Source organism: Pogona vitticeps, chromosome 9 (assembly GCF_051106095.1).
Source record: "Pogona vitticeps strain Pit_001003342236 chromosome 9, PviZW2.1, whole genome shotgun sequence".
In the NCBI taxonomy this organism is placed as follows: Eukaryota; Metazoa; Chordata; class Lepidosauria; order Squamata; family Agamidae; genus Pogona; species Pogona vitticeps.
The window spans coordinates 24009094-24130989 of record NC_135791.1 but is presented as its reverse complement, the minus strand read 5'-3'; the positions used below and the strand labels follow the sequence as shown (position 1 = coordinate 24130989).

Genomic DNA, 121896 nt, shown 5'->3' with positions numbered 1-121896 from the left:
GCCCAGAGACCTGGCCCAAATTCCCTGGTTGAACCCCCTTTTCTTGGGGGAGAGCCTCTCCCCACCTATACCTTGGTCCCTGGCTCATCCGTTTTCTTGCTCCCTGTTGCGGGTCATGCGGCTATTCCCACCAAAGCTTGGGCAGCATGAATATTTGATAGCAGATGAAATATTCAGACACACGCTATGAAATGCCCCACCCTTTTGCCTCTGTTGCACTGGGCTGGTGTGTCAGGAGGAGCTTCCTGCCTCTCGGTTCTGCCTGCCCACACCGGCTTCTCCTCCTTTCTCCTCCCAAGGCCACTTGGGTTCACGGTCTGAGTTTGCAACAGGCAGGACGTTCCACCTCTCCCCGGGATGCTGCTGTTTCAGGATGTGCATCTCCCAAGTATGATTTGTTGCGCATGAGAAAGACACCCACATCGCCTGGAGCGATAGACGAGAGAAACCAAGCAGGAGAGAGAGAGAGAGAGAGAGAGAACAATCCACTCCAGACAGAAGAGAGGAAAGGCACAGTTAATTCAACCCTAGTTTAAGGTGGGTCTGTCCTCCCTGGTATCTCTTTTCTCCCATCCACCTTGGACGATTTTCTAGGTTAAGCTTTGCTCAGGCAAACAGAACTCCTTTAGACATGTCTAAATCTGGGTTGCACCATTGTGCTCTTCTGCCTTTTCTTTTTTCACAAGCAGGCAGAGCAAGATCCACTTTCTGAGTAAACATGCTTGGGAGCATGGCGCAAGTCTGGGCGCATGACCCAGAGCAGGGAAAGGAAAATAACAGGAGTGGCAAAGCCTTTTCTGGGAGAAAACACAGCCTGACAAGCAAAGAAAAAGCACGTCTGCGGGGAGTGTGTGTCATTGTCGCATGTCTTGGGGGTGTGCGCTGTTGTTTCTAGCACACATTGTTCTTGAGGGTACGAGGGGCTCATGTTTCTCTGCTGGTTGCTTTGACTTCAAAGTTATTTGTGTGTGAGAAAACGGATCATTTGTGGGATGATTTACAGCTGCTTGGACCAAAAAAAGGATTTAGGTGAAAGTTGTGTTAAATCACACCGGAGAAACTGTGGGTGATCCGTGATGTGAATTATTGTTTTTAAAAATAACACGCTCAAGATCATGAAGTGGTGAGGAATCTCTGCCTTTAATCTGCGCCCAGGGCTAATAGGCTTAAAATATAGGCATTAAGTACCATCAGGTTGCTTCCAAGCTACAGGAAAGGTTATGAATTAATAACTTTCAAAGACTCTTATCCGTTAGCAGCCTGGTTCAGATCGTGCAGACAAAAGGGCCAAAGATATGCATCGAGCTGAGGGAAAGCATGAATGCATCCAAGAAATGAATTTTTTTAAACCAAGTACAGTTCAGTTCTTGTGGATTTTTTCCTACAGGGAAGTTTTAGGCGGTCTGTTCTTAGGGGCTTCCGTGGCAGTAAGTGTGTGTCGGAAGGCTGTTGTTAAGGAGAGGATTATAAATCCAGGAAATGTAGAAGCAATAAGTTGTGAAGGTTTTCTCTCCCACTGAAATTCATTGCTGAGGAACACGACAACCTTGAGATGGTCAGGGACTTCTCTCTGACTCCCCCCAAAAAATGTCTTTCTGATACATCCCAGGTAGAAACGTAGAATGACGGCGTCGGAAGGGGCCTGTAAGGTCATTGTGTCCAACCATACTCAAGGTGAGCATCCAGATCAGAGGACATCCAACAGATGTCCAATTTTCTCTCGAAGGTCTCCAGCGTTGGAGCGCTGCTCATCACCTCCCGATGGGTTCCGTCGTTGTACTGCTCTAACGGTTAAGAGGTTTATATTTAGCTGAAATCTGGCTTCCTGTAGCTTGAGCCCATGATGACATTTCATGCATGTAGCAACAGCGTCCTGTCTTAGCATCCATTCAAAAGTGTGGACGGCTCCCTTTCCTCTCATGCTCGCTGCGTGACTGAAGAGGGAGAGCTAAGGAAGAGAGTCAGTGGGGTGTAGTCATTAGGAATGCTAGATTGGGATATGGGGAAGACCTGAGATCGAATCCTCATGGTTTCATAAAACGGGCAGAGGGAGCAACCTTAAGCCCATCACTCTCCCTCATCCACCTCAAAACCTTGCAGGGTGGTTTTGAGGAGAAAAGCTATGTCAACCTCATGGAAGAACAGAGCAAAACTGGGAGAGAAGCATCCATAATAAATGCGCAATGTGGATCCGATGGGCTCAGCTGGAGCTGGAGATTAAGATATGGGCTCATTCAGAAAGTCATGGGAAACGAGGCTTGTATTTGGGTTGACGAGGAGGATAAATTCGGAGGTGTTGGTTGAAGTCGGCTGTCAGCGCACGGCCGTTTGGCATTGTCACACCTTCCTGGATAGGCGTCTTATCGGGCTCAGCGTTGGGCGCATTTGCCTCAAAGCCACGAGGAGCACGATTGGGTTTTATATTTAGAGCTCTCCTGGCCGAAGAACATGGAAGCTGTTGTTGATGGAAAGAAGCCAACAATAGGAGGGGCAACGGGGAAAAAAGCGTTTGGTTTTTCTGAGAAGAGACAGCTTGTGTCCTTCCACAGAAGGTGGATACACACCCGATTTTACGAGAGTAGAGCCCTTTTTCTAAAAGAGTCCTTGCTTTTTGAAGGGCAACCCGGCCCAGATCGGATTTAAAAGAGAAAGAACCTTAAAAAGGGAGATCTTTTAAAATCCTCATCAGTGTATTTAAATTAGTATAAGTGTAATTTTATGCAGATGAGTTTCTTTCCAATTCCCCCCCCCCTTTTTTTTTGGTAATGCATTGCTTCGTGTTTTTTGGCCATGTGAGCTTGGAGTTAATGCTCTGGATGACCGCTGTCTGAGCTGTCGTCCGGAAAAGCTAACTTCTCCATGGTTTGCCTCCCTCTGAGGAAGGGATGGCATTTCTATTCTGAGAAATTGTCCTCAACCAAAAGCCGAGAAAATGGTCTCTTTTCTGGGGCCACAGGAACCAGGATTTCTCAAGCATCATGAATTCTGTGAACGGTGGCTGTTCTTATGGGTCATCAACTCACCTGCGACTCACGGTGACCCTATGGATGAGCAATCTCTCTAAGGTCCTGTCCTCAGCGGTTCTGCTTTGCTCCTGCAGACTCAAACCTGTGACTTCTTTTAGGGAGTCAATCGATATTCGCTTTTCCACATGTCCTGCTGCTTTTTGCCTTTCCCTGCATGATGCTCTTTTCCAGAGAATCCTGCCTTCTCAGGATGAGCCCTAAGTAAGACAACGTTTCAATGTTTTGGCCACCCAGAGATACAGTGGTGCCTGGCGAGACGATTTTAATTCATTCCACGAAAATCATCATCTTGTGAAAAAAAATCGTCTTGCGAGGTTTCGGTCTAAAAAAAAAAGTCTTGCAAAGCATCGGTCTAAAAAAAAATTCTTGCGAAGCATTGGTCTCAAAAAAAAAAGTCTTGCGAAGCACGGTCATAGAAAAAAAGTCTTGCGAGGCACCATAGTGATCACAAAAACCAATCGTCTTGCGGGTTTTTCGTCCCACGAGGCAATCGTCTAGTGAGGCACCACTGTAGTTTGATCTAGTTTGATCTAGGACCCATTTGCTTGTCTTTCTGGCCATCCAAGGTATCCGCAAATATCTCCCCCAGCACCACATTGCAGACAAATTGAATGTTTTTCCTGTCATCTTTCTTTGCTGTCCAACGTTCATACCCAGACATGTGACTGATTTTGGTCTCCAGCGACACATCCTTACACTTGATCTTTTCCGGTTCTTTCATGACTTCCCATTCTTAGTCTCAGCCTTCTCCTGATGTCTTGGCGATCGTCTCCCTTTACATTGATGGACCAACCGAGGTATATTAACATTTCTCACGTCTTCAGTTTCTAGTGGTAGTCCAAAACCTCAGATCTGCACCATCTAGGAGCCACAATCAAGGCTGAGCCCAGTAAGGATGACATCTCGTCCTTAAGGCAGGACTGGAGACTTCCTCAAATTGCCTGGGGTCTCTGTCAATATCTTCCCTGGAGGGGTGCCAGCGCTTGGGCAGACATGGTGTCTACACATAAAAGTATTTGCAAAACCACCCTTGCATTTTTATTTTTATTTTTTGGAATGGCTTGGCTGGCCCCGAGCACTGGTGACATTCAAGGAAATAAGCTATAAATAAGACTTTGTACAAAGAGAATGGATGGCAGGTATCTTATTTTTTTCTGTGGGGCTTGGGGCCGGCCAAACCCTTCAAAGGGTCAAAAGACAGCCTTTCACTTTTCAGCTACTCCGCGCCCTTTTTGTTGATGCCAGAGTGCCCGTCAGCTAGGCCCACGGGGGAACGTGGGTTAATTGAGAAGGAGCATCATGTCGGATTACGTTTCCTGTTGTTTTCAGCTGGAAATGGCTTCTCTGGAAGCTATGCCGGGGGGGGGGGGGAATTACTAATAAAAGCGCTGACTGCCAATCACATTAGCTCACTAAATGGCCATTCTGCAGGCACTTAGCTACCCGCAATGATGCTGGCGCTTCAGCCACATCAAAAGGGATATGCGCACTGCGCTTGGTTCAGTGTTTCCTAAACATTTGATAGTGAAGCATTTTTTCCCCCTCACCTCATTTCTGCACTTGAAAAGACGTGCCTTTAAGGGTCTTTTTTTTTCCTTATTAAGTTTTCCCCTCTCAGGGAACAGACGCCTAGAAGTGGGAAGAGACTGTGAGGATCATTAAGCGCAATTATGTTTGCTGAGGGGAGTAAATGGAGAAAATTCGTAATTTCTGTTTTTGCCTAAGTGGGAAATTCAAGGCTCCTCAGACGTGCCTGAGAAGTGGCCATCTCTAACTTCTCTTCAAAAACCACCAGTGAAGGGGTGTTTCGTGACCCTGCTGAGGGCGTCTTCTTGTCAAGAAGTTTAGGCGAAATCCCGTTTCTCGGAATTCGAATCCATTTCTCTGGGTCCTGCTTTATTTATAGAAAACCAGCTTACTCTGTTTGACCTATACCTGTCCCTTAGGGCTGTTTTTGTCATGCCCTGGGACCTTGGGTAAGAAGTTATAATATCTCTATTTCTGTGTGAGCCAGATCATTTGTTTAAGAAATAGTGGATTTCTCCCCACGATCTCCTAACGAAATACCATACATGCAAGGGATATAGAATTACCTCTGAGCCTTGGGGCCAGCTGAGAGGAGGGGAGTGAGGGGTGCCCAAGCGCAAAAGCCATCAAACACAAACCAAAAATCAAATTTTCTCCTCTTCCAGTTCTCCTTGCCGTGAGATTGATGATTCCCACCAGGAGCCCTAGAGGAGAACCAGAATTTCAGGAAACGTCAGCCGGCCACCTGCGATCAAGTCATCATAATGGCTCCTAACGTTATCAGGTAGGATGGCCAAGGTGAGGTTCCCCCAAGGTAACGGAAAGAATCTCTGTTCCTTGTACAGGTCTAGCGACACAGCTCTCCGAAAGTGGACGAGGCCACAGCGTCAGGTCCAACAGCATTGATTTCATGAGCCCTGGGGAGGTGTTGTGGGGTGGATGTGTGATTTCTCTGCACCCCATATGCAGAGAAACGGATGCCACTCGGGCGGTGACGGATCCTGCCTGCAGTCACTTATAATAATAAGAAGAGAGTTCAGAGCAGAGCTTTAAAACTGGTTTGGAGGCAAAAGGCAAAAAGCACTGAGAAGCATAAAAACAACTCTTCCTTCAAGTGAGAGCATCTCTCAGACTGAAGGCAGAGCCTAGCATTCATGCATTCATTATTGTTTCCCCTGACCTCCAAGCCGCGGTTGTCTCTTAGTGGAAATCGTAGGCGCCTCGTCAAGCAGAGAGGAGGGCTGCTTTTCCTCTTCCTTCCTCACGCCTTTTCCTCTCATGCCGTGTCTTCTAAAATGCTACCCTTCCAGACTCTGCTGGATTATAGTCACCAGCCCTGCTTACTCTTGGCTGGGCTGCAGGTGAACAAATGGCTAGATCGCTGTGCGGTTTTGATCTCCAGAGTTTGGGAGTTCGATTCCCCCCATGGGGCCTCCTTGACAAGGACTGGACTTGATGATCCAGAGGGTCCCTTCCAGCTCTGCCATTCTAAGATGATGATGATGATGATGATGATGATGATGATGATGATGATGATGATGATGATGATGATGATGATGGGAAGGTCCCTTTTTGCCAATCTGTTTTTCGAAAGTATGTAGAACAGACGCTGTCCTTCTGAGTGATCTTCGAACGTTACTCCGGCGAGGCTTAGGGTATGGAAAAGAGAGCAGGATGCATGGGATAAGGAGTCAGAGTAAGGAGTGGGGAACCTGGGTTCGAGTTTCCATTTGACAGGGAAGTGAGTTTACACAGGTCCTATATAGGTGTATTAAAATACAGGGACGAAGTGGTCTGAATATCCCATAGCGCTCTATCAATAAGACGCATTAGGAATACACAAGGACCCTTGAGATCTTTATTTCGAGGCTTTATATTGACCCAGTGGAACATGTAGCCATAATGGCTAGTAACCACAGAAAAGGGGCGAGCTTCCATCTGTTTATCTAACCCACTTTCAACACTAGTACAAGTCAGCAGCTTCGTTGTGCGATAGCAAATTCCACAGTTGAATCCTGTCTCGTTCTGCATTTGTCCTGAATTTCCTACGACTTGGCTTGACTGAAGGATCTGGGTTCGAGTCTTTGATTTCTCCATTTTGGCTCTCCTCTTTATTTGTGTGTTTTTTCCCCCTTTCCCCCCAGTAGGACGTTAAGAATGTCTCGGTGCCTCACCGTGGCCACGGCTTTGCTGACGCTAGTAGCCCTCAAGGCCTACATCGAGTGGACCACCGAAGAGGACGAGCGGTTTCCGAGCCCTCGTTGGGCGGCTTGGCCGAGCAGCTCCGTCACACCGGTCCAGCCGTCGACCAACGCGTTGCCTCTGTTTGTCCTGCAAAACTTCAACGCCTCCGTCCAGCAGCTGCGCCAGAGCATCCCGAGAGCAAAAGCGTACTGGAACGACAAACAGCACAGGCTCTTCCAAGCTCTGGAGCAAGGAGTGGAGCATAACACCTCGTGGAATCAATGCTCAGGGCCCGGGTCGGAGGAGAGGGTGTCCAGAATCCAAGACTTTGATTCGTACTCTGAACTTTACAAGAATTTCGTCCTCTACGACAGCTGCCGGAACTTCCCGCTCTTGATCAACCAGCCCGGCAAATGTTCCGGTGGTACGAACCGCACTTTCCTTCTGCTGGCCATCAAATCTTTGCCTGGCAACTTTGCTGCCCGCCAGAGCGTGCGCGACACGTGGGGACGTGAAGGCGCGCCCGGCGGGCTGGCCGTACACACTGTCTTCTTGCTTGGCACAGGCCTGGGCCGCTACGGGCCTCGCCTCCAGCGCCTGGTGGAGTACGAGAGTCGGATGTCGAGGGACATCTTGATGTGGGATTTTGAAGACACCTTCTTCAATCTGACGCTGAAAGACTACCTCTTCCTCAGCTGGACGCTGGAACACTGTCCAGATGTCCAATATATCCTCAAAGGGGATGATGATGTCTTTATTAACACCCCCAAGGTCTTGGATTACCTGCGCTCCTTGGAGGCCCAGAAGCCCCTCTACACGGGCCAAGTGATGGCCAATGCCTCGCCGTTCCGTGTCCGGAAGAGCAAGTACTATGTGCCGGAATCGTATTACGTGGGGCCTTATCCAGCCTACGCTGGTGGCGGTGGGTATATCTTCTCAGGACCGCTCACCCGATGGCTCCACCACATCTCCCAGCACGTAGCCTTCTACCCGATCGATGACGTCTACACGGGTCTGTGCTTCCAAGCCCTCGGCATCCAACCGGAGGCTCACCCCGGCTTCCAGACCTTCGATATTGCCGAGAAGGATCGCGAAGATCCGTGCGTCCACAGTAAACTTCTCCTGGTCCACCGACGCAGCCCCGAGCAGACCCTCCGGCTGTGGAAACAAATCACAAACCCGGACCTCAAGTGCTGAGGTGGACGCTCGGGACGACCGGACTTCTGAGGCTTTCCGAAGCAACCCCCATTGGAGGGTGGGGGGGGGGAAACGGGGCAGATGGAGCTGTAGTCCACATTTTGGATTCGTCCTAACACGGAAAACTCCAGCCTCTATCTTGTGGGGGGCTGTTTTGACTGCTTGAAAATTCTGGACAGAGACCGTATGCCCCAAATTTGAGGGTGGGGACGGGCCATTGCTTATATATTCCCTAGCGAAAGGTGGCTGGCCACTGTCAGAATCAGATTGCTGGAATAGCGAGCTTCATGGCCCAATTCAGCTGGACTCTTTTTTGGTTTACAGTACTTTCATTGTTGACCTGTTCTGGAGAGTGAAGGAATTATGTGGTACAACAGAGGGGCGACCCTCCTGAAAGCACCATGCAGGGGGATAAAGGTTCCACTCTTTTCCCCGTTAGTGGTCTTACAAAAAGGAAAAATAAATATCGCTCCATGCAGGACCGCAGTAATTTTGGGAGAGCTTAGTATCTCCAGATCAAGCGGACCTCATTTTGCAAGGCTTGGTCTTCCCGAAAGCACGAGGAGACACTGCTAGCTAAGAGTAGATCTTACTGGGTGGGATCACCTTAATTGCCTTTTGACATTCACGTACGGTAAAATAAATCTAAGGCCACACAGGGGTGGAACATCAGAGCAGGAAAGAAAAGTGGCAAGGCCGCTGGCATCTCAGAGTTAGAGAATGTTTGTTTTCTAGAGTGCCTCCAACCCTCTCTCAGACCGAAGGGGTTAAGATAAAGAGATGGTCAACTGCTAATCTCTAAGGAATGCCGTTCTTAAATCTCTGTCTCAATTTGAAATCCTGTCGTCTTATTTTCGATCAGGTCACTGCATTTCAGGAACCTTTGAAACAAAACAAAAACCGCTTTCGATAAAAAGCTTTGCTTGGATGGCTCACACGTCTGACCAATTTAATCCAGCATGCTAAAAAGACAAAACGTCACAGTCCATATAGCTTGGTCGTTCCTCATTTTCACTCCCATCTTTGAACTGGCATTCGGCAAATAGAAATGAATGAAGCCATTTTTTTCCTCCCCTGCGACATACAAAGACAGCTCAGCCTGTTTTAATTTTTCTAAGTCACTCTACTTTTAAAGGCACTGAAAAATAGCACTGATGCTCCCATCGATAATGTTTTCCCCTAGATAACGTTTCTCCTTTTCCCAATGAAAATTTGTTACTTGACGTCCTCTCCTTAAAGGTTTGCCCAGAGTCCTGGTCTTATTTTGAACTGAGACGCACAGGCAGCTGGTAAACTCAGGAGACAACCCACCGAGGCTGCCATGAATGACTCCTTAGTGTTTACATACGATCCGGGGGTCCTCCGACTCTAGTTACTGCTTTCCTATTTCCTCTTCCACAGATGGCGAAGAAGGATCCGACATTTTTGTGTTTACATAGAAGGTGAATTCATTATTCCAGGCCTGTTAGTACTGCACAGACATAATAAAATGAGCAACAGGTCCTGTATATTCTGCCTGCTGTGAGTTGCGTCCACGTTGATCGGAGCAAGCTGTGTGTAGAAAATACGAATAAAGGGGTAGCTGATAACTTTGTAGCCCACTTTTAAAAAAATCACAGGATTGCTCCCAAAATGTAGCACCGGTCTATTTTGTATGAAGGCCAGTCGGTTCTTCAAAACAGTCAGGTTTGTAGAAGCAAGCCATGTTCAGTGTCTAAGCTTGAATATTTAAAATAGTGTTTCTCTTTTGGCCGCCGTACCGAAGCATGGTGAAAAAGGGAAGAAAAAGTGGCATATCATATAAAGTGAGCAGAATTAGGTTTTAAATCGGGAGGCACGTGTGCAATGATGGAACTGCCATGCTCACCCCCATCTGACAGCCAAGAGGAAATAGACAGTTTAGACAAATTAGGAAGGTTGTCATTGCCAGAAAGATTTAAGGAATTCTACCTCCTCAAGAGTGTTAGGGCACTACAACTATAAAAGATACATGAAATGAAAGAGGCAGTTTTCCTCCATTATCAACCTTAAATTGTTTGAACATGTACGGTAGGACTCCCATATCTGCAGGATCAATATCCGCTGAGTCACTTCTCCGTGATCTGAAAATATTAAAAGAAAAATCCTAGAAATATAGATTTCTCAAGATGAGGTTATGAAAACTGGCCACTACAGGGGGGGCCAGGGACCATGTCATGTACTGCGTTATTCTCCAAATAGCGGTCACCATAATACGTGGTTTTCAGCATCCGCGGAGGGGTGGAGTTGGAACAGATGCGGGCTTCCTACTATAAGTAAAATGTTGCCCCAGAATATGTTTCAATACATGGCACGACCTCCAAATCCTGTGATGCCACTCCTGATTATGGGCAAAGCATTTCTCTCCCCCACCCCCCGGCACTTATCCAACTTCCACCCATTCTGGGAACATGAGTTCCAGAGTCAAGGATGTGGTGCTCGTCACCCAAGAAATTTACTTAGCAATCAAGTGAAATGGAAACGAGGTAGTGTCCGTACATTTTTTTTAATTAATCTTCCAACCAGCCTCTTGATCATACACACTTATACCAGCCCCACATTCACTATTTCCATGAAAGTCCCCAAATCACCACTGCTTTCAGTCTGTAACAGTTTTAAATATATGTAACCCACAAGGAGAGAGTTGTGTTCTCTTCCAAAGTTGCTGGAAATGCTAACTGCTTACTAGAGTAAAGGACCATTCTTCCTACTGCTGGTCTCACCCGACGCCAAAAGCTAACTCCTGTGCAATATCCCTCAGCTGCTAAAAGCCCCCAAAGCCTTTGAAAATTCATTTCCTTGTAGTGTTTTGACAAAATAGCTAAAGACACATTTCAGGTGGTTGTAGAGAATCCCTAGAAAAGAATAATTTCTCAAAGACAGCACCTCAACGTAGGGTGGATAAGCAAGAAAGGAGATGATGGCAAGTCTGCCTTCACCAAAAGTTGGAAAAAAATGGACCTATCCATACTTCAGCCCGCTGGTTCCTTCCCAAAAGTGGCGATCGGTTGCCAGAGTGGTTCAGATAAGTCTTACTCGTTGAGATACAAGCTCCTCCGCGGAAGGGGGAAAAAGCCTGCTGGTTTGATGTCCAATATTTGTAAAATAAAAGAGAAGGAAGACAGAGGTACTGGAGACGGTGCTCCAGGTAGGAAAACGGCAGAGATCAGGCACGTTCTCTCTGCAGCTGGGAAGCTGAAGTTCGTCCCTGTGCTTTCAAGAGGTTATATGTGTGACTGAAAGATGATTATTTTTAACCGGGACAAAGTGGCAGTCAGCAGCGGCTGAAACAAGCTGGGTTTGGAGACTCTGTAGAAGGTCAAAGCTTTGAGGTGGTCATCCTTCACCCGACTCACCCGCAACTCATTGGCAATAAGGTTCTGCCGTGGGGGAGCCTGGGAGCAGCTGATTTTCCTGCTTTTCCATGTGGCTGCCATCGGGACGAGGAAGGGGTGGCACAAGACGGGGACTCTCCTTTCTCCCTACCAAACCCTTTCAACCAGGAGTTCTTCCTACAGATCTTAGCTGTCGGAGGAGAGGAAGAGAGAGACCGAGACGGCCTCGATCACTTCTCGTAGAGGCCTAGGGGGTAATGTTCGCCGTATTGCTTGAGGTGACGCTCCATGGATTCCTGCTGCTTCTGGATGTGCCGGGGCGTCTCCGAGTAGACATCCGAGAACATAAGCAGAGGGTTGGGCTTCAGTTTGCGTTCCGCTTCTTCGAAGGCCTCCATCACCTGGAGGGAGGGCCGAAAAGGAGGACAGAGATGGGAAGATCAATTTCAGTTTTGGCAAAACCTGCGGCACTTTAGACCTACAGGCAGGTATGCAAACAAACTCCCACTTTTAAAAAGCAAAGTGTGCTGCTTCTCTAAAAATCATCTTTGCGGCTTCATTTTTATTTCTGCAATAGATGCTTGCATGCATTATAAAAGCTTTGCTGAGGGACTGTATTCTAAGATTAATAGTGACAACATCAACAACAACAACTTATGTTTTTGGTTAAAACTGTATACTGTTTGCTATGCAAACAGTGTTTGCTATAATCCACGGGGCAGGGCTTGGAACCAACCGCCACCCCACCCCTCTGCACCCCGGATATGAAGGTCCTCCCGTCCATTCCCAGGCACTCAACTCTTTTGCGGGACTTCTTGCGCCAGATCTTCTCCTGCTCTTCGTCCCACCAACCTCGCCCTGCCATATAGTGACGGAGCCGAGAGATGGGGTGGTCTTGCTTGTCCCAGTAGTTGACTTCGTCCACCGAGCGGTAGGCGGAGCTATCGTCACTCGTGCTGTGATGCCCAATCCTGGAAAGAGCAACGGGCAGCTGGTCATTCAGCCCGAATTTCTAGCCCCCCCTGGCCTGGCGGACGGCCCTTTCCCCCCCCAAGCGATGAGATCCATTTCTGCCTCTCCGCGCGTGCTCACCTGTAGGTCATGGCTTCGATGAGAAATGGCTGGTTCTCCGCGACGGCGCGGCGACGGGCCTCCTTGGTGGCGTTGTACACCGCAAAGACATCGTTGCCATCCACCCGGATAGAGTGGATGCCATAGCCAGGACCCCGGGCGGCTGAGGACAGAAAGGAAAGATGGGCACCCCCGGGATCTGCTATAAAGGATCTGTGCATCTTTGTACCAACACTGCTTTTTTAATTTATTTCAAGCATTTCCCACCCTGCTCTTCAGCAAAGTTTCTCTAAAGCATGTAAAACGTGCATTACAAAAAGAAATATGGCATAATCAAAGTGAAAGCACATATACCTGCACAGAGGCATAAAGAGAAACACCGGGCATTTCTGATTTTCTAAGAGGTACGTGAGTTAAACCCAAGAATCCTTTACAGACATCGCGACAGAATCTTTCCAGCTTTGTTTTTGTACACTAACAGTTGAACTGAACTTTGCTTTTAAAAAACATCACAACTTCCTCTAGGGAATAAAATTGTTTCCCGTTGTGGCGCACGATGGGAGGCCTCCCGGGTCTCTCGGAGGAGAAAGGACAGAGTCTCTGCCCCACATAGAGAGAGCTGGTTGAAACAGGAAGAAACCCATTCTCTGTGACACGCATCCTATCACCACGTAACTGGGGGAAAAGTCCCATCAGATGCAGTAGCACTAGCAACAGTGCATGGAAATTGCAGATAATTAGAGGTAACGCTGCTGAGTCATTTGGGTGGAAGGAGACAAGGACATAACCAAGTCACATTTCTGGAATTTTATTCCATGCTGTGATGGGTGTGACGTTTTTCTAGTTATATTTTAAAGAGGCTACAGCCTTACGGTTATAGCTTATTACAGAGGCCGGGTGCTTCCTCCGACCCTCTTACCGATGCCATCGCCCCGGTACTGCTCCGATGTTGGGGTAGAGATGGCGTAACCGTTGTTCCGGCAGAAGAAAATGATGGGGCATTCGAGGGTGGCAGCAAAGTTGAAGCCCGCGTGGGCATCGCCCTCGCTGGCCGCGCCCTCCCCGAAGTAGCAGATCACGATCCGGTTGCCGTTCTCCCTCTTGATGGCGTAGGCAGAGCCGACAGCTGCCGAGAGGAGGAGGAAAGGGTGAGATGCACTCACAGGCCATGCGGTGTGGCTCAGGGGTGGCCGAGTGACTTAGTTTTAGCCTGTCCTTACCATTTAAAAAGCAGAGGCTGTATATTGTGGGGTGACCCAGACCCTGGCCTGGGGAAGTCCTCCTCTGGACCCACCCCAACCCCCCAAATTTGCCAAGGCTGAAGAAGAACAGCCCTGAAAAGGAACAGTTGGAAGAGTTATTTTGAGGGGGAATGTCAGCTCTGAGAATGCCAAGAACTAGGAGATTCTGACAGCTGAACTAAAAAATGTATACAGGAGGACCCTCATATCCATGGGGGATTAGTTCCATGCGGATGCTGAAAAATGTGGATAATAGCAAACGCTAGACACAGCAAGGTCTCTGTCTCCCTCTAGTGGCCAGTTCTAGTAATCTCCTCTTTAAAAATATCTATTTCTAGGATTTTTCTTCAAATATTTTTAATATTTTCAGATAAGTGAATCAGCGGATACCAATCCTGTGGATACAGGGGTCCTGCTGTATTTTGGAAGCCTGCTGGGTGGACATAAAGCTGCCTTCTACCAAGTCAAACCACCGAGCCTTCTTTCCCAGCCCAGTAGGATCTTCCTGGCCTGATTTCAGGTTTCCCTGACTTGCTTTCGGCCAGGGAGCCAAAAGGCCACCCAGCGTTAAGTCTGCACTCTGTAAGTGTTGGAACCGGGTGTCCTCTCACCTTGTGGGATCTGAGTGGCCAGCGGGGATGAGATGGTGACAAAGTGCAGATCTTTGCACCCGTAATGCACGGGCATTTGGCGGCCTTTCCCGGGGTCACTGGCATTGCCATAGCACTGCGCCATGAAGAGGTCCAGAGGGTACCCTCTGTGCATCAGGACACCTGGAGAGGCAGAGAGATCCTAAGCTTTGCTCGCCAAGTTTTAATTTTTCGGCCACATTTATATCTCACTTTTCCTCCAACTGAGCGGAATGCAGGACACGTGAGTCTCTTCCTTTCCTACAACAATCCTGCGAGGTAGACCAGGCTGACACGTGGCGACTCACACAAGGGCACTCCGTGAGTTTCCTCACCAAACAGGGGTTAGAGTTCAGGTCTCCCAGCTGCGCTCCCACCAGGCTGGGAGTGGCTTCTCGCACGGATTCTGCATGAAAGCATGCGAGGTCATGTACAGAAACTCAGCATCCATTTTATTTCCATTGAGGTCTCATTTCACACAAAAAACACCCATCCATTCCAGGTGAATATTGAAAGTATCTTCCACCAATTAATCACAGGACGTATGATAATTTAGTGAGGTTCAAAGGATAATGTTTCCCCTTCAAACTTTTTCATTTTTCACAAAAGAAGCACAGAAGGAAAGCCGAACAGATTAAAAAGAAAGAAAGCCTGTTCATAATGCAGATCAATAATCAAATCAATAATTAAATCAATCATGTGGATCAGATCAATCAAAGCCAGCAGTTGGTATGTCCAGAAAGGTATCCACGTGGAAAGCCAGATGGAAACAAAGACAGTGTATTTTGGAACATCTGCTATGTTGGCTGTTATTGCAGAATATAAGGTACTGTATTTTTCCATTTATAAGACGCCCCCTCCCACTTTTCTAACCAAAAAGTAAGAAATCTAAGTGGGACTTAGCAAGTGTAGGGGGAAAGGGATCAAAGCGCTGCAGGATCACTTTGATCCCTGCTTTCCCTTCCACTTGTTTTTGTTCTCTCCTCAGCTTCCATGTATAAGATGACCCTCAATTTTTATTCTAAAGATTTTAGACAAAAGTATAGTCTTATACACGGAAAAATACGGTAGCAAAAAAAGAGCAAAACGCTATTTAAGGGAGTGAAGGGAGGAAAGGTAGAAGTACATCAGGTAGGGCACTCCCTGGGACAGGCGAATGCTGAGCAGCGCTTGGGCTATCGTGTGCTGCCACCCGGTGGCTGAGCAGCAAACTGCACACCTCATGGCGGCTGGTTACCTGCTTCCCGATACTGTCCGAACACCAGGTCAGTGTCGTCGAGGGCGGCTGCGCTGCCAATGTGGGTTCCTTCCTCCCCGTAGTTGGTCATATAAAAGGAGATCCGACCCTAAGGACAAAAAAACTCCCCACATTTACTGTCGGGGAAGGAAGGGCAGGGCTCCCCAAATCAGGAAGTGCTGCCCTCCCCTCTTCACCCAAATGATTCAAGTCTATTCCCCGATGCAAGAAAAAAACTTCCTGTCTTTACTCCACGTTCGCTTTTCTGGACTAAAATGCTCAACGGCTGGGGTATTCTGGGAGTTGCTGCCTGTCCCCCCCCCCTCCAAAACTGAACATTTCAATGGGTAAAATAAGGGAGGAGGCTAAGATCTGAGGATGGGCTACCTGTTCCAAGCAAGAGGGGGGCGTGCCGGAGCCCTTACCTGCCTCTGGGATTCGTAGAGGATGCGATCCATGGTGTTGAGAAGGGTCATGCTCTTGTAGAACTTCAACACTTCCTCTTTGGGAAGCTGCAAGGAGAGAAGGTTGGGGGGAAAAGAGCACTGGATCCACAGAAATGACCATTTAAACAGGACCGAAAAAATAATTACGCATTCCTTAGCTCTGAGATATGGGATTTTGCCACCTGTGAGGCAGGCTCTACAGGGCCTCTGTATCCACAGGGGATAGGATCCAAACCTTCCCGCGGATGCTGAAAAACGCGGATCATAGCAAACACCATTTTAATAGGAAATGCCATACATATAGCATGGTCCCTGGCTCCCTCTAGTGGCCAGTCCTGATAACTTCCTCTTTAAGAATATACCCTATTTTCCCGTGTATAAGACACCCTCCACTTTTCTAATCCAAAGTAAGAAATCTAAGTGGGGCTTAGCAAGTGCAGGGGGAAAAGGATCAAAGCGCTGCAGGATCGTTTTGATCTCTGCTTTCTCCTCCACTTGTTTTTGTTCTCTCCTCAGCTTACTTCCGTGTATAAGATGACCCTTTTAGACAAAAGTATAGTCTTACACACAGAAAAATACGGTACATTTCTGGGCTTTTTGAAAAACAATTTTTTAAATATTTGCAGGCTGCAGAGCAGTGGATACTGATCCTGTGGATATGGGGGAATATCCTACCGTATCTTGCCACTGGGCAACCTGGCAGGGCTGAAGTCGGTCTCACCTGAGGATCCTCGCTGGGATTGATAATCTGCCCCTGCCGGTCCATGACCCGGTAGATAGGAATCCCCGAGATGACATTGGGCTGAATGAATTCAAGCCTGTCTATGAACTCAGCCGAGGCTCCCGGGAACTGTGGCTTCTCCTCGAGAGACGTAAACTCTTCCTGTTGCCGAAGGCATCCCTGGGAAGGTTGAAGGGGGGTGGGTGGGACAAAAAGGCATACGAACTGAGCCCAGCAATGCCCCATTTGGCATAGGGTGAGAAATGAGTCTTGGATTTCAACTTCATGGAATTGTACGTGTTTTCATATGCTTCCAAACGATGGCCGGACCCCTAAGCATCAGCCCCATTTATTTGGTGGTGTTTTTTTTAAAGTTGGGTGTATACAACTTTCTAAGCTTTTCCGGCTAGCTCATCAAACCCAAACACCCTTCCTTTCTCCCATCAACGCGTGTGCATTATGACAAGTGACAACTCTAGTGGGTTTTCAGGGTGCAAGTTTTACCCTTTGACACCTCCCGGCGAGTTTCTATGACTGAGCGGAGATTTGAACTCGGGTCTCCTGGGTCCTTATGATCAGTCTATCCACTAGGTTCTCTCTTACACACCAAGAATGATGGCCAAAGGAGCCCCACAGCCCTGGATGACCCATAGGGGAACATATGCTGCCTCCGGATAAGTCCCTGGGCAGCACCACCTTTGTTTACCTTTGTTACATAAACGTGGAACAGAATAGTGGGAGATGGTTTTAAAATCTGTAGATAATCTATTTTTTAACATATGGTCCACCTTATAAATACTGATGCCCATGGCTTCACAGGCATTATTGCAATGAATTTTAAGAGATAGGTTTTGCTGCTGAGCAGAATCTGAATCTGTAAAAGTGATTCCAAATGACAACGCGTTGCGATTTCAGATACAGGACGGAGATGTTTCATGAAGAAGCCGGACGTCCTGGCTGATGTCAGTCTTGAAAAAGCATATATACCCCCCCCCCCGGTTGATCTTGAGCCAGATCGACGAGGCCGCTAAGTAACCTCAGGACGTGAACGACCCACAAGGAGGAAGGTGGAATAAATCTGGAGGCGATCCAGGATTGCACGGCGCGCACACCCCCTGAAAGGGCCCAATCGGGCAGGAGGAAAACACGGTGAAAACAGAGCGCCTCCTCTCTCTGCCCTGGGTTGGTAAAAGAAAGGAAGAGGTTTGTTTGTTTTTTCCCAACCTCCAGCTCAGAAGGGGACTGGCTACCCTTGAAAAAAAGGACTTTTAAAAAACTCAGTGTCCGAAGAACACGGGCTTTTCCCAATGGATCTCGAGAGCTTTGCTGGCAGAAATGTCGTTTGGCGACAGGCAGGCAGCTTCTTATAGGGGCTCCTCCTTTGCTCATCCAATGGGGCTTTCTGTTGAGTGTTTTGTCTTAAAATAGGCATTCATAAAAGTTATTGCTAGGATCCTATGCGATCAGGGGGGAAAAAATCCTATTATTCCTGAGAAACTCTTTGTAAAACACCCCCTCCCATATTTTATAGGATGGCCCCCATTGCAGGCAATCCCTTTATCCAACCCCCCCCCATCTCTCTCTATTTTACACAAACACGTGTCAACGTCTAACAAACATAAGGAGGGGCTGGGGAGAGGGGGAAACACCCCCTTACTTCTCCCCTTGGGGAAGGACAACATTGATTTCTTCCCCCTCCTCTTTCTTTTCCCCGTCAGCCAAGTTTATTTGTGATTATTTTCTTTGAAGGGGGGGTATCCCCAACTTAAAAAAAAAACCCGAGCCCCCTTTCCTGACGATCCCCACGGCGGGTTCTTTGGGGAGGAAAACCCGGGGAAAAGGTCGTGGGAACAGAACCTAAAAGATCCTCACCCAAGAAAAGGGGCGAGAGAGAGAAAGAAGGGAAAAAAAGAAGTTTTTTTTTTCAAAGAAGGAAACAAAAGTAAAGCTGGGGGTTTAAATAATCTTTTTTTTTTTGAGGTGGGGGACTACAACTCCCAGAATCCCCCGCCAACCTGTGGGTTGGCTGGGGGATTATGGGAATAGTAGTCTCCCCAAATTATTATTTTTGTACACGCACACACACAAATGAGGGCTGCAAATCACACCCTCTCTAACCACTCAGCCACCCCACCCACCCCACGTATCCCCATTCCGCCCCCCAACCCCTTTTCCTGAGGGAAGGCGAGGAGGCCTCCGGGCCTGAGGTACTCACATCTCCGCGGAGCCCCCTGGCCGGTGGGGCCCGCCCGGGCAGCCGAGGGCGGCCGACCAGCAGGAGCCGCCTGAGGGACCCGATGGCCGCCGCCATTTTGAGCGGCCTCGGCCTTCACGCGCCGGCGAGGCGAAGCCAAGACTAGGCCGAAGAAAGGGGGTTGTATTTTTCCCCCTTGGGGACTACATTTCCCAGGATTCCCTCTGGGCGGGCGCTCGACGCCTCAGCCGGAGGGGGGACGGTCGCTTCTCAGAAGAGGCGGGGCTTCGTCAGCCGGACGTCGCGGATAGGCTGAGGGGTGTCCCAGCTGTTTTCTGTGTTTGTGTTTCCCGGATGCGGAAGTCCCCTGGGGGGAGCCCACGTGGAGAGTCGGCGCTCGAGGATGGAGGGCGAGCAGAAAAGGTTCGATTCTGGGGATCTGCCTTCGTTGCGACGCATCCTGTGCGAGCAGGGTTTGCTCTCCCGGCCTGATGGATCCGCCTCGTGGGTGCAGGGTCAGCAGTGGCTTTTACCTCTCCGCCCCCTCCTCGACCTCCCCCCTGCCTAAATATTTATCCCCACCAAGCACTGGCAGGATTGCTAAGGTCCCCTTCGGCTCTGGCTTCCCTTTTAGTCTGGGGTTGCCCGTCCTGCAGCTAAATTTTCCGATCAGTGGGTATGTTAGTAGCTGAGGTCTCTTGACTGCGGAGCCAGAGGTTCGGGGTTCGATTCCCCCACTGGGCCTCCCTTAACAGGGGCTGGACTTGAGGGGCCCTTCCAGCTCTGCAGTTCTGATATATTATTACTATTATTCACAAATACCAAGCGCAGTCAATCAAAATTTAAAAAAAAAACATTGACTGGTATTATATAATAGATGCAAGTTTTAACAAAAAAAAACCTAAGTATAGGTGTAGTATCTATGCTGTGCCTTATTATTTCTTTTTTTAACTGGTCTGAAGTTGCTATTAAAATACACCTTCCCTGCTGTTACACTCGTCTTCCAAAATATTACTTTATCTGAGCTGTGGTTTAGGTCTTCTGTTATTCATAAGCATCCCTTGAATATTTTCATTCCGGTCTCGTTATGTCAGGAGTTAGGGGTAAAGGTGCGATAAAATGCAGTCCTAGATACAAAGAGCTGTTGTGACAGGGATAGGGAGGACACCGGCTTGCCTCGTTGAAGGGCAACGTTCCAGGGCTGGTCTACGATATACTCTTCTTACCAAGATGGGAATAAATGTCAATAGGATCAGTCTTTTCATTTTCCTGAAGAAAGCACTAGTAGGGGAAGTCAGGCCTTCCAGCATAGTGCGAGGCCATTACGAATTTCATTTCACGGTGTTTTCTTTCATACATCTTTCCCATCTCTCTGGGACCCAGCGGGAGGGATGTGTATCCTGTTTACGAGTTTTTGGAGCTCCCAGTTTAAATCTGAACTTTTGTGGGAAACCATAGCTTTGACTATGCGGACTTTTGTTGGCAAGGTGATGTCTCTGATTTTTAAGATGCTGTCTAGGTTTGTCATCGCTTTCCTCTTCCTTGCTAAGTAAAGGTAAAGGCTCCCCTTGACATTTAGTCTAGTCGTGTCCGACTCTAGGGGGTGGCGCTCATCCCCATTTCCAAGCCATAGAGCCAGCATTTTGTCCGAAGACAATCTTCCGTGGTCACATGGCCAGTGCGACATAGACACGGAACGCTGTTACCTTCCCACCGAGGTGGTCCCTATTTATCTACTTGCATTTGCATGCTTTCGAACCACTAGGTTGGCGGGAGTTAAGATTAAGCCTAAATAAATCAATGATGCCTGTTGTGTTTCTGTTTACCTCTTCTTTTCAGGTGACACCTCAGTGACAGCTGGCGTGTATGGGCCTTCGGAGGTCAAAGTGAGCAAAGAGATCTATGATAAAGCGACCTTGGAAGTTCTGCTGAGGCCCAAAGTGGGCCTACCAGGTATGGCCTTCATGTGTTTAGAAAAAGATTTATCCTAGTATCCAATTTATCCAATTGGTTTGGGAAGCTTTCCCTTTTTTGGACCACCACGAGTCCTGCCTGGGGCATTCTGGGAATTTTTCATGTTGGGTTTAAAGTGATGTTGCGGCACATCTGTTTGCTTTTTAATGTTTGTCTCTGTGAGTCATCGCCATCATCTTAGAACTGCAGAGCTGTTTATTTTAAAGAATTACTGGGTTGCTCAGTGGTTGAGGTCTCTGCTTGCAGACCCAGAAGTTGGGAGTTCGGTTGGGTCGTTTCCAGCTCTGTGATTCTAAGATGATGAAGAGGTTGATTGGGGGATTGCAGTAAATCGGGACTCTTCGGAATCCTGATTTGCTGTCATACGAACTGCATGCCGATATGCACTCAGCTGTCAGAAGTCCTGGGCTTGTCTTTCCCACCCAAAGGCCATGCACTGGGATCTTACCCCCTACAGTGGTGCCTCGCTAGACGATGAGAATCAGTTCCACTGAAATTGCTGAAATCATTGTCTAGTGAAAAGCATTTCCCCATTGGAATGCACTGAAACCTGTTTAATGCGTTCCAATGGGGAAGAATCATCGTTGTCTAGCGAAGATCGGCCATAGGAAAGCCGCTTTGCGAACCACCAATCAGCTGTTTAAATTGCTGTCTTGCGAAGCTTAGGTCCCAAAAACACCCGTGTTGTGAGTGCGGAGGGAGCTGTCAAAATCGTTGTCTAGCGAAAATTGGTTTGCGAAGCAGGGACCAAACATTGTCCAGCAAAGTTCCCCCATAGAAATCACTGTTTTGCGAATCGCTTTAGCGATCGTAAAAAGTCAATGTCTAGTGAAAACACTGTGATGCGGGGTAAATGTCTAGCGAGGCACCACTGTATTTGAAAACAACGGATCAAGCAGAGACGTCCAGCACTCCGTCTTGCCCGATGAGACTTAACCACTTTCAGCCTGTGACGTCAGACATGGTGGACAGAGTGCTTGACCGTTGTCGCTCCACCACGTCCTCCCTTGACCCTTGCCTGGCCTGGCTCATCAAAGCAGCCAGGCCTAGAACATCCGAATGGGCTACGGCAATAATTAATGGATCTGTCCAGGAGGGCAAGATCCATTCCAGTTGGGCTTCAGGCCGCGCCGTGGCACAGAAACGGCATTGGTCACCCTGTTTGATGACCTACTGAGGGAGGCCAAGGGGCAAAATGTCTCTGCTCGTCCTCCTCCATATCTCATCAGCCTTTGGTACCGTCGACCACGGTATTCTCCTGGGCTTTATATGTAAAGCTCTAAATGGTTTAGGACCTCAATATCTGGCAGAGCGCCTTCTCCCATGCAGTTCTGCCAGAGTCACTCGTTCAGGCCAGGCGGCTGAGGGGCCTAACGCCGAGGGAGGTCCAGAAGCAAAAAATGAGGAATAGGGCCTTTTCGGCAGTGGCCCCTCGCCTTTGGAACAACCTGCCAGTAGAGGTCTGCCTGGCTCCCTCTCTGAGTGTTTTCAAGGAAAAGCCTGGCTATTGGGGCAAGCTTTCCCTCCTGCCACATCTTAATTTCTTATACTTTCACCACCTTGGATCTATAATACGTTTTTTGTTTTTTTTAAATTTGTAAACCACCCAGAGTAGACCTTTGGTCTAGATGGGTGGGATAGAAATCCAATAAATAAATAAATATAGCCCTTAAATCTCCATCCTATTCAAATGTAAATTAACCCATTTTCTCCTCCGCAGAAAACAAAAACTTATAGAGTATATAATCAAAAGGTGAGCTGATCTACTATTTCTGTAACCAGGAGGTGGGCGTGTGGAAGCCTGCAGAGATGCCATCTGGATATCTTGTTCCTGCTGGCAGGGAGCTTGCAAATAAATAAATAAATGCTGCCATCAGGGGGAAACAAAAGAGATATTTCTTTTTTCCCCCTCCTGCTGAGATTTTCCGTGCCCCTAAACCGGAGCCGGAATGAGATGGCTTTGCCGTGAATAATGAAATTAACCAACAAAAGTACTTCTTTTTATTTCTGTGCAAACAAGAGTCTTTCCACCCACCGCCAATCTTTCTAAGAAGAAAACGCTGCTGATCCTAATTACTGGCTTTGTGGCTATTAACAGCAGAACGAAGAATGTTTTGGAGTGCGTGCATTCCTTCAAGCCCTGCGTGCTTAGTCCAAGTGCTTTCTGAAATGATGATGATGATCATAGAACAGCAGAGCTGGAAGAGACTCTATGGATCATTGAATCCAGCCCCTGTCATGCTGCTGTCTTCTTACAGGGTCAGTTTTGTGGCATTGCAGAAGTCTTCGGCGGGTGTTAAAGCGCTCCGTGAAACCTGGAAGCTTGCTTAGTTCTACCTTTGCTCGATAATGTCCAGAAGAGATCTGAGCGTTGGTTGCTCATTTCGCTTCTGGAATCAATGGGGTAACCGCATTTGAGTTGGAGCCACTGGGCTAGGATTCACTGTTGCCTGGACCATGGGTGGGCGCTCGTCAAGAGTTCCAGTAGAACAGTGCCTGCCCCGGATGGCATACCCTTTGGGCCCTTAATATCGGCATAAAGGAGGCTGCAGTGAACCGTGTGGGCGAAGGGCCAGGCTGAACCCTTTGGCCGTCCAGGGAAAGCTTGACCACTGAGTTCTTCCAGACGTCTAAACTGCCCTTCTGGCCGTCTGCTGCTGTTAACTCAAGGGAGACAGGCCATCGCAATCTCTACACACAGTACTTTTCTAGGCAAAAAGCATAGCAGCATGAAACCTCTGGAGACTCCAAACCGAAAAGAGCCAGCGGGGAAGAGGGACACATCATTTTAGGGACCACTTTGGAAACTGAGCAGTAGATCACATGAATCTCGGTTCAATCCAGTAAGAGAGTCCCTGTTTACAAAGTTGATTGCTTTGTGCCTCAGTTTCTCTCATGTTCTGCCTGTTTCTCCCTCCCCCCCACCCAGGTGTCTACGAAAGAAGCCGAGAGCAGATGATCAAGAAGACGTGCGAGGCCGTGATCCTAGGCAATTTGCACCCGCGTTCGTCAATTACGGTTGTGCTGCAGGTCGTGACAGATGCAGGCTCTGTATCCTTTTAGTGGGAGGGAGATATCTGTCATCATCATCGCGATTTTAGAACTGTAGCGCTGGATGGATCCTCCAGCCCCTGTCAAGAGAGGCACTAGTGGGGAATCGAACTCCCAACCTCTGGCTTCAAAGTCAGAGAGACCTTAGCCCCTGAGCTCTCCCTTTCTGTCCAGCGGTGTCTTTGCAACCAGGCCCTCATTTATGTTGCCAGCCAAGGAGCGGCGTGTGTGTGAGCCTGAAAGAGCCTCCTTCCTTTGCTGCCTCTTAGAAAGAGCGGCTTCTGTTCTCCTGCCCGTTTTCCCCCAGATATTCCAAGTCGGAATAAAGGAGCTGGAACCGAGCACTCGATGGGAGCCGGCAGGTGGCAGCAGAGCGCCAGAAGTGGTTTTCCGCTCTGCGGCTCGGTCCTCAGGAAGCCGGTTTTATCTCTGCAGTACACGGTGGCAGAAAGGCCATCGGACGGACAGAAATCACTCGGGTCGGACAAGCAATTTCCTGTTGAGCGGCGTCCGTTTTCATGTTAGATTCCCAAAGATGTACCTTAATCAGTTGCTAGTTTTGCAAAGCTGTGCCTTGGAGTCACCGAGGGTGGATTGAACCCCCGTTTTGGCTCCCAATCAGCTCGGGGGGAAACAAGGGCTGACACCAGGAAAAAAGTCCCTTCCTTATCTCTCTTTCTTGAAACGCCTTTTGCAACCTGGCTGGGATGGGGGGGGGGAGCCATTGCTCATTCGCCTTCTGGCGTAATCCCCATCAGTCCCCCCCCAACCCTCCCATCCATCATGCCATTTTAAGGAAGAGGGAGAATTAATTCCAGGGGGGAATTCCATCATCTCTCTCTGGGGGTTAGGATTAGTCAGAGGGGCTAACGGCTGCTGAGGCTGCTGATGGAATTTTGCAAGGAAGAAAGAGAAATATTGTACACGCGGCAGTGTAACGGCAAGGAAATCTTCCTACCAGCTCATTCCAAAGCGAAAGTCTGCTGTTAACTAAAACAGAGCCGTGGAGAGAAAGCAAAGCGGAGTGTGCCGCTCATATGCCATCTCATAGTGCTTAAATCTCTCTCTTTGGGTGGTGCACAATGTAATCATGCAGGCTACACATTGCCCCTCGCCCCCAGCAAGTTGGGTACTCAGTTTACCAACTTTGGAAGGATGGGAGGTTGAGGCAACCTCCACTGGCAACTTGAGGCCAGGAGCAGATGGCGGTTATGAGCAGAGTCTTCACTGCAGTACTGCGATTGAACCACCCTGCTACAAGGCTCAAGTTGGCAATATTGCAGCTGCTGCTGGCATGGTGAGGATGCTGAATGTAGATAGAAACCACGCCGGAAGCTAGAAACCGTGGACACTGTGCAGAAAGGAGATACAGGAAGAAGGAGGGAAAGGTTTACCTGTGGCCGTGCTGAGCTGTGTGGCTTTTATTTGAGGCGCTCTGTGTTTGCTTAGGGGCGGCTGCTCTTGCTAGCAGTGATCCTCATAGCATTCATACAAACCCAGAACCGTTAATAAATAGCAGAGAGCGAAAAAGAAAAATTATTTTCTGTCTGGTTTCTGCAGAAAGATGTTTCCTGTCTAACTGCAGCAATTCCTTCTGGAGGTGGAAGTGTGGGGTGATGGAATGATGGATGCTTCCAATGGGGAAATGGGCATGCATTTCCTTCATAAACCATCATCCTCCAGCAGCTAGCTCTCTCTCTCTGCCTCCCCATCTCTGTGTAATGCAGCTTAAAGTGGGTTAGATTTTAGAGTAACTGAGCTAATTTTTGCAGAACCTCGTCTAAATGGTGTATGAAGCCCTTTCCCGCATAGTTACGTAAAGAACAGGAGATTTGTGGAAAATGCTATCAGGATTAGGGAAATGTGTGTGTAGAAGTGAGTAGGGGAAGAGGAAGACGCGATGACTTGAGCTGTTTGGAATCCCTCCTGGTGTCCCATTCTTCTCAATCTGTACTTGATCATGGGAACTGGCGAGATCTCGGCTCTGCAGATCAGCAGCGTAACATACTTCTTTATTCATTTGAAATATCTTTTGCCCGGTACTTGGGAGATCTCTTGGAACAGAACTGGGGGGGGGGAAATACTTGGATGGATGCCCCTCCTCCACAAGTAGGCCATGGGGTCATAAATAGCATGGGAGAAGATTTCCTCCTGGTTCTGGAGCTGCGAATGTTTTATTTATGTTGCTCTGCCAACCCATGGCGTGGATGTTTCTGGCTGAGATTCGGTGTAGCATTTCTGGGTGGTTTTATGAAATCTGAATGTGGAGTTGGTTCAGAGCAAGGATTCCACTCTTGTTTTGAGAGCATCATCCTCTTTTTCTCTTGAAGCGAGGTTGAGTTTGTGGCCGGTTCAGCTCTGATAGGGAGAGGCAGAACCCCCGTGTTGGAAAATCAGTCATGCTCTGTTAATGTAAGTTCCTGGCGGTTCATCTCCCAAGTGCCAGCTGCAGGCTGGGTAGAAAAGTCAGTCCAGCACCTACACACCCTGCTGTTGAGTTGCTCTCTTGCAGGACACCGTCAGGGGGCAGATTGTTACGATTGTCTAGGTTTGGGACCTCAGTCCATGGCAGAATGTCTACTCTCCGTCTGTACGTCCCTGGCTGGGCAGCTGAGAGTGTTAGCCTTGAGGTGAGGCCCAGGGGGAGAAAATAAGGAACCGGGCCCTTCTCGCTGGTTGCTGCTCAGCTCTGGAATGAGCTGCCCCCTGAAATTTGCCTAGCCCCCTCTCTGGCGACTTCACGATTCCATGAGCCCTCGAAACTATTCTTCCAGCAAGTTTTCCAAATTATTCCATCTGAATAGCCGGCTGAGATTGCGGGCCTATCATCTTTAAACTACCACCGTTTTTTTTAAATGCAATGTTAGTTTTAATTTTAATTTGGACTTTTAACCACTTTGCAGCCTTGTATGTTTTTTTTTGTCATTGCTGCATCTCAGAGTGACCTTAGCTCTGGTCAGTGCTATAAGTGGATGGATGGATAGATGGAAAGACAGATTCATTCATCTTGTGTTGCAGAGTGGAAGTCTGATGTGGGGAGGCCACATCAGTTGGTTTGTCCCATTAAAAGGGGGGGGTCTCCCTTCTCGGGGTGTTTTGGCGCCCATGCTGAAGCTCTCCTCCTTCGTGCGCGTTGCTTCCCTTCCACGCGGAATAGCTATTTCAAGCACCCTGCCTCGCGGCCCACGGCTTAAACAGCGCCTGCCTGCCAGTGTGTCTCCTCTCCCTCGGCCTGCCATCGCTGCTTATCAGCCGAGGATAACGAGAGAGTTGACGTCCCCCTTTCCATCTGCTGAGCGTCCTGCTGATGGTGGCTGATTAACCTGGAAATGCCGAGCGCCAGGAGCAAGGCACTTCGGATTTTCTGCCTGACTTAAATCATCATCCTCATTGTCATCTGTCTTCTTTTTTTTCTTATTATTCTCTCTTTTTAAAAACTTTTCTTTCTGACCTCAAGCAAGAGGCAGCCTGGCAGAGCCTCCTCCCGTTGATCCACTGGGTTGAAGGCTTCCTCTCAGATCGGAAATAAAAAACGAGGATTTGGGCGGATTTGGTGGAACTTTTTCTCTCTCCCATCTGCCTTCCACCCTCTCTTGGGTGTCCCTTGGCTACTCTTTGCTCGGTTTGGGCGGTCGGCAGTGGGTGTTTCGAGTGACTTTGTGTCACCAAACGGAACTGCCTTCCTTAAAAATCCTTCGCTTACAAATCCCTTCTCCGGTCTTTTTCTTGAAGTCCTTCAAAGGCGGAAGTTCCCAACACTTTAGACGGCAGATTTCCTCCTGGTCTGCTTTGTCTACGTAAAACATCATTTACACTAAGCTGGCTAGACTCTAAATTCTCTCCAGGTAGTGGCTTGTTCCCACGCCAGAGCAAAAAATATATTTTTTTTCACTTTTGATTTGAAACTGCTTTGTGGTTTCCCCCACTGGTTGCTCGTTCCGTTGGTGAGCCCTTCTTCTCTCCACACACACCCCCTTTGCAGCTTCCTGCCCCCCCATCATCACACCCTTCATCTCCCCCTTCCCCCCCCCCACCGGTGTGGGCACATTGCTCTGGTCTGCCCTTCCTAATTCAACTGATAACTTCCCTCGGTATAGAAGCGGGGTGTTACAGTCAGGTCCTGCCTTTGGATAAATGGCTGGCTTTTATGGTCTTGCAGGTGGGAGTTCTTATACTTTTCTCGCACTACATGTATGTTGAGGCCTGAGGTGCAGATTCTGCTGAAGTGAGGGAAAGAGGCAGTCAGACGGCTCTAGGCATGGCACTTTTGGGGGGGGGGGGTTGGACTTGATCTCTCAAAATTCACTGAGAATTTCCTGAGATAGAATTCTAGGAGATGGTTCTCAGTTCCAGACAGAGAAGACTGTCCTGTTGTTCCTCAGATCGAACATGCACAGATTTGTGGGAGCGGTAGTTTTGCTCTTCCTCAGGTGCTCTAGAGGGCTCCTCCCAAAGAACTGCCACTCCCGTGGAGCCCTTGTGACTCCCCAGGCTGCATTAGGGCAGTTTGCTTCTTTTTGAGTTGAGGAGCATGACAGCCAAAGGCTTCAGGTGGGACTCTTCCTGAAGATCCCCAGGGTTCCCCATCTTGGTTCACTCCAGATGTTTTCTTGGACTGCACATCCCAGAACCCCAGGCCAGCACAGCTGGTGGCGAAGGCTTCTGGGAATTGCAGCGCAAGAACACCTGGGCTGCCCTAGGTTGGGAATCCCTGCCCCCCCCCATGGCTTCCCATCCACATTCCAACCAGGTCTGAACCTGCTTAGCTTCCAAAAGCAGAGGAAAGCCCCTTTGCTCTGCGTAGGAGATGAGCGTATCTGTTTTAGTCTCCCCTTCCCCTCTTTGTTGGGGGGGGGGTCCAGTGAGGATGATCAGAATAGAACCACCCTGGGCTTATTTTCTAGACTCCTAATCTGTGCTTCTTTCCCCTCCTTTCCGAGCAGTGGGGTCTGATTGACTGAACATCCTGGCGGTGCTTCGGAGAATCTCGCCATTGATTCTCTGATCATGTGAGATTGCTAATGGCCTTTCTCGAAGCCCTCGCCGAGCTGCGTTGTGCTGAGCGCCACTGCTAATGCAACCTCCCGCTTGCCCGGCCAGCACCTCTCTACAGCTGGCGGCCGAGCAGCCAGCGCGGCCCCTTCCAAATGTCTCCTTTCTTCTTTCCTTAATAAAAGCCTCTTACCCTCCCAGCTGTTAGCCAGCTGCTTGAACGCCACCTGCGTGGCTCTAATGGATGCCGGGCTGCCCATGAGCTGCTTGTTCTGTGGGGTCACGTGCGCCTTGGATGTGGACGGAAAAATCATCCTGGATCCCACCACAAAGCAGGAAAAGGTAAATACCTTGGTTATTCACGGCGGGGTGCAACTCTGAATTTGGAGACTTCTTTCCACCCCCACCCCTGAACTTGCCCCATGATGCACAGGCAACCCAAAATTAAACCAGACCAGGCATAGCGACTGCTTGTTCCATAATCCACCCACCTCTTTTGGGGGGTGAAACAATATGGAGTTGGGGGGGGGAGAACAAAGCTTTTTGTAATAAATAGAACCCATGCTCTTGGAAGAATCAAGGACCAGCCATTATTTTGTTATTGTTGAAGTGTGTAGTTTGGGCTTTTTCCCCCCCAGCGGGGATGGTCCAGGGGCTGCTGAAGATGGTCCAGGGGCTGCTGAAATACCCCGTTTCCCCGAAAATAAGACCCAACCTGAAAATAAGCCCTAGTAGGATTTTTCAGGATGCTCGTCATATAAACCCTACCCCAAAAATAAACCCCAGTGAAGTGAAACCCTGCCCTCCACCCTTGTGCAGCAACTTGAAGAAGAGGACAGGACTGTATGTGTCATGAAAAAATAAAGCATAATAAGCCCTAAGGTGTTTTTGGGAGCCAAAATTAATATAAGACCCTGTCTTATTTTCGGGGAAATGCAGTAGGTCCGTGCGGGGGGTGTCATTCTCACCTTAAGCCTAAAAAGTAAAAGCGAAATAGGGGAAGATCTGGAACCTCCAGGGTTCTTTCTGTCTCCTGCCAGTCGTCCCCCAAGAAATGTGCTCTGGATCTGTTCTATAAACCTTCCCATCGTCCCCTGCCCACAGGGCTGATGGCCTCTGGAGTGCATTTGGAAAGCTGGGGTACTGGAATCGTTCACCCCGGGGTCTTCTGGTTCCCACCAGGCAGGGAAAGGACCCGTGGCCTTCCTGGATCTGTTTTGCTATTGGGTGTGTTCGTATTCGAAACACTCCGGGAGGCCGTGGAGGGCCTGGCGTGCTCTGGTCCATGGGGTTGTGCAGAGTCGGACATGACTCAACGACAACAAAGGTTCGTGTTCTAGCACAGTGGTTCTTAACCTTTTTGAAAGAAACGCCCCCTTGAGCCATTGAGGAAGTTATCATCGCCCCCCTCCCCCCGGTGATATCTTTTTATTTATTTATTTATTTATTTGTTTGTTTGTTTGTTTGTTTATTTATTTATTTATTTATTTAAGACACTTAAATCCAATGACCCCTGAAAGCAAAATTAAATTCCAAGAAAATGAAATGCCCCCAAAAAAGTAACATTTAATGATTTAGTTGCAAGTGAATTTTAAGACGCAAAAAGAAATATGAAAAGGGCATAAAAACAAATGCAGGAACTAAAAAGTTCAAGACAAAAAGTCTGAAACTAAATTAAAATTGGAGGAAAATATATATTCATGCACACTGTAAAAAGGCTGCAGCCATCTTCACTGGTTTGGCTTGCTCCAGCGCCCCCCTACCGCCCCCTTCTCCAGCGCCCCCACACCGCCCCTTTTCGTTCTACCGCCCCCCTGAAAAATGAAATCGCCCCCTGGGGGGCATTATCGCCCACGTTAAGAACCACTGTTCTAGCAGATCTGTGCTCCGTCCGGGCGTCATCCAGTCTCAGGCATAGCAAAACGGATGTAAGCCCATCGGCGCACCTTTCTCGGCTCTGCTGAAGATCCACCTTCTTGCGGCCTGGCAGAACAGTCTCTCTTCCTCTCTGGCCGCTTCGTCCCCTGTCTCTCCCCCCCCCCCCCCCGCCGCCTTTCCCTAATGGTTTTGCTTATTTATTGGCTGCTGGATCCCATCCATCGCCATCTGCCTGTTCCACCTCGGATGCTCTTCAATCAACTGCAGTTTGGCTCACTCTCCCTCTGGACTCTCTACTGCGTGCCAAGAGCAGTTACCTTCCCGGGAAGCTTCCCCCCCCCCCCCACAGCGAACTGTGCGTCCAGATTTTTTTCTACACCTTGCCTGGTAGGCAAGGCATGTGTGGATTCAGCAAAGTCCAGTCATCTTATCTAGCATGTTGTGTCGCCGGTCAACTTTTCGGAACCCTCCCCTACTTGAAGCAAAAGACAGCCTATCTCACTTGTAAGATTCTGAGTCCGTGGGAACGTTGGTTATTTTTCAAGGATGTTGGCAAGTTTTTGGGTTCTGAATCTTTGGTACCCAGTTCCAACCCCAAGTCTGAATCCCTATTAAAAATAAGCTTTTTTCCCCAGGAAAAAAGGGAAGGATTGGCAGGTTCTGAGTTAAAAACACACACCCTAAATTGAGTCACTGGTGCAACTTAAGCGCAACTTGACTGCGTGTCCTGCATCCTGAAACCGCATCCCTAGTTATTTCAGGGGTAGGGAGATACGACGATGCAAAGAGCATAGAATAGGCATGTAGAATTTTCTCCCCCACCCCCAAAATAGGCAGGTTTGAAAACTCTGGATACTTTTCATCTCTGTGTTATATAACGAACAAATGGTTTTAGGATTTGCCTCGCCGAGACTGCCTGGCTAAAATGCAGAAGGTGAAACTAATTATATGCCAGACTTAATTTGATGAATAATTTGCTCTGCGTTTTGAAGACACGTGCCCCGGGTAAATTGGTTCCAAATGTAAATGGATCCAGAGTTGCACCTTCTGGAATTCTGTTCACAGGGAAACGTGACTGAAAAATCTCTTTAGGGCTGTCTTGGGACAATTAATACCTGCCTAAGGCCAGACCTTTATATTGCAATTAAGGAATACTTTTAAATAATAACGATGTCCTTTGTCCCCTTGATTTTGGTCATAAACCAGATGGTTAATGATGAATCTAATTATTTTAGGTGATTTCCTTGAAACAGATGATAGGTACACACAGCCCTTTCCCGGTGCTTCTTGTTCATAAATTGATTCATACTTCAGATAGGTTACAAAGTAAAAGCAGTCATAGAATCGTAGAATAGTGACATTGGAAGGGGCCTGTAAGGCCATCCAATCCAACCCCCCTGCTCAGTGCAGGAATACAAGTTAAAGGATATCTGCCAGGTTGTTGTCTCTCAAGTTTCTCTTGAATATCTCCAGTGTTGGAGTGCTCAGCACCTCCCAAATTCATGGGCTCCGTTGTTGTACTGCTCTAACAATTAGGAAGTTTTTCCTGATATTCAGCCGAAATTTGGCCACCTGTAACTTGAGCCCATTGTTGTGTGTCTTGCTCTCTGGGATGACTGAGAACAGATCCTGCCCTTCCTCTGAATGACAGCCTTTCAAGGACTTAAAAAGTATTATCCTATCACCCCCGTCGTCTTCTCCCAAGGCTTAACATGCCTTGAGTCATAGAAACAGCTCACGAACAAACTCAGTAAATCAGCGGTTCCGAAGCAGAAGCTAAAGTATGCTAAATCACTGAACATTAAAACAGCGGCAGGAAGACAGCAGAACTTAAACAACCATATCCGATTGAATCAGCAAGATTCAGAGAGCAGAAAATTGAACAGACGGCCCAGGAGAGTAAAATATTCTTCCCTAGATGACCGAGCAGAAACAATGCAGGTGCCAAGTGGATATTTTTGAGGAAAGTGTTGGACCAGTTAGAAGGCTATTGCAGAGGATGGCATCTTTCTGAAAAGCCTTGACGGAGGATGAAAAAGTAAAGATCTGGCCATCGTCCGTAACACTTCTTCAGGTCTTCGTCGTTGATCTTGCTGGCATCGGCTGCTTCCAGAAGTCCATGGAAAGAGCAAATCCATTTGCGCATCTTGGAGCCCATCCGTCATTTCTCTCCCTCCCACAACAATTTTTTTCTTTAAAAAAAAATGTAATTTTTTTACTGGCAAAGTGCCCATGCGCCCTCTAGTGGAAACTTTAAAACTTTTAAAAACTACTCTTTAAGTTTTGGTTTTGGGTGTTTTGTTTTTTAAGGGGGTTTGCTGTCCGCCCAAGTCAGCACTTAGATCTAAGCAGGTGTGTAGGGTGGAAACATTGGGTGATCAGTACCTGCAGTGTGAGTTGGAAAGAAGGCTAGGTGGTATCTTTTGGTGCAACTCTGTTGTACAGTTTCTTACCATCTTGGCAAGTTCATACCCACCAGGTCTATAGAGCCTGTGTCCTGAGCACACTCCTGTACTGCAGTGAGTCCTGGACCCTTTGGGCACGGCAGGAGAGGAAGCTGAATAACTTCCACGTGCGTTGTCTCCAACGCATCCTGGGTATCACCTGGCAGGACAAAGTTCCAAATAGAGTAGTCCTAGAACGAGCTGGAATTTTTAGCATGTATACATTACTGAAACTGCGATGTCTACGTTGGCTTGGGCATGTCGTGGGAATGGCTGGATTCCAAAAGATCTCCTGTATGGAGAATTAGTGCAGGGAAATCGCCCCAGAGGGAGACCACAGCTGTGATACAAGGAGATCTGCAGGCGGGATCTGAAGGCCTTAGGAATGGATCTCAACAGATGGGAGACCCTGACCTCTGAGTGTTCAGCCTGGAGGCAGGCGTTGCATCCCGGCCTCTCCCAATTTGAAGAGACCCTTGTCCAGCAGGCCGAAGTCAAGAGGCAGTCCCAAAAGCAGCAAAACCAGGGAGCTGGGCAGGGGACAGATTGTGTTTGTCTTCCGCATGGAAGGGATTGTCACTCTCGAATTGGCCTCCTCAGCCACACTAGATGCTGTTCCAAGTCCTCCGTACAGAGCAAGTTACCATCGTCTCTCGGGACTGGAGAATGCCTTCTGAACCCACCAGGGTTCTGGAGATCATCTTTCTGGCTATTTTAGATTCCTGCTGAATTTCCAGCTTGGAAATGAAGATATAAAAGGAAAGACCCTGAAACATAATAATAGATTACCAGCCTTTCTCTTTTGCCGATTCTTAATTATTCCTCAGCCTCTTGGAAGCCCTGGCTCTGTTCCAGAGTCTTAGGAATGCCAGCTCCTGCCCTTAGTTTGTTAATTTTGTAACTCCTCTGGTGCTTACAGGGGCTGTAGTGGGCACAGCTAGATGACCTCAAGGGGATCCTGACCGTCTTTCTCCCTTGTTGCAGGAAGCTCATGCTGTCCTGACCTTTGCCATTGACAGTGCCGAGAAGAAGGTCTTAATGTCGACCACAAAAGGGACGTGTTCAGTGGAACAGGTGAGTGTATGGCCTGGCTCACAGTGGGTGTATCAAACCTCTCGGAACTCGAAATTTGGGCCGATGTTTACCTTTGGAGTGGTGATATGCTTCAAAGTCCACCTCGGATAACCTTTCAGAGGCAATTCGCTACATCTGGGAAAACATATATGGTGTCTTGGATTTAACACACGGGAGAGGGCCTTCTCTGCGGCTGCTCCCAGACTTTGGAACTCCCTGCCACTGGAGGCCAGGCTGGCCCCATCTTGGCTGTCCTTCCTCAAGCAGGCAAAGACCTTTCTTTTCAGGCAAGGTTTCCCTCAAGGATGGGCTGCCTGATTGGGGTTTTTGAGTGGATGGGTGGTGCTTTAGTGCTTCGAATATGCTTTTGGTGCTGATCATGTTTTTTTTTTTATGCTATTGTACTCATTGTTCCTTTTAGTATTGTCTCCTCATTGTTGTTGATCTTAAGTAGTGTCTTTTGATTGTTGTGAGCTGCCTTGGGTCCTTTTTAAGGTGGGTTGAACCTATTTTAAATAAATAAGTAAACTCTGGGGTCCACAGATGTGAAGGGGAAAAGAGCCGTTTTGCTAAGTTAGGCAGAAAATCAAATTAATGCAATACATCAGGGAATATTTTTTAAGAGAGTCCAGTCAGCGATTGTGAGGACCCATTCTTGGCTGTTCCTAGGCATCTTGCTGGAAAGCCCTCCTGCCTGAGGCAGGTAGATTTCTGCACAAAAGCCATTCTGCCAGAGGCAGACATTGAATTCCTATCTAAGTCATTTAATTTATTGGGTGGCGCTTCTCTTCGCCTTTCTCCAAAGTTGGGTTTGAAATGCAGAGGATATTAACTCTGCGTGATTTCCCTCCCCTCTTCCCAGTGGCAGGGTGCACAACATCCTGAGGTGTGTGTGGTTACCACGGAAACAGAGGCCTGGATGAAATACCCCATCTCAGCACCTCTCGGGGGTCCAGGCCCTGTCTTTACCCTTGCCAGTGAGAGCAGCTGTCCGTAGGGCTTTTTATTATGTCTTGTAGTTTTTTAATCCCCCCCCCCAACCAAAAGGGGAAGCTGCAGTGACTAGAACTGACAGTAGGAAGTGGCAGTCTTAGGGAAATCAACCGCCTTTTCCCCAGCGAGAGGATGGACCAGAAACATCAACGGCAGCTGTAGAGGCTCCAGCTGACTCCATTATGGCTGTCGACGGTGTCGGAATTCATTTAAAGGACATTTCTCACGTCTGGTACCCCTTCGTCTGCGCACGGTGATGACTGCTTCCGGGGTTCGATCCCTTCTGGGCAAATGCTGTGCTGTTTTCTACCCCCTGTCTTCCAACACACCGATGTGAGTTGGGTCACCAAAGCATCTCAGTATTCTCCATCGGTGCAGCCCAAATGGCTCCCGCCCGTTTTGGTACGAGACTTCAGCCGGTCACGTCGTCGGGCGTTATCGGCATGAGTCGGCCTGAGCATCCATCCCCAGGCACGTCTATTCCTCTCGCTGGTTTTGCCGCAGGGGGAGAGGAGTGGGATTCATCGTCATCATCCTACCACCACCGACCCAGGAGAAACAGACTCCGTTTGGCAAAGCTTCTTAATATTCCGGCCGGAGGTGGCGGTGTTGTTTCTCATTACCGTTGCCGCATCTTTGGCAAATGGCTCGGAACGCCGAGCCCGTCCTGCGCTAACGGACCGCTTGCGAACGCTTATGTCCTATTGAATGGAGGTGGCAGCCAGGCGCCATTAATTAAACAAGTGTTTCTGTCGGGAGGTGGGGGGGAGGTCTTTGGTTTCGTGACGAATTCTAATGGGTTTACAGGTTTAAGAGAAAAGGAAAGTGGCAATCCTTTTTTGAAACAAGAACAAGGGGTTCAGCCTTCTTGAGGTTTGTTGTGACCGGTGTCAACCCAGCGCCTTCCAGATGTGCGACGGCTTCTGCCTCCCGCCCTCCCGGACCCACAGGGCCTGCCTTTCTGTGCCTGCCTGCGGGTGGCGGAGGTCGTAGCCTGCACATCTGGGAGCCCCAGGTTGGTCGGTTGCGTGTGTGATGAGACGTCTCTGCCCTGCGTGTTCCTTTCACGAAAGAACAAGGGAAGCGGAAGGTAATTATAACACAGCCGTGGGCGGCGGGTTATTCATCGGCTTCCTTACACATCGCGCCCTGTGAGCCAGCGTCACCCTGGGGTGGTCGCCGGCTAGTTGGGAAGGCAGGACTGAGAAGGGATGTCGTCCTGAAGAGGCGGAGGTGGCTTCACGTGTTTCGTAAAGCAAAGCCAGGTGTTCACGTGGATGGGAGAAAGCATGTGCAAGCGAAGAAACGACATATGCATGTATTTGAAGGCTGCTTCTGTCCATAGCATATCGTCATAGTCTTGTTGGTTTCACTAGCCCATTCTTTGCTATTGATCAGGGGGTTGTTACTGCGCACTATCAAGTTACTTCTGACTTACGGCAACCCAATGTATGAGTCTTCTTCAAAATGTCCTGCCTTCAACTCCATTGTTCAGCTCTTCTAAACTCAAGCCTGTGGTTTCCTTTAGGCATGCAGTCCATCTCGTATTGGGTCTTCCTCTTTTCCTGCTGCGTTCTGCTTTTCCCAGCATTATTGTCTTTGCCAGAGAATCCTGCCTTCTCTTGAGGTGCCCAAAGTAGGACAAGCCTCAGCTTCCACATTTTTTTGCCTCCGGAGATGGTTCAGCCTTGATTGGATGTAGGACCCCCCCTTGTTTGTCTTTCTAGCCATCCAGGCTGTCCCCAAAACTCTTCCCCGGCACCACTTTTCAAACAGATCAGTGTGTTTTTTCCTCCTTCTCCTGCCAGCTTTCTTTCTTGTCCAGCTTTCACACCCGTCCATGGGGATCGGAAATGCAAGAGTGTGGGCAAGCTGCAATTTACAGTTCAGACTCTTCTCTTTGCGGTTTCTCTGGTGGTGAGGGGGGGGGACATCCCAAAATCCATGGGCTATAAGGGCGTCCAAGCCGCTGTCTTCTACCGGCGTGACCTTGTGCAAGCAGATAAACCCCCAATTCTAGTATTGCTCCTTCCCTCCCCCTACCTTCTTCCCGGCCTCCCCTCCAACACCTCTCGGGAGGTGGAGAGTGGCGATGGATGGCCCACAGAGCTGGCATCCATTCACCACTGTCACATGCCCTAATGGGAGGCCATTTGCTCTCTTGCCGAGAGCAGGAGGCGGTGGGAGCCCAGACAATAAATAAGTATGATTTACCTCCATCTCCAGTGTGAACTCACCCACAGCCTCTGCTGCCTTTAAACACTGGGACTGCCTTTGGAAACCCACTGGGTGGGGAGCAACGGGAGTGGGCTGTTTCTTATTTTTTTGCAAGCTGGCAATCCCTCCCCACCCCTTAAACCCCCCAGGTGGCAGCTCCGAAGGGGTGGCCTTTCCATCCTTCTTCCTCCTCGCCCACCCCCACTGCTTGCAAAGTTTTCCTCCATCAGTCCTCCGGAGCAGAGCTTTTAAATTTACTTGCTGAGTGATTTGGGGGTGGGAGTGGGGAACAGAAAAGCCCTCAACCCGGAAAGGAAAGGAGGGGAGAGGCTGCCGTAGCGATGTGAACCTCAGCAAGTAACGCACATGGACAAGAGCCATGGCTTGGAGGGGGGGACGGGGTGTCTCTTAAATCGTGCAGGCTGTTGCTGTGCGGTGCTCTCCGTCCAGCAGTATTTTGGAAGAAAACATCTCTTAAAGCTGTGGCTTTCTGCCCCACGAAACGAGTACAGTGGTGCCTCACTAGACAGTTACCCCGCATGACAGTTTTTTTGCTAGACATTGACTTTTTGTGATCACTACAGTGATTCGCAAAACAGTGATTCCTATGGGGGAATTTTGCTAGACAGTGTTTTGTCTCTCCTTTGCAAACCGATTTTCACTAGACAATTTTGACAGCTCCCTCCGCGCTCACAAAACGAGTGTTTTTGGGACCTGAGCTTCGCAAGACAGCTATTTAAACAGCTGATCGGCGGTTCGCAAAGCGGCTTTCCTGTGACCGATCTTCGCTAGACAACGACGATTCTTCCCCATTGGAACGCATTAAACAGGTTTCAATGCATTCCAATAGGGAAATGCTTTTCACTAGACAATGATTTTGCTAAGCAGCGATTTCAGTGGAATGGATTATCATTGTCTAGCGAGGCGCCACTGTAAATGAGTTTCTCTTAGATCTGTGGGAAACTATGGAGAGAGAGAGAGCGAGAAGCTGAAATCCTGCTTTGAGTGGAAACCGAGATGCAATTTTCCATCCACTCCTCCCTGCTGTGATTCTTAAGGGCAAACGTGGGTCCCCATCAACCCAGCAAGCGACCGTGGGTCCTCCCCCCCCAAGACTACAGCAGGGGGATGTGTCTACCCTGGAGGAACAGATGGGAAGTTACGATTTGGCTTACCCCCACGAACAGGATTTCAACCGAAGACTTGTTCGTTTGCTGTTTGGTCTAGAAAGAACCTCAAACTTCCAAAATAAGACAGTAAAGGACTTCGCTTGGCCAGCATTCTCGTTGAAAAGCAGTCTGTCAGGAAGGATTTGAACGGATCAATTCTGCCAGAGTTGTTTCTCCCATTGACTGTTAGGGCTCCCAGCCTTTCCTGACTCGGCACCTTCTGGAGATGCTGAACTACAGCTCCCACCGTCCCCAGCCAGCAGAGATGGGAAGGGGTGTAGGACTGTCATTGAATACGTCTGGAGACCATTCCTGGTTCAAAAGGTGGACTGGAAGACATAGTGTGTGTCTGTGAGTTGCAGTCCACCAGCTTCCGGTCATTTATCTGTGCTCACCACCGGCTCAAGTTTAGAGAGAGGCTGAGTATTAATTAAATGAGAAACTTCCGCGAGGAGGGCATGCGCTGTGCCACTATATAGCCCGTTATTCTGAGGCTGAACACCTCTTCTTAAGTTCTCGATAATCCCTCCTCCAGTTGCGTCTTGAAGAAGTGCAAAAAGCATCGCCACCAGGACCCCTCAAGGGGGTTCGCCAAAGTCACGCCTGGTGCATCTTTTGAAAAGTCAGGCGCCGTTGGCAGGAATGCAGCCAGACTATGAGGATCCATATTTTAAACGAAGAACCCTCATCCCGACTTAATTCTCTCGGCTGGTAACCTTATCTGTCGCTCCTCCTTGTCTTCCTTTGGACTGGCGTCTCAGCCCGTCCCCAGCCCCCGGGAAATCTTGACAAGCCATCTGAAGGAGGCCAGGGAGGAAATGAAAACCACCCTTTTGAATTTCCCAGATAATGGCTGTTGAACGAACTCTTAGCAAGCTGGTCGGTCCGAGTCTGTTTTGCTTTTCATTGGCAAGCCGTGCGATGGCTAGATTTAAGGACTAGAGAGAGAGAAAGAGGATTCATCTCCTTATCTTCCGTTGCTAATATTACATCGCCCTTTGCTTCCAGTCCATGCCTCCTCATTTTCAAGTCCCAAGCCTTGAGGTTTATATTTTAAATAAAATAAGTTAATTAGTAAGTTTAGATGGACTCGGGAATTCTTAATCTGGGATCTGTGTAGAAAAAAAGGCCTTAAGCATGATCTTTCTGCTCCTTAAAGCTTAGTATCGCAGGTGTCCTGGGGAAGGCAGAAGGTTTACCTTCTTTAAAACGTCTGCCTCTTTTGTGTTTTCCAGTTCAGAAACTAATTTCCCCTTTTTGCGGCAGGAGGGAAAAAAATCAGGTTTCTGGGTCTGATAGTTGCTAAGAGAGGCTTGAAAGTAGGGGAGATAAAATCGTAAATCATATTGATTTAAATTGTGATTTAAATGACAATTTAAATTGTAAGTGATTTTTTTTAAAAAAATTTAGATCCATTTTAAAAAGTCAAGTCCGCCTTGCTTGAAAGCGTGTAAGGGAACAGCAGCTGAAGCCTTCAAACCGACAGGGCTGTGGAGGCTTCCCGCCCGTTGCGTGTGTGGTTGCAAGGTGCCGCAATTAGGGACAAATCACACAAAGTGTGAAAAAAATGTAGCACAAAACCGATTCCCCCCAGCATAGCCCTTTGCAAAAGGAGGGTGCAAAATAAATCAAGGCGTGGAGAGAGAGAGAGAGAGAGAGAGATGATTCAACCCAGCCTGATTTCCCTTGCCTTTGTGTCGAATTTCGGTTGCCTTAATGCAGGTTTTCACTCTTTCTTGAGCATCAGTCCTGGTCTGCTGGTCACCTCGTGGCTGGATAGTTCTCGGATCAAAATTTTTACGGAAAGGCTCTGAACACAACGAACGGGCAAGGGGCAAATTCTTTACCTCTCCCCAAGGAAGGGAGGCTTTCCGAGAACAGCTGCCCTTTGTCATCGTGGCCTTAAAAAAATAAATAAGAAAAAACAAACGGGCAGAACATGGCGAGGGTGCGAACGGGCCTTTATGGCTCCCGGCGTAGCCCGGCTCGGCGCATCCTGTTCTCCGCATCGGTTGGAAAACGGATGCAACGCTGGATGAGGCCGGAGGGCAGAACTCGGATTCCCGATTTGTCGCCGTCTGTCTGCACGCCGCCTTCGGTGTTGCCAGTGGTGGCGAGGGAAGTCGGCCGGGCGGCTGTCTGCCTGCGAAGCCGTAGCTGGACTCTGCCCCCCCCTCCCGGCGCACGGTGGCTTGGCTTGGCCCGGGCTGGCACCGGCCCCCGCCAGTCCGGAGGTCGTAATTGAGTTGAGAAAGACCTAAGCGGGCCTGATAGCTCTTGACAGTCCTCGCCGGGTGGCTTGTCTGCGACAGACGAGTTGCTGAACACTCTGTGTGCGTCTTTCTCTTTCTCTTTGACAAGTTTGGGAGCTCCCCCTTGCATATAAATGGACTCATTAAGACATAAGGAAGAAAGGGGGAAAGTTCGCTTGCTCTTTGCTTGCCCCTTGGCTTCACAGAGGCAGCAGGAAAAGGCAGCACGTTGGTTTTAATTGACCCGAAGTACTGTAGCTGGTGGGTGGTTGAGAGGGGGTGGATGGCCAGCTTCTTGCGTCCAACCTTTTTCTTTTCTCCCCCCCCCACATCTGTTTGGAGCGGAAGTCTTTCATTGCTTATCCCTTCGATAAGCGATAAAAGTCTGGCCTGCCTCTTCCTCCCTTCCTGTGTCACCTTTCCAAGCTGGCCCTTTTTTGTTTCTTTTCTCTTTCTCCATACTGAAGGATAGGGGCATTGTGCCCTAGGACAGTCCGTTTTGGCACCCAAGACCTTGAATTTGACAAGGGGCATCTCTCCTTTCCACTGTGATCAATGCACGGTCATAATAAACACTGTAGGGGACCCCCCATGTCCACGTCTTCACGTATCCGCAGTCTGAAAATATTACAAGCAAACTAGAAATATGGATTTTCAGGATGTATTTACCAAAAGTGGCCACTAGAGGGAGAAAGAGATGTAGTCTTGTATTCGCGAAGGCTTTCATGGCCGGGATCTAACGGTTGTTGTGGGTTTTTCGGGCTGTTTGGCCGTGTTCTGACAGTTGTTCTTCCCAAGGAAGAACAACTGTCAGAACACGGCCAAAGAGCCCGAAAAACCCACAACAACCATCAGATGTAGTCTTGTTGAAGAATATACAGCATGGCCTCTGGCTCCCTCTAGGGACCACTTCAAGTAATACATCGTGAAAATACATATTTCTGGATATTGTCTTTTACCATGCTATGTATAGTTTGCTACTATCCACTGTTTTCAGCAACTGCAGGGGGGAGCTTGGAACCAGTCCTCTGCGGATACAGAAGTCCTACCGTAGTTAACCATTTTCTGCTTTTCCGTGACATCTGGAATCTGTCACCTTGGGGAGAAAAGTGAACTAGAAGGATTTAAAATAAATAAATTAAAATAAATTTGGGGCCGTGGCCTCCTTCTGCCTAAGAGTTGGGCTCTCCCCCCCTATTGAGAGCCTCCGTGTATAACGGCCTCTCCTTTCCTTTCTCTCTCTCTCTCTGCAGCTCCAGCAGTGTGTTGCCGCCTCGCAGCGAGCCGCCGACACCCTTTTCCAATTCTACCGCGATTCCGCTCGCAGGAAATACTCCAAGTGGTGACCCCGATCGGGAGCAGGAGAGACTGGCTGGTGATAGGGGGACGGGAACACCCCCCTTTCCTCCTTCGGGCACCTCCTTCTCTCCAAAGGACAAGGGGGGGGGGTGCGGTTGGACCGTTCTGATTTCGGAAAGCAACACCTGTTGTGGGTCCGTATTGCATGATGTCCAAGCAGCCGGGTGCTCTGCCAGCGAGCCACCACACCTTGGGCACTGCCAGCTGCCCCTGAGTGCCAGGAGACGTACACTCCCTCCCTCCTCTTAATGTATGGATCTTCCATTTTTGTTATCATGGCTGTACATAGTTTATTTCTCTCTCTCTTTTTTTGAACTCCCAACAAAAATCATCTGCACAAACCGTCTGTCTCATCAGTGGACGATCTCATCTCTGGCCTTGTTCTCACTGCAGATGTTCCTTTCTGATGTCTTCGGCCTGAAATAGTCGTCGGGTAATCGTTTAAAGTTCATTTCCTCTCTTTTCATCTCCCACGAGAACCACTGGCGCCTTGCTAATTAAAGGAAAGGCGGGGAGTGGGGGGGGGAACCCCTCCAGCTTGAAACCTAAGGCCATCAAGGGCTGTCCAGAATCCAGAATGTGATCCCGGGTGGTTGAGCTTCGCTGTTCCTTTGTGAGCTAGTTCGTAGAAGTGGTCGGAGGATCCAGCTGAAACCCACAAGACCCGGGTTCAAATCCACACACCTCCACGATGCTCAAGGTGTGATCTGAAGCTGGCTGCCATATCTTTGCCTAACCCGGCTTCTTAATTATTATTAGTCACTTATTAGCATTTATTAAGGTTTAACTAGCCTCCCTACTTTGAAAGCCCAAAAGCATGTGTATGCAACCATGAGATTGAATTGGGGGATCAGTAATTAAAATCTGCCCCCCCCTCTGTATGGGACCATTTAGTCTTGAATCCAGATCAGGACTGAGCATCCAGCTTGGCCATAAGATATGATGGGACTTGTAGTTCCTCAGTACCTTTCTACCAAAGTTTCATAGCCAATGAGGACTAGAAACCTACTGCTTTAAAATAAGAAGAAGGGAAGGGGTCTCCAAGATGCAATCTCATATTGGGTACTCCAAAATTCTGTGCCGGCACACAGCTTCCGCAGGGTGAAATCCTGCACTTCGAGGGCCAGTTGGGCCACTGACTTGTCGTGTGGCTTAGTCACATCCCTCTTCCCCATTCAGTCCTTCTCTGTGATGACCTCCGGGGCTGCCCCCCAGGGTGATGCAGACCGGCGGGCTTCCTGGCACCCCTTGCTTCTGGCCTCCCTCCCTTCCCAAACCCAGTTCCGGCCTCCCTCTTAACCTTCACCAGCCGTCTGGCTAAGAAGCAAACCCCCTCGATTCTGATTAACGAGCCTGATTATCTTGATGAAACAATCCTTTTTCTTCTCCCACTTGACTCTTTCAGAGGTTTTCATCCTTTTGCGATTCAAACCAGCTGCCCTTCCGGAACACCCTGGCGGGTTTCGGGCAGGCACCGAAAAAGAACCACCTTTTTTCTCTCTACCACCTTCTTTTCCTTTCAAAGACGGCGTGTCCTCATCTGCCCTCTTCTATAGCAGAAAACTCCTTCCGGTCTTTCCCCGCCCTCTGCTTCCCATCTCTTGTAATGAATATGCAATCGGACCCTACTAGCTTGTTTCTTCACTCCTTTTACCCCATCTGTTCAGCGCCCTGTGCTCCACGGCCTTGCAGGGAGGGGGAAAAACAAGATTCTCATTATTATCCAGAATTGGGGTGTGCGCGCATGCGTGTCGAGGGGACCCTAGCAGAACCCTGTCATTCAAGCATTTTATTTTCTATTTTTTTGCAAGGGGAGAGCAGATCACGGTTGAAAGGTGCCTTTTGGACCCCTTGCTTTTCAATTAAGCTTTGTTTTGGAATCTCTGTTCTGTCTTTTTCTGCCCCAAAGGTCTTCACGCTCCCAGATTTCGCTGCCGCGTTGGCTTCCCAGATGAAGGAGCCATCTGTGTTTTTGCTCATTAAGCGGGGAACGCTGGAGCTGGCCGCCCCCCCCAGTTAGCCTTCCTGCCTGTGCAAACCTTCCTGCATCTGCCCCCCCAGTTTAGCCCCAGCCCACAGCTTCCACCCACCCACCCCCAAAGCCTAGGGTGCAGATACTAGCTTCTGCTGTCATTTGTGGTACGGCTAATTCTCATGTACTGCCTTTGAAGCCTGACACAGGATTTGAGCCGGGCGGCAGCAGGGAGGGGGGGGTGGCCGCCTCTCCGAGAGATGCCAGGCCAGCCTCTAAAATCTGGTCCCGTCAATCCCCTTACAAGCCTTAAGGATCCCAGATCATCTCTCCAGGCAGCTAGATCTGGCCTTTTCCAGACAAGCCTCCTCCTGGAGGGTCAGGTTCTATTTTCCTTCTGGTTCTGTGTTTGGGGGCTGATGGGCATTGTAGTCTTTCTCGCGCACATCCGGCGGTCCCCAGGTTCTGTCCAGCCTAGGTGTTCGTAACCAAACAGCCACATTTCTAGCTGTGGATGGACTGAGCCTAGAACCTCTTAGACCGTTTCTTGCGACAAAATCGGTTGGCGGCTATTTAAAAAAAAACCCTGCAGGGGCCCAGGAGTTGCTACCAGCGAAGCTGCAACAAAATGTGGCAGAGGAGAGTGCTCCGGTGGCCTATAGTAGCCCCTTCCCCAGAATACTCCCATGTTGTTTCCCTTCCAGAGCGCCACTTAGCAGCCGGTGGTTTCTGAATGCACACAGTTCTGCTTGGGCTTTGCCAAAGAGGTGGTGGAAAGCCGCTGTCCTCCCCCTCCCCATTCCTAACAATTTGTGTGTTGTGTGTGTGTGTATTCTTGCAAAATGGGTGCTGCTTCAACTTGTGAATGACTCCCTCTTGCACAGAGGTCGGGTTAGGTTGAGTCAGACGTTTGGCGATGCCGGCCGAGCCGCCTGCCTCCAAGAAACGCCAGCCCTGCAGTACTCCCACGGGAGCCTCGGAAATCCAGTTCCTAAGGGCTAGGCGGAAATCCCCCACCCAGGAAGGACCCCTGTATTCGCCTGCGGATGCTGAAAAACGTGGGTTACAGTAAAATCTGTACATAACACTGTCTCTGGTTCCCCCTAGTGGCCAGTGGTGTTGATGTCATCATAATCTTAATAACAGAACGGTAGAGCTGGAAGGGACCTTGAGTCCATTCCATGTCAAGGAGTCCCAGCAGGGAATCGAACTCCCAACCTCTGGCTCCACTGCCAGATGCTTCAACCACTGAGCTTTCGAGGGAGAAATGTATCTTTCCGACAGTGTTAATATTTTCAGACCGTGGATAAGTGAATCAGCGAATACTGATCCTGTGAATACGGGGGAGTCTTGCTGTATTTGAATTATAGATCACACTTTCCTCCTTCTTGGTGCCTTGGCTTAAAGTATCTGATCTAGGGCTGCGTTTTCAATCGGGTTATGATTTTTGTGCAAGGAGGCGAAAAAGGAGGCCACCCGCCTTTTCATGTAGGCGGCCAGCCTCCTCCTTCACTCCCCCATTTCTTTTCAGAAGAGAGAGATGGGATGAAATTGGAGCGGTCATCCGTGCGAATCCAGATGCCTTTCCTCTTCTCTGCCGTGCTGATCCAAACTTTAATTCCTTTTCTTGAGAATGGGCTGGAATTCTCCCGCTTGCCCTGCGAATGCCCGTTTCCCTTCCTCGAGGAGTCTGTGCCATAACATTGGTTTACACGAACTTGACTAGGGCCCTCTGTGGGTCTTGAGGCTGCCTTCTTCCCCCCCCCCCAATGCATGCATACAGACACACACACACTCAAAAGCTGCCTTTTCTTCCCTTCCACCTGAGCTGCGAAGGAGATGATGGTTAATACTTCGGAAAGAAGCAGGCTGGGGACCGCACATAAATATATGATAAAGTGCCGAGGCGCTCAATAATTCATGGCCGATTTGGAGGACAGCGAGAGAGAGCAAGAAGAGCACATAATTTGGGGTGGGGGCGGAGAGAGAGAAAAAAGCATGGATGGAAAAGGGGGAGAATATCCTTTTGGGGGGGGGGTCCAGTTTGCAGTAGAATGGAATTTTCCTGGAGTTTTCTCAAGAGGCTTGACAGTAAGTACTGTATATTTTTTGCCCTTCTTTAAAAAAAAAAGAGCTTAACGTCCGAAAAAACATGTTTGCCTTTTCCCTGGCCCGCTGTTTTGTCTGTGTGCCTTGCCGTTTCCATTTCCTCCTGCAGCTTAGCAACGCCAACACCACACAAACTGGAGAAAAGCCAATGCCCCGGTCAAGCCAAGGGCTTCCTCGAATCTAGAGCCCTTTCCCAAGAATCGCTAGCCAGGCATCATCTCCCAGGAAGCCAATAAGCAAAGCCCTGCCTTGTCCCCAGCACTCGGTGAATCAGTGATAGACTGCTCCTGGATAGAGCAGCTTCCTTATTGGTGTCGTGGCTGCAATTCAACTTTTGTAAATTGCACCTGAATTGAGGGCATATTTTGATCCATTATGGGGGGCCAACAAGCCCCCCACAATGGAGAATTGTGCCCCTGCAAGCCTCCAGATGTTGTGATTTGTTACTCTGCACCCATTTTCCTTATAAAAGTGAAAAAGTAGATCAAAGACTCAAAACAAAAGTGAACGTCTGCCTACTTGTGGTTTCATCTAGAGGCAATCCACGCTGGATCCTAGAGGGTCGGCCTCCAGAGTTACCTATTCCTGCTGCTGTCTTTTAAGTATAAAGCAGGCACCACCCTCTTGAGTATTTTGGACTATCTCTCCCATCAGCCTTAGTGAAAACTGCCAATGGTGGGAGATGATGGGATGTGTTGCTCAACGAGATCCGGGGGGGGCTGTATGTTTCTCATTTCTAATGTAAAGGTGATTCTGCCTTAGTTCAAAGGTGACAACCAGGGCCTTTTGTGGTTGGGCACTGTGGGTTGGGGTTGGGGTTGCCCCCCCCCCGGCTTCACATAGAGGGGTGCATCAGCTGACATGGAGTCGTACCAGAAGGGAGTGATGGAGAGAGGGCTCACATGGCCCGCCTGCTCCAGGCCTCTTGTTATCTTCAAAAGGCCCTGATCGTAATGCATGTTCCTGACTGCTTTCGCTTTCTTGCGCCACACTTTCTGCAGTCCCCCCCCCCTCCCAAGCCAGCCCAGGAATACACAGGCATGGAAATAGGGTAGCTAGAAGCAGTGTCTCAGCCTCCATCATGGTGCAGAGGGCTGGGAAGGAGAGAAGCACCAGGTTCAGAAGGCCTGTTGTCAACGCACACCCGTGCACCCGCCAAGGTGACCGCCCCGTAGAGCGTGCATCAGGCCCTCCGCACATCAAAGAAGTCTCTGGTGCTCTGGCATCTGGGTAGCTGTGAGATTTCGACACCACGGCAGAGGAGAACATGTGAGAGCCCGGGTCCCATTGAGCACTGCTGGTTTATTGAGGACCGGGAGTGGGGGGTTGCACGCATGACTTGGGATCTCAAACCACAAAAGAGTTTGCTCGGGTGCGGAGCTCTGTATAAAAGGAGGTGTGAAGAACAGATACAGTGACTTGAGGGTGGGGTTCACGGGGACTGACAGGGAGAGTCCGTTTTGTCCATCCAGCAGCACCCCTTGCCCCCTCCTGCTGTGGGGGGCAGCCATCCCGGGTGCTCCGTCATGCACCTAGCCAAAATCCCTGGTCCCATCCTGGCAGCGGGGCGCCTGGTTTCTTACAGAGGCTGGAGGGGCTTTGAGGGCAACATTGAGAGGGTGCCAATGCTTCCCCCCCTCCAAAAAAAATAGAACCCTTTCTGTTATCCCTGGTGTGTTTTTTTTCCCCACTTCTTGCAACCAAATCCACAGCCTTCCTGTTTTGGTTCCAAGATGCTGCTGCATTGAGTCGAAGGGATATTTTTTTGTTCCGGCCAAACAGATGTCAGGAAACACACGTGGAAGGGAGACCACTAGATCCGCGTCCCTGCCGCCACCAAGGGGGAAAGGGAGCGTGTGTGAGCGTCTGTGTCCAGCAGGCCTGGAGACCCTAAGTCGGCGCCTTGTTTGACAGGTAGGCGATGAGGGCCACCACGGCCCCGATGTAGGTGCATATGCCGAGGATGATGGACAGGACAGCGAGTGCAAAGGTCTGGCGGGAGGCGGTCCACGCGCCTGGGTAGTCCCCCTTGGCGGACGCCTTGTTGGTCTGCAGGAGAAGAAAGGGGAAGAAAGGGAGCAGGTGAACATATCAGAAATTGACATTGATGACTAAGAGCGGGGCCTTCTCGGGGGTGGCCCCCTCTTCGTAAACAGGCCCCTTCCCTCCTAAAGACCCGTAAGCCAACACTGCTTTTCCTGGAGACATTTCCGGAGACCCTCCGTCTATCACTGCCTCTCACTTAGTGTTTTTTTTTTTTTGTCGTTATTTTGAAGTTTGTATGTTGTCCTCTGCCACTATCTTGAGTTTTTCAGGTATGTTGTTTTCCTTGATATGATACTATTATATTTCTGGGCTAACCGGTGTGCGGTGATGTTCCTTGTGTTTGCATTATTGCTGGAAACGGCCCAGAGGACTAGATAGCAAGACTAGACAATGCAATATAAAAATATAATCATCCATCCATTAATGCTAGCTACGAGCGTGCAGGCACTCAGTCCATATCCTGTAAATTCTTGAAAAGTAATCATGGTGCTAGGATTCCTTCGCCCCAACAATGGAAAAACTGGCTTTTAGAAATATTCTGAGGTTGGAGCCCAGCTCAAATAAGTTTCTGAAGTCAGAAACAGTTGCACGGCTATAGATTCAGACGGCCATGCTTTTTGTCCTAAGTAATTACAGCCTAATATGTTTCTTGAGGTTTTCAAAAATTACTTTTTTTGGAATCCGTCTTTGTGAATCCCTTGGCCCGCAACAGGCACTCTTCCACGTCCCAATTCTGCTTTAATTATTTATTTCTTTGTCCTGTACAGAAATCCCTTCTGTGCAAGAAAGCAGAGTTTAAATAATTTACAGGCTGCAGTGGCGAACCTGAGCGGAATTAGAATTTGGACTGGCTGCCGCTGATAAGATGAGTTGCTAGCGGCTGGATTTGTCAATTTTAATGGATATGTCCCGAGTTCTAATGTCTGCCTGACAGGGAAGCACAAGGGAGGGCCTGGGAGAAAGAGAGCCTCCTTTGATTTTGCCTGGCGTGAGCACCGTTTGCAAGTTGAGGACCTGTGGCAACTTTCCACGCTCTTGCGCCAAGGGAGGGATATGAACGAAAGTGGAGGAAGCGCATGCCGCTTGTTTACATACGCAGCACATGAAAGCCAGGTGGTATAGCGGTTAGAGTACCGGACCTGGACATAGGGATACAAAGGGTTCAAATGCACCCTTGGTTGTGAAACTCACTGGCTGCTGGCCAGACCTCCTTCACCGGGTTGTCGTTAAGTGTAAAGTGTTGAGAGCTTTTGCAACCTTGCCTGCTGCCTCTAGTAAGTGTGGCATGGAGGGACTTTTCTGGACTGGCGTAACTGTCAATCTATCCAGCGCTAACCAATTGTGACATCCCTGCCTCTGAATTCAAAGAGAGGCCCACCTCTCAGCTCAGTGCTTTTTCCCCTTCTCTAGAGACGACTGAAGTTTGTTGCTGAAAGCAGACCTGTGTGTCGTCTGTTGTTGGAACTGTTCAGTCGCAAGTACATGAAATATGTCCGTTCTTTCAACTACAAAATGATTCGGAGTGGGTTATTGAGACGGTCAGTGCCAGTTCATGAGATGGACGACTATGGGGAATTTGAAGCTATCCTGTTCTGTGAATCCCTGCGCCTCTGCTCCTCACTAGAGGAAATGAACCAACATGCAAACGTCTGCAGGACTTTCAGAGGCAGCTTCTGTGGGAAGAGTTGCTTTTTTCCCCCCTTTATATGGTTTCATCATTCATCTTCCACTCTCACCGCCAACACCCCTCCCTCCCTCCGTTTCTCCTTCCAGTAATGCAGTGCAATCACCCACCTTTTGGGAGAGGTAAAAGGCAGCGATGCCTAGTGGCCAGAAGCAACACAACATGGAGAAGACCGCTAAGCCCAGGTAGTCCTGAGGGAGGAGCATGGAGAAGCTGCTCTCGCTTTCCGTGTCGCTGTCGCTGGACGAATCGTTCTAGGTGGAACAGAGGAAAACCAGAGATTGGCTTCACGAATGCCTGTTGCAGGGGGCCAAAGCCCCACCGCAGGACGGCTCAACCCATACAAGGGCTTTGCCCCCGGCTGCAAGCTGTCTCGGCACAGGGCATCCCCAAACACATTGTACCCCTTAAAGATCTTAAGCTCTCCCTGCAACTACAGACCTCATGGGAAGGGTCTTTTGCACCTGCACAAAGAAATTTTAAAAGTGGTCTTGCCAGATTCCTGGAGTAACAGGTGCACCAGCAGAGTGGAAACCTGGGTTCAAATCTCTGCTCGGACATGGGAAATTCCCTGGAGGTTGGCATTGTTAAAACCAGTCCTTAAATATCCTACAAACCTCAGAAACCTGACTTAGGGTAGCTGTAAGTTAGAATAGATTTGACAGCCTGTAAGACTGAAAGTTATTCTGGTCTGGCACCCTTCCATCTCCGTGGCTTGCTCAATTTCTCTGCAATTTTGCTAATAATGAAAGAAACTGGGGCACGGATGGACCCAGTTAATTGACAAGGGTGAGACTCTCATGTTTCCTATTAGGATCATGCAATCCACGAGGGATCAGTCCCAAGCCGTCCCCCTGCAGATGCCGAAAAATGCAGATGTCTTGGACACTATATATTGCATGGTCTCCAATTCCTTCTAGTGGTCCGTTCTGGTTAAAAACAAACACTCTGGAAATTCATAAGACTACGTCACCTATTCCTGGTGCTTTTGATTTGGTATTTTCCGGCAGCGGATAAGTGAATCAGTGGATACCGAGCCTATTGTACTGGAGCCATCTTGGCTCTTTGGAAGTCTAGCCCGGCTCTTACCTCTAGATCAGGCAGCTCTGTGTCCCCCACTTCGTAGCAGACAGTATGAATATCCTTCTCGAGGGCCACTTTCCTGGGTAGCTCTCCGGCCTCCTTCTTGTCTCCAAAGGTGGTTTCGATGTAATCTTTCTTCTTCCACCCTTGAAGGTTGGTTGGCTTCCACAACTCGGGGTACAGCGTGGGTTCTGGGGTGCGGTAGGGCTCCACCGTCCTCTGCAGGCTGCTGGGATCCAGGAGCTGGTTGGATAGAACGGCCGAGCTGGGCTGTAGCCAGGAGAGGTTGGGGGGCACCGGCCGTGTGAGCAGTCCGGGATGTTCGTGGGGGCCCGTTCGGCTTAGCATCCCCCTTGGGAGAGTCACCCTTCCCGGTGGCTTGGCCAGTAGGGGGTGCTGTAGCTCGTGGACATTCTCCATAGCGCCTCCTAGAGGAAATGGGTTGGGTTTTGCTTTCTTTTTCTGCTGTTTGGGGACTCCTGACTAGTAGTTCTTGGCTTTAGAGACCTTAAAGCGTTGAAACAAACGAGAGACAAGAGCAAACGGTATAACACATGCATATAGCATCAAACCTTGAGGCCAAAACTGCATCCTGCCCTCTGGGTCCCCAGATGATCATGCCTGCTTGCTTCTAGCAATGATCCTTTGCTGCCTTCACTTTGTAAAAACCCCTCTCCTAAAACTGGCTGGATAGCTCAGTCATTTTGGGATCTGGCTGGAGAGCCAAAGGTTGGGAGTTCGATTCCCCCCACTGGGCCTCCTGCAATTAGAGCCAGCCTGGGTAGCCTTGGGCAAGCTGCAGAGCCCCAGGGCACCCTCCAGAGGAAGGGAAGGGTAAACCACTTCTGGAAGACCCCGAAAAGCTTAGTTACAAGTCAGAATTGACTTTGACTCGACAGTACATGGTTATTATTATAGCTTACCTACTGAGCTTTAAACTTTTAAGTGAAGATATTTTGACATTTCTTTTTCCCCTCTTTGGCATTGCCAGAGGCTGAGAATCTGGCACTCAAGAGCTTCCCTCAAACCGAATATAACTTTTAGGTTGGAAATGGTTTTGTTGCCACGTCTTACTGAAGGCGATGTGAAACGCTTTGGGTTTTTCGGTTCTGGTTTTGCAAGCTAATAATAACAGTGATAATCATCCTCTTGCCAGTAAAAGCAATAAAAGCAACGACAACAGCAACAACCGGGATGATGAAGTGGAATCTGTTTTTCCTCGGGATTTTGCATTCCTCCCGCCCTAGCTTGATGGAAGCCTCACAAAGGCTCGTGATATTGAATTCCTATAAGACAGGCTGTTTTCGCTTCCGAGCTCTCCTGCCCTCATCGCTGAGTAACTCGGAAGCCACCTTCCCAGAGGCCAAGCCCTGAGGGAAACCATTTCTCCACTCCCCTTGTGAGGGAATTAGTTGAGTCAGGAGGCGGAGGAAGCTGCCAATGAGTCATTCACTCCTTCCCACAGAGACTCTCCTTTGGTTATCCCCAAGGCAGTTGAGCTTCTCTGCTTCACGGCCTCACGGACGCATGCACACACGCTCTCTCTGCTTATTCCCCTTTCTGCAGGTTCTCTACCCACCGGGATGGAAGAGTTTGCCCAGAAATCCTCACGCTAGCCTACAAGAGCTGACCGAAGTGGCCCTGCTTTGGAGCAAAGTTGGCTGAGAGACGGCCAATGTTCTTTATGAAGGCCAAGAGAGAGAGAGAGAGAGAGAGAGAGAGATATCAACTTGAAGACTAGCGCAGTTGATTTGATGTAAAATTTCATGGGTGCCAGCTCACTTCACCAGAATCGGCTGCATTGGGCCACAAATTCTAATGCCACATAAAAACAATTCATCTTTCAGAAATCACCAGCCTCTTGGGTAATGTGAACCCAACTGGTGGGTGCAACTTCTCCTGACAAAGGTCTTTCTTGAGGGGGGTCTTAAGTCCTATTTGTGTTTTTAAAGTAGCCATTTGGAGCTCATTCACTGAGTGAGGGGCAGTATAGAAATGCCATCCATCCATCCATCCATCCATCCATCCATCCATCCATCCATCCATCCATCCATCCATCCATCCATCCATCCATCCATCCATCCATCCATCCATCCATCCATCCATCCATCCATCCATCAAATATTTTTGCAAGCAGCCTTCCCACTAAGAAGAAAATGAGATAGCAATTCTATCATTAATTCACTGGGGGGCACAAAGCATTCATTGAAAGCAACAAGAGTTACAGTCACTGCTTTCTTTCCCGTCTTCCTCCTCCTTTCTTCTCTTAATGGATAGCAAGTGTGGGAGTGATGATTCAACCCAAACATTGGGGGGGGGGACCTCTTCTTGCGCTGGTCACAAGCCATCTGGAAATAATACTAAGTTTGGTGAAGGCAAAAATATCAGGGTTTGCATACGGCTTGAGGAACTTGCCGTGGCTAATTGTGACTAACTGATGAGGTGCTAAGGTGCACGATAAGGCACATGACCAAGAGGAAAACTCCATCACCTTGTCAATTAGTTACAATGCGCTGCACGGACACAGATAACAGGATTGTGGTTGATGATTCTACGTATACCTGTACACTCAAAATGAGAATTACTCCGCAGCCCCTTTTAAGAGTCCTGAATTTGGTTGGTTTAGCTCTCGGAAATAACAGAGAAGGCAAGAAATGCTCCCCTGTATGGTTTTGCACAATTCCTGCACTTAGAAAACTCACTGGGAGGAGAAAAGGCAGTTTTTAGCTGTGTCCCTACCCTGACACGTGTGTTTTGTAGGGGTTCCCCCATCTCATTAGGTTTTTCACAGTTGGGTATGAGACAAAATTGGCATATTTTTAAAAAGGATGCCAGAAGGAAAGAATTTGGCCTCTGTTGATATTTGTAGGATTACAGTTCCCATCATGCCCAACTTCTGGATACGTTGGCCACATCTGATGGGAGCTGGAGTCCAGGATTTTTTAGAGAGCTGTGGGTTGGGTACCCCGACAGCGCACAAATGTAGACAGCGACAGGAGAAACGGTTTATGAATCCATCCATTGCTCCAGAATAATAAACACCATTGTGATGTCAATCTTCATGCCGTATTCACCACACTGCAATGAAATTCTGGTTCATTTATAAAATGGCGAGCTAAATCACAAAAGTCTCCCTGGTTTAAATTAAACCTTGAGATTTCAGACACAAGACGCAAGTAAATGTGGAAGAACAGGGACATGGGAGAAAAAGCAGGCGTGCTGAAAGAGCTATCAGAAAAAGGAGGGGGGAAAAAGATAAAGAGGCATATAGGCTTGTGTAAAGGTGCATGAGTGAATGGGGAGGTGGAAATCTGAACATAATGGCTATTATTTGACTAGAAACTCCTGCATTTGAGCTAAATGGGGAAGACTGTGGCTGTATGACCTTGCCGTTTTTCCTCATTCTTCTGTCCAGCTGCTCACTGCAGGCAGATAATGTCTAGGTCTTTGGACCCCTTCCTTCCCTTTTTAAACCAAGGCGGAGGAATTCTAGCAGCAGTGATCTGAAAAAGCAAAATGTTCAAGTTCTGCTCCTGGCCACTGGCAGAGAGAGAGAGAGAGAGAGAGAGAGAGTTTAATCCCCAAAGTGAGCTTTAAAAAATGGAAGACTTAAGAAGCATCGCCGGGTTGGGCACAAGACGCCTCTCGATCTATGCGCTGTGTGATTCATTAGAGCTGGCCGACCTTGCCTTCTCTCCTCTCCCCCCCCCCCAACACCCTGCTCCGTTCGTTCAACCTTTATACAAACCGGCAGCCATCCACTGAGACGGAACAACAGTCAGGCGTGCTCTGAAGATGGCACGTTGCCATCTTGTGATTGCAGACAAGGAGAGACATATGGGGGCCTTTTTAAATGCCATTCAAGGCCTCTAGCAATTCAGAGCCCGTGCACCGTGAAATCCGGCACAGTTGCATTGGGGTTCCCTTCGCTTGCGGGGGAGAGCCGAAGCAAACAGGCACCATGCTTGACTGCTCAGCACCAGTTAGGCCTCATCTTGAGTCCCGTGTCCAGTTCTGGATGTTGCTCTTTAAGGAAGAGTGCCAACAAACGGGAGAAAGTTTGGAGGAGGGCGATCGGGGACGAGAAACCAAGCCATGTGAGGAAACACTTGAAAAAGTTGGGCAAGTTGAGTCTCGTGAAAAGAAGACTGATGGGGGATAGGATAGCACTCTTCAAAGACTTGAAAGGTATTTATGCAGAGGAGGGACAGGATCTGTTCTTGATCGTCCCCGGGCGCAAGACACGTAATAATGGGATAAAGTGACAGGAAGCCAGACTTGAGCTGAATATCAGAAAAAACTTCCTAACTGTTAGAGCAGTACGACAATGGAGCCCATGACCTTGGGAGGAGATGAGCGCTCCAACGCTGGAGGCGTTCAAGAGAAAATTGGACAACCATCTATCAGATTTACTTTGATTTGGATTCCTACCTTGAGCAGGGGGTTGGACGCAATAGCCTTAGAGGTCCTTTCCAATTCAGTTATTCTATGATTCACACATGGCATGGATGTGCACAGCAGAACCGGAGCGTGCCCTTCTGAAGCTGTTGTGTTTGCACACAAATTGATGTGTGTGAGAGAAGAAAGCAAGTGAGAGCTTGAGAACTTTTGATTCCCTTCAAAATTAACTTTTCCAAATTCTGCTCTGGGGAAAATGAAACTGTAATACAATTCCACTACTCTGGATTTGCAAACTTTGTCACAAAACCAGTGTGTATAACTTATGTAACTTTCAGCTGCCTTCACGTGGAGTATGGTGTTCACAGCAGCAGAGAGAAGGTTGTTTCCAAAATCTCCCATTATTTATCCTCATTGTTGATCTCGATGTTATACCTTTAAGATTTTCACATCCGTGTGGAATCGTGGTGATTGGTTTACCGTAAAACAGCTTAAAACGGCTTGCTTTATTGGAACACTGAGGTTGCGTTTTAGAACATATGGTCAATATTTTTGCAGGACGGTTTAGCTTTACAACATAGCCTTCCTATTCTTGTTCTTTGCTTCATCTTGTGATGATCTTGCCTCAAACACGCTTCTCTTTGTGAACGGACAGCAAATTAATTAAATTCTCATGTAATCCGTGCCACTGATTTCACTTTCCCTTAAGCCACCCGAGGAATGAAAACCTAGAGCAGAATTCTGTCTTTTCAGTCCTCCATGAAGATCATAGAGGATGTAGGCTAGAGCAGTGGTTCCCCAACCTTGGGCCTCCAGATGTTCTTGGACTTCAACTCCCAGAAATCCTGGCCAGCAGAGGTGGTGGTGAAGGCTTCTGGGAGTTGTAATCCAAGAACATTTGGAGGCCCAAGGTTGGGGACCACTGGGCTAGAGTGATCAAACTTCGTTACTTCTTCCAGCTATGGGGGTGGCCAACTTCTGACGCTCCAGATGTTCAACTACCGTTCCCATAATCCCTAACCGTTGGCTGTGCTGGTAAGGGCTGGTGGGAGTTTCCACCCAGGACATTTGCTAGCTGTGGGATTCTGTAGTTCAGCTGGATCGGCATTAGAATGGAAAGGATATTTTTGATTCTTTGTTCTCCATCCTGGCTTGTCTACTAAACTTGGTTTTCTGATTGCCTGGGAGCCCAATGGCTGTCTTCCTTAACCCAAGCAGCTCCAGTTCTGGACAACTTGGGACTCAGAAGCAATTAACTTAATTAAGAAATCCAACCCTGCTTGAGCTATCTTCCATACCGTCCTTGACCTCTGGACCCCCAGGTACAGTTGGGCTGTGGTTTAAAAATGGGTTGCTCCCCCTGGAGCATGGTGACCTCCGTGTTGCAGGGATGTTCCACATATATTTACCTTTATAGGGAGCTATCAAGATGCTGAATTTAGTTGGGGGAATTAAAGTAATAATCTTAGAACTGCAGAGCTGTAAGGAACCCTATAGATCAGTGATGGTGAACCTTTTTGGCCCGAGTGCCCAAAACGGCAACACAAAATCAACTTATTTATTTCAAAGTGCCAATACTGCAATTAAAACCCAAATGCTGAGGGTTTAGTTTAGAAAAAAAAAAAAACAACTGCTCCTGCACTGCAAGGGTTAAATGCTTGGTTGTTTGTGTTTCCTATGGGCAACGTTAACAAATAAATACTTACTGGTCCTCTAATCCCCCATTGGGCTAGATCCGGTAATGGTCGCCACTGCATCCCTCCGCTGGACCACTGCACCAGCAGAGGGGAGTGCCGAAATCCAGGATCGGAGGATGGATAAGTATTTCTCTATGGCGACTTATGGCTCGTGTGCCCACAGAGAGGGCTCTGTGTGCCAGCTGTGGCACGCGTGCCATAGGTTCGCCATCACTGCGATAGATTGTCGAGTCCAGCCTTTGTCAAGGGAGCACCTTGGGGAATCCAACTCCCAACCTCTGGCTCTGCAGCCGGAGAAGCTAAATCGCGGAGCTATCCAGCAGTTATGATTCAGCACCTTGGAGAGTTCCTAGAAGTGCCAACTGATCCCTGACAACTCCAGCCTCTAATGACTGGTGCTCTTGTCTCACACTATGATGGGCAATGACTCCGGGAACCCCAATGGATCTGATGTAGCCTCTGCCCCCAAATGCAGCAGTAAATGGGTTCCAGAGCTGTGGCCGGGCTCTTGAGAGATTCTTTCAGACAGCATGGTTTTGTATAGAAGTGATTATGTGGGAACTCTGTGTGAAGCGGTATTGCAGGGGCATTGAACCCATCGTCTGAATGATTCTCTGCTCTTACTAATGCACAGCAGATATTAAAAGTGCTTCATATGTATTGCCTAATTGTAACCTGTAAAACAGACCCTATAAGGTAGCTTGGTATTACTGCCTATGTAGGTACAATGGTTAAATGGATGCCATGGCATGATATTTCAATGCAGTATTACAATCAGGACTCTGCTCACTACTTGAGTTCAATCCTGATATCCTCAGATAACTGGCTCAAGGTTCACTCAGCCTTCCTTCCTTCCAGGGTTGGTAAACTGAGTACCCAACTCTCTGGGGTGTAGTCTACATAATTAAATTGTAACCCCCCCCCCCCGAGAGTGCTTTATGCACCATAGGGTGCTATATAAGCAGCAGCCTTTGCTTTATGGCTGGTTCAGATTTGAACCAGATACATTTGTAGATCGGCTTCTTAGTCGGCTAATGCATTGAAATTCTGGGAAATTTTAATTGAGGAGAAATCTCTCCATTGGTGGCGAAAGGAATATTCTCATTTTATTGTGGAGATGTAGCCTATAACAAGAATGATCACTGCTGGATAGCTCAGACATTTGGGTCTCTGGCTGCAGACCCAGTGGTTGAGAGTTCGAATTCCCCACGGGGCATCCCTGAGAGGGGCTGGACTGTATGATCCCTGGGGGGTCCCTTTCAGCTCTGCCGTTCTAAGATGATATGCATGCTTAGATCAAAGTTGGCGCTTCCTGTTGATTCTACCTCCCCCCAAAAAACTATGTGACTCAAAAGCTGGGGGTTTTCTATCTCAATAAAAAAGGATTCACCCTATTTAGGGACACAATGGCAAACAGGTGTAGGCTGATTAACAGCATGAAATATCAAATGGACCTCTTATCCACAGAGAACAAGGACGAGACATCGGTTCGCTCTGACAATATTTAATAACTGTCTCTGGTTTTATTTGACTTAACGCAAATGATCAGTCAATTAAGGCCGACATGGGGTCCCTTGAGAACACATGTCATTTCGGAGGTGTGGAAAGGAGGCGAGGCGCAGACAAATAGCTCATCTAACCTGAACCCTGATGTTGTGATATTACCTCATCTGTGCTGGGATTTGCAAAGCATCCCTCATGTAACTTCTTGGCATAAAGGGGAAGATGATGCGGCTCATTTGTATAAGCTGCTAATTTTCTTAAATCAGTGCGAATTCCACGGAGCCTTCTATGGAAACCAGCTTAAAAAAAAACATTCTTAAATTGTGTGAAGTGATGGATTTGGGAGAGTTTAATAATAATAATAAAGACAGACAAGGCTCTGTGTTAATTCTTCATGGCATCCACACTCGGATTAGGTCACGGGTCTCAACCCTCTGAGCATGTGCAGAGGGCAGCATCTTTCTTCTTGATCCAGACTAACCGCAGGTGGGGATGTGGACAAGATGAGAAGTCCTGCTGGAGACCAAAAATCTGAGGAGGAACAGGTTGTGCCCTTCTGAGAGTTTCCACGTCTGTGTAGCTCGAAATGATGGGGATTTCGGAAGATGTTAAAAGTTTGCAAAGTGGGACACAACAAAATGTCTTCCTTCAACAATAAGAACCATCAGTTTCAGTCAAAGAAAGAAGGTAGACAAATAAAGCCAGCTTGCCATGTCCATCAGAAAAAAAAGATACTTGTATCTCTGTCTTCATCATCATCATCATCATCATCATCATCATCATCATCATCATCATCATCATCATCATCATCACTGTGTGCCATCAAGTCAATTCTAGCTCATGGTGACCCTATTTCAGGGTTTTTTGAGTAAAAAGGACTCAGAGGTGGTTGACCCTTCCCTTCGTCTGGGGAGCCCTGGGACTTTGCAGCTTGCCCAAGGCCACCTAGGGTGGCTCTAAGTAGAAGACACAGAGGGGGAATCGAACTCCCAACTTCTGGCTCCACAGCCAGAGACCTAAACCATTCAGCTTTCCAGCCAGCTGAGTCAGGCCAAAATAAATAAACGAATAAACCACACACACCACAACCCTGTCTTTAAAACAGGTAAGCACCTTAGAAACAGCCCATAAAGTTCGGACCGAAACACACACAATGTCATCTATAATCCCCTAATTTTCCACAGGGACAGCAAACAGATCCTGTCATTTTGGATTGGTCAGGAGGGCGGTGTGTGTGTGTGTGTGTGTGTGTGTGTGTGTGTGTGTGTGTGTGTGTGTGTGTGTGTGTGTGTGTGTGTGTGTGTGTGTGTGTGTGTGTGTGTGTGTGTGTGCGCAAACCTCCCCACCTCACAATCATTTCTGACCGTGTCACCCCTGACACCAAGCAGAATGAACAAGACCATGTGGGTGGCAACGGAGCCAGATACGAAATACGTTGAACTAGAACAAGCACTAGATTCTTCCAATGGCTAGTCTTTCCTACAGGAAAGACAGGCAGCCTGCGGTGACTTCCATGAGCTTTCAAAGCTGAGAAAAGATGCCCAAAACAGGGGGAGAGAGAGAGAGAGAGAGAGAGAGGAAAAAAACACGTACAGCTGGTAGATTGGTTTTCTGAGGGGCGATCCTATAATTCACTGAATAGCAAATCCATTTTATTTTTATCATTGTATAGTTGTTATGGCTACCCGTAGTCTTGACAAATAAATTACTTGACATTTTTTTCCCTTCTTCAGACTCCCGTCTGTTCCCTTTATTATCTCCACCTCACAGCCCGATTCCCGATTCCCTTGTTTTATATTCTGAGAGGTGTTCTTTCATCCTGGCTTTCTGGGGACAGATTCCAGTTCTCGGCCTCCTCTCCTTCCTACCTCCTTTTATCTTCTTTTTCAGGTGAGGGAAGATTGATCGGTGGGGGGGGGGAGAACGGGTTCAGCTGGCTTGTGAGGGAAAAGAGTAAGGCATAAAAAGGCAGCCTCGTTCCCCACCATAAACCTGAGGAAATGCCAAGCCGTGGGCAGAGAAGGGAATACATTTTTTAAAATAGAATGAGCTCTGTTTTTTTGCTTCTCTCTGTGTGTAAAATGGCACTCTGGAGGGTGAATCAAAGGGCATTTGTGCTTAACTCGTAAAGCACCAGAGAGTCACTGCAGAAACGGGAAAATGGGCATCTAAATTCTTACAGCCCTGCTTGACAGTCAAATCTGCATTGCGCTAAGGGTCTTGCTGTATAGCTGGGATAGGGGACCAGCCCCCCCCACCTACACTCCCATCCATCTGCTGGCCTGGGATGCTGAGATGCGCTACCCCCAGAAGGCGGTCGACGGCATCAGAGTACCCCCCCATCCCTTGAAAACTCCGGAAGGGTCCCTATAAGCTGGAATCAGCTTGACAGCACATAATAATAGGAATTATTTTTATTCTGGAGGACACCAAGCGGAAGACCGGGCTGCTGTAGCGTTTGCTTGGTTTATTTGTTGACAGAAAGAAGCAGAAAGGGAGGCTTAACTGAAAATGTTAGGAATGTGGCATTCACAACAAGGTGATCACAATACGCAGAATAGAACCCAGTATCCTGGCTCTCAGCTCTTCCCCACCCGTTCTGTAGGCAGGATCAGCAGCTACCTAGAGCAACATCGTTCAAGGTATCTTTCGATTCACTGGGGAATCTAACTGTTTTCTGCCTGCTATCCATGTTTCCAGATTCTGGGGGAAGATGGCAAAGGCATCTGATACGTGATGATCCCCATCATATGCCACCCTTTCTAAGATTTTGCCCTCTGTCTCTTGCTTCATATTCGCTAAGGGTGTGGGACCTCTACCTTTCCAGATGTTGTTGGCTGGCAGACACCCTCCGTGTTCATCGCTGGTTGTGCTGACCAAAGCTAATGGGATCTGCAGTGCCATAACATCTGGAAGGCTACCTTCACCCAAATAGGCAGAATGGAGTGAAACAGACCTGATCCCTTGGGCAATAGATACTTGCATAGAGATTTAAACATATAAGGAGGAGGAGGAATATAAAAATCAACATGTGTGCCTGCCCATGTTTGGTACAAATCCCCAGTGTGTGGTCGTGTGTGTGGAGAGAATGAGAAATATATCTTTTTTTTCTGCATGCATATTATCTTAAACCACAGTGTGCATGTATATGTCCCTCCATCCCCCTTAAACTAGGGAGGTACAAAGTGTGGGCCTCCAGATGTTGGCAGATTCCAAGCTGTTCTGGCACACCCCTGGAATACAGAATTTCTCACCGTAATGTAAACAGACCGGCCCAGCATGTAATAATGCTGTGTGCTATGCATCTGAATTATAATAACATCTTCCCTATGTGGCTTGCTTTCTTACTTTTCTCAGGAAAAGAAAAAGACAATCCCATGGACATTCCTGGTTGGACTGCAACTCCCATCAGCTCTAGCCCATAGTGGGGGATCATGGGTGCTGCAGTTGTGCAGCATCTGAAGGTCTGTGTTACGTCCACCCTTTCTTAAATCCTCCTTTCCTCCCCCCCCCCCCGTGCAACGAGCCTGGCCTCCCAAAATTTTATCTTGGGCTAACTGTTGCACCCCACTGCCTTCACAGAGATAGCAGCAGCAACAACAACAACACAATAATGAGAAAGAGGAGAAGAACAATATATACTTTGATTAAAACTTGTATCTATTATATAATACCAATCAGCAATTTTATAATTTCGATTGATTGTGTCTAGTATTTTTTGAGGAGGAGGAGGAGGAGGAGGAGGAGGAGGAGGAGGAGGAGGAGGAGGAGGAGGAGGAGGAGGAGGAGGAGGAGGATGTCATCATGCTGGTTCACTCAGTGGCTTAGGTCCCTGGCTGCAGAACCAGCAGCTGGGAGTTTGATTTTCCACTGGGCCTCCTTGATAGGAGCTAGACTCCATGACGCATAGGCTACAGCTCGGCAGTACAGGTCCATTTTGATTTGTAGCAACCCCTTTCAGGGTTTTCATGTAGAGAATGCTCAGAAGTGATTTACCCCTCTCTTCTTCTGGGGGTAGCCCTGGGACTGTGCAGCTTGCCCAAGGCTACCCAGGCTGGCTTTCCTTCGCAGGAGGCACCGTGAGGAATCAAACTCCCAACCTCTGGCTCTGTAGCCAGGCCATCCCCCCCCCCCCCCACTGCTTGCATCTCAATTCCAGCATTTTACCTCCTTGGCACATCTTCGCTCTCTTGGGAACCACACAGTGCCTCGAATGTTGTGGAGGAAGGAAGCGGCGAAGTGGAGAATATTGGGCGATCGTGGCTCCGCTTACGCTTGAGCGGCGGTGCCAGAAAGCTGCCTTGATTCCCTACGACTTCCCTGAAGCATGGGTGACACAGAGCAAGCTAAAACAAACCCCCACCACCATCTCTGGCTTTTAAAATTCTTTTTCCAAGCTCATCTCGAGGGCATCAGTGAGAATCGATAAAATCCTCCTCCACCTCGTCTCTCAACCCGGCTCAAAAGCAGGCCATTGCGTTTGGAAACGCAAAAGGAGCCCGGTTTATTACCCTGAGAACAAAGGCACTGATACGTTAAATATTTCTAGAACACAGAGAAGCCTGCTGGAATCTCACACAGAGGCTGCTGAATTCGGTGGTCCCAGGCTTCCTCCAGCTGCTGGCTGGGGAGAACCAGAATGGAAGTCCACCCCATTCGGAAGACTCCGGATTGCGTGTGGTTCACCAGCCTGTACGGAAGCCTGTGATCGGTGAACCCGTCTTTCTTCCCTTGAAAGCATTTGGGTTACACGTAATGTGAGAAGCAGGCTGACTTTAGTCCACCTGGCTTATTTCATCATCTGGTTGGGATTTGAATTTACGACTCTAGGGCTTAGGACCGGCACATGGAAGTTGGCTTTGATAATATTACTGCTTTCTCAAAGAGACATCTAGTCATGCAGGCATGAATATTCATATTTATGCAGGTCGTATTTTAAAACCGGGGGAGGGGGACCACCATGATGATAAAGACGTCTCGCTTTGGAGACGTCTAACTTTGGAGACAATGTCCATGGTTTCAGACCATGGCTTTCTGTCATTAAGGGAATATTCAGCTACACACAGCATAGCAGGCAAGCTCCATCCTTGATCTGCTTCATACCAAAGGTGTGCCGTCAAATCAATTCCGACTTGACGACGAACCTTTTCAGGGTTTTCTAAGTAGAGAGAAGTTAGAGGTGTTCAACTCTTCTGGGGTGCTCTGCGACTCTGCAGCTTGCCCAAAGCTACAGAGGCTGGCTTTTCTCCCAGGAAGGCCCAGCTCGTCCCCTGGCTCGGTATGGTGGTGAGTGCTTCCATGCTGGAGGCAGTCAAGGGACAAGCGGAGAACCGTCTGTCAGATCTGTTTTGATTTTGATGCCTGCCTTGACCAGGGGGGTTGGACTTGATGGCCTTTAGTGGCCCCTTCCGACTCCATGATTCTATGATTCTATACTCCCAACTCACTGAGCCATTGAGCCCGCATGTGATTTGTGACATCTCTCTCTGTGTTTTTAAAATGTACACATATCTTGTACATGGAACAAAACACCTGGGAAGAAGTAGGTGGCCCACCGTCAGAGTATTGATAAGCCACCTGCTTTTAATGTCTCTCTGCTGGGGAGATGATGTTACCGCATAATAACCAGGTAATGGGGTGAAGCAGATTTGATGAGTTACAGGCTGTATGAGCCAACGAAGACAGATTTTATCCACCTTCATCTGTTTGTGTGTCTGCCAAGACGGGATGTTAATGTGGAACCAATGCTGAGTCATAATAATCACACTTTCCTAGGAGATTAAATATGATTGCTGGATTTCTGAGATTCGCTTGCTGGGGGAATTTCACTGCTTTTGGACCCCAAACCCCAACCCTTCATCATCCCCACCAATCGCTTACAGGTTTATCTTGTTTTACCTCGAGCACTGCCCTGCGATACACGGTCATCAAAACCAAAAAGAATAAGATGATAGAATGTCAGGAACATCGTAAAAAAGCAAGCACAATGAAGTTATTCCTTGCTCACAGCATCTTCCCCCCCCCCCAATCCTCTTTTCAATGCCTGTTGCCGACGAGTGACAGCAAACAAACCAAGCATTTTAATTAACCAGACAGAGGATTCGAGGCGCCCGCATGGCACTGAAACCACACGCTCGACTCTGCCGCTGAGCGAGGGATCAATCCGGAAAGAAAATGGGCTTTAAAAAGGAAGGCCAAAAGCAAAAACTGGGTTTCGGTCGGACCCTGTTGGGCTCTGCAATGCAAGAAACCCCATTCAGGATCTCTCATGCAAATGTTTTTGAAAACTGTTTGTGCATTACATAACGGAATGTGTAAAAAGGGATGAGGGAGAGTGACATTTTTAAAACACGCAGAGTTGGGACCAAAAATCATATAATAATACGCAAGATCTTCCAGATCAGGGCATCCAACGGGCATGACCTGAAAGTACCAACTGGTTTAAATCATCCCATTCAGAGTTTCTGGTGTTCTATTACTGTTCTACATGGCATCCAGGTTAAAAAAAAAATAAGGCTAATATACCTACTTAGAGTAGGGCACATATTTAGACCGTGGACATTTGATGTATGCTCATTGTTTTCAACTTTAACTCTTTTCTTCCATTGTTATAAGCCACCTCCTTTTCAAAGAGAAAAGGTGTGTGTGAAAATATTTTAAATAAAAATAAAAACAAAATCTGCGTTACAGACAGACCTCGGCCCGAACCAATTTCCACACTTTAGAAGCAGACAAAAACAAACCAACCAAACAGAGAAAAACAAACCCACCACCTCGTTGTGTTTATGAGATGCGCCTGCACAATAGAGGAAAGAAAGTGATTTAAATCATCATCATTATCATCATAGAACTGCAGAGCTGGAAGGGGCTTTATGGATCATCATGTCCAGCCCAGTGGGGGAATCGAACTCCCAACCAGATGCCTAAACCACTGAGCCACCCAGCACTTCATACTGTTTATACAATCCCTCCTTATATTATGAAATTCATCAGGCTGATGATGGCCATAATCTCAGATGGCTGCAAAATGGGATTAAATCAATTCATGAAAGAGCGTTTGGCTGACAGCAGTTGTTATTATTAGCCAAGGAAGCTTAGACTCTCCGTGACCCGGTGGTGCCTTACAGATGTGACGGACTGTAATGCCCATCATCCCCCCGGCGTATGGCCAGCCCATGTGAGGTGCAAGGGCTTCCAGGCTGACTAAAACAGTCCATACCCTCAATACCAGATGCTGGAAAGATAAACGGAAATCCATTTTTCCTTCATTCACGGCTTGCTCGTAAGCTTTGGAGAAGCATCTGGAGGCCTCATTTTGGAAACATCAGAAGTTCTTTAATATTCTTGGAAAATGCTTCTCCCCATTTTTCTCTCTTGGGAGGGAGGGAAAGTGGGTTCCTCAAGAAGATAAATACCCCGCAGTTTATTCCGGCATATTGATCTGTTTGTCTCTGTGTCTGTTTATTCATCTAAGTAGTCGAGAATCTGCTCTGGGTTTTTGTCAGACATTTAAATAAGCGCTGAACCAATTTTGGAGATAGGGTAGAGTCTTCTTTGTACCCGTCTGTTGGTTAGTCAGTTTATCTATCCACCTGCTATGCCTCCATTTCTGCGTTTCTGATTTATTAACAGCACTAAGATTATTAAATTCATTTTCCAATTCTAGATTAGCTAGGAATTAGAAAACAATGTACACTTTCCCATTAAATGAATGGTCTGGGATAGGGCTGCTCAGGACAAGCTAACCTGTAATACTGAAGTGAAGGAGGGTTTGATTAGTAAGAATATATTTATAGATAGACGAAGAGAAGGCATTGATTATGTACTAAGGAAGGGAAGAAGGCATAGACCTTAGCAAGAGCCAGTGAAGTTTTAGGAAAGGAAAGGGGATCGGTTAGGAGGCAGGGGAATGGCTGTCACTCCAAATGGTCACCGTTATGGGGAAGAACAAATTTTGTGTGTGTGTGTGTGTGTGTGTGTGTGTGTCTGTCTGTCTGTCTGTCTGTCTGTCTGTCTGTCTGTCTGTCTGTCTGTCATCCTAGGTTATTAGATGTTTTTGTTTGTATGGTTTTGTTTTATTAGTTTTTTAATTCTTTTTTAAAAAAGAAATTAAAATCCAAATTGTCCCATTTGATTTTGGAGTTTCTGGGTTAGTCGGTCTGTCTGTCTCTCTACCTGCCATCCAACCATCCATCATCTAGTTCTCTCCTCATATACACACATCCTTGCTTTCCCACCTGCTTTGAATCCCACTTCACACACACACACACACACACACACACACAACAAACAAACAAACAAACAAACACACACACACAGAATGCCAGTGATGTGAGACCTCATCACTTCCCACCACCACCACCCATCACACCTGCTGGAATTGTGAGACCTCCCTGAGAACAAGGCTATTCTGAGACTCTGGGGATGATGGGGGAGATGATGGCACAGCGAGGGACACTCTGGCTGCTATTTTCTCATCAGAGACTGGCCATTTCAGCAACCGCGAAACAACAACAATAGCATCAGCAATAATGATGATGATGATGCATCCACCCCATGGCCACCCCTGACCGCTCTCCCCACCTTTCACTGGGGGACCCATTCTTGGCACCCACTCCATCCTCCTCCTCTTGGAACAGCCAGGCTGGAAAGGACGCTATGGGTCACGGACTCCAGCCCTTCTCAAAGGGGCCTAGTGGGGGAATCGAACTCCCAACCTCTGGATGCCCAAGACCCTTTCTCAACAAAAGCAGGGGGTTTAGGGTTAAGGGCACCGATGACCCACTCTCTGGGTAAAATAACAATGGCCTGCTCTAAGAGCCAAGGATCCGGAGTCACTCTGGTTTCCGTGTAAACCCTCTTCCCGCTGCTGCCAGCGAAGCTGGGCCAGAGTCCCCGCCTTCACTATAGACCCAGAACCCCTAGCTTGGTTCCTCCAAAGCCGTCCCCCCTTGAGCTGCCGCCTGAAGACTCATAACACTGGGGGAGGGGGGAAACCACACTTGGGAAAGAGGGCTTGAACCACGAGGGATCCTGTGGGGCCAAACCTCGCCCGCCAACCTTGCCTTTCTCCCCCCCAACCCAACCGGAGAGGCGTGGGACGACAACCCCCATCCTCCCCCAACAGCCCCACCGATACTTCCCGAGGGCACCCAGGAGGGGAAGACAGACGGGGCAGAGAAGCCGGCGAGGGGAAGGAGCGCGGGGGGTCCGGGCTGGAGGTCCGAGTTGTAGGGGGGGGGAACACCCACGTCGGATGCCCGGCTGGGGACCAAGGGCAGCGGTGCCCAGCGGAGACACTTACCGCTCACTGCGAGCCTGCCCGGGGCGGGCACCTGTTCGCTGCCCCCCCAGGCCGCCACGATGGACCGCATCCTCCTCCTCCGAGAGACGGCGGCGGCGGTGCCCAGGGGGTGCCCAGTCCAGCCAGCCACGCTGCCCCCTCCAAGGGGTGGCAAAGTTGCTCCGCTTCCCTTCCGATGCCCTCCGAAGAAAGAAAGGAACCGAAAAAAAACCCGCGCTCTCTCTCGCACACCGGCCCGGAGGGGCAGCAAGGGGGTGCCAGGGATGACCGAGGCTGGCAGGGGTAGCCCGCGATGCCCACCCGGAGCGCTAAAGGCTCTCGAGGCTCCCGGCCGCTCGCCTTCTGCCGGCCACCCCAGGGCGAGGATGGGGCGAGGGGCAGCGGAGAAGCGGCATCGTCAGGTGTGGGGTCCCCCCCTCCTCTCTCGTCCCAGCTCCTGCTGGTGGTGCCCTCCTCGGTGCCAAGACAGCCCCTGCTGTCGGGTGGCTTTGCCCCTTCATCTGCCAGGCAACCTTGCCATCCTGCGCGCTCTCTCTCTCTGCGCGCTCGCTCGCTCGCTCGCTCTCAGGCTTTGGGGCCAGATGCGCTTCTGCTGCCAGGATGCGGTGGCATGAGTTTAAATCTCTCTCTCTCTCCCCCCTCCTCCTTATCTCCTCTCTTTTTCCCCCTTTCCTTCCTTCCCACCCCCAGATTTGGACCGGGGCGGACGGGGGGGGGAAGAGAAAGAGAAGAAAGAGGAGAAGGGAGCAGAGGAGGCGTCGGTTGCCAGCTGACAGCTAGGCGAGCAGAAGGGAGGCTTCTGCTGTAGTGGAAGGGGGGGGGGAGACAGAGAGATATCCCCTTTAAAATACACACACACACACACAACACAAAACCACCCCCCGCCTGGTAGATCTTGCGTTTCCAGCCCACCCTCTCCCGCAAAGACCCAGCCTCGCCTGAAATAAAGAATAAGGAAAAACGGGCAACCTTTTAACTTTTTTCCCCTCCTTTCTTCCTGCATCCCAGCCAAATCTCCAGCAAGCCTCCGGTGGTGTGGAGAAAGAAGCTAATTTATGTATCATCACCACCACCACCACCACCACCACCACCATCATCATCATCATCATCTAATTAGAACTGCAGGGCTGGAAGGGACTCCCAACCTCTGGGTCCGCAGCCAGAGGCATAAACCATTTATTTATTTGGTTGTTATAGGTTTTTTGGGCTGTTTGGCCCTGTTCTGTTGTGTTCTGTTGTGTTCTTTCTTTCTTTCTTTCTTTCTTTCTTTCTTTCTTTCTTTCTTTCTTTCTTTCTTTCTTTCTTTCTTTCTTTCTTTCTTTCTTTCTACTGCCCATCTGACCAGCAGTCACTCTGGTTAGTTCACAATGCAAGAAAACGTAGACATCATGCCTATAACAAAAATGCTCCAGATTAAAGTCATTTAAATTAAATAAACACGGACTCAAGCAAACTACAACCCCATGCTGTAGAGCCTCTCATCAGAGCCTCTGAAACTTTCTTGCAGATCTCGAACTTGCTGCCATCCTGCTGAAGACTCTAGAAGCAATCGATCATGTAAGATGTCATCTGGGAATGGCAGAGCTGGAAGGGACCCTCTGGGTCATCCAGCCCAGCCCTTGTCAAGGGCGGCAGAGTGGGGGAATCGAACTCCCAGCTTCTGGCTCTGCAGCCAGGGACCGAAACCATTCAGCTGTCCAGCAGTTCCACACATGCTTGAGGCCGCCTTGAGATATTGTGACCCATGGGACGCCTGATTGCAATAGAGGGTCTTTGCCCCGCCACTGGCCCAGTTCAACCTAGCCTTATCCAGGGGTGCCAGCCTACAAACCCCCATCATCCCCAGCGAGATAGCCAGAGAGGAGAATGGGAGTTGTAGTCCAGCCCATCTAAAGGGGGAGGGCTGGACTGTGGAAGTCAGAATGATGCTGGAATGCATTGCATTCCATTCCACTGGGAAATCACTCTTACAGCCCCGTAGGGGGGCGTGGAATTGAAGGCTTGCCCTGGCATTATATTGATCTTGGGTTAAATACTTAATTTAACAAGGAACCATGCTTTTTTTTCTCTTTACAAAGAGCATCTAATCCCAGGCAAAAAAAAAACCTGCTGGAAAACAAGGGATTTGAAAAAAGAATAGCCTGAGAAGGTGGAAGATAATGCTTAGCAACCACAATGGTGGCGGGTTGGAAATCTACCCCTTTCCCCAGGTGCTCGCTCTCCGTTCGTTCCCATCTCTCTCCTTTCTTCCTGTTTCCTAACCCTCCATCCTGACCTACTTTTCTCCCTGAGCTGCCCACGGTGTTCCCGTCTCCACACACTCGCCACTCACTTCAGCTGCAATGTGACTCCCTGACCCACCCAGATTTCAGCAGAACACCGTTTTTCTCCATCGCTGTGTTACTGCAGATCCCGGTTTAATACTCTGGAGCCTTTATCAGTTCAGACAGTAAAGTCAATTTCCCAGGCCTCGCCTATAATACTGGTGCCATGCGGATCTATCTATCTATCTATCTATCTATCTATCTATCTATCTATCTATCTATCTATCTATCTATCTATCTATCTATCTATCTATCTATCTATCTATCTATCTATCTATCTATCTATCTATCTATCTATCTATCTATCTATCTATCTATCTATCTATCTATCTATCTATCTATCTATCCAGCCCTGTTTTGAGAGTCTCCGTAGCTATTGGCTAAGCTGCTGTGATGTCACAGAAGGTTCGCAACCAGCATTCAAAGTATGAGCAGGAAAGGTCAGCCATGGAATAGCAACAATCATGACTTGTTCTGCAGGGGAAGTGAAAGGTCACTTTGCTGATGGGGAAATGAATGCAGCGCCCTGATTTTTTTTTTTTTCATACCACAACAGCAGCCTCTTGCTTTTTGTGAGCCTGACTCTTGCTGTTTTTGTCGGTCTTGCCTCCTACTCTCTAAGAGGGTTGCCTACCTAAAGATGTTATTTCTGGACAAGACAAAGGTGTGTTGGGAACTTCTGAGTGACTCCCATCTGAGGAACGAAGGTAGGATGTAGATAATCATCAGACATCTACAAATCCTTAAATTCGTGTTGCTATGTGCTGTCAAGTCACCTCCGATTCATGGAGACCCTCTGAATGAGCTCTCCCCAAAACATCCTGTCCTCTTGCAAACTCAAGCCTGTGGCTTCCTTTAGGGAGCCCGTTCATCTCTTATTGGGTCTTCCTCTTTTCCTGCTGCCTTCAACCTTTACTAGCGTTATTGTCTTTTCCGGAGAATCCTGCCTTTTCAGGATGTGCCCAAGGTAGGACCAGCCTCAGCTTCAATGTTTCTGCCTCCAGAGACAGCTGAGGCTTGGTTTCATTTAGGATCTATAAGTACTGCTCCATAATGAGGAGATTTTTGGAAGTGGCAAGGTGGACCTGTTTGCATGGGGATGTTCAAGATCCTGGCCAAATAAAAGCCACTTTGTTATTCTTGTTGTTACTTCGGATTATATCTTCCAGAATTTCCCATCTGCATCCTCTCTCTCTCTCATACATATGTACTCTTTCTTTCCTTTCCGCCCACATTCCAACTTAGCTTATCCTTTCTTGACTGTGTTATCAATGATTAATCCCTCCACCCACACCTTCATATCAGGCTACTCAGCACACATGACACTTCTCACAGCCGGTAAAGCAGCCGGGGCTCTGGGCTCGCTCTTGCAGTTTGTCTTGGTCTTGGGTCTTCCTGAATCTTTCATGGGCTCTGGAAAGTAGGAGAGGATTTTTGGGGCAAATGACAGCACTCTGGGGAGGCCAGTAAAAGACAGCTGCTCCTCCTCAACATTTCTGCAGAGGCTAAGAAAGAAAATGACTTCACCTTTGGAGAGAAAACTGGCAACCTTCCATGATGATTAAGGAGCTTCCCCCCCCCCCTCCGGCAATAAATGTAAGTTTTCTGTTTTTACCTAATTATAGATGTCCAGAATAGTGACTCCTGTTTCATAAACCGATTCCTAGCCCACTGCAATCTGTTACCACAAATTAGTCAGCCTCCTCCAAAAACTGTAGGAGTACCCATATTTTGAACACATTGTGGAAATAAACGGTGACAGTGATTGTTTAGAAAAAATTTATATCTTCTCCTCTTTGGCTTGATTATAAGAAGGAAACATGTATAATGTCTGTTTGTGTGTGTATGTTTTAAGTCTGGAGAGTCTTCTGCCAAAAAAACCCGATCTCCATTCTTTGGTCGCCTAGAGTTGATGCTTATTCGCCAGAGGTGAACAGGGAAGAGGTTCTTTCTCATTCTCCATTAATTGCCTCCCAAAATTATCTTCAGCAGAGTGATGCTCCATGGTCCTCACCATGGATATTTGCCCAAAGTTGGCCAAATATTAAAATAATAATACTTGTCTTCTAACAAGCCAAATATTAGGTACCATTATTTGGTACAGAAAGACCTTTGGTTTTCATTTTTGAAAACGGACACCAATGATTCCTTTCAGTATGTGGTTTAGTTATTCCACTTTAATGGCAGTGGTGTTAGCCCTGGATGACACGGAATGTTATTAAGTATTTGATAGCTGACACTTTTCAAGAGAGTGCATTTTCTACCCACCAACATCTAAATAATCCAGAGAGACTAACCGCTCCTCAAATTTAAAAAAATGACAACATTTCCATGTTCAAACTTGAAGGCAGAGAAATGGCAGAATGCACCAAGCTCTCAGATTCCCATTTCATTCTAGAGCCAAATTCATTGTCTAAGACACTAAGGATCAGTGTCTTGAATTTTAAGAGATGCTACTTCAGGTTTTCATTGCCACTGGTTCTACCCTATTCCCAGAATTGGTTCCGTGGCTTGGAGAAGTCGTGTCAAGTGCGGACTAAAAACCGGGGTGGACTTCCAGCACCTCCAAAACTGAAGTCACTGGTGGCTACTAGCCCGAGAATTCCTCTTCCTTACCCTGGGCCTGTCTGCTAATGCGCTGTTTGCAAACAGGTGGGCACATAAATTATTGGTTTGTACCTAAGCTGGCAGTGGCCAGCCTCTGTTCTTTGAATGGCAGTCTGTTCTCTGGTCGGCAGTGTGCCCAGCTTGGAAGAGAACAATCCTCTAGCTTGAAAGGAGATTTTTAGAAAGTTCTGGGTGTTTTTTGAACTTCAGCTCCCAGCATATCTGGTCGTGGGCCACCATTATTCTCTTACAGATCCTCCAGTCCAAATCCAGTTTAAAGCTTTTGAAAACCATAAAAAGAGAAGACGCAGGCCGTCTTAACATTTCCTGTCAATAATCAGCTCCTAAACAGTAGACAGAAGGAGTCACAAAAAGGTCCTCACAGCCTTTCCCGTTCAGGTAAAACGGTTTGCGTTCTCTATTTAAATTCTTATAATCCTTTTTAAATTTGCCTCCACAGACAGAAATTAGCAGAAGCAAATTTGTGTTAATTGGTGTCCTCCGGGGTTGAGGTCTCTGACTGCAGAGCGAGAGGTTGTGAGTTCAAATCCCCACTAGGCCTTCTTGACAGGGGCTGGAGTCGATGAATTATAGGGTCCCTTCCAGTCCTGCAGGTATAAGATTATTATTATTTAATCGAGGAGGATGTTTTTCTCCCTTCTTTCATCAATATGGTTCCTCCGATCCCAGAGCATTCTGTAAAATTTAAATAGGTACTCCAGGTATTGCTGCCTGCTGATACGCCCAGTAAATAACCTCATGAGATGGCTGGGGGGGGGGCAGATGTATTTAGGAGGGGTCTCAGCCATAGAAAGTTACTTTTTTTCCAAGCACCGAGGAGGAGAATTTCCAAAGAATATGTGCTTCCATCACCTGAAATGGGGGGGAAAAAACCACACACACAAGCAAACTCTGGAAACAGCCCTGCCTCCGTATGTCTTACAAATCTGAACCTTTTTCTGTTTCTGTGGAGAAATATTTTACCGTTAATTATATTTGTTCCGGGGGTCTGTCAGCATTGCTTCGGGGTCTGAACGAAGCGGATGGAACCCTTGCCAATCACAACCTACAGAATTAAATACATCTTGTCAATTTCTTGTCACCCTGTTGAAGGGCTATTAAAAACGTTGTCCTTTACATTATATTTTTTGCTTTCAGAAATGACCTTTCTTTTTTTTCCCACCCATAGCGCAACATTTATTTCTGTGTATTGTACACACTGGGTGCGCCATATATCTTAAACTATGTTAAACCGTGTGTGCTGGAGCAGCCAAGAACACCTGGAATAAAGGATGAAGCATCGACCTTACCTCATGCGGTTGTTGTAAATATTGCTGAGATAATGTATGCAAAGCCCTACGAACACTGTTTGCTAAAGTTCTCTGGGGTTTTCAACTTCCTGCATCCAGAAGTTTGACATTAGGACAAGCCAGCTCAGATAAGCCAGGAGGATATCGGGTCTGTCAAAGGATAAGCTGAACTAGAAGGAAAAGACAGATATTTGGGGGAAAAACTGAATATATGGCGACCATTTTTATATAGGCTACATTTGGAAAGGGGTAATACCCTGGTTAGGTCATATATCCACATTCCATTTTAGCGATAAGCCTCACTTCTAATTTTGCACCTTGGCAGATACATGATTAACATTTGCTATTCTATTCAAATCAGCATCCTCTCTTCTTTTGATGATGTGTATGCAGCTTTCTGAAGTGAAAAGCAAATTTTAAAGCATTTTGTTTGCTTTGCAGTCACCCTTCCAACCAAAAGAAATGGAAAAAAAAACATTGAAGGATAGTCGCTAACCTTTAAGGACAAACAGCACAATCTGAACCCAGGGCTTAGATTCCTAACCCACTGTCTCTTCGGTGTTTCGCTCCAGTTTCCCTAATGGATTATAGACCTGAAATTGATGGATTGACAGAGAATATGATGTGAAATTTAAATACTTAAATTTCATACACTTCGTACACTTAGTTCACATGGTTCTCTTAAGTGTACGAAGCCACCTTACCACCTCAGATTTGTTATCTTTGCCCCTAAAATCTCAGGGGCACGCGAGAATGGTAGAGAAGAGGAGCCGTTACTGTAATGGACCATCAGCCGCCAGGAGAAATTGGTGGCCCTTCTTTCAGTTGGCCGTAAATCTGCTCCGGATTTTAGCTGGCACTTTACAAGAGCCATCCATGCGGCAGAATCTATTGTAGGGATAAGGTTAGCTCCGGCAAAGCGTGACCCAAAATCTGGCCTGGATCCACAGCCCCCTGAAATTGGAGTCAACTCTTGCCACAGGCTACCGCTGGCTACCACTTTCCATGAAATCCAGATGCTTTGCAGTTCCGGCTGTTTCGTCTCCTGGGATAAGCTCTGCACATCATCCTAAAATGGATGTACCCCGCTCTCATCTTCCCACTGGGTTCCACCAATCAATCACGACCCAGGGGTTATGTATTCTCTCCCCCACCCACCCGCAAACGCAGTCAGAAACACACAGTCCAATTATCGCTAATTGCGACGGCTGCTTTTCTGCTGGTCCCACTGGGAAAATTCAGCACTACAAGCCGCACAGACCGAGCTGACATTTGGCGGGAGGGAACTTGCATCGTGGCAGTTAATTTGAGGAAGGGGGGGCGAGGCACACCACCACCCTGGCAGATACGGGATTACTTGGCTGGTTTTTTTTTAAATTTAATTTTATCTGTCGAAGAATCTGGGGACCGTGCTGTATAACAGCCTCCCCTCTTTTATCCGCAGCACAACCTGGAAACTGCTTAAGATGGGAGGTTCCCATTCTGAATCTGAAAAAAAAAAAAAAAACAAAACAAAAACAGAAGATGACATTCAGCATACAAGTCATAATCTATCTGCACATGCCTAGAGGCACTTCCCCCCCTCCCAGAGACCAAGAGAAAAATATTGCACTGCAAATATATAAATAGACTAGAAAACCATAGAGACAGCCCCTTTTTTGCATATCATTTATCTCTAGCAGGATTTTCAAAAAGCTTATAGTTTTCCAGTCTGAGAAATTATTGTTCTTTGTTTCATTTCTCTTTTTCCCCTTGTGGGATGGTAGGGAGAGGCTCGTACTAAAACCCTCGTTCTGGGTTCTGTGTGGTGTCAGATTTTCAAGTTTTCAGTTCCTTTGACAGCTAATCTCTCAAAAAGCCAAAGAAGGGGGAAATTTTAATTTTTTTGCCCTAAAACGGTCCAAAACTCCCAGCCAACGTGCATGCGTGTATGTGTAATTTCTCCTCAAACCTTTCCCCAAATCTTGCAGGTACAATGACGGAGTGGCCTACGATATGAACAGAGTGTCTGTGCTTCACCCCCATCTCTCTGGGGTGACACTGATCTCGTAATGAGCTGCCTAAGGGCAGTGACAAATGAATGCTGTAGCGCTCTATCCATTAGATATATTTTTCTAGGCAAAACTCTAGCTTTTGCCTTTTCGTTTGCTTTCTTCCCGGTCTTCTCAAGCTTGGGCCCAATTTCTTCCAGCTGGGAGAGGTGGTTGGGTTGCAAGTCAGGAGTAGAGTCCAAATCATTGTTTAAAAAAACAACAACCGAACAACAGCCTGAGTTGAGTTCGAGTCCAGTCATTGGTCCGACTTAGGTCTGACGTGACAGCATGTCCCATGACTTGACCGGTAAAAAGTAAGTATACATTAATGTGTGTATTTTTTCCCATGCAAAAGGCACCTCTTACAAACAAGTGAACTACAAATACCCTCCTCCCCACTGCCCACAGAATTTTGGGAACAGTCCCCCCCCCCCAAAATAACCCAAACTCTTCCAAAGTCTGCTTCTGTGACTAACGCTTACACAGGTCAACGTTACACACATGGAGGCTAGCGTGACCGTGGGGTAAAGAGGATGCTGTCTAACAGCTGCCAAGATCTGCTTTGAATTGTTGCTAACTTATTAGATCTTTTCCCCCTTGATAGATCTTTATCAAAAGAGAGAGAGACACAGAGAGAGAAGAAAACCTCGTCCTTGCTTTTAAGTCAGTGGAACACAAACTCCCCGTGGAATGCTGGCTCTGGTTGAGTAAATTAATACAGCCTGCTGAGTAAAATCTTCAAGCAGTGGGAAAATAATTTGGAGGTGGATGGAAGCGATCAAGAGACGGTATCTGAGAGGAAAATAATGATGTGGCTGGCATGTCCACGTGAGAAATCTTGGGAGCTAGCCCTGCCTCCCACTTCCAGCTAATCAGCACGAGGCCTTCGGCAGACTTTTGAGGCAACCACCGTCTCCCTCCTCTCGAAGCCCCTCTTTCATCAAGAGGACTAGAAGCTTGTTTGCAATGCAGAGCCTTGAAAATAGGGATTTATTTAATTTTGTTGGTTTTCCTTCCTGGTCCAGGATCTAATCATTTGAAGATGGAGGGGAGGGGGAATCATTTTTCTCAATGCAGGGAGTTCTGTTCTACTGCCAATAATCATTTCGTGAATGGATCCTGTCAATAACATCATTATCTGTGTTTACACTTCCTACATTTCAGTTCCTTCTGATGTCACCGTTCATAAAGCCTTCACCAAACCAGCTGTAAAGCACAGCAGCATTTCACGCTGCTGATAAGGGATGGTTCCAAAGATGGGTTTTTATCCTGTCACTCCCCAGCCTCAAACAGAGAATTGTTCTTCCAGACATTATTACCTGTTCTTGGCAACCTTTTTCGGTTTTAACACAAAACACACAAGAAAAGATGAGATCCGTTCTTTGTCTGTTTACAAACAACCACAGGGGTTTCTGCATCACTCACAGCTCTGAGTTGGCCTCCAGAAGCACAGGACAATTCTTCGTACAGAGTTTCAGCAAGAAGACTCCTTTGTAGGCTCGGTGGCTGCTGGTTCAGAAACCGGCAGTCTTCAATTATTTTCCGGGAATTATTATTTTCTCCTTGCACAAGGCTCACCGTGAGGGAGCAGCTGATCCCAAAAACAAGAGTGGGATGTAGAGAGATCTCCTGGTTTCTGTTTCAAAAGATCTTCCCAATCTGAATGCAAATTGGACTTTCTGACCTTAGCTGCTTCATGGTCTAATCTTTGCCTTCCATTAAAGAAAAGCAATGTTACTCCCCTGCCCACCAGAAGGGGGGGAGGGCTGTGATGCTCCTTAAGATGCTTCAGAGAGATAAAACCTCCAAAAGGGATTATGTGACATGACCTTAAGCCTTCTCCCATCCTTGTGCAAGGAGAGAGAGAAAAAAAATCCATCCAAAGCCCCAGCCTTTCCAGCAAGACTTCAGACATGCCAGCACACTGCCCCCTAGAGGTGCTGAGGCATTAATACAGACTGTTCCCCAGGGTGCTGTAAACCAGAATTTAAAACCCTATTTTTTAAAGGATGTGGCAGGTGTAAATTTGCTGACAAAGCTGCCTAAGTTGAGCCGCTGCAGCAGCTGGGCTAACAAGACAGCAGTTGCGAAGGTTATCATCCGGAAAACCGTGGAGTCATCAAAACGCTGGGTCTCTTAATGATTTTTTTAAAAGTAACTATTAAAAAAGAAATTGGAATCACTGCATTGTTGGGTGCTCAGAAAAAGAGACATTAGGCCAGTTGGAGAGGTCCACTATTCCATGAGGATGGAAGAGAGCTTCCGATCCCTCTTCTGGAGGACTCTTGTGTCAGCAATGGGTGGGTGGCTGTTTCGATGGTCAAGCTGAAGATGCACAAAATTGTTATAAGAATTACTTCTGAACAAGTGCAGAGTGTGGTTTTCACCTCCTCCGGATGATCAACAGACAGAGATCCATGCCCAAGACTGGAAGAACGTGAGAACAGCATTAAACAAGATCAACATTTATTATGAGTCCATGGAGAGGGGATTAGGGTGGACATAGGAAGGAAATTCAGAGAGAGTAGAACCAGCCTGTGTAGCCTTGGGCAAGCTGCACAGTCCCTGGAAGAAGGGAAGAGTAAACCACGTCTGAGTATTCTTTCCCTGGAAAACCTTGGAAAAGGGCTGCTGTAAGGCCGAATTGACTTGACAGTGCATGCTGATCATGATGATTAAGAATAATAGCTTTGTTCTTTTTTTAAAAAATATAGATTTTCTAGGCCTTAACTCTACAGGACAGGCTGCAAAGATTGTCATTAAATGTTATTACATGTCCCTGGCCTTCAGAAAGAGAGTTTGACAATAACCACAGGGAAAAAAAATACGAGTTCTCTTGTGTTGCTGACTCTGGGAATGAGATCGGGTCTTTGGCAGGAAAGTGCTACGATATTTTTGAAAACTGGCCTTGTTTTACTACAGCAGCATCTGCCCCCAAAAAACCCAGTTTCTGACCATCTGTGTGGTACGATCTCATAAATATTTTGCAAGTCCCTGCACCAGGGAGGAAATTTGGGAAAACAGCGATGTTTGCGCACGGCGCCTGCAGTTGGAACACATAACGTGCACGTAGATTGGGCAGGTGATCAATTCATCTCAGATCTCAGATGGTCATTTCAAATCATCTTAGAACTTGCAGGGCTGGAAGGGACCCTCTGGATCATTTGAGTCCAGCCCCTGTCGAGACGGCCCGGTGGGGGATTCAAACTCCCAGCCCTGACTGAAACCACTGAGCTATCCAGCAGTTCACCCCTCACCACTGTACCTGCTGGCTATGGCTGCTGTGGTGGTCATTCAACATCTAGGCGGCCACAAGTTAAACCAAGCATCGGATCTACTGTTTACAACCTGAGCTTCTAAAAAACGAAGAACACAAACGAGGCCGTGACGGTCAGGTTCCCATACTGGGAGCAGCGACTTTCTGTACTATGTAGCTTCATACCCATAAAGTATTCCTTCTGGAAAAGATCTTGAAAACCCAGAAAAGTACCCGTTACAATTGACTTGGCATTTACCACCAGCCTCCTTTTCCTTCCAGTGAAATGCATAAGAGGTATAATGGGGTTGGTTTTTGTGGGTTTTTCGGGCTCTTTGGCCGTGTTCTGAAGGTTTTTCTTCCTAACGTTTTGCCAGTCTCTGTGGCCGGCATCTTCAGAGGACAGGAGTTAGAATACATATAAAGGGGTTGTTTGAAAAGGATATTAAAAAGTGAGCGAGGAGTAGCGGATGGGAAACCTTTGTGGAGGAGAGGAAGGCACTGTTGTTGTTTTCTAGACATCCGTATTTTCGGGGGGGGGGGAAATAAAAGGCAAAAAAAACTGCAGGATGGAGAGACTCCAAATTTAGGCACACATTGTTAGCACTTCAGATTAAATCCTAGCATCTCCTGCCTCGCAGAGGGAGAATAAATGCACACGTCTCCATCTGTTATCGGCACATTCCAAATTTAACCCGAGTGTCCTCGGGAATATGCCCTTAACCTAAACATAGCAGGAGGTTTTATTCATTGGATCTGAAGAATATGAAATAGGGAAGAAAGCAGGCCTTGGGTGGGTGGTTTGTAACCTCTCTCCTCACAGACTCCCCGTCGGGCTCACAAAAATTCCAGCTTCCACCTTTCCCTTGGCGGCTGCTGGTGGTCCCAGCGCAAGAGTCTGGAGGAACTGGAGGCTGATTTAGATTTGGAAGTTTGCACGGGGTAGCCACTCGAGGTGCAACAGATCTGTGGGGTGTTTTTTTGGGCTACAGCCCTCAGAATCTGGGAGGGTTGTAATCCGAAACCACAAATCATCATACCTCTTGGAGGAACCATGATTAGCCTGCTCAGGGCACTGCCATGTGCATGCCCTCTTCCCTGGATCTCACTCTCTTTCTGCCCCCTAGACCCATCCGAGCTTTTCTGCAACTCCCTGGCCTCCATCTCTTCCTCCTCCACCCCTTCTGTCTTTCTTCCTGCCTCTTCTGTTCTCTTCGGTTGAGGACCCGCTCCGCAGGAAAGCGCCCCGGCAGCATTTTACCAGGAGATGAGAGAGCCACTTAAGAAGCCATTTATCAAAGCGCTCAATGCCAGACAGGTGGGGGAGACGGGCAAAGCTGCAGCGGGAAGCCAAGTTTAATCAACACCAGGGGGCTTTTAATACAGACGACTGGCTGCTTCTATTCTTTCTCCTTCTCTGCCTCCTCTCTCCTCTTCTTTTTATTAAGTAATTAAAAGGCTGCTTTTCCTTCTGGTTATAGACGGTACCATCACTGGGGGTAGAATGGGAAAAGTGGTCTATCGCTAAATTGCGCTCCCTCCTTTGGCATTGAGGGGGCGAGCCAGCCATCTATGACTCTGGATTTCACGTCCATGAGTGCCAAAGATGGAGGTTGAGCTGGGTGGTGAACCACACGGTGAAAGGAGGAGAGGGGGGTGGATGTTTGTGTGCCGTTTACTACATCATGGTGCCATAGGAATCCCAGAAATTACCTCCTATCACTCTGCAGGCAACACACCACCTGTGCTTTCTGGAAGTGGCTAGAGTCGTTTCCCTCTCACAAAACGAGCTACAATATTTTACATGCTCAGAAGTGGGGGGCTGTAATTTGTTCATGCTTCTAATGATCATCCTGCTCGTTGGATTCAGGGAGATGTGCCTCAAAAAACATTAGTTTTTGAAGTGCTGCCTTGCTTTCCTAAGAGAAGTGAATCAAAGCATTCAAACGTGACCTGGCTTGTGGTAGATGCAGAAGCGAGCTTCCTATTTACTTGACATGCTGGAGTATCTAGGAGAGAAAAGGTTTTTTCCATAATGAAATATCTTGTTCCACTTGCCAACTGTCCCTGTTGGAATGCACAGAGGCTCATTGTGGGGGTAGTTAGGTTTTGAATAAGCAGTTAAGAGCCATCAGCTTCACAAAAGGCCTACTCCTCGTTTGTTGATATGGTCCAATACAGTTGCCTGCGGTTTTTTTGGACTCTTTTCGTAGGTGGGGTGGCAGCTATAGGAGCGTTAAGCTGGATAGCTGCATACCGAATTTACCACCGTACCTCCAGATGTCAGTATCAGGAGGTACCCAAAGAGGCCAGCCTTTAGCATTTGATCTAGGTTCTTTGAAAACCCTCCCATAGCGATGCTCTTTCTGTACGTGGCATTCTTTTCGTAGCAGACACCTGCCCATGTGTCAGGCAGTGTTGAGCAGTCCTTGGTCTGAGGATGCTGTTAGACATCCACAAGAACAGTCTAACTGTTTGCATAAGACACACCACCTCCTGCAAAAAGCTGTTATGTCTGATGAGTAAAGCTTCTGGAGCGGAGACCATAGGAATCTTGGCCCTGCAGGACCTTTCCTGTATCCCGAATACCAAATTAGCAATTGGGAAATGGGCCAGACTTCCTTTTCAGATTCTATTAATCCTTTGGCTAAATGGAAGTGGACTTAGCAGTGCTACTTATTGGAATAGCATCCGTGAAATCAGCAATTTCAGCTAAGTACAGTTCAGGCACTTGTCAAGAGAAAGGCTGACCTTTTCTAAACCTTTGTGCAAACATCATTATATTACTCTCCTGGTGGAACATTCCAATTAATTAATTTCGGGTTCTCTGCTCTGTCATGAGAAGATGAATGCGGAGGAAATAATAAGTTCTCTCTCCAGTTCAGAGATCCCCCATATACCAGCTTCGTAAGCCCACGATGTTCCTGGTTTTGATTCTTTAATAGGGAGTGTGTGCCTAGCCGCTCTTGGCGTTCTTATTACTGGAGTACATATTTCAAAGTGACCCTATATAATTGGCTAAACTCTTTTTTTTTAAATGGGTCAGCTTATGAATAATTAGGCTTTATAATCTGAAACTGGTAAGCAGAACCAAAATATTGAAGCACAGAGCATTTTTGTGTTCTTCTGTGCCTATTTATATATCTCATCTATATCTGCATGGTGTTGTTTTGTCTTCAAAAGGATCAGCAATAGCCGTTGACTCCAGTTTCAAAGGTGCGGTGAATCCATGCCAGATTTTAGCCTGCACTGTACAGAAGTTATTCAAGGCACTGAATCTATGGGGAAGGGGAACAGAGTTCAGGACCCTGGACAGCTCCAGGAAAGGGCCAGTTAAAGCCTGAATGGATTCACAGCACCTTCAAAACTGGCCCTGAGCAGCAGTCATATACTATATGTTTCTTCGCTATACATCAGACATTTCCTTGCTATGCTTCAAAATTGTGTTTTAAAGCAGAGGCTCGGACAGCTGAATATAAGAAAATATGGATTTCTGTATTCTGGGGAAAAACTTATAATTTTGAAGCTGTTAGAAGGTGTTGCCAGCCATCGAATCCTTGGGCGAAAGTTCGTTTATGCGATCTACTCCCTAATCTTCTATAAGGGTCCCACAGAATGCACAAAAGAAGTGATGGTTTTTGCATCACAGCAATGGAATACAATGAAATTCCTGCCTCCTCAGCAGCACTCTTGCATCCTTGAAATTGTGTAACGGGCAGATGTTCAAGAGGTGCAAGCTTTTCTGCAGGTATCACACAGTCTGAAAAGCTGCACTAACAGAATTTCTGCCCATATGGAGATGTTAAAAAGGAACTAGGCATCTTGTCATGGTAAGGGTGGGAGATTAAAGCTAACTGATGCTGCCTTTTATAGATAAAAAAATTAGATTTAATTTCTTGCAAGACTGTGCAGGGACTAGGTAGCATCTGAACCCAGGTCTCCAGCGTGGACTTTGTTTCCCAGGCAGCACGGCAAGCGTGTCCTTCCCCCAAATGGCCGCAAGAGCAAGGGTGACCCACCCAACATGGCGGAGCGCCCGCTTTCATGTCATTTTCGCATGCCACACTCAAGATGGCGCACCTCGATTGTTCCTTCTGCTCGCCCCCGCTGGCCAAGAGCATAGAGATAGGAAAAAAAGAGAGCAGTCTAAAATCCCCATTAAAAGTGGGTTACTAAGGGAAGTGGTTACAAAAACATCTTAGGGCCTCTTTAATAAAAATAAAATTAAAAAAATAAAAGTTTTTTTAAATAAAAACAACAACCCTGCAGTGGATAATAAAGCATAAAAAATAATCCAGTGCCGGACCAGTAGTGTGCGTAACTATCCCTCTATATTTTCCTAGCTCTACAATTTAAGATGGACGATTCCCTCTTTGCCGCCCTCAAAATGGCGGCGTCAGCGTCCCGCTTCCCTTAACTCCCTTTGCGTCCACCAACCGGCCAGAGAGGCTCCTGTTGGGCGTGGCTTTCGGGTTGCCTTGGCGACGGGGCCCAGAAACCTGTAGGGGAGGGGGGGATGCTTGCGGGGTTCCGAAGATTCCACGTCGCTGAAATCCCCGGAGGCGCAGGTAAGAGAAGCGGCGAAGTGCGCCTGCGCGGATTCTGGGACTCCCGTGTAGAGTGCACGTGTGAACGGGCGGGCGCCGTTTCTCTTTCTTTCTCATCGATGCATTTCAAGGGGAAGCGTGCAAAGGTATTGCAAACGCCTTGTCAATGGCTTAGATGCGGGTCGGTGTGGCCCGAGCTGGAATGCATTTTTTCCACTAGAGGAAGGAAAGAAACGGGTCTGTTAAAAAACCAAAATGCCAAACTGCCCCTAAAAGGGGAAGGCAGCAGGAAAAGAGGAAGACTAGATATGAGATGGGCGGACTCCTTAAAGGAAACCCCAGGTTTGGGTTTGCAAGAGCTGAGCAGGGTCTTTGAGGACGTGATATTTTGGAGATGGCTCATTCATAAGGCAGCACAAGGTCAGAAACCGGCCGATTGTGCCCCTTGGACTGCAGTTCCCACCCATCTTTCACCCATGTCTTGATAGATGTCCTGCCAGGTGCTGAATTCAATGGGCGTGTGCTTTTGCATGTCAGAGGAAAAAAGTCTGAAAAATGTTGATTTTTTCTTTTTGTAGCCTAGAACTCTCAAGAATCTCCCAGCCACCATGTTTTATGGCAGGCTGGTTGTGGAACGGGGTGGTTCCTAAAAAGGTAACATCCCAAAAATCTTATTTTAGGTTTCCCAGAAGCCTCTGGTTGGCCATGTTGGGAAGGAGCCTTCTAGACAAAATGACTCATACGGTGTAATCCAGAGATTCTTTTTGAGCATTTTGCTTTACTATCCCACGCTTCCAAAGGTCTTTCCCTGTTGCAAGCTGCCTTGTGTCCTTTCCAAGGAAGAAGTCGGGGTTAAAATAGTTTAAATAAATAAGTAATAAATAAGGTGTCCGGGGACTCTGCAGCTTGCCCAAAGCCACCTAGGCTGACTCTGTTTTCTGGAGGCACGGTGGGGAATCAAACTCCCAACCTCTATCTAAATCACTGATCTATCCATGCAGCTCCATTCTGCGTTAATGTTGACATTATCAGATCCACAGACTCCTGCTTTCCAAGGCGAGCATACAAAAGAAGTCCTAAAGCTTCTAGTCCTCAGGATGAACGAGAGAGCGTTAAAACGTAGGGGGAATCTTAACAGCCGAAACAGACTGGGTGAGGGTCACTTCTAAAGATGGACGGAGTTGCTTTAGTTTTCTTTACCCCTCTGTGGATAAGCAGAATGAATGATGTGTAGCGGTAAAACTTGCACAAGACCTTTTTACGCTGATGAGTTGGCCTCTCTAAATCATGGTCCCTTCTAAGATGTAAACATTCAGATACTGTACTTTTTACAGAAGCAGTATTTCAGGGTATCAGACATTTCATTTACTTTGGGCAGAAGTCTGATTCTGAACGAATAGACCCCAGGAGTTCTGAATATTAGCAAGATGGTTTCCCCTTTATTATAGCTTAGCAAAACCAAACAACACATGTTAAATGAACTGGAATACAACCACCCTTGACTCATCTATCCTTCCTCTCCAAATCCTTCCTCTCCCTGCAGGTCCATGGCTGAAGTCCACGTGATTGGTCAGATTGTGGGAGCCAGCGGATTCCCCAGCAGCAGTCTTTTTTGTAAATGGGGGATCCACACAGGTAGGTAGAGCGTGTTCGTCTGGGAGGTGCAGGATTCAAGTCTGCCCAAGGAGAAGAAGCTAGCTCTAGGGGAGTCTGTGAGGGGATCAGTGGGAGACGAGGTGTAAGGCAGAGTAGACTGAAGATCCTGGATTCGGCCCCACACGTCTCTTTTTTTAAAAGGGTTTTGCTTTTACAAATTAAGTGCCACGACAGCGGCTAAAAGCTAGAACAGTGTCATGGGTGAACGAAGATGGGAAAAGTTATTTTATGGGCTGATGACTCCTAGAAGAGGCCCAGCCAGCGTGGCCAGTTCCATCCTGGCTGGAGGTATGGTGGTAACTTCCTCCATCCTTTGGTGAGTAGCCATCCTGTTTCCCAAACCTGGAGAGTCCCAGCCTGTTAGAGCACATAGTCATGCTAAAGAAATGAACCAAAAATCTCAGTCATCTCAGAGATGTAAAGGTGTTTTTAAAAGGTAGGAACAAATAACTTTTGTTTCTTCCTGGGCCGTCCACAGTCTACATTCGGTGAGGCTGCTCTATCGAGAGATAAACAGACCGAGAGATGGAACAGTCTTACAGAGCGCAGGCAGTGTACGGCCCAGGAAGAAACAGGAATGTGACCATATACGTACATACAGTGGTGCCTCGCTTAGCGACGTTAATTCGTGCAGGGAAAAACGTTGCTAAGTGATTTCATCGCTAAACGGAATTAAAAAGCCTATAGAAACGCATTAAAACGCCATTAATGCGTTCCTATGGGCTTAAAAACTAACCTTAAGCGAAAAGCCTCCATTGCGGCGGCCATTTTCAGTGCCTCTAAAGCGAGGCAAAACAGCAGGCAGCCATTTTGTTTACCCGGCGGCCATTTTGGAACCGCCGATCAGCTGGCTGAAAATGGGGGCTTTGCGATTATCACTTCCCTACGATCATCACAAAGCGAATTTTCCCCATCAGGAACATCGCAAAGCGATTGCTTCTGGGATCGCAAAAACAGCATCGCAAAGCGATTTCTTCGTTTAAATGGAGCGATCGCTATGCGAGGCACCACTGTACATAAGTGGGTGGGTGGATGGATACACAGATACACACAGAGAGACACATTCATTATGATGTACCTGCAAGATTGATAGGTCTAAAGGCAAGCAACTGGCTACTGATCAACCAGGAAATTTTCAAGGCTCAGTAGAGAGTAGTAGAACCTGAACCTCAGTCCAATACTCCAACCTCCACTCCTGTTGTGCTGTGCCTTCTCTTAAGTCATTTTTCTCCTTTTCCTCCTCCTCCTCCTGTTCCTCCCTGTCCATTGTAGGGGGTGCTTGGAAACTGCTGTCTGGGCTCCGGGAGGGACAGACGCAAGTTGACCACCCTCAGCTGGATGACGTGGCTTACTGGTCCCATCCCATCGATGTCCACTTTGCCACCAAAGGTTTGCAGGGTAAGAAATACCTGGGAGAGCGGCTCTCTGTCTTGTTCCTGGCGACTTCTGTCTTGTAAAGTTGAGGTCCTTGAATGAATCAGTTCCAAACACTGCATGGAACAGATGACGGGGTTGGAGAGCCAAATACGGGGTGTCCCAACACCTCGCAGGCCTACCCTTGAGGTCTGTAGCATGGTTAGTGGCGGAAATCCTGTTGCGTAGCTGTGCAGGCATAATGAAAAGCTTCAGAAGCGATAGGAAAAGAAATCATGGTAGGGTGGAAGCCATATCCGTGCAGCACGTCTGCAAGTGTGGCACGCCACAGTCCCAGTGTGAATCACACAACCGGTTGCACATGAACTGTGCCACTGTGGCCTGTGAAACTGATTGTGTAAGTCTGGTGTGAACTGCACCACCAGGCCCATCATGCCTCTGCAGGCATTGGCTCTCTATTCTGCCAACTGGAAAAGGATTTCAGCCAATCAATCCTAAGAAGCTCGTAGCTTCTTGGACAGTGGAAAGAAGAGGCTTCTGTACATCCTCAGAGGCACTCTTTGTCTCGGTAGCCTGCAGGGGTTGCAGCAGGCGTGGGATAGGATATTCCAAGCAAACCGTGCAGTCCAACTCAGATTCTGCCTCTGGAGTTCTGTGTCTTGCAGCTCCTGTGAGTCTCCTGCCTTTAAAACCTTCAGAAACTGGTCAGTGGTTTTCATCTCCTGGCCGGCTAGATGCCCCCAGGGAGCTTGCAGACCAGGCGTTTAAAAGGCTACCTCTGTCTTGCTTTGCTTTGTTAGACTCATGGTTTTGGCTGCAAAGGTAGAGTGCCTCTTGCAGTTGGAGGCTCTATCTAACAGAGCAGGAGGACCCTACATTTTTAAACTTCAACTCCCCAAATGCCCCCCCCAGCCAGATCCCAACAAACCCCCCAATATAAACTGGGATACCTGGGGGATTCTGGGATTTGTAATCCTACCCATAACCTCCTGTAACTTTGGGACTGGCTTCCGTGAATTTCTCTAGTCCCTTTTTATTCAACGGCTTTAGCACAACGCCTTCCCACCCAATGCCCTGAAAGGGTGCCTGGGGACCCGGGGGTGTTTAGAATTCGGCACCTTCCCCCCCCCCCCCCATTTTAACTTCTGAGATTTCCAGTCAACGTGCTGACGGCAGGGAGGGGGTCATGCTTTGCTCATACTGACCCCGTGCTCCCCTTCCTTTTCTCTTCCCCACGTTACCCTTGATATAATTGGCTCTATAAAAGGAAATTAATCTGCGTACATCGTACGCTCCGGCAGACACAGGAGCTTAGAAACCCGCAGGCGGAGGGAAGCCAGTCAGAATCACAGGGGGATTAAGAGCCAGGAGCCTGCTGCCTTTTGAATGGGCTACAAAGCCGGTTTGTTTTGTGTGCGCGCTTCTCCGCCGCCTCTTTTCAGACTCGGCTGAGCTGGGGTCGGAAAGGGGAGGGGGGTGAGAAGAGGCGGCTGCAGGCAGGAGCGGGCCCGTGTCAAAAGGCTCCCACCGCCTTCCTTTTTCCATATCGGCGGATGAGACTCCGTGTAATTAATAAATCATGCCCCCCTGGCTCCTTGATTGCCGGAACGCAGGGCTCAGGGGGGAAAAGAGAAAGAAAGAAAGGCATGAAAACCAGGAGCGCTCGGAGGCCTCTGATGAAATAGGGATGGAGGGGATCCATGCTGCAGGTTCAAGGGGGGGGCACCAAGGAGGGGAGGGCCCGGGGGACCAAGCCAAAGAGAATTGTGGACTCTGCAGAAGAGAAAGGGCAGGACTTCATCGCTCTTGGTTTATAGAGTCGAGGGCTCTCAGGTTCAAAAAATCCTTCCTAGAGGTTACACAGCAGACTTGCAAGGTAGGCCAGTGCTGTTAGGCCCACTAGATGTTCTCGGGGTGGGTGGAGAGGTGCCGCTCTTCATGGAGGTGGCCCCAATGAGGCTCTGAGGAATTGAGAGGTGCTGGTTCCCTCATGGGGGGGGGAACAGAGGGGCTACAGGACGACATGCAAGAAATCCTCATTTTTGAATCTGGACCACCAGGAGTCTTGTGTCCTTTTGGAAGCCCTGTTCCTTGATTATTATTTTTTTGTCGCTGCTGTGGGTCCTGTTAATCCTGTTTCCTTTTTTCCCTGCCAGGCTGGCCCAAACTGCACGTCCAGGTGTGCCACGAAGACTGTTTCGGGCGCACGGAGTTGTACGGCTACGGCTTCTGCCACATCCCGTCGAGCCCCGGCTTCCACCAGCTGGACTGCGTGACCTGGCGCCCGCTGGGCTCCTGGCAGGAGCAGCTGTCCCAGCTTTTTGTGGGCGGGGGCCCCCAGCTGGTCAACAGCGACCTCGTCTACACGGGGGCCGACCGCTACCGCCTCCAGACCCGCACCATGGGCACCGTCCACCTCCAGCTGGCGGTCCTGCTGCGCAACTTTGACCGCTACGGGGTCGAGTGCTGAACTCCCAGCGGGACCGCCCCCCCCCTGTTCAGCGAGCGGGGGAGGAAGGAAGGAAGGCCCCCCTGCAAGACCTTCAACGGAAAGGAAAGCCTTTTGCGGCCACAGAGGCAGCATCCTCACGCTCCAGGACCCGGGGCGTTGGCCCAGGGGTTGCGCCCACCTTGCTGGGTGCAGAACTCACCGGGGCTCTTGAGCTGGAAAAAGGCACGCCGTGTTGAAGGAAGAGGCCTAACATTTAGGGGATACAAAAGGGACTAGTGCTTAACCTAAAGGAAGAAAAGGCGAGTTTTCCAGCATTTCCAGAGTTTTCTCATCTGGGCTGGGATCTCGGGAGAGACATGCATCACAGCCCAGGGTTCCTCTGAGACACCCCCCCTCCTTTGCTTTTGGGAAGGAGCAGAAAGAAGCTTTGCTCATCGGATTTTCAGTTTCTTCAAATTGCTCATAACTGGGAGGACCAGTGTTGCCGGCACCGGCGTTCTGGGAGACCCATTTGTACACCTCCTGTTTCTTATTTCTGTATGGCCCTTTTGCCCCAGGGTGCATTAAACTGGCTTTTGGTAAAGGTGTCTGTCTTATGCATAGGGGTGTGTGTGAAAATTGCTTTGCCTTAGCAACCAGATGGGTAGCATACAAATTGAATGCATACCTACCTACCTACCTACCTACCTACCTACCTACCTACCTACCTACCTACCTACCTACCTACCTGCCTACATGCCTACATGCCTACATGCATACATGCATACATGCATACATGCATACCAAAACCACATTTCCATGCTTGTTCCACTCTGAAAAGAAACACATGCTTGAAACATGCTCTTTTGACTTGCCATGGGACTGACCCCATGTCCCTCTTGAGGGCAAGAGAAGGGGACGACAGAGGACAAATGGTTGGAGAGTGTCATTGAAGCAACCAACATGAATTTGACCCAACCTCGGGAGGCAGTGGAAGACAGGAGGGCCTGGCGTGCTCTGGTCCATGGGTCACAAAGAATCGGACACGAGTTAAGGGCTGAACAACAAAATCCTTCACTTCCAAAATTAGAGAAGATCACTTTGTTGAAAGCAGTGTAAGCACTGTATCTCATTATGCGCTGTCATTTTAAATGATCTCATACCCACTCCCACCAGTTCTGGTTCTAGGGCTCAGCGTGGCAATGAGCAAAAGGCTTTTAAGAGCACAGCAAGGTACAGATGTGTTTCATTCTCTTCCATCTTCTGTATGTTCCTTTTCATTAAAAAAAGAGAGCCTCGTCGGCCCCTTCTCTCTACCTGCTTTTTTTTAAAAACAGGGCAGACGGTAGCATGGATTACCAGCAGGTTGGTTCAGCCTGGATTTAATCAAGGCCTGTTAATCGTTGTGGACAGTTCGCAAAGCCGAGTGTAAAGAAGAAGAAAAAAAGAAATACCAGCCTTTCATGTTTTTCTGGCCCCCAACCACCATTCCTGCCTCAGCTGGAATTCGGACTGCAGACGGATGTGGAAAAAGCACAGCCCAAAGAAGCAGTTAGGATTAAGCCCACCGGTAAACGGCAGTGAGGGTGGGTGAAGTGGAGGAAGTGTTCAAGCCTGCTTAATATCATCCTTCTCATTCGTTCTGACAGCATCCCCTTGCCCCTTGTCTGCAAATAGGTATGGATCCAGCGGCCCCTCATGCCTAAATCATACAGTTCTTAATAGTGACTCATAATGAATCCTGGATGAAAAAAATAGCCCAAGGAGTTGAATATGAGGTTTAAAGCTGGAACAGGATGAGGCTTGAAGGAATGTCCGTCAAGGTAGACACGGAGCCGAGATTGAGGATGGCAACTGGCGTGTGGCTCTAAATGGCCCTTAAAAAGAGCCCCCTGAATCAGCCTTCTACAGCTCCAGTGTTTCTGTTCTGATCACGGTAGACAAATGTACATTTCATGGCTCAGGGGGAGTTGGAAACTGGAAATCACCCCCCTCAAAATCCCAGCCCAGTACTCTAGCTACTATGCCACACTATCTCTCAATGCCTCTGTGACCCTTCTTAGGATATGATGGGCAAACAGTCGTTTTGTGGAGATTCATTGCCCACAGATTATATTTAGAAGTTCCACGTAGCTATTGTTATGGCTAAAACTTTTGCCAGTTTGCCCAGTAATACATGGCTCCATTTTGTTTCTGTCCATGGAGTTTTCTTGGCAAAGATACTGGAGTGGCTTGCCAGTTCCTGCTCCAGGTGGATCGTGTTTAGTCAGAACTCTCCACTATGACCTGTCCATCTCGGGTGTCCCTGCACGGCATAGCCCATCGCTTCTCTGATTTACTCAAGCCCCTTCGCCATGACAAGGCAGCAATCCGTGAAGGAGCCGACAAAGGTCCGCATAGTCAAAGCTATGGTTTTTCCAGTAGCGATGTATGGAAGTGAGAGCTGGACCATAAAGAAGGCTGACCGCCGAAGAATTGATGTTTTTGAATTGTGGTGCTGGATGAGACTCTTGAGAGTCCCCTGGACTGCAAGGAGAACAAACCTATCCATTTTGAAGGAAATCAACCCTGAGTGCCCACTGGAAGGACAGATCCTGAAGCTGAGGCTCCAATCCTTTGGCCATCTCACGAGAAGAGAAGACTCCCTGGAAAAGACCCTGATGTTGGGAAAGTGTGAAGGCAAGAGGAGAAGGGGACAACAGAGGACGAGATGGATGGACAGTGTCATCGAAGCGATCAAACATGAATCTGACCCAACTCCGTGAGGCAGTGGAAGACAGGAGGGCCTGGCGTGCTCTGGTCCACAGGGTCACGAAGAGTTGGACACGACTTAACAACTAAACAACAACAACACCAAAGGCACAGCTGCCATTGCGTTGATTGACCATGAGATTGAATATTTTGGAAGGAAAAGAGGAATGGGGGGGGGGGATGGATGCTTTTTGCTCTCTCCTCTCCATAGTTTCTATCCACTGTGGGCTCTCGCCCTTTCTCATGTCTCCTGACCTTACCAGTTGACTTCACCACAGAAACTGGGCCTGGTCTAGAGTTTGCAAAAGACACATTTCTTGACCATGTGTGCGTTTTCCCATCACTCGCCTTTCTCCAGCGCTGTCCGCCTTCGTAGCTTCTTTCCGGTTCAGCCGCTTAGCGATTGCCGTCAGAATCCAACCTGGCTTCAAGCTGGCTCCTTCTGGGACGGCTTTCTTCCAGGTCGCTGCTTTCCCGTCTCTGAGCTTTTTGCTTTGACGCCGGCCTCCGCTCGGCCTAATCGAGGGTGAAAGTACCTGCCGTTCCTGGATGCCGTTCCCGGATGCCTCGGCTTGCGCAGGAAAGCACGGGTGTTCCCCAAAACCCCTGACAATCCAGGACCGATGCCAGCCATGGATCAATCCGAGAGTGGCGCAGGAAAGAGTTGGGCTTTTGCATCAACCCCAACAGGTGTGCAGGGGTTCAGGGTTTGGGCCAGGGAGTGAGGGAGGTTGCCGAATTAAATGTGTTGCTTCTCACATGGAGATGCAGATCAAGAAGGATGCGACGCAGGTGCCACGAACCCCAGAACTGTTTTTATTGAGTATGATACCTGATAATATAAGTGTGTAGATGATTTGGGTCTTGGTCTTTAATATCCTTACGCTTAGGTTGCTGCAAAAGAATCGTTGGAGAAAACCACCAATAGATGTACAGGTGTGCTTGGTTCTAGAAGCAAACACACATTTTGAAACATATTCTCCAATGCAACCTGTCCCTTCATCGGCCTGTCATATGACATTGCCCAAGGTTCTAGCTGGTGGATCTTCAAGGTTCTAGTAATCCTGAAAGCCTGAGGCTTTGGATCCCAGCCCAACCCAGTGCTTAGAGAAGGAGGCTGTTATCGTGGGTACCGCATGCAGCGGAGAGACCCAACAGAACCGTCAAAAGCGATGCGTACGGTCTGTGCAGTTCTTGATGACGGTCAACTGCCCAAGTGACCTTGTTTCAGTCATCGCTTACTCAAGGTGTGATGATATGGGGAAACGGACCACAATTTGGACCCCTCGTGGAGGAGAGTCTGGTGTAATCTCTTTCCCAGCAATCACGTGACACGCAAGGAAATGCCCTCCATCCTGACCCCGACCCTTTCTTAAGCTGGACCGTTTTGGTCTGGCTGTAGAGCTTCCTCTTTTTGCGGGTCAGTTTCAGGTTCCACATTTTGAAGACACTGTTTCAGAAATTAAATTCAAGGATGTGGTAAGTAAAACCATTCCGTCCTATCTGAAAGCTGTTGAAATGTCGTAGTTCTGGACGGATCCGCCAGGGGTCATCCGAGCTGCAGAGTTGGTCAAGAGCAGAGGATTTGAAGAAAGTTTCCAACTGGGCATTACATCAGAAAAATCCTCATTTGCATTCATTTTGTCCCAAACGCCAGTCACCGTTCCACCCTAGAAGTCCCAGCAAGCAGTGCCTTGCTGATCTAACCATTGTACGACACTGCCTTGTGAGAAATATTCTCTTCCTGCCTCCCAAACTTACCAGCTTTTGCTTTTCCAAACAGGGCTTGCTTGTTCCGTGCTTTTAATGGCAGCCTGATACGCATTTCGGACACCGATGTGGGCCGGGATCCTGTTGCGCAGCTGTGCAGATGGCACCGTGTTTGGAAGCCAGTTGCTGTAAATTAAGAAACCTCAGTAGACATTATCTGTTGCATACTGGTTTGGATTACTTGGTGTGCAACAGGTGAAATCTAGGGGGATTTCTTAGCATAAGAAATGCATGCCTAACAGTTATGCTGTTTGCGTAACTCTGCGACAGGATTTCAGCCATTTCCCCACATCATATAATCTTGAGCACGTTGGTCTGTTGTTTCTACATATTGTATTTCTAGAATATGTTTTCCCTTGTTTCATATGCTTTCTCCCATTCTGTCTGGACATGTGCTCCCCCCCCCCCGGAGTGTGTGTTTCCATTGCAAATTATGGTGCTTCCATAAGCAGGAAGGCCTGGACATTGATACACTACCACAGGACAGTGAAATGTGCAAACCTAAAGCAGAGTCTTGCTGCTCCATTTCATAAACTTCGTTTAATAAACTAAAAAGCATAAAATCCTTTTGCAACTCAAGAAGAAACCAGCCGACAGTCTGTCCGAGGCAGTGGCAAGTATCTGAAGGGTTTTCTTTCCACTGATTTCCAATGCATTGAGAGACAAGCGTAGGGGGCCAGACTGGCAACACAAGTAGGTGTGGGAGGATGGGTAGATGAGTGGGATGAAAGACACAGAGAGGAGCTATCCGTTTATAGCTCGGTGCCCCATGGAAGCACCACGAATCTGGATCCCAAAATGGGAACTTGCCACATGTAACGCGGCTTGGATTCATTTCGGGTGTAACACAATGCCAAACCCCTTCTCCATGACCGAGGAACTGCTCTGAAATAGCTCAGACGCGGCCACGGCTGGAATTGCCCACTTGCTTGGCATGCCGTGCGGTGTCTTGTGTTGGGAAGCAGGGTGGGAGTTGAATGTCAGGCACTGTGTGTGTGTACACACACACATACACACCCAGGAGGGCTAGGTTAAGCAGCCAAGCTCTTGGTATCTGGTTACAGGGAGACACTTATGAAAAAAATGAGTTGGAGACCCACCAACGTTTAAGGACGAAGTTTGTGCGGGTCTTGAGATAAGTCCATGCCGAATGTGTCTTTTGTAATCAGATTTTTTTTTTAGTGCACTCTGCCTCTTCAGGAGCTAATCCTAATGTTCTGTAATATCCTAACAACAACCTTGTTGGGTAGGTTGAGCTGAGAGGGAGAGAGAGAGAGAGTCCCGCTTAAGGAGCGTCACAGCCGAGGAGGAAGATTTGAACCCCAGCCTCTTCAATCCTCACAGAGCGCTGTAACCGCTGTACAACATGGCAATTCTGCTCTCTCGGTCGCCTTGCTGTTGTGTGGTGACTGTAAGGCGGTCTGGGGTTTGAATCTTACCTCAGTTTCTTGTCCTTAAAGCAACACGGGCAAGCTACTGGTCCCTTCGCCTCAGCCCACTTTGGATCTATCATATATATATATTTGGCTTTATTGTTTTTAAATTTGTAAACCGCCCGTAGTAGACTTTTGGTCTAGATGGGCGGGATAGAAATCCAATGAATAAATAAAATAAACCCCTAATATCTATGTGTCATGATATTGCCCTAGCTGACAGGACTCTTGTTGAGTGGGCAACGAGGACAGAACAAGTGGCCCTCATAATCCACTGGAATTAGTGTGGTATGTTTTCAGGAAATGTAAGGGGGGTTTGTATCAAAAAGCCCAAGCCATTTCCTCCTGAATCTGGCCTAGTCTGTGTCGGCTAAATCCACGAAACGTTAGAAGATTCCCTGGCCCTCAACAGCATCAGGCCCAAGGCCACTAAAGGCAATCACTGGCAGAGGGGAGAACTCGCACCTGGGCTGACCGATCGGAAATATTTTCCCATGCCATGAGAAGCCCAATGGAAGGCAAGGCAAATCTTGAGCCTTCAAACAGAAGCCCGGAGCTGTAAAGATGCCCTCTAATCTTTGCTGCTCCAGAAAACTAAGACTGCTCTTAGAGAGAGAGCCGCGGTTTCTGTGTGTGTGTACGTGCCTTGCTTCCTGACAGGGCATCGAGTTTGCTTTGCCGTTAACCATATATGTATTTTATTTCTCGTCTTCCAGGAAGGAAGAGAAAGAATCTGGCCTGAGAGGTCGACAAGCAAGCAAGAAAGGCAGGCAGGCGAGAGACCCTGCTTTTGCCCAGAGTAGCTGTCCAGCTGTCCCTCCTGGTGAAGGAGTTATATATACAGCGGCGTTGGCTCCCTCCTTCACTTCCTGGGTGGAGCTGGCGCTGGGGAGAGGCAAAAAAACCATTTTAAAAACCTCCAAGCCAGCAGTCAGCAAGTCCCGACAGGAGTGGTAAAATTACATCCTTTCCTGCAGAGGAAGAAAGAAGGGCCAGCTGGAAGCAGAAGCAGAAGCAGCCGCAGCAGCCGCCAGCCGGCCAGCCAGCCAGCCATCTGAGCGCAGCCCCTGTCTTGGGATCCCCCCGGTCGTTGGCATCTGGATTTGGCCCCCGCGCTTCCCGGCTTGCCACATTCCAGAGAGGTCCGGGTGCCCCTCTCGGCTTGGCCGAGCCTCGAGCCCCTTTAAAGGAGGCTTAGAACCGGACCACAGAGCGAGCCGTGGTCCGCTTCGTCCGGCCACGATGGGCCTTCGGACGGGCGCCCTTGGGTGCCACAAGTGATTGCGGGCATCTGAGGCACATGGGCAAGGCTGGTGCCCGGGAAATGTCAGTGAGACCCGAAGGGAGTTCCTGCCACCTTTGACAGCTCCAGGAACAAGTTCCAGCCTAAAGCCAAAAAGGGAGAAAGAAGGGGAAAAAACCTCCCCCAAGTCACTTGATATTTTAAGAGACTCAATGTGGTCAGTGGCAGCTCACGGTCTTGCAAGAAACAGCTTCCTTTGTCAGATGACAGAGCAGAGGGATTAAGAAGAAATCGAGAAGGAGAAAAAGCATCCAGAGACCCCCAGCCGAGGAGGGGTGTGTGTCTCCGTGTGGTGTTTTTGTGTGTTTCGTTTTGTTTTAAACGCTGAGCTAAGAGCAGAAGTGAAAAAGGGGGTGGAATCATGAAGAACTCGGTCGCAAGAGGCTGCGCCTGGCAGGGTGGTTTTCGATTCGCAGCCGGGGGCCTTGGCATGTGGCGGGCGGCGGGCTGGCTTTTCCTCCTGCTTCTGGCTTTGCAGCACCTCTGCGCCACCTCTGCCTTCTCCACGTGCAAGACTCTGGACATGGACATGATGAAGCGCAAGCGGATCGAGGCCATCCGGGGCCAGATCCTCAGCAAGCTGAAACTGACCAGCCCGCCGGAGGTGGAAGACCCAGACAAGAGGGTCTTGCCCGAAGACATTGTGGCCCTTTACAACAGCACCCTGGAGGTGATCCGGGAAATGGAGGCAGAGGAACCTAAGGAGACCCCACAGGAAGAGTATTACGCCAAGGAAGTGCATCGGTTCAACATGCTGCCCGCAGATCACGGTGAGCCAGATGCTCTGGGCTGGGGTGGGCGGGTTGGAGAGCAGAGAGGGGTGCTGGTGTGGGAAGCAGACCAAGATGCCTAGCGGCTACAGCAGGCCTCAAAACCTAAACTGGGGTGGTGTGTTGTGGTCTCCTCTGTGGCCCTCTTATCTTCTTATCTAGCTTGGGGAAATAAAATTAAGTCAACGGCTGTTTCTCTGAAATCATTGAGACGAACAAGGTGCCCTCCGCTTCATTCGTCAGCATAGTTGAGGGTTAGAACCTTAAAACTTAGAAATCAACTCTTAGGTCAGGCCAGGGGTGGGCGATGTTGGGAGTGTGGACTACCAATTCCCAAATTCCTTGTGCTAGCCGGAGATTCTAGGTGACTGTGTTCTACAGCGCCCTCTCCCCCCCCCCAAAAAAGGAAGGCTGGCCAAAAGTTTGTGAGATTCTGGGAATTAAGGTCCAAAACACCTCATATTACCCACTTTGGGTCAAACCTGTGCAAGGAATAACTTGTAGTCACAGTATCGGTGAGGTCCTGCAGCCCTCAACAAACTTTTATCTTTTGCTGCTTACATGGGGATAGAGGCCAGAGGTTGCTAATCGTGTGGCGTGGGCTGAGAGAGATGCCAGTGGGTGGACTTGAGAGAATACCATCTCCTAAACGACTCAGTCATGTGTGAATCGGACCTCAGCTTTCCCATCTGCAAAATGGGCACGCTGCGGATCTTATCGAGGGAAAATGCGTGTGAGCAACGTTGCGATGTGATGAGGGTAGGAGATCTACCCCGTAGAAGTTAAGCAAAGATGGTGTTGAGCGCAAAAAAAAAATCTATAACAAGGGAGGGAGAAAAACAGAGAAGAGTTTTTAAGAAGATCACTGTCAGATGATGTCCGAATCTGTCAGCACAAACTAAAGAGAAGAGTTGCAGTCTTAGATCAGATCAGCAAGACCAGCCCTCCCTTTCCGACAACTGTTATTGACCCTTCAAGGAAAACTTGGCTTTTAAGTCAAGTTGTTTAACCTGTTGTAAACCAGTTCAGGATTCTCACCCCCCCCACGCCCTGAAGCAACCATTATTCTTCTGGTGTTGTCACCATCCGGCTCTCGCTCCAGTTTTCTTGGAGAGCATCCTAACAAGGAAAGGCAGTCTCCTTGTTTCTTGATAAAAAAGAGACCAAATTACAGGAAAGGCAGAGCCGGTTTCTGGGTGTCGGGGTGCGGTTTAAGGCCAAGAGTCCGTTATGCGGCTGGCAACTCTGTCATTGCAAAAAACCTGTCAGCAACCCAGAATATCAGATAACAAAGTTGGAAAAGAAGCCCCTGAAATTTTGGTCAGCAGCTTCCGGCAAGACTTTAGAGATTACCGCCTGATCTACTGGAAGGCAGCCTTTATCGCCTTATCCTTCACACCGTTCTTCTCCCCACGTTGTCCGCCCTACAGAAACCTCCCAACCCCGGGGCTGGAGTTAGGGAATGAGGGAGCCAAGCCGAGGTTACAAGGGAAGTAGACTCTGCACATGCACAGAGGATGTATTGGCACACAGCTGTGATTGTACCTTGGGAGGTTAAAAGGTTGGACGCTGAGGCTCAGATACATGATCCCCACACCGTACTTTTAGGAACAGGTTGATAGGGTCGCCTCGGCCGGTACTGCCTGAAGGGGAAGATCCGTAGCATCTGAGTGAGCGAGCAGCAGAGAGAAAAAGAGAAAAATGAGAGAGAAAGAGCGACTCTCGTACTTTCGCTTCCTTCCTGTTTTCACGAAAATGCAAGAAAATGCACCCCTAATGCAGTGAGGGAGGTGATAGCCATTCCAGTCCCTTGACATAAAAATAACGAAGTGTCTTGTGGTACCTAGAAGGCTGCCAGGTTTTAACTGGGTGCAAGCTTTTCCTAACAGCAGCCCCCTTCCAATACGTGCAACCCCCAGGCTCTCCACCCGGGACGGGGCTAGGATGTGTGAAATCGGATGCCAAAGGAAACTTGTTAGTCTATCAGCTCCCACAGGACTCTTTCTGGACCTCGCTGCCGTTGTTTGGCGTATAAAGGCAGGCAGGCGTTCATGAGATGGCCTTTTCTGCTGGGGTTGAAGGATTCTTGCACAAACCGCTTTCCCCCGGGGAAGGAAAAGCCGGGCTGGGGGGTGAGAATGGAGGTTAAGTTTGGTCGGATCTTACTATTTCCTGCCAAACTGCTGGGCTCAGCAAGGCCCTGCGCCACTGGAGCATCGCCACTTCTGGCTCACGGCGTGGCTGGCCAGCGTGCTTTCAGTCTCGGGGAGAGATGTGACTTTCTCAGCCATATGATTCCTACGGATCCTATATCCCTCCCCCCCTTAAAAAAAAGCAGTGTTTTTGAGGTGCGGCCTCCGAACTGGCAGACGCTGGCGCTTTTGAAACCCAAACGGCAGCTGCTGTCAACTCCAACATGGGATCAGAGGCCAGCTATTTTTTCTTTTTTTCCTTTCTTTTTAAACGGCCCACGGCTGCGACTCTCAATACGCACATTTAACCAAGGAAACTTTCTCTCATGGCTGCAGCTCCATGCCATAAATATCATTTTTGCCTGGCATCCGTTCCTGCACGTCCAAGCTGCTTTGCCGGCGATGACGGCCCGGGAGGCGGGCAGGGACAGTTTTATAATTTTTTTTTTAAAAAAGAAAACTTGGCAGCTTTCGTATTAACGGCCCTGCTGCGAGCCACATGCGGCACTGGCTCGGGAAAGTTATGCCGAGTCTTTGAATAACGACTGGAAGCAATCAGCGATCTGAGTGACCCTGGAGTTGAACGGGCAGAGCACCCCAAAGAAGAAACACATTTAAGATCATTGGTGTTGTGTGGAGGGGGGGGAGTAGTGTTGTTGTTGTTTTAAGGGTGGTAGTTTCAGCAGTGAGTTGTCAAAAGCCTGGCATGTGAAAAGCTCAAAAATCAAACTTCTGGATTGCAGGATGCTTGCTTAGCCAGGAACCCCTCAGATGGGTCAGACTGCAACTCCCATAATCCCCAGACAGCATAACTTCTGAAGGATTATGGGTGTTGTCATCTGAACCACTGAATGGGAGAGGCACCTTCTCGGAGGACCCCCCCCCCACCCAGACCGAAACAGCCTGAAGCCCATTTGGGCAGAGGTGATAATTCTGTGGTTTTATGTCCTGGGTTCGAATGGTGTCGTTAGAACGAAAGTCAGGACAGGAAAAATGAATAGCTCTGTTTTCTTCGGCGCCACCTTCTCCTGCAAAATTTCTTTGTGTTATGCTGCGGTCAAATGCGCAGGAAAAAAAAGGTCAGCCTATATACATATACATTTTTTAATGTAAAATATTTTTACCCTGCCTTTCTGCTTAGAAAAGGGCCCAGGGTGGCTTACGTCAATTAAAAAAACAATGTTTAGGGTTAAAAATGGGAAGTGTACAAATACTAAAAAAGATCAAAGACCACAAAAGCAACATTGAAACCACCTTTCAAGGTAGTAAGGCACAAACAATCCATTGAAAAAACTCCTCTCAGGCAGCCCGTCCCTGAGGGAAAGCTTGCTTGAAGAGAAAGGACAGCCAAGAGGGGGCCAGCCTGACCTCCAGTGGGAGGGAGTTCCAGAGTCTCTGGGAGCAGCCACAGAGAAGGCCCCTCTCTTTTACGTCCCCATCCAGACATATCTGTGGTGGGGCTGAGAAAAAAAGCCCTCAAAGCCTTCAACAATATCTGCCTCGTGGCAAGATCGCCACGTTCCGTGGCCAGATCAGAGCCACGTCGGTCGGATCCAGCATGGGTGTCGGTGGGCTATTTATTATGGCCTTTTCTCGAGCAAGCTACGTAGAGGACTCCCTTTCCGCTGTTAAATATATTCCTATTATCTTGTCATCACAGGACGGTAGAACTGTAAAGGATCCCCCAAGGGTGCAGGGTGCAGGAAGCCCACCACCAAAGCGAGGGCATAAAAACTGGTTTTCTTGACCTCCAGCAAAGGAGAGTTCTCCTGGGTTGCTTTCGGTTAAAACAAGAGTGTGGTTAGCGATTTTTAAAGGAGAGGGTAAGGGATGGAGGGCGGCTGTCCCCAAGCCCCCCAGGACTGCCACATGTGTGTGTGTGTGTGTGTGTGTGTGTGTGTGTGTGTGTGTGTGTGTGTATCTGTGTGTGTGTGTGTGTGTGTGACTTCCCTATTACGACAGAAATAGCACCACGTTTCTCCTGCATGACTACACAACTGGTTTTGTAGGCCAGAGGGACATGAATGCTTTGGGGGTAGTTTTCTTCTCTCCCCCCCCTCCCCACGCACACCACCACCGAGCATTTCTCTGGGGTAAGAGGGAGCCCTTCAGGAAACCTGCTGGTGGGGTGGATTTCTCCACCCTCGTGGCCTGTTTTCCTTCCGGCCTCCAACGGCAGCTTGATGCTGTAATTCGAGCATAGGAAAACTTTTCTAAGCCTGGAATTGCAGGAACGAGAAGGAAGAACGTTTACCTGCTGTGTTCAGGTTCATGAAACATGTAGCTTAAAAAAAAAAATCAAACTCAGTTTGGTGTTTGTGGATAGAGTGATGGACCCAGACGTCCTGAGTTCGAATCCTTGCTCAGCCATGGAACATTCTGGGCGTGTTCGTATGCGTGTGTGTGTGTGTGTTGTGCAGAACTGGTAGAACTGCCCGTTCAGTATCCCCACATACCTTGAAAGCTCCATCAGGGTGCTATAAAATCAGCTCCATCTTGGCTTGATGGCAGATGACACTCACACAGGGATAATTATTAAGAAAAAATGTTCAGAGGCTCCCGTTTGGGGCAACTACACCTCCGCAATACCTCAGCTAATGTGGCCAGCAGCCGTGCTAGCTAGAGGACTGTGGAGGTATAATAATAATAATAATAATAATAATAATAATAATAATAATAATAATAATAATAATAATAATAATAATAATAATAATAATAATAATAATAATAATAATAATAATAATAATAATAATAATAATAATAATAATAATAAAAAATTTCTCTTCCCGTTCTTTCCCACCCAAACCTGGCTTGCCGGCTAGCTACGAAATACCCTTCTTTAGAATCCAGTAAAGTAGCTAACTAGCATCAAAGTGGGCTAAAGCTACTCCCAGTGAATGGTGTGTGTTTGTGGTGGGAATATCTATGTGGTCTGTCTGTCTGTCTCCATCAATTCTGCTTTTGTTGTTAGATGGCTGTGTCGTATGTGTGTGGGTGTGGGTGTTACTGCACAGTTTGGGAGAATCAATCAAGAAGGCTCAGGGTGGGTGGGGGCCTTATGGGCAGGGAGACCCAGCTCCAAGCTGGACCAAGGCCCAATTTCTGAGGATTCTTCGCAAGCCATACAGGCTGCCAAACTTAGGTAGGTAGGTAGGTAGGTAGGTAGGTAGGTAGGTAGGTAGGTAGGTAGGTAGGTAGGTAGGTAGGAAGGAAGGAAGGAAGGAAGGAAGGAAGGAAGGAAGGAAGGAAGGAAGGAAGGAAAAACAAGAATTTGCAATGTGTCCGAATCCACTTCCAGTTTTGAAAAAATGGATCTTTTTCAGTCAAGGCATTATGGGGGTTGTTGTGTGGGGGGGAACCCAATACAAACCAGCCTGCCACTCTTTGAGAAGGAAGCCCTGCAGGGTCTCTCTCCTCCGCCCCACAGGTATGTCTCTCTGTGTGCAACGTTTTTAAAAAAGCGAATCACCATACAAAACTGCTTTTGACAGGATGGGGAGAAAAGCTGTAGAAACAGCCTGTGTGGGTAGAGAATCAAGGAATGGGGAGAGGAAAAGAGACAGAGGGGTCTCCAGTCGCGTCTGGCCTCTCTTCCGTATTTCCTCCGAAGACACAGTTCCGTACACATGGTTAGCAATGGCTGGTTTTTTGGGGGGTTTGGGGGGGAGGGGGTTGTGGCAGGGTCATGCCCCGTGGACCCCAAATCGCTCCGCATCCTTGTATGGTGAGATGGAGGGAGGGCGTGTCTCCCCCCCCCCAAAAAAATAAGGATCGGCTTCCCCCTTTTCCTGCAAATCCTATAGGGTCATAAAAGTCTTCTAGATGTAGAGAAGCCTCGAGGATTTCGTTTGCCTCCCGGTTTACGGATGGCTTCCTTTGTTTATTTCAGGAAGTTACATCCTGCTCTTCCGCCCGTAGCGCTCAGCCTGGTCAAAAACAAAAACAAAATGAAAAATAAACCATTCGAACGGGATTAAAAATCCCTAACAACGATCGGCTAAGAAATCAACAGCATCAGACTCCATCTAGGGCTTCCTGGTTTATGCCCATTTTACAGCCGAAGGAAACTGAGGTTGACTCTCGTACAGCCTGGCCCGAGGCCCCCGGGACGCAACAAATTCATTTTTCTATCTTTGGAGATGAAACTCCGGAAAGTCCCAAAATAGCATGGGAATTTCCTCCAGCCGATAAACAGATGCAGTTGAATGCCGGCACCCTTATCTCTGTCTTTACAGCTGTAAAATACGCATCTTCAATTTGGAAGGTTTTTGTGGCATGACTACACAACTCATAGGGAAACAAGAAGGATGACCACATCAGAATGTAAAAGCAGGGAAACCAGAGGTTAGGAGGAAGATCTTCTGACTTTTCTTCTTAGTACTGGTAGGGAAGCAACACCTTGTGGTTTGATGTGAGCGTGGGAGGCAAAGGTTCCCCCCCCCCGGGAGGGCTTCTCTGCCTTGACCTGCTGCATTGCAGTCAAAAACAATCAGATTGGGGGGTGTATGTGTTTGCTTCTTTGTTCATCTGCTGGATTTCTACTCGCCTTGAAGGTAATTCAGTTAAAAGCACAGGAGCCCTAGTCAAAAGAAAAGCTGGTCCCTTAGAGATAAGAAACACTTTTGATTCATTGCAGGTTCTTAAAAAGAAGTAGAATTCAGAGACATGTTTAAAGACCCAGCACTGTTCCCCCCCTAGCTGCTGTTTTAAGAGCATCTTGATCTGGGAAATATATCTTAGAAGTGCAGTGCAAGAATGGACCCTCTGGACCCTCGAGTCCAGCCCTTGACAAAGAAGCATTTTGAGAAATCAAACTCCCAACCTCTGGCTAAGCAGCCAGATGCCTAAACCACTGGGCTATCCAGCGGATGAAGTTGCTGTCGGAGGCACAGGAGCAAACTAGATCGGCACTTTGATCCGATGGCAACCTCAGAGGCCTGCGATGCCCATTGTAATATGAGAGATATATTTTGCATGTGTGTAAGTACAGGTACCCATATACACACCTACATGAAGATGTAGAGGGTTGCGCATTGGGGAGATGATAAAAGAGATCCACCCTAGACACAAAGGAATGTCTAGCAAATATTTCTCCAAAAAGCTTGTTTCATAGACCTCTTTTTGTCTTAGTTCTTCCTCTGACTTCCTTATTATCAGATGCTCCTAACTCCACATGCATTTCACAAGAAAGCAAAGGCAGAAACCACCGCCGTTTTGTGGCCGGGGAGTCTTGCAGGATCACTCATTGGTCCACAATCGTGGGATGAGAAGATGTGATGTCAAACCGGAGTCGGGGGCCCTTTTGATCTTGGAAGGAAGGAGAAGCTTAAAAATAGACTCTTCCTGCAGCAGAAATAGAGGCCGGGAAGCTAAAAATGTGGTGTTTAGTTGTGGGGCATGGCACAACTTTGGGAGGAAGTGTGGTATATAGCAGTTAGGCTGCTGGAACAGAACCAGAGAGGCCTGGGTTCAAATCCCTTTTCACCCATCATATTCCTTGTGTGGCCAAGCCATCTTGCAGGTCTGCTGTGTAGAGGAGAGGGAACCAAGGGGCAATCAAATCCCTCATCCGTGAGTTTTGCTTGCTGTAAGAGACGAAGTCTATATGACTGGTCAAAATAAACTCTACAAACTGATTTATCCTGATTTTAACCCATTTCTGGACCTTCACACCTCGTAGCACTCCAAGAACAGCAGCTAAGGGTCTCAGTGTATTGCTTCTAACCCCCACCCCCACCCAGTGCTTTGGGGGCTCCACCTTCTCCCAGTGTCTTGCAGCATTAAGCACCCCATTGACCTCAGACAGCCGTAAGTAAACACACAGAGAATCAGACACCACAGTATGCAAGAGTACAGCATAGCAGCCTGGCAACCTTCTGTCCTCTGGTCAGGGAAGATGAAATGGGTCGTGCAGCACACTCCCGAGATGCATCTGGCTTGTAAACCCAGCAGTTCATTCCTGGAGAGAAAACAGAGCTGATGAGCATAGGATTATAAATAGATTTAGGCTGAATATCTGAGGAAATGTCTTACCTGTTAGAGCAATACGACAATGGACCCAATGACCACGGGAAGTGGGGAGCAGTGCTCCAACATTGGAGGCATTCAAGGAAAAATCTGCCTTGATTTGGATTTCTGCTTTGAGTAGAGGGTTGGACTGGATGGCCTTAGAGGCCCCTTCCGACTCTGTTATTCTATGATTCTGGGAAGTGGATCGGCAGTTGCGCTTTGGAGGCTGGTAAGGGCTGTCCGGCTTTGCCTTCTCGGTTGATTTTGGCTTCAGCACCAAGAGCCTCTCCTTTTAAGATCTTTACACCTGACTGGAATGCATCTAATGCCTTCAGGTTAAGATTACTTCCACTCCGATTCAGAAACTCTTTAAGATTACCAATCGCAATTCATTGACTTAATGTATCTTTCTGAAATTTTACCCGAGGCGGCAGCTGGTATAGAAGACCCAGATGAGCATTTCATGGAGGAAAAGAGGATGATGTGGAGCCCAGCCTTTTTCTTCTCCTTCATCATCCTCTCTTCAATCCAGCCTTTTGTTCTTGCTTTGAATGTTGGGAGGTGCTGGTTTTTCCCTGCTCCAAAAAAGATGCTGTAAATCTTCCTGTGTTAAAAAACGGCACCTGCTACTTTTTTCCCATATGCCTAGGTGTTTTTAGGAACACCGGAGCCGACCAGGTGTGTTTTAGTTGCAATCTTGTAGAGATGGCACCCACTAGACTCGAGGACCATGCCGGGTGGCCATCGGATGTGTAGATGGTTGTCTTTAACTATTCTCCTTCTTAGTTTCAAAAAAATGTCTTCCTTCTTCAGAAAAATACCTTCAAAGTATGTTGAAAAATTAACACAAACTTTTGGCGAAGACCACATTTCTCTGACGTGGTGTTCTGTTTTTCAAACTGAGAAGAAGTTACAGTATTTTGCTGAATGTGGGAGCATTTCAAACCTAGCTTGGCTCATCAAAAAAACAACAACATCCAAATCAACATTTCTTCCTTAATCAACACAAATATTTGTTTCCGAAACTGAGGAGCAAGAGGACTGCTGGATAGCTCAGTGGTTTAAGTCTCTGACTGCGGAGCCAGAAGTTGGGAGTTCAATTCCCCACTGTGGCTCCTTGACAAGGGCTGGACTAGATGATCTATTGGGTCCCTTCCAGCTCTGTAGTTCTAAGATGACGACGACAATGATGGATCTACTGCTTGCTATACAGTCCAGTGTGAATTATATGGTTGAGGTCCCTGGCACCAGAGGTTGGGGGTTTGTGCTTCCTTGGAAGGAGTTGGACTTGATGATCTATAGGGTCCCTTCTTGCTCTGAAATTCCAAAGATTCTTATTGTTAAGACGGAAGGTAGTTGTTCAAAGTTTTCCAACAGCCTGACGTTTTCTGCCCCATGCATCAATTTCTAACTTGAAGTGGTTTGTACCTTCCCTTCTGTAAATCCTTGTCTTCGTGCAGGTCGTGACAGATGCTCTTGCAAAGCTTAGCTCTCCTCTTCGCAAGAGGCAGGGAACGTCTGATCTCATTGCAAACAGAACCAGCAAAAGACACTCCCGAGGTTCTCTCTCACTCCCTGTCTCCCTCTGTACAGAAAGCTACGGGGACACTTACAAGAAGAACCGGCATAGCATCTTCTTCGGGTTTAACATATCCCACATCCGGACGGTGCTTCACGATCCAAACCTGTTGTATCGGGCTGAGCTGAGAATGCGTGCCTTTGGATCGAGCCAGGAACAACGGCTGGAACTTTACCAGGTGCGGTGGGAAGGGCCGGGACAAACGGTCCATTTGCCGCGACAACAGGACACAACAGGAGAGAGTGGCCCACATCGTGTTGAATTCCTCCCCAAAGTCAGAGGGGCTGTAGAATGTGTGTTGTGTTGCACCCTCTAATAGGGAGACCCTTCGGTCTACTCCTACATAAGTTGGTGAGGTTGATGGCTATTCATTGGGGTGATGAAAAACATACTCTGCATATGCTCAGAGGGACTTTTTAAAAAATATCTAGGGCTGATCCCTGAAAGTCGAGGTACATACCTTGTCCAGAATCTTGTTAGTAAATGCCAAATATCATGGTCCCAGAGCAGAAAACTTTCACACAATTTCTGGCTGGCATTTATACCAGCTGGGTATCACCCTGTTGAAAGCAACAAGGCCTCCTTGTGTGCAAGGGTAGTGAATTTTGTTAGCCAAATCCTGAGGTTGGGGTGTGTGTGTGGGGAGACAACCACATATGCAATAGGCCATTGCACAGAAAAGGGGAAAAAATCAACAAGTTTTGACCTTTATTTCTAATGAGGTTTGGCTCAACTTAAGTCCTCGAGCCAGACTACGTCAAGAGAAGGGAGGGTGGAGAAAAGGAAATTTCTGGGTGGCTGGTTTCAAAATCGGCATCTCCCATTTCTTCCGTTCTTGAAAACACAACCCATTCTCTGCATGACCTGCGTTGTGCAAAATGAAATCTTGAGCGCTGTGGAGGGCTTGGGAGAGAAAACGGAAGCCTGGAAAATGTGGGTGGGTCATTTGAAGGGTACAGAACTCCTCGCTTTTTAATCCTAGAGGCATTCCGCCGATTTCTGCCTGCTTTTACCAAAGCAGCCCTTGAGAACTTGAAACTTGGGGGTTGTTTTTAATTCAAAGGCGGACTTTTCAGACACCAACGCACTGCAGTACTTTGTGCCTGAAATGACCCCCTGAAGGAGCCAGAAATTTGGGGTTGCTTATGACTTTGCTTGGTGCTTGGAACAGCTGTGTTGTTTGCTCTCAATTTGCTAATCCAGCCTTTTGTTCCCCCCCCCCCCATCATCCTCCAGCAACACCACTTCCGGAACACCTCCACTTGGTACTATCTGGATGGGCGCCTCGTTAAGTTGAAGGCCGAGAAGGAATGGCTTTCCTTTGATGTCACCACCGTCCTGCGGCTGTGGCTGGCGAGTATAGGTAAGCGAAAATGGCATCGAAATGAAGAGAGGGGGAAAGTTCTGTCATTGATATCTGTTCACCTGCTCCTGGGGCTTTGGTATTTAGGGCTATTAAATCAATTGTTGCAAAAATTCAAAATATGACCCATTTTCAGTTCTGCACCCCAGTCACCTGGATCCAGGGGGGTGGCGTACACGGGCTCATGAAATCTGCATGCATTTGGGGAAAGTATTGCAAAAAGAATCCTTGAAAACTTGAGCAGGTCCTTTGAACATAGACAGAAGAGTGGATTTCTGGTTCATTTGCTCTAGCGGTGCAGCAGAAGTGCAAGGATTCACAGAACAGCTTCAAGTCCCCAAAATTTGGTCCACGCCTTTTTTAAAATTCTCATCCACTGGCGCTTACAGTCTCAGCTGTAGTGCTGGTGAGACTGACGGTCACCGCAGCCCTGAAAGGTCCTTCCCAACCACACCTTCTAAAGGAAGTACGCGAGGTGGCCAAAAGTCCAGCACAATATAGGCTTAGAACACCCCATGGACTGGCATGAAGAGACTGGCCCCAGTTAAGGCCTCCTTTACTGCATCAGTGCAGACATCTAGCTGCTCAAGGTCCACGGCGGCCAGTCCTTCTAGGATGCCCACAGCAAACCACCCACAGAAAGTCTCCAACCTGTATCCCGACATATCTGAAAGGGCCTTGATTCGGAAAGGCCGCGGTGAATCAAACCCGCTCTGTGTCCATTTCAGTGGCCTTCCTTAAAAACTGGGCCAGACGGGGCTGGAATGGATGCAGCCGCTTTTCCTGGTAGGGATTCTTGCTGCAGGCCTTCATCAATAAATAGATCGCCTTCAGGCCCACGCTCTGTGATGCCGGAGGGGATCTCCCCGACCTGTAACCCTAAAGCCCAGGAAAAGTTTGAGCACCAGATTCGACAGAACCCAAAACGTGTCATGATGACTTTTACAAAAGTGTCCCCCAGCACTGAAATGGCAACTTGCAAGTAGAAAGCCAGCTCATCAAGGTTTAAGATACACTCCTCTTTCCCTGATGTGTTTTGTATAACATTTTGCAAGAAGGTGCAGACCGCAATACCACATTGCTTCATCTCTCCATGGCCTCGCCACCCTCCCAGTCTTAAAGGCTATGCTGTCTCCGTTGGCCACCTCCCTCCTCTATAATGGATCTGCATGAGACAGTGGATGAGATGGGAAGGCTGGTGTTAAATGTATTCCTTCAGACGAGAGGGGTGTGTGAGGGTGGGGACTCCTTTTTCCAACCGCTTACAGAGCAAATAATAACAAAACACTCCCTAAAATTCAGCACGGCAGCAAGAGAAGTGGCTTGGAAACTCCTCCCCGAGGCCTGAAACATACACATTTTCTCCTTGGGTTTGAGATGTAATTAAATTTAAGTCTCAAATTAATTATGCCTTGTCATGAGAGTCTTTTAAAAAAAAAAGCAACCAAGCTGACAGCCCAATCTGAAACAGTACGATCCCCTTTTTTAAACAGTACAATCTCCTCTGGCATTTCATTCTGTCTTCTGCGTCGGTCTCCCTGGGCCCTGTTGCAAACTTTTGAGTTTCTGGTTAAATTCCTCTAGCAGTGCAGCAGAAGTTGAAGGATTCACAGAAAAGAATAGCTGCAAATTCCCCAGAGTAGTTCTGCCCCGTTTTTCTCATCCATTGGCACTTGCAGTCCCGATAACGCACTCTTAAGACATTAGTAGGAGAAAGAATAAAGACATGTCATTTACTTACAGATCAACAGCAACTGGCAAAACATGACTGCTTTCAACAACAAACTTTAACAGAATAAAAGACAGGGAAAGGGATACAGAGCAGAGGGGTGAAGCATTCTTTGAATTCAAAGGCTGGGAAGGAAGGAATGATTAGTGCTGGATAGTTTGACAGTCACCTCAGCCCAGAATGGTTCCTCCCTGCCAAACCTCCCAGAGGCAGCATGCAAAAACCCCAACTGTGTCGACAGTGTGTTGCAGATGCATCCGTGAAAACACTCCAGCGCCTCTCCCTTCAGGGGCCGGAACTTCCCCACGGATTGCTCTCATGCCCAGGGGTGTGGGAGTAAAAGACGGGGGAGAGAGAGAAGGCTGCGCCATGCCACGCCACACCCCGGGCACGCTGCCACAGGGTTCCGGAAGGAGACAGATCAAAAGCGTACATGCGTCAGGCGTGCCTGGCATGCACCCCTCTCTGGCTGCTTTCTTTGCCACAGTTGCCAGTAAAAGGAGGGAGAAGAGGGGAAAAAATAAAAAATGGAGATGGGAGCAGGATTAGAGCCGAAGGGGCTTAGCTTCTTAGCGAGGGGTCCCCTCTTTGGGGTCTTCAGAGTCAGACCTAAAATCAAAGAGGAGGTGGAATGCCCAGGGTTGGACAAAGCCTAAGCAAAAAACAAAAGAAAACAAAAAGGGGTGTGTGTGTTTTATTGACGGATTGTTATATCTGAAAGAAGCTCACTTCACACTTTGCCCCCTTCCTCGCCACAGAGGCGCATGTCGGAACACGAGATCCACCTTAACGTCTTGCTGTACTTTGGGCCTGATTTTCGTGGGAGTCCATTTGTCCGCTTGTTTCCTGCATTGATAATTAAAATGCAAAACTTGGGTTTTCTTGGGTGCGTGATTCCGTGGTGGCGAATTCCACCTCCCTTCCTCTCTCCTCACGGAGGACTAGGAGCATGACCTAAAAATCCTCCTTTGTGCATTGCAGAGAATCTGGGAAGATTCCGCCTCAGCGCCCACTGTTCCTGTGAGACCACCCTGGAGGAACTGAAAGTGGACATAGAAGGTAAACCCTGAGGAATGGGTGCAAGGGTTGGACTGGCCGGAATCTGTACAGATTTGGTTCAAGGAGACAGGTCCCCACCCTGTCTGGTGCATGTCTGAGGAAAAGGGCTACCGCATACCACTACTTGTCAGTTCTGGTTTATGGCGTCCCTTTTCAGGGTTTTCTAGGTAGAGAATACTCCAAAGTGGTTTTACCCTTCCCTCCCTCTAGGGGGAGCCCTGGGATTGTGTGCAGCTTGCCCAAGGCTACCCAGGCTGGCTCTACTTGCAGAAAGCCCATTGGGGGGAATCGAACTCCCAACTTCTACCTCTGTAACCAGAGACCTAAACCACTGAGCTATCTAGTCAGCTAACAACAGCCTAAGCACAACCCCGATAACTGTTCTCTGCAGCTACTACAGGATATGAGAGATCTTTTTATAATATTGTAATTTTAAAAAATAATAATAATTAGGGAGGCAATTAAAGGAGACCGTTGGGGTGGATGTACCCCTCTGTAAGCTGAGGGACGTACATGGCATCTCTCTGGAAATTGACCACCTTTGGTTTAAACTGTGGGCAAAAGCACCATAACTCTTGGAAGTCATGTTGGTGAACTCACTGCCAGCCGAAAAAAATTAGAAAAGGCTGTGGGGTCCTTACATGATACAGATGCAGGAAATGGTGGTGGTGGGAAAACGATACTTTTAGTAATCATGTGCCATTAAGTCAATTCTGACTGAGGGCAACACTTTCTGGGGTTTTCTATGGAAGCCAATATAAAGAAATGGTTTCCCAGTCCCTTCTTCTGGGGGCATCCTGGGGGACCGTTCAGCTTGCCCAAGGCCACCCAGGCTGGCTCTTCTGAGATGCACAGTCGGGGAATCAAACTCCCAACCTTTGGCGCTTAACTCCCTGAGCCATCCAACCAGGTTCTGGCTCGCTGGAGCCTCGGATTTATATCTCCTGGAATGGCTACCCAATTCTTCAGGGAAAAACGTAGGTTAGCTTTTAAGTGGCACTTAAGCTGCCAAGCATGGATTCTGCTTCCTAGTGTGCAGGATTTAAGAACAATGACCTCACATCTCATGAACCATTGAGCTGAGAAGAAGTAGAAAGCTTTATTTCATGCCCTGCCACCCAGCAGGATCCGCAAGACCCACCCACACCGATCATCCCCACTCTCCCAACGGGCAACAGCCTACACCCTATATTAAGAGTGGGGCAGGAGAAAGACGGAGACCTACTGGCAAATCTCTTGTTGATTTTCCAAAGACCAGAGATGATTTATGATTCCCAACCGAGCCACCAACACAACGACATTTTCTTTTTCCATTTGTATCAGGAAGGAGATGAGATTCCCTCGTTTCTGGTCTTTTTTTTGGGGGGGGGGTCAAATCCAAGGCTTCAGAGGGTGGTGTTTAGAAGCAACACTCCTTCACAAATGTTGGCCTCTTTTACCCGACTCTTGGCTGGCAAAATTTTCCAGCCTGAGTTAAAAAGTGCACTGGAAGACGCCTGACATCGGCTAACTTCTGACCCGCTTCATAATGCCGGCAACGCAGCAGACTGCTCTGGCAAAATGAGCTACAATGCAAGGCTAGTGGTTACTAAACACTGGGTGTTTTATGCTTTCGGTCCTCCTCCTGCCACATGCAGCTTGATTTTTTGCTTGCATGAGCTACCTGCTCATGTGTTTGTTTATTGAACCGGCATTCCAGCCAAATGACGCCCCGTCTTCTCCCTTAGCTACTCAAAGATTGGCTGGTGGCCAAAGATTCTGCCCCCTTCCTTTGACCCTGGATTCTGGACCAGACGCTGCAGGCTGGCCCGTCTTTGCTCTCCGGACAATACCGACAAACCAATTCACCATGTGATTGCAAGATGCTGGGGAGATCTTAGGACTTCATGAGATTCTGGGGGACAAACCGTGTCTTGGGAAACAGTAGAAAGCCATATTTGTTGAGGGCGCAGCTAATCTCCAGTCTGCACACTTTTGCGGGCCAGTTTTGTTGACTGTTATTTTGGAGATGCCGGTCAATATATTATCTGGCATGTGGCATGCTGGCCGTATCCAAAATAATTTTCGAGTCACCGGAAAAATATCGCTGCAAGTGCTCCTGAAGGCATTTCCTTGTTTGTTTGGCTTTCCACATTCACCAGGGGGAGGGTGTGTGTGTGACAAAGCGTTTTACTGTTCCGTTTTATATTTATATGTGGTATGTTTTTCTGAGCAGCAGCAGCAGCAGACAGATGATTTGAGAACAAATATAAAATTAACGCAGGGCTCTGCCGACGCTTGCTCTTTCCCAGGTACTAAAGTGAAGAGAGGGGACCAGCAGCAGATCAGCCAGGAGAAGCAACAGCTGCCGTATCTGCTGGTGATGGCCATGCCACCGGAGCGGGCAGACCAACTGCAAAGCCACTCCCGGCATAAACGAGCCGCAGCTAACGCGGAGTACTGCAGCCAGTAAGTGGTGCAAGGCCAGGAGGGAATCAAGAATACCCTGTTGCAGGGAAATCAGTAGAGATGCCTTGGTACGCAGTTGATCGAACCAGTCTTCCATGCTGGTGGTGGCCATACCGCCAGCTCTGCTGATGCCCCACTTGAGTTGGCAATATGTAGAATATGCGAGCAGGATGACCGCTAAGAAGCTGAGGACCCTGGTTTTGTAGAGTCAGTGAATACGTGCTGGGTTTTTAGTCCAAACATTCCAGGAAATTCTAAACATTTGTTTTCAGCACCCTGGACAGGTCCCTTAAAACTTGGGCCATGACGCCACTCCACAGTTTAGCAACTGTGACGCGGCTTGAGAGCGTGGCGTATGTCACCACCAAGACCAGGATGGAGAGTATGATGCCTTCCAGATGTTGTTGGGGGTGACGATGCTCTCCTCCTTCACTCCTTCATTGATGAGAGTCCAACCACATCTGGAAAACCACATGTTTTCCAGGCCTGGATTAAGATCAGTTTGTATGCAAATAGAGACAGAAGTGTGGGCATTTGGGGGTCAGGCAAATAATCCAAAGGAAAGTGGGAAGACAGATATCCCATGAGTCAGGAGTAGCACGAGATATGTGGTCCGAGACCAGCTGCCGTATTACTCTGATTTGGAGGCCACCGTTCAAACTAGACGGTATGGAGCAGCCATTAGCAGCTAAAAGGATGCTCGCGGTCCAGCCAAGATTCCTGCAGTTTGTTTGAGATGAGCAATATTTTCAAGATATTTCTTAGAGGCCTTTTGAGTGTAAGGGTGCACGCTTTATACCACTCTCTTGTTCAAACTAGTTCTCACACACAAGTGCAAGAAGAAAATATCACAAAAGCAGCGTGCCACCTCATGAGAACGGAAGCTTTCTCATGTTGACAGCAACAATTCGCTTTTTTACTTTTCTTGGTGCCTGAGTAATCAGAATCGGAAAGGAAGCCCATGTTTATCTGCGGATGGCCAATCAGAAAGTGAAGCGAGTTAATTTGCGAGCGATGGGCTGTGAGAAAAAATCCCAGCTCTAACTGAAAGATATATTTCAGCGTTTAAAGGATTTCGATTTTTTGATGTTCCATCTCTCTCACCTAGTTTGAAGTGACTTCAGGAAAGTGAAATTGAATTGGCCAACCCCAGAGTCTTTCCTGAGGTGAAAGAGAGAAAAATTGGGGGTTTTTTCAGTGGCTTAGAGAAAGGGGTCGGAAGGCCAGGAGGGCTCAAGGTTTCGTCTCTAACTTTTGGATTCTTCCGCTCCAGATCCCCAGAGGAGAAGAACTGTTGCGTGCGACGCCTTTATATCGACTTCCGGAAGGACTTAAAATGGAAGTGGATCCATGAACCCAAGGGCTACTACGCCAACTTCTGCATGGGGCCTTGCCCGTATCTCTGGAGCTCAGACAGCCAGTATAGCAAGGTGAGGATCCTGCCTATCCCGAAACCTCTCATATTTCTGTCTCTGTTTTCCCACCTCCTTTCAGAACTCGGCATGCGGCGTCTTGCCTTGTATTTCAGAAAGTAACTTTCAAAATCGTAATGACTTCTGGGTTGAGAATGAGCAATATTTTCAAGGTATTTCTTAGAAGCCTTTTGAGTGTAAGGGTCCACGCTTTATACATCTCTCTTGTTGATCCTGGTTCTCCCACACACGCGCCAGAAGAAAAATATCACAAAACCAACGTGACACATCATGAGAACGGAAGCGTTCTCGTGTTGACAGCCACAATTCGTTTCTTACTTTTCTGGTTTGAATTAATTTTGGAAAAAAAACTGAAGTGCTGTTCAATGGAGCGGTAGTCACTCCAAAAGGCTGCAGTTCTAAATAGGTGTTTTTCCTTGTCTTCCGAACAGGTTCTGTCTCTCTACAACCAACACAACCCATCTGGCTCGGCCACCCCCTGCTGCGTCCCGAACGAGCTGGACCCCCTCGGCATCATCTACTACGTGGGCCGCCAGGCTAAAGTAGAACAGCTCTCCAACATGATCGTCAAGTCGTGTCGCTGCAGCTGAAGACGAGGCGGCATGGACTTGCCTTCTGGGTGGACTGGAATTTTTTAAAATTAAAAACAAAACACAAACAAAAATAAACCCCCACAAAATCCAAGAGGAGAAGAGGCTAGGACTGAAACCAAGAGGACAATGGTCAGCCCCTTCCCCTTGATGAAAACCTCATGCCTTAAAAAGAGAGAGAAAGAGAGAGACACACAACTTTTCTTTTTTTTAAAAAAAAAACCCTCATCCAGTGAGATTTATTATTATTATAATTATTATTATAATTATTATTATTATTTTATTTTGTAAAGTTATGGTTTTGAGGGGTGGGAAACCTGGAATACTTTTTAATGGTTTGGCCTCGGGGTCAGAGAGAATTATAATTAGAATAATAACGGCTCAAACAGAAGGGGGGGGAGAGAACATGTCAGCATGTCGTTTCCCTCTGTAGTTTTCCTGCCATAAAGAACGGGTTGGGCGAATAATCTGGGAAGGGACATTTTTCATGGAGGTGGAAAGCCAGCAAAGAAAGGGTGACCCCCCTCAAAAAAAAACCTATGCCAAGGTGATAGAAAAACATCAGATGGGGGTCATCCTCAGAGGGCAAAGGATAATGTCCAGGGCCAGCATCCTTAAGTTTTCCAGAGGTCAGAACGGCTGCCCTCTGGACGGTACGACGATGATGCCCTCGCTTCCAGCAGGTGACTGTGTCGCGGGACGATGCCGAGGTCACCTGACAGACGCTCCCAGACCTTCGTGATCCCAATCCACCCCACCCCGAAGACAGCAGGCGAGGTTTCCGTTCGACACACATTTCAGAAATGGAATGCCACCTGCCCGCCCACCCAGAGACCACTGCACGGCTGAACCCGCTCTGCGCTCCACTCTGATTCCGTCCTCTTGTCTCCCTTTGGCAAGTTGGCTCCAGTCCTCGTGGCCGTTCGCCCTACAACACGGGTTCATCCCTTGCCAGGAACATGGGAAGAATGGAAAAGAGAGGGAAGTTCTTATGGGGAGAAGAGGACTCCGCCCACCAATGACTTGTCCCCTCCTTCTGGCCACTTAGACCCGCCTTCTCTGCCAGAGCCTCTTGTCCCCCCCTTTTGACTGCTCAGCTGGTAGAGGATGCCGGACCCCAAAAGGGGCAACTAAGAGAGAGCTTTTTGGGGTGCCATGGATTGTTTTGCATTCGTTCAATCTGAGGTTCGCCTCCAGCAGCGAGGGGGGTGGCGGAGAAAGGAGCTGTTTAAAGGTCCAAATTGGGCCAATTGGAATTTCAGTGTCACGTTTGAGTGTAATATTAAATATTTCTATTTCCCTGCCTGGATTTGCAAAAAAGAAAAAAAAACGTGTTCTTCGGTTGCCTACGACTCCGCTTCCCAGCGATGGGAATAAAATCCATGAGTACTATTTCTTTTTATATATATACTAATCCTTTACCCCCACCAACTCCAACAGGTCAGAAGGGAGAGCAGGAATAGCCATTTTCACCCTCTTTTCTAATGCTAGAAGACGGTGAAGTATCAGCAATAAATGTAAGGCAATCAAAGGTTATTCCTTGTAGATAACTAATGAAAACTCTGCTCCAGGATGTGGAGAAGTTCCCTCTTTTTTAATTATTTGGAATTACAACTAGCACATCTTGTTTTGCAAAAGTATGTTCCCCCAAGCTTTGCCCTGTACCGAGAAAATATTAATAGCCACTAAATCTGATGCCTCTTGAGTTTGGAAGTTGGCAGAGCAAGAAATGAGCAAACCCAAGGACTGTTAACCATGGGAACGGAACAGAATATCAATGTATAAAGACAGTGAACTTTCAAATGCACTACAGAAGATGGGGAAAAGGTTTGATTTTTGTGCCCTGGTTGTATGCAAAGTTCCCAAATCTATCAGGCTGGCGACTTAACCGTACTTTTCCTTCGATCCAGCAAAATTGGTCTTAGACGTGTACGAGCGTTTATACAGGCAGAACAGATCTTGAGGAATGGAAAGCCAAGGGTCGTATTCAGAGAACAAGCCGGAGGCCGCCCCGGATGCAACAGGATGGGCTCATTACGTTTTGAAGTCATTCAGGGTTCCCCAAACCTGGCTATCTGGTGCTCCACTCACCACCAAGTCCAGCTGGTTTGCTGGCACTTTTCCAGCCTGCAGGGCAGCAGGGCTAATTGACGTGGTTGCATTCCCCTTTACACCACGGAATAAATATTTACAAGCCTCACGTTCTTGGCAAAGGGCCTTGGCTCCTACATGGGGGGCCAGAGCTCCTTCTGGGTGACCTTGCAGAAGTGGGTTCTTTGTTCACCATGAGGACAACAACTCAAAAGGGGGTGTTCCAGGCCAGCGCGAGGATGCAGCTGGCTCCGGGGAGGGCTGCCAAAGCCAGCTGTTTACAACCAGGCAGCTTGGCCGGCACTTCGCTGGCTTGTGAGAATTTGTTGACAAAAAAAAAGGGAGGGACTGGGAAAAGGGGAGAGAGTTTGAAAGCGGGGTACGTAGGATGGCAAAAAAAAAAAAACACACACACACCAGGATGTTGTGTTGTGGCTGTGAATTTTGCCTCGTTTTATAGCCCTAGCATCCTTTAAAGCAGTGGTCCCCAACCTTGGGCTTCCAGATGTTCTTGGACTTCAACTCCCAGAAATCCTGGCCAGCAGAGGTGGTGGTGAAGGCTTCTGGGAGTTGTAGTCCAAGAACATCTGGCGGCCCAAGGTTGGGGACCACTGCTTTAAAGAGCCACTTCCTTTGTGTTCCATTTCGAAGACTGGCAGGGAACGTGTGTCCACGGAATCTCTGAGCCACGAACGTTGCCTCTGAGGAAACTGTGGGGCCTACCTTAAAGGGCTGTTGTAAGGATGGAGAAAAACATGAATGTGTTTGGGTGGATTCCGGGAATTAGGATAGTTCGGATCATTGGCTTCCCCTCTTTCGGCCTTGGGGTGCCCCAAATCGTGTCCCTGCGTCAGTTGTGAAAGATGGTGGGGCATTGGAGGGGTGCTACAGTTCACAAAGAGCAAGGAGAAGCAACCTGGCCCTCCAAACGTGTTTGGACTACAACTCCCAGAAACCTTGGCAGACAGAGCCAGTTGGTGAGGAATGACAGAAAGCATCACTTAACAACCTGTGGAGGGCCACAGAGTCCCCTCTCCAACATAAAGGACATCATCGAAGCCTGCCGGGCCTCTGTATCCCTGTGCATAAATGAGCAGCATCCTGTAATACAGTGGTCCCCAACTTTGGGCATCCAGATGTTCTTGGACTACAACTCCCAGAAGTCTCCACCACCACCTCTGCTGGCCAGGATTTCTGGGAGTTGTAGTCCAAGAACATCTGGAAACCCAAGGTTGGGGACCACTGCTGTAAGGCACCCAATCCCCACCTACTGCTCCACAACAGGGGAGAAGATTCAGGACAGTGGGGCGAGCTACCTTTTAAATAACATTTGTTCTCTACCCTGTTGAGAAAGTCCAGGACCCCAACTGGAACTGGAGCTAAGAAAAAAAAGTTACTTCTTTTGAACTGCGTCGCTCCCAGAATCTCCCGGTCAACATGGCCCCAGTCTTTAAAAAAATAGGAGAAGAAGAACTTTTCTAAGCAATGGGCGGAAGACTGCTCTGTTTCAGAAGAATAGCTGGCTACCCAGAAACATAAGTGGATAAGCCGAAAGAACAGGGGAGTGCAAACTGATTAGATTTTTTAAAAAGTGTACAGAAGAGAGGCTGCAGAGCAGAGCTTAGCAGGCGACAGAGAGTCTGGCTGAGCACCGGCAGCAAATATGTTCCCAGCCCTGTCTTTGGAACCCTTTTCTTGTCTCCTGAGCTACAGCCTGCTGTTTGCCTTCTCGGAGACGATTTTCAAGTTCTTGACAGCGCCGGCCTTCGCCCAGAGATGCTCCAGGTTCATCGGACAATCCTAAGTGCTCAGCGCTGAGATCGATCGCCTTGCGGCCTTCCCTTCCCTTCCTTTAAGGGACATGCCTTAAAGCTTCTGTTTTAATTCCCAGCAATCAAAACCTGGCACAATTGGCAAAAGGTGGACAGAGGAGGCTGGCGTGAGAACGAACAGACCCCTTTTCACCTCTAAGTCAGTTCCCTTCCAAGGAAGCACGACTGTATCCTCTCGTTCAGCCCTCACTTTCGGGAGATCGATGGAAAGAAAGCTCAAATCGCCGATAATAATGGTACGGGACATCCCCATTTAGTTTCTGCACCTTAAGTCTCTCGTTGGAATCGGGCATGCTCTTGACATGCTCAGAGGCAGTCTCTTCTCTGTGATCCCCTCTCTCTAATTCAACAGGGTGTGAACATTTGAGCTGGATGCGAAAGGGCAGAAGGGAGAGAGGAATCCAAGCTATTTTAGGGAATCTCCTCAATCTCAGTCCTAGGACTAGAGAGAGAAGCAGAAATCTGTGGCCCGCCCGTCATGCGCAGCAAGGCACCCGACCGACTCCTGTGGATCCTGCCAAGATCCCTCTCTGTAAACACACATGGGGAGTTTCCTTCCGTTGCCAGGGACCGGAACTCGGCTCAAGCATCTGAACTGTAAACAGAAGCTTGGCTGGAAAGAGCTTGAGTGAGCGCAGGAGCTTTTTCTGGGGGTGGTTCGTGGTAAACACGAAAGGCAGGGCGCCTCACGAGGAGCAGCCGTTTGGAAAGCCGCTCTCTATTACCCGACCACCACCACTTGTTTGTCGGACGGAGCGGAGATCTGGAGGAAGCCGGGCTGGGCTGTCTCGAACTCACCTCCACCTGTCGCCTTTCTCAAAGATTTCGTGGCCTTCCACGGGGCAGGCGAGGCTGTCGTGGTGCAAAACCAGATCATGACAGTTGGAGCTGCTTTGGGAAGGATTCGCATCAGCACCAACGGGTCATCAGGATGAAATGGGCAAAGAGGCGCAGAACTGCACCCCCAAACAAATTTGAACCAGCCATGAGTCTCATTGGGGAGAGGGGGCGCATGCCTCCCAAAATGTGGACGCGAGCCAGCCCAAAAAGAAAAATCACAAGAGGACAAAAAGGATATTGCTCTGCATAAATTTCCACAAGCTGATTTATATGGTGCAAAATTAGAAAGGGCTTCTATAATTTAATATACCGTATTTTTCGCACCATAAGACGCACCTTTTCCCCACAAAACAGGGCGGTGGAAAGTCTGTGCGTCTTATGGAGCGAAGAAAACATTATATTTTCCTGTTTTCTCCTAAAAAATTGGTGCATCTTATGGAAAGGTGCGTCTTATGGAGCGAAAAATACGGCAATTTAATATTTAATAGAATTTAATTTATAATATCATTCTCGTTTGACCAGGGAAGGGAGAGACCAGGAGACCTGTGGGTTTGTTGTCCAGGAGCTACTCGCTGGGGGATGATGGGAATCCTCAGCTGGAGTTTTTACAGCCTCGCATGCTGCCTGGAGAAAGCGCAGCTGGGAGGGGCTTTTCTGAGCTGCAGAGACTGTCAATCTATCCAGCATTAACCAATCATTCCTTCCCTGCCTCTGAATTCAGACAGAGACCCACCTCTCTGTTGAACTCTATTGTTGAGAAAGCAGTTATGTTTGCCAATTTGCTGTTTTGATCTGTTCAATTGTAAGTAATAAAACCTTTTATTCTTTCTCCTGCTGTCTCAAAGCGAGTTACTGAAACTGTAAGTGGATGAGAAAAAGGGGTGAACTAACCTGGGGGGAACTTGAAGCTATTTTGCTCAGTGAAATCCTGCTGGGCCGCTAGAGGAACTGAACCACCACGATGGGAACTAGAGTCCAGACACCCGGCCATACACATACAAAACCTTCACTTTAAACCAGACATTGGGCAGACGTTAAAACAGAGGATGGCTCCTGAAGGATGATGGTTCTGGCAGATATTCAACAGGAGGACTGCCCTATCTAAAAAGGGATGTGTGACCCTCCTCTTGTTTGACACCTT

At 48.2% G+C, this 121896-nt stretch overlaps 6 protein-coding genes across 9 annotated transcripts; 4 read left to right on the top strand and 2 right to left on the bottom strand.

The window, feature by feature from the left end:
* Positions 1-302: 302 nt before the first annotated feature.
* On the top strand, positions 303-8772 carry B3GNT8 (UDP-GlcNAc:betaGal beta-1,3-N-acetylglucosaminyltransferase 8). 2 transcript variants are annotated; one of them, XM_072980186.2, is made up of 3 exons: positions 303-537; positions 5219-5337; positions 6701-8772. In XM_072980186.2, the coding sequence occupies exons 2-3, from the start codon at positions 5318-5320 to the stop codon at positions 7932-7934; spliced, it is 1254 nt and encodes a 417-aa protein (XP_072836287.2). In that variant the 5' UTR covers positions 303-537; positions 5219-5317; the 3' UTR covers positions 7935-8772. The 2 variants fall into 2 exon arrangements, with proteins under 2 accessions (XP_072836287.2, XP_072836286.2); XM_072980185.2 differs by having other exon boundaries at positions 6698-8772.
* A 1667-nt stretch (positions 8773-10439) lies between these two features.
* On the bottom strand, positions 10440-19011 carry BCKDHA (branched chain keto acid dehydrogenase E1 subunit alpha). The gene is made up of 9 exons (XM_072980184.2): positions 18848-19011; positions 16633-16812; positions 15891-15977; positions 15466-15574; positions 14211-14372; positions 13278-13484; positions 12380-12521; positions 12087-12258; positions 10440-11688 (listed from the first exon to the last, which is right to left on the bottom strand). Exons 1-9 carry the CDS (start codon positions 18941-18943, stop codon positions 11518-11520), a joined length of 1326 nt encoding a protein of 441 aa, XP_072836285.2. The 5' UTR covers positions 18944-19011; the 3' UTR covers positions 10440-11517.
* Positions 19012-19167: 156 nt separating this feature from the next.
* EXOSC5 (exosome component 5) lies at positions 19168-42675 on the top strand. The gene is made up of 6 exons (XM_020810861.3): positions 19168-19341; positions 20666-20779; positions 23730-23851; positions 29045-29185; positions 34150-34239; positions 42124-42675. Exons 1-6 carry the CDS (start codon positions 19230-19232, stop codon positions 42214-42216), a joined length of 672 nt encoding a protein of 223 aa, XP_020666520.3. The 5' UTR covers positions 19168-19229; the 3' UTR covers positions 42217-42675.
* Positions 42676-47592: 4917 nt separating this feature from the next.
* TMEM91 (transmembrane protein 91) lies at positions 47593-68153 on the bottom strand. The gene is made up of 4 exons (XM_020810858.3): positions 68026-68153; positions 51130-51630; positions 50151-50294; positions 47593-48359 (listed from the first exon to the last, which is right to left on the bottom strand). Exons 2-4 carry the CDS (start codon positions 51541-51543, stop codon positions 48201-48203), a joined length of 717 nt encoding a protein of 238 aa, XP_020666517.2. The 5' UTR covers positions 51544-51630; positions 68026-68153; the 3' UTR covers positions 47593-48200.
* Positions 68154-83918: 15765 nt separating this feature from the next.
* On the top strand, positions 83919-90167 carry B9D2 (B9 domain containing 2). 3 transcript variants are annotated; one of them, XM_020810877.3, is made up of 4 exons: positions 83919-84123; positions 85646-85737; positions 87031-87156; positions 89289-90167. In XM_020810877.3, exons 2-4 carry the CDS (start codon positions 85650-85652, stop codon positions 89600-89602), a joined length of 528 nt encoding a protein of 175 aa, XP_020666536.3. In that variant the 5' UTR covers positions 83919-84123; positions 85646-85649; the 3' UTR covers positions 89603-90167. The 3 variants fall into 3 exon arrangements, with proteins under 3 accessions (XP_020666536.3, XP_020666537.3, XP_072835865.2); XM_020810878.3 differs by lacking the exon at positions 83919-84123 and adding an exon at positions 84141-84248; XM_072979764.2 differs by lacking the exon at positions 83919-84123 and adding an exon at positions 84646-84756.
* Positions 90168-96821: 6654 nt separating this feature from the next.
* Positions 96822-116070, top strand: TGFB1 (transforming growth factor beta 1). Its single transcript, XM_020810887.3, has 7 exons — positions 96822-97590; positions 107385-107548; positions 108607-108733; positions 111444-111521; positions 113813-113969; positions 115243-115399; positions 115834-116070. The coding sequence occupies exons 1-7, from the start codon at positions 97182-97184 to the stop codon at positions 115990-115992; spliced, it is 1251 nt and encodes a 416-aa protein (XP_020666546.3). The 5' UTR covers positions 96822-97181; the 3' UTR covers positions 115993-116070.
* Positions 116071-121896: the final 5826 nt, after the last annotated feature.

Bases quoted from the DNA above. Each gene is read 5' to 3' on its own strand.
- B9D2 (XM_020810877.3), top strand. From the start codon at position 85,650: ATGGCTGAAGTCCACGTGATTGGTCAGATTGTGGGAGCCAGCGGATTC. The intron at 85,738-87,030 runs GTAGGTAGAGCG...TGTCCATTGTAG, and splicing joins TAAATGGGGGATCCACACAG to GGGGTGCTTGGAAACTGCTG. The intron at 87,157-89,288 runs GTAAGAAATACC...TTTCCCTGCCAG, and splicing joins TGCCACCAAAGGTTTGCAGG to GCTGGCCCAAACTGCACGTC.
- EXOSC5 (XM_020810861.3), top strand. From the start codon at position 19,230: ATGGAGGGCGAGCAGAAAAGGTTCGATTCTGGGGATCTGCCTTCGTTG. The intron at 19,342-20,665 runs GTCAGCAGTGGC...TCTTCTTTTCAG, and splicing joins ATCCGCCTCGTGGGTGCAGG to GTGACACCTCAGTGACAGCT. The intron at 34,240-42,123 runs GTGAGTGTATGG...CTCTCTCTGCAG, and splicing joins GGACGTGTTCAGTGGAACAG to CTCCAGCAGTGTGTTGCCGC.
- TMEM91 (XM_020810858.3), bottom strand. From the start codon at position 51,543: ATGGAGAATGTCCACGAGCTACAGCACCCCCTACTGGCCAAGCCACCG. The intron at 50,295-51,129 runs GTAAGAGCCGGG...TGTTCCACCTAG, and splicing joins CAGAGCTGCCTGATCTAGAG to AACGATTCGTCCAGCGACAG. The intron at 48,360-50,150 runs GTGGGTGATTGC...CTTCTCCTGCAG, and splicing joins CCTTTTACCTCTCCCAAAAG to ACCAACAAGGCGTCCGCCAA.
- B3GNT8 (XM_072980185.2), top strand. From the start codon at position 5,318: ATGGCTCCTAACGTTATCAG. The intron at 5,338-6,697 runs GTAGGATGGCCA...CTTTCCCCCCAG, and splicing joins ATGGCTCCTAACGTTATCAG to TAGGACGTTAAGAATGTCTC.
- BCKDHA (XM_072980184.2), bottom strand. From the start codon at position 18,943: ATGGCGGCGGCCATCGGGTCCCTCAGGCGGCTCCTGCTGGTCGGCCGC. The intron at 14,373-15,465 runs GTAACCAGCCGC...CTGCCTCTCCAG, and splicing joins CGGACAGTATCGGGAAGCAG to GTGTCCTGATGCACAGAGGG. The intron at 11,689-12,086 runs GTTGAGTGCCTG...CCCTCCCTCCAG, and splicing joins GCAAGAAGTCCCGCAAAAGA to GTGATGGAGGCCTTCGAAGA.
- TGFB1 (XM_020810887.3), top strand. From the start codon at position 97,182: ATGAAGAACTCGGTCGCAAGAGGCTGCGCCTGGCAGGGTGGTTTTCGA. The intron at 97,591-107,384 runs GTGAGCCAGATG...CCCTCTGTACAG, and splicing joins CATGCTGCCCGCAGATCACG to AAAGCTACGGGGACACTTAC. The intron at 115,400-115,833 runs GTGAGGATCCTG...TCTTCCGAACAG, and splicing joins CAGACAGCCAGTATAGCAAG to GTTCTGTCTCTCTACAACCA.